This window comes from Eulemur rufifrons, chromosome 19, assembly GCF_041146395.1.
Source record: "Eulemur rufifrons isolate Redbay chromosome 19, OSU_ERuf_1, whole genome shotgun sequence".
In the NCBI taxonomy this organism is placed as follows: Eukaryota; Metazoa; Chordata; class Mammalia; order Primates; family Lemuridae; genus Eulemur; species Eulemur rufifrons.
In genome coordinates this window covers 79,496,558-79,637,088 of record NC_091001.1, presented here as the reverse complement: position 1 = coordinate 79,637,088, position 140,531 = coordinate 79,496,558, and the positions used below count along the sequence as shown (strand labels likewise).

Here is a 140,531-nt window from a genome sequence, read left to right as displayed (position 1 = left end):
GTCCCGAGCCGGCCGGGGGGCCGAGTCCCCAACCCAGACCACTCCTGCCTCCCATCCTGAGCCCGAGCATCCAAAAGGTACACCGGGATCCCATCCCGCTGCGACGACTCAGTGCCACTCACGTACCTCCGCCGCCAGGGTCGGGCTCCGCCGCTAGCCTGTCCGCTCACTCCCACGGTCCTCGCCGCAGACGCGAAGCCCTCCGGCATGAGCCTCGTCAGACCCCGTCCCCAGAACGGTCTTCCTTAGCTCCGCCCCACCCCTTCGGCCAGCCCTGCGCACGCGCACTCCCTGCAGCCCGCCCATTGGCGCCGAGGGGTCCCGCCCCCTGTCCCGCGGCCGGCGGAGTGGATGGCTCCCGTGAGTACACGTGTAGCGGGCCCGCGCCTAGCACCGCCAGGGCAGACTCAGTTCTCTACCTGCCTTCCCGAGGGCGACACTTGGCTCCAGACTGGGCTGGTGGCCCCCTGGAAGCCTTAGGGGCCCGGCACTTTGCCAGGCAACTCCGGAAGCCCTCAGGAACCTGGTTCAACGTGGGACGTGGGATGGCGGATCCGGATGGGGCGGACTCCAGAGCCGGCTTCCAGCTCCTCCTCTCGCTCACCTACACCGGTTCTTTGGTTCAGGTCCTGTGGTTCTTCCAACTGCAGATTGGCAAGAAAGATGGCAGGAATCCTAATTTCTCTCTTAATGAAAAGGCTAGAAGATGCTGGAGCCGGCCTTGGATCCTGCGTTTTCAAGATTGCCTGCTTCCAGTTTCTTGCTCCATTCCACAGACTGTGTCAGCTCAGTCCCATTCACTTCCACCTACGAGTGCCACCAACACTTTAAGGGCGACCCAGTTCAAATACTACCTTACCTGCACAGTTCGTGAACCATTCAAGAGAAGACAAAGCACTTAAAAACAGGCCCAAGAACAAATAAAGGAAACGAATAGATAATCCCTATATAATCCTGCCCTTACAACTTTGCTATACCAGATTGTCATTCAGTAAGTATCTATTGACCAGATGGATAAAGGCATGTAGGACTGTCATTTTTTAAATCCCTTCTCCCATTTGTGTCAACAAAATACATAATCGTTTTTCATGAGTCTGGATCCAGAAAAGGAGAGACAGAAAGAAAATAGTTAAGTAGGTAGATGATCCGAGAACGCTTCTTGCAGTCTGCTTTAATAGACCAGTGCCTTGAAAGTTGGCCAACACCACTGCCATTGACTGCCTCATCTATTCTCCCACCTTCATCTGAGATTGAAATCTGTCAACTCTATCCCAGAGAAAAGTCTCAGAATACCTAAGTTCTGAAGAGACTCTATGAATTCAAGACCCTTTCTCCTTTTCTTACTGTGAAGTTTGAGTTAATTTGATTAGTTCATTCACCCACCCTGCATCTGCCATTCATCCATCCATCTGTCCATCCACTCATCCATCCTTTCCTTTGTTCATTAATTCAGTAACATTTCTTGAGTAACTTCTATGTATTAGTCACTGTTTTAGGAGGCACTAGAGATACAAAGAACACATGGTTGCTTCAAGAAGCTCAGTGCCTGTTAGATGGATAAAGTGTCCTCATTCTATTTAATCAGTGCATCCACTTTTTCTGTGGATATTATCCTCTGTCATCTCTCTCTTGAGTAAACAACTGCACCCTCTCTACCAGATCATATAAGATTGCTTTCTGGTTTCTTCCCCTGTCTGCTACTGAAACTGCAATCTCCATGCAAATCCAGTGGTCTCTTTGTTCAGTATTTTTATGTTACATGCCCTCTCAACACTGTTTTGTCACAGGCAACCACTTCCACTTTGAAATATTTTCTTCCCTTGTTTTCTGACAGCACACACTCTTGGTCCTCCTACCTCACTGGGTATTCTTTCTTGGGCTCTTTAACTGGCTTCTCATCCTCTGCTCAACATACAACTATCGAAGTGCCCAGGGATCTGTCCTGAGTTACCTTGTCTACCCACTCTCCCTATGTGACTTCATCTAGTCCTGTGCTTTGGATATCATTTAGAAGCAATTTAAATTGGCCAAGAGTCCCATAACTTAGAGCCTCGCTAGGTTGAAATACCCCATTTATTTTGTGTATCTAAGTTGAAACAGCACAAGTGGAGACAGAGAAGAGGCAGCTTTATTAGGAGGTAAGATGGAAGTCCCAGATAGCCAGATGGCCTCTAGGTGGCATCTCTTTTTTCAGCTGTTGTTTTGAATTGTCTAAAAACAATGTTTTGGCTGTGTAGTGGATTCCAGGGTGGATGAGAACAGGAGTGAGAATAAGACTTCAATTTACACCTTTTAGTATTGCTTTGATTTTTTAAACTGTATAAGTATGTTACTTGTTTGGAAAACATAAATTGAAAAACTATTTGATGAAAACAATTTGAAGACCCTTTAGATAAGTTATTTGATTGTGATTACTATAAATAGAATTGACCAGAAGTCTAACAAATGATTGAGGGAAGCCTGTGTCTCTAAAATCTCAAGGCTGGTCAACAGCAGTCTGTTGCTGTTCAACTTTGTCACAATCCCTGAACCCCAGAGTTCCCTCCAACAGGGAGTGGGATGCAAAAGGTTTGGATTCTATACAACCAAAGGAAAGAACAAGGGCAGGGCTTCCAACTCTCCAACTGCCATGGAAGAAACTGCTGTTTCTGTACAGCGGGGTTGGATCTGGTTTTTTGGCCAGGATATACTATGTTTTCCATTCTCTTTTTCTCTGAATGGAAGCTTCTGTTGTTTCTTCACATTGTACATTGAATATGCTTTTTTTTTTTTTTTACATTTTATTGTTACATAGTATACACAGAGAAAACTGCACATATATAAAAGTGTACAGCTCAATAAATTTTCAGAAATTGAATACTTCCATATGACTAGCACCCAGATCAAGAAACAAAACAACACCCGCACCCAGGAGTCCCTGTTGTGCTGCCTTACAAACGCCACCTTCTCCCCTAAAGGGACCTGCTGTCCTGACTTTTAACACCACAGACCAATTTTAACTGTTTTTGTATTTTATATAAATAGAATCACAGTGTACATACTGTTATCTATGGCTTCTTTTACTCAACTGTATTTTGAGATTCATCCATGTTGGGCATAATTTTAGATCATTTATTTTCATTTTGGTGTGCTATTCCATTGTGTTGATATATACTATATTCATATTATTCATTCTAGCATTGATGGACACCTAGGTGGTTTCCAGTTTTAGGCTATGCTATGGTTTGAATATTTGTCCCCTCCAAAACGCATGTTGAAATTTAATTTCCAATGTGTCAGATTTGAGAGGTGGGGCCTTTAAGAGGTAATTGGATCATGAAGGCTCTGCCCTCATGAGTGGATTCATCCATTCATGGATTAACAGGTTAATGGATTAATGGGTTATCAAAGGATTGGGACTCGTGGCTTTATAAGAAGAGGAAGAGAGACCTGAACTAATGTTCTCAGCCCCCTCACGATGTGATGCCCTGCACTGCCTCAGGACTCTGCAGAGAGTTCCCATCAGCCTGTGAAGACAAGAGGATCTCAGCAGTTGAAGGCTGGGAGGTGAGCATCATGAGAGACTGGGGGGGAGCAGGAGCCCCTGGAGGAGAGGGAGTTGAGTCAGAGGAGTCCAGCAAAGAGTCTCCCAGACCCCACAAAAGCCCCACAAGTTAGCTTTAAACAGCTTCCAGGGGACCTTTGGGTCCCCAGGTATAGGACCCAGAAAGCCATTGTACCAGGAACTTTTCTGTCCCCCTTCCCTGTCCTCCTTTCCCCATTTTAACACTGCAGATCAGAAACAGCAGTAAAATGAGAAAGTGAGTAAGAAAAAGAAGAAGCTGAACACAGTCCCCTCCCAGGCTGCAGACAGCTCACCTGTCATGGGTCCTAGCTTTGAGAGAGTGGGAAAGAAACCTTATCTTTGAATGAAGATTTAAATATTAATTAATATATTGGACTGGACCCTTTAATTATTGAAGTGAATCTACATTTGTAACTTAAAGTGACTCCTACACTTTTACCTATTGGTGCCCAGAAAAGTGTATGCATTTGAAAGTGCTTTTTTTCCCCATGGCCAGGGAAAGGACGATTCTAATCCCCATTGAAAGGGGTTAGAAGTCAATGGAAGACAAAAATAAAGTGGCTTTTGTGGATACAACCCACAAGTCCTGTGTGTTCAGCATACCAGTTATGCAAGATTCCTTTCTTACAAGCCATTCTGCCTTGGCTTCCTAGATACACTACAACAGCGCCAGCCCTATGTCAGTTAGGATCCCCTCATTCCTTGGAGGTCTGGGTATAATAGGATCAGACCTAGTCAGTTCCACAGCCTGGAAAAGTCTGGGCTTGCCCCATGATATCTGCTCATTCCCAGAGACTTACTCACTTGAAATGCCCTTACCCTCTTATTTCTGTGTCTGTTTTACTTTGCACTCTTTCCCCTCATCAGTGTGGATGCAGGAATCAGCATCTCTTAGCATTGCTGCCACAGGAGAATCTCCTCACACACAGAACAGTTGTGAGTAGTGGAGACTTTACTGAAAACTTATCGTCTTCTCAGAATGGGGCAGGGCTAGATGGTCAGGGAGATATCTTTAGTTAACGTTTGGTTTAGTTCCACAACACTGAGTACATGCTGTTGCCTAGATACTGTGTAAAATGCTGAATATACAGAGTAAATGATAGCCATTATCCTCAAGATACTTATAGTCTAGCTGGGGAGAGACTGTGAGATACTGTAAATGCTTGTTAGAGCCCAGGTTGCCATGGAGCACACAGGTGAGGCACTTAAGCCTGCAGTGGGATTGGGGGAAATCAAGGAAGACCCCTCTGTAATATAATAGAAGAGTGAAGCCATCTTATAGACTACAGCACAATTTCAATTTGTCTGAGTTGGACAGAAAATCTCAAGCCTTGATTTTTGGTGGTTTCAGATTGGTAGAGTCCCCAAACACCTAGAACAAGGAACTGAAAATCCTTTCAGAAGATAAAATCATCCTAAGCCTCAAATGATCTCTACAATAATTTTTCAAATGCAATGTCCTACATAATCAAAGACAACTAGACATGAGGAAACAAGAGCATTATGAACAAGAGATAGAAGGAAGAACAATCAACAGACCTACACAGCTCAAGAAATTGGAATTATCAGGCAGACGTTGTTAAATAAACAAACAAACAAACTCTGCTTACTATCCTTAAAGAAATAAATGCCAAGTTTGAACATTTTGGCAGAGAGCTAAAACCTAAAAAAAGTAACATAGCAGATTAGAAAAAGGAATCAAACACAAATTTGTGAACATAAAAATTTCATAAGAGATATTTAAAACTCAAGGAATGGATTTAACTACAGTTTAGACATGTGAGAAGAGAGAATCAGTGAATTAGAAAATATGGCAGAGGAAACTGGAATGAAGTAAGGAGAGACAAACAAAAAGATGGAAAATACAAAAGCAAGAGTATGAGTCACAGAGGATAGAGTAAGAAGGTCTTATTTATATCTAGTTGGAGTCCCCGGAGGAGAGGAGAGAATGAGCAGAGACAATGTTCAAAGCTAAGATTTAGCTAAGTATTTTCCAGAACTGATGAAAGACTTCAAGCTTCAAGAATCAAGAAGAGCAACAAATCCCAAAATTAAATTAAAAGAAATCTGAACTAGGTACATTAAATTAAGTCTGTTAAAAAACTGAAGAAAAAGAATATTAAAGCTAGGCAGAGGGGAAGAAAAGACTATGTTCAAAGGAGCAACAGTTAGAGAGAAAGCTGACTTCTCAACAGCAACAGTGGAAGCCAGAAAGCAGTGTAATATCTTCAGTGTAAAAGAAAATTGCTTGCCTACAATACTATGTTCAGCTAAAATACCCTTCAGGAGTAAACATGAAAAGACATTTTTAGATAAACAAAAACTGAGCGATTTATCCACTAGTGGAAACACTGTATTAGTTTCCTATTTCTGCATAACAAATTACTGCCATCTTAGTGGCTTAAAACAACACACATTTATTATCTCCCAGTTCTATAGATCAGAAGTCCAGATAGGGATCAACTAGGTTCTCTGCTCAGAGTACCACAAGGCTGAAATCAGGTGTTAACTGGGGCTAGGGTCTCATCTGACGCTCGAGGTCCTCTATCAAGACTGGGTAGTGGAAAGTGGGGTCTAAAACAAGTCTAAGGTTTGCAATCATGTAAAGTATATTCTCTTACAATGCAGTTACACTAGGAAAAAAAAAACTTTTAAAACTCCACATTTATTCTGAAAGTAGGAAACACGTCTAAATAACATATAGGTTGAATAAGATATCACAAAGGAAATTAAAAAATTTTTTGAACTGAATGTTAACAAAATTTCTATGTATCAATATTTGATACAGCTAACATAGATTTATAGCTTTGAATCTGTATATTAAGTTTAAAAGTTAATGAGCTAAGATTTTATCACAGAAAGTTAGAAAAATAACTTAGAAACTTAGAAAAAATATATAGGATACTATATTATTATTAACAAAGATTCACTGCCCATCTCTGGGCATTGGCATTAGGCAATTCTTGCTCTGGTCAAAGAATGCATACAGAAGTGTTATATGTCACATCTTGGCAAAAGTTTTGAGTCAACATCTGGTTTACCATAATGTCTCCTTTCCCTTTGCCATGATGATTGTCAATATTTTCAACAGTGGCTGCTTTATTAGCCTGAGCCTCGAGTGAAGACAATATTGAGAAGAACCCAGCCAACTGGGATGAAATAAGTAGAGGAGTGAGAAATAAAACTATGTTGTTGAAAGCCCTGAGATTTTTAGGGTGTTTGTTATTAAAGCATAACCTAGCCTTTCCTGACTGTTATAGAAGTACACAAGAAATCCAAATAGAAAGAAAGAAAGAAAAGAAATAAAGAAACGAAGGAAGGAAGGAAGGAAGGGAAGGAGGGAGGGAGGGAGAAAGAAAGAGAATAGCAAAATTAATGAAATGGAAAATAACATGTAATAGAAAGAATCAACAAAAACAAAAGTTGGTTCTTTGGAAAAAACAATAAAATTGATAAATCCATGGCAAATTATCAAGAAAAATTTAAAAAGAAATAAATGTACAGACAGATTACTAATACCAGTAATGAAAATTCAGATATCACTACAAATTCTACAAACATTGGAAAGATGAGAAGATTTTATGATTAACTTCATGCCTAAATTTGAAAAGCTAGATGAAATGGATATATTTCTAGAAAAATACAATTTACCAAAAATTGACCAAAGAAGAAATAGAAATTTGAAGTCCTATAATTTTTAAACAAATTAAATCAGTATTTTTAAACCTTCCTATAAATAGCTAAGGGAAAAATAATGCTTATCTTATACAAACTCTTTGGAGAATAGAAAAAAAAAAAAATATATATATATATATACCCTACAGTTCATTTATAAGGCTAACATAACTTTGATACCAAAAGCCAATGAAGACAGTTTCAGATGAGAAGATTTAGCCATATCTCACTCATGGACGTGGATACAAAAATTGTAAACAAAACATTGTATTACCAGATCAAATTGTTGACTGAAATTAAGGCTGTTAAGGCAGAAATAATTTGATAAATGTTTACTGGATGTCAAATATGAGGAACAACCCAGGAAGACACACCAACAAAATTGGGTGTGTTCCAAAGTCTGTTACAAGTTGGAATGTTTTTATAAGAAAGTTTAGGAGAAGGGAGGGTGACTCTTCATATCAGAATTGTCCTTTTTCATTGGCAATTATAATACAGAGATTATAATCATTGACTAGAGATAATGATTATAGGCTGAAATGTTTTACATGCAAGACAAACAGTAAAACTTCATGATTTAGAAACAAATCAGCAAAACTCCATGATTTAGAAACAAATTAGTGTCTTTTTGAATGGCAGTAGGTTGTGTATTAATCAGTACATCAACAGTTTGAGGAATCCACAATAAAATAATCTATTTAGAACTCAGGAAAATCAGTAAGAAAAAATCAAACAACCCTATCAAAAAGTGGGCAAAGGACATGAATAGAAATTTTTCAAAAGAAAATATAAGAATGGCTAACAAACATATGAAAAAATGCTCAACATCTCTAATCATCAGGGAAATGCAAATCAAAACCACAATGAAGGCCGGGCGCGGTGGCTCACGCCTGTAATCCTAGCACTCTGGGAGGCCGAGGCGGGTGGATCGCTCGAGGTCAGGAGTTCGAGACCAGCCTGAGCAAGAGTGAGACCCCGTCTCTACTAAAAATAGAAAGAAATTATATGGACAACTAAAATATATATATACAAAAAAATTAGCCGGGCATGGTGGCGCATGTCTGTAGTCCCAGCTACTCGGGAGGCTGAGGCAGTAGGATCACTTAAGCCCAGGAGTTTGAGGTTGCTGTGAGCTAGGCTGACGCCAGGGCACTCACTCTAGCCCGGGCAACAGAGTGAGACTCTGTCTCAAAAAAAAAAAAAAAAAAAAAAACAAACCACAATGAGATATCACTTAACTCCAGTGAGAATGGCCTTTATCAAAAAGTCCCAAAACAATACATGTTGGCATGGATGCAGAGAGACAGGAACACTCATACACTGCTGGTGGGATTGCAAACTAGTGCTACCCCTGTGGAAAGCAATATGGAGATACTTAAACAGATTGAAGTAGACTTACCATTCGATCCAGCAATCCCATTAGTGGGCATCTACCCAAAAGAACAAAAATCATTCTATAAAAAAGACACCTCCACCCAAATGTTTATAGCAGTACAATTAACAATTGCAAAGATGTGGAAACAACCCAAATGCCCATCAATACATGAGTGGATCAGTAAAATGTGGTATATGTATACCATGGAGTATTACTCAGCTATAAGAAACAATGGTGATATATAATCTCTTTTGTTCTCCTGGAGAGAGTTGGAACCCATTCTATTAAGTGAAGTATCCCAAGAATGGAAAAATAAGCACCACATGTACTCACCAGCAAATTGGTTTCCCTGATCATCACCTAAGTGCACATTTGGGAATAACACCAATTGGGTATCGGACAGAGGTGGAGGGTGGGGGGAGGGGATGGATGTATATACCTACATGATGAGTGCGATGCGCACTGTCTGGGGAATGGACATGCTTGAAGCTCTGACTTGGGGGGATGGGGGAATGGGCAATATATATAACCTGAACTTTTGTACCCCTAAAATAAGCTGAAATAAAATAAACAAATAAACAAACAAAAAAACCCAACCATATGGAATTCTGAGCTGACAGTTAATTTATTAAATGTTCTGTGTTATAGCATATAAATGACAACAGTACACCCACATACAAAAAAAAAAAAAATTGAGGGACTCAAGGTAAGATTCTTTATTCAGGGACAGGATGTAAGCCATGAATTGTAAGACCTTCTCCAAGTGGTTAATTTGGAAGCCTGCCAAATGTGACCTATAGGTTGTCATTTCCCCTTTTTGATAAAAATTCTTCTTATGGAAGTATTGATGATTAATATCTGTTTAGGTTAGAGTGATAGATATTTTTTATCTCTTGGCATTGGGAAGGCTTATTTTTAGGAAGTCATGTCCTTTGGTAGGTGGACAGAATTTTGTTATTGTAGGCAGTTCAGATTGTTAGCAACATGGGTTATGTCATGGCATGAGGCTATATGTAGTTTTTATTTTGAATAATGAATCACCTCCAAGTCACTGGGCAACCATTATTTTGGCCTTAGCCATTGATGAATAGTTTTTAAATTTTGGAGAATTCAGGTAAAGAGAAATGTAAATGTTTTAATTTTGCTTACAAAAGTATACTTGGTTGTTATAAGATAAAAATAATTTAAAAGAAAAGAAACTTCTTTGACCTTGGAAAACAGAATATAAAAAGAATTAGTAATGCTTTAAATAAAAAAAAATCATAAAAATTACTTTAGTCTTTTATTAGTTTAGTCTTACATAATTTTTGTTCTGTTTGATGTTGGGTTAGCAATCTTTGTGTATCAGTTTTTATTAGAGTTTTGGAAGTTTTTGTTTAGGCTATTGGTCATAAAATTATCAGAAATCTGTGTTTGAGAGTATTTGTTTGGGCGGTGCAAAGGCAATTTTATGTAACCAAGTCATTTGTACCCCCATAATATTCTGAAATTTAAAAAAAGAGTATTGGTTAAGACTCTCTTATGAAAAGTAATTTTGGACTATAGTTGATTATAAATGTTTTTAGAGTAGAATTTAAAACAATAACTGTGGATGACAAAAACTTAGACTAGGCCAGGCGCGGTGGCTCACGCCTGTAATCCTAGCACTCTGGGAGGCCGAGGTGGGTGGATCGTTTGAGCTCAGGAGTTCGAGACCAGCCTGAGCAAGAACGAGACCCCATCTCTACTAAAAATAGAAAGAAATTATATGGACAGCTAAAAATATATATATACAAAAAATTAGCTGGGCATGGTGGTGCATGCCTGTAGTCCCAACTACTCGGGAGGCTGAGACAGGAGGATCCCTTGAGCTCAGGAGTTTGAGGTTGCTGTGAGCTAGGCAGACGCCACAGCACTCACTCTAGCCTGGGCAACAGAGTGAGACTCTGTCTCAAAAAAAAAAAAAAAAAAAAAAAAACAAAAACCTAGACTAGCCATGATTAAAATCTGATGAAAGTTTTTAATTGGCAAGGAAATTTAGTTGTTTTTATTATATGTAGTATTTTAAGATAACCAGAATTGTGACTGATGGTGTCACATCAGGACCATTAGACTCTTAATATAATCTTTAGAATATTTATATTAATAACATATAAATATAACTTTAGATTTAGCAACAATTAAAATTATTACTGATAATACATTAGTTTTTTATGAATTTATATATATTTGAAATATTTACATTAATATAGCTATATATAACTGAAAGAAGATCTAATATTAATTTGACAATGTCATATAATTTATCAAATAAGTCCAATTATTTAATATCTCTCTAGGATGAGAGGTTTTGTTTTTTTTAGGCTTTCTAGGGGCTCAAATGGGAAATCTCAAAGTTAATTTTAGGCCAAAAAGACTTAATTTAGTACCTATCAAAGGTACTAAAAGGTTTAAAATACTTGATTAAAATAGAATTACAAGTTAGTGTAAAACAATAGTCATTTATTAAGCATAGTAATAATTAAAAGACTTTTAAAAAGTAATACAGAAAGTTGTATGGATGTTAAAACCTTAACTCTTTTAAAACTCAGTTTTTTAAGTAGTTGGAAACCTAATAAAGGTAAGACAAAATTATCTTAATGAAATCTAAAATATTTTTGTCTTAAGCCAGTTATTAAAAAGGTAAAGAAATGCCTCTTGTACTGTGAATTCTTTACTTTAAAAGGGGAAGTCTATTTAGATAACTTGGAAGTCAAACCTGATGAAGAGGGTATTTTAATTTAATCAGATCTAGGAAAAGTATATCTAGAGTCATGAGTAAATAATTTATTACAGAGGAATGTAAACAAGAAAACTAGTATCTTGAGTAGGGGAATATACGGCTCTTAGTAATAGCATGGGAAATATCTTAGTTATATTGGGCAATTTAGACATGTCAAGAAAGGCCAAGAATATAAAATCAAGTTACACTGGAGGAAAATACTACCTAGACCCTTAAGATAAATAGTTTAGAAGCAGGCTATAATAGCAGAGTTAAAACCAGAGAAAAAGTTATAGGAGTTGATGAAAAGTTAAGGAAGAGGGTTACCATCTTAGTAAAAGTTGAACTTCTAAGATATAAATCTGAAGAGTTTTAAAAAGGAGCAGATCTTAGAATTAAAAATCAAAACCTCTTGTAATTTTACTGAGTGAATTAATATTTTAAGAAAATCTTGTTAATTTTATATTAGTGTATTATTAATATTAGAGTTTAATCTTCAGAAAGATATATAATTTTTTAAAATTAGATTTGACTTAATCACATATAAAATTTTTTAGTAAACCTTATTATGATTTATATAGACCACTTATGATGTTTGGACTTTTTGTTTGTCTTATTCTCTTACTTTTTAAAATAACTAATTTTATTTTAGAACAAAAACTTGTTATGTAAGTTTTTTATATAAATTCATATTTTAACCTCTTATTAAAAATGGATACATTTTTATCTATATCTATATCTATAACTTTTTATTTATCTCTCTTATTTACTATTTTTATTGTTTTTTATAAATAACCTCTGAATCAGACAAAGTTTTTTAATAAAGAACATATTTTATGTCTTTTTATAATTTTTTATGAAAAATACATCATATTTTTTGGCACATTTTATACACAGAATTATATATACTAATTATAATTTTTAACTTTTAGTAACCTTAAATTTCACCGAAAACCTAGGAAATAAGAAATCTTGAATCATCTGTCACATATCAGTATTTTATAAAAATGAGAATTTTACTATTTTTAGAAATACTTTTGTAGCATAATTTTTAATTAGAAATGACCCAATCATTTAATGAATATACATTATTTAACTTAACATAACTTTAAGATTTAAAATTATATGAAAAGTTTATTTATAAACATTTATCTGGGCCAGGTATGGTGGCTCATGCTTGTAATCCCAACATTTTGGGAGGCCAAGTTGGGAGGATAACTTGAGGCCAGGAGTTCAAGACCAGCCTGGGCAACATAGTGAGAACCTGTCTCTACAAAGAAATAAAAAAAATTATCCAAGTGTGGTGGCACATCCCTGTAGTCTCAGCCACTCAGGAGGCGGAGGCAGGAGAATCACTTGAGCCCAAGAGTTGAGGTTGCAGTGAACTATGATGATGCCACTGCACTCTATCTTGGGCAACAGAGTGAGACCCTGTCCCCCCCCCCACAAAAAAAAAATTATCTCATTTATATTTACCTAGTTTATTTTTTAATAGTTTGTCCATATTATTTATGAAAACTGAGATATTAGACAAAGCTAATCATCATTTTAAGTTTTTTTGTTAAATATTTTTACACCTTGTGAATATTAGGTAATTAAGTAAGAATTTTTAAGTTAAATATATGGGAATTTTGGCCGGGCGCGGTGGCTCACGCCTGTAATCCTAGCACTCTGGGAGGCCGAGGTGGGTGGATCGTTTGAGCTCAGGAGTTCGAGACCAGCCTGAGCAAGAGCGAGACCCCATCTCTACTAAAAATAGAAAGAAATTATATAGACAGCTAAAAATATATATAGAAAAAATTAGCCGGGCATGGTGGCACATGCCTGTAGTCCCAGCTACTTGGGAGGCTGAGACAGGAGGATCCCTTGAGCCCAGGAGTTTGAGGTTGCTGTGAGCTGGGCTGACGCCACGGCACTCACTCTAGCCTGGTCAACAGAATGAGACTCTGTCTCAAAAAAATAAATAAATAAATAAATATATGGGGTTTTTATCAACAACTTGGAAGATATAGCTGCTTTTATTAAACCAGCAATATTAAATTAGTTATATAAAAATTATATAAATAAAGATCATTTTGTTTTTGGCTGGGTTTCTAGTTTTATAACCTGTATGTCAAGCCCTGACACCTTAAAATATTTAGTAGGGATAAATACAAAACTGTCTGACCAGCAAACTGAGGCAAAAATGTATATTGACAGATTTAAAGTTTTCTTAATTTTTTTTTTAATTTTCCAATAATTTTAAAACCACTTTAGTAAAGATTTATTTAAATCATGTGAACTTGGAAAATATTTGGGCTTACTAATTTATGAGTGTATATTTATTTATGTCATTTTGGTACCATGTAAACATAACATATATGTACATATACATAAATACATCTACACAAATATATACACACATAAAGATTTTATAGTTTTCATTTTAGAATATAGTCAAAGAATAGTAATAGAAACGTATTGGTTTATAAAAGATGATTGGATTTAACTTATTTATGACAAAATTGGGACCTGTTCACATGGCTAAAGTTCATTTGACCTGATAGATAATGTAATGAAGGCTATAAAACAAAATTTTGGGTAAAGTAGTTCCCATGGCAGTTTGATTTTAAAAACGTTTTTACACTTTTTTTTTTTAGTTTTTAATGAATTTAGGGTTAAATTTTTAATGTTTATGTTTTAGCTAGAATTGGCTGAATTGTGTAAGAAAACAAAATCTCTAAGTAGCCTTAAATTAGTGATACCATAAACAGTGAGTTTTATCTCAATACCAGTAGAAAAGCCAACAGATTTAAAGTAGGCAAAAAGAGAGAGAGAGAACTTAGAAGCCTCCACATTTTAACTCTATAGTTGTAGATTGACCATTTGAGTTTCAAATTTTTTTAATGTAATTTGTCTATCAGTTTAAATTGTTTATAAGAACGGGCTATAATATGTAGCTAGCTGGAGTTGCAGATAACATGGCATGTCTCAATGTTCAAGAATCTCATTTTGTTTTCTATTAATCTCTTAGTTTATTAAAAAAATTGCTGGATCTGTAGTTTTATAATTTCAGTAGTTTTGTTTTCATTCTGTAGTTTGTAGTTGTTCTGTTTGTTTTAAATTTAAATATATTTCCCCCTTTTGAGAGAAGGAAAATGTGTGCCCCAAATCTCTGCCTAAGAGCTGTATGGTAGCAGAGGAAGATGAATTCAGATCATAGTAGGAGAAAGAGGGAAGCAGTTGGTTGTTTAGAAGCTTTTAGGTGTTATTGGAAGTAAGTCTCTCATTTAATTTGTCTGGTTCTAAAATCAGCTTTTTGAAATTGTGTGCACAAAGAAATTATTTTAGGCATTTTTAAAAGATCTCTGTTTTGGGCCATTGTTTATGACAATTCTGGGTTAGGTGGATCTACTTATCTAAGTACTCATAAGTAAATGGAACGTAAATATTATGTAGAAAACCCAGCTGGTGTATCCTCAGTCTTAGAGGATACATTTTCTGTCTTGGTTGTTTTGCGTGAGACAAGTTACATAGAGGAGCAAAAGTGCCCTCATGTGAATAGCTAAGGAAAGGTCGTCTCACCCCAAACCTCCAGGGAAACAATTCACAGAGCTCCTGTTTTACCCTGCCCTAGAATTTAACAAAAACCCTTACCTTGAATTTATAGCAGTAATTCTCATTCTGAGAGAGCCATTGTATCTCCTAGCCAAGGAAAAAACCAGTTTTAATAAACCAGAACTTCAGCTAAGACATGAAATTCATTGATTTTTGGGAGGAACTTACCTGTAGCACCCAGCAGAGGCATCTAAGTTTGAGAATGCAGTGGGTTCATTGTTGGTACCTGTACAAAGGTTGGAAGCCACTCTGGGTGATCCGGAAAAGTAACTCTGAAATCCTGCCAGCTACACCATTTCATCTACTGAAATTAAGGTTGTTGTGGCAGAAATAATTTACTAAAAGTTTATCAGAAGTCAAATGTGAGGATCGACCCGGGAAGATGCACCAACAAAGTTGGGTGGGTGGGGATCAAAGACACCTCAGAGCTCTTATCTCCCAGGCATGGGAAAATCTGGGACATTCTGCGATTCTAAAATTAATGTAACAAATAATTACTGAGTGCTTACTGTGCACAAGCATAAGAATTCATGACTTTGAAGCTTACCTTTACAGGACTTTCTCCCTTACCCTAATGATTACATGCAGTTGTTCTCGCAACTGTCAAAGGGAAAAAGTGTACAGCCAGCTCCTGGCAGAGTTTTAATATCAACATTCTGGGAGGGCTGATTGGGTGCTAATAATTAAGTAAGATGTGAGATACCATAGGCAAGAAACACTATGAGCCAGTCATCATGGTAGTAAGTACAAGTTGATTTCCAAGTGTAAGGATCATGGGCCATACACATGATGACGTAAGATTGGGAAGGCAGTTTGTCATTGCTCTACATCACATAGACAGATGATCTGAGTGGATGAAATGACTGTTAGTCTTGAAGCAAAGGTTTAATTCATATTCAAATTTAGGATTTTCAGGGTGACAGCAAGGTACGGCATCATAAAAAGCAGAGCACTGGTTAGAAATCAAGGATGTGCTGGAACACAGGGTTTAGCAGACCTCACATGGCAAGTATGAGAGAAGAGGCCAGAGTAGGTGGGGAGAACATCTCATCAGGCTTGGTGCCCCACTTCTGGATGGCTGGGAGCACTTGGCAACCTCCAGCCTAACTACTCACAGCCACTGTGACAACTGGTATAAGAATGTTGATAGCACAGCAAAGTGACATAGTCAACAATAAGGTATGGTATACTTTCAAATAACTAAAAGAATGGAATTGGACTGTTCTTAACACAAAGAAATGCTTGAGATGATGGATACCCCAATTACCCTGATTTGATTATTACACGTTGTATCCTGTATCAGAACATCACATGTATACCATAAATATATACAACTATTATGTACCTATAATAATTTAAATTTTAAAAAGAATGATTTGATGGAGACAAAGGGGATGTCGTAATACTCACACATAATGAATTTTGAGTCAGTACACAGGAAGAGCAGAAACCATCTACACCCAACCAGCTCACTGCTGACCTCGACATGACTTTCCTATTGCAGGAAACTCTTGCCCGGGGTGATAAAAATTGTAAATAACTTTACTGTTTTTTTGCAGAAGTTTTAAAAAGAAACCATTTCAATGAACTCTGCAACTTTTCAATAGATAGCTTCAAACCGCTGTTTACTCTCTGAGACACTTTGAAAAGCTCACCTCAAAACCCTCACCTCACCCTGTCCAGCAATCCTAAATTACTGTATCATGATTCTTGCCCAGGCCTCATCAAGCCCCCTCATTGGAAGAGCTGCCTTAGGCCCCAGCTCTTCATAGGCCCCAATTATTCACTGGAGAAGTGCTTTAGTGAGAAAGCATCCAAAAGAAAGCAGATTCAGACTATGTCCTCCCCATTCTAGATGCTACGATGACTCCCTTCCTGCGATGAGAACAAACTCAGCTTTGCCTTAGCACAGAGTTGTCTTGATGGGATTTGCAGGGAGCCAGCATTCAATTATTGAAGCCCACCGAGATCCAGCTGAGATCTCGCCACTGTAGCCCAAGACCCCTGACTAGAAGTGGTGTGATTCTCAGAGGCCTCCCTGCCTGGGGGTCTTTCAGACTGAAACCATAGAGAGGCAAGTCTTGTATTAGGCCCAAGCTCCAATTTCTTTTTTTAATTTTTATTTTTATTTAGCTCCCCAAATAGTCTATTTTGTCTCCCTAGCAATAAGGTAACCCCTTTAAGGAATCTTTGACCATATTTAAAAGTCTTTCCTCCTTAGCGGGTGTCTGTCTTATTATTAACAACACTGTTGCTATATCCATGTTTGTCATTTTTTGTTGTGCATCTATAAGAGGAAAGTTTTTGGTGAAGAGGACAGGTGTGGGTCTCAGTAAGTCTGTCTGTAAGCTGGCCCAGGGACAGATTTTTGTCCCTGGTCAAAATTTTATGAGAACTTTCCTCAGACTTGTTTTATTTTATCTGTGAGAGTTTGGCTCAGGAGAGATCTCTCCAAACCCTCCATGTGCTGGTAACTATAAATTCACTGGGCTCTAGTAGGAGAAGGTCTAGTGTGAGGTTGGGGCCCTGAGCCACAGGATACACGGCCAACTCTTGACTCACAGTTTGTAGACTCTGATGTGCTTATCTCAGTATGAACCTCAGTTATGGCCTCCTTGGGCCAGACTTCTGCTTCCTACACGTATGTAGGCTATAACCCAAATGTATGTGCTTAATCTTTCTTAAGAGCATCATTTCACCAAGGGCAATTTAGAATTACAGTGGCCACTATGTGGAACTTCTGATATGAACAAAATTATTCACTTGAGAAGTGCTTCAGAATGAAAAGGGAACACAATTCCAAACATCTAACGGTCTTCATTTTTTTTTTATTAGCATGAGAAAGCATCTAAAAGAAAGCAGATTCCAAAATTAATTCCCTAGCAGATTCCTTGGCCAAAACAAAATAAAAAGGTGAACAACTTAAAACTATCTTTTAGATCCCCCTCCCAAGCCCCCAATATCACAGCTCAAACCTACTATTCCTCTTCCCCCATCCTATGCTCCTCCATCTCCCTCTGCTCTTCTCTCTCCTTCTGGCCCACTCTCCTTTCCTCCTGGCTGGCCAGGTGCCCCAGAGCTCACCTAACTCTAAGGTAAACCTCTTTCTGAATTTAAAAAAAAAAAAAAAATCTCTGATGGATTTTAAGCCCTGGTTTCATTTCCAGCTAAAAGCCATTGTCAAAGACTCTTCAAAGCCTAGACAAGATAGAATATTGTAGAGGAATTTAGAATTGTTTTAGGGACATAAAATCTGGAGCAGTGAGATATATAACGATTAGTTTGTATGCCAGTTGGAACTTCAGATGTAAGACGTTCGATGAAAAACTCAGAATGGTAAGATCCCCCTAAGAGTGACTTAAAAAGACCATGGATTGTACAGGAAACTGAAGGGGTTCCAGAAAGCTGTTGATGTTGGTCAAGGTCTTCTGGAGATGATCCTAGTCTTCCCTGCGAAAGCAAAATGTGCTCTGATTTAGTTCTTGGTCAAGAGAAGAGAAGTCCGTCGGAGACTTCGGGGCTAGGCCCTTTAGTAGCTAGCCACGGCATTCAGGAGTAGATCCTGAAGCACAGGTGACCTGGCTCTTTTCTTGCGAATTGCCTTAAACCAGAAATAGGGGATTTAATATGCAAGCAAAACTAGAATGGGAAATATCTCCACGGCCAGATCTCCAAAACCTCAATGAACATTTTGAAAGAGCCCTAGAACTAAGAAACTTTGGATATTGATTTGTCAGTACTTTTGTGTATAAATCAGCATTAGGTTGAAGCCCTCTTGTGGCCAAAATACTCTACTAGAGCTAAACCCATTAAGGTTCAGACTTGCACACAATAGGCTCTAAAACAAGGTGCTAACCAAGGAGTAAACTTAATAATCAAATGCCTTAAAGAGAAGTAGTCTTCATATCTTGTCTCAGTCCTTATATAACACTCCTATCCTCCCAGTCAAAAATTCCATTGGGCAGGTATATGGATTTGTTTAGGATTCCAGAGCCATAAATAAATCCAACTTCTGATTGCTCCAGGTCCAATAATATCAATAATAATAATATCAATAAAATAATCATTCTCAGCCTCCCTACGGTACAAAACAGAAATACCATTTTATCTTTGAGAGCTCATGAGGCCATGTGTTTTACAATTGTAGATCTGTGCTGTGCTTTCTTTGGTGTCTCTTTAGATCAAAAATAGCCAATACTCTATTGTATAGTACCTGGACTGCTGTGCCACAGAGTTTACTGAGTCCCTTCTACTTTTCACAGGTGCACAACCAGGACCCCACAGGCCTTAAATTGCCCTATGAGTCTATTCTTATCCAATATGTGGACAACTTTTTCTGCATTCTACAGATGAGATGAGCTCTAAGACAAATTCATCTGCTGCTTCTTTTAGCGCAGAGAGGGCACAAGAGTTCCATGGAGAAGTTAATTTGTCCAAGGAAAGTCCATTACCTAAGACACGATATATCCCGTGGAGGTAAATCCCGTACTCCAGACAACGCTCTGCGAAATGTTCCCGGTCGGTAATTAAGGGATAATTATGAGGATTCCTGCGTCTTTCTGGACACTGCAGGCAGGCATAGTTTGCAGTGTTGAGGAACAGCTCATTACAAATGTGACCCAAAAAGATTGTGTTCCTCCCTACTCCCCCTCATGCCCACACATATATTGGTGACCCTGTCAAGGAAGCAAGCAGTGATTCCCTCTTCATATAGTTCCCCAGTGTTCTGCAATCTGGGGGCGGAGTTGGCAAAGGACTGGGGAGAAAAGAGGGAGGAAGGAAGGTCTCCCTGTTTCTGTCAAGGTCGCCTCCCTCATCAACCCCGCCTTTCACTCCCTGGCCCAGGGCTGACTCCTTGGAATGCCAGGCCTGGGGCAAATCACAGTGTGTTCTCTGGCCACCCTAATCCAATCTCTGTCTCCAAGTGAAATCCGGTTCTGGTGACCACCAAGGGCAGCCAAAGAGTAACACAAAGCCAGTTTGAGGAGTTGACAGGAGCAGGCCAGGAGTTTATGGGCTGCTTGAGAAAATTGTCTCTAAATTCCAACAGGCAGAGCTGTCCTGATTTTCCTTCACCTGCCTCCTGGCCTCTGGGGGTTTAGAACAACCCCCAGGTGCTCAGAGCAGCACCCATGGTCAGGAAATCCTGCCCCCCAAGCAAGTAATGGAGCTGCATTTGGACCCTGGAGAGGAGGGCGTGTGGGGCGAGCTGGGTGGGGTGTGAGACGGGGACAGGAAGACTGTCTCCTAGCTGTGGCTCCAGAAGCAAAGGGCCTGGTGGGACTAAGCACCAGAAGCCTGGGCTATGCTTGACATGGAAACCTTCCCACGGTTACAGTAGTCCAGAAACACGGAGCAAAGTCTCCTGACACTGCAAATGTCCAAACTCACTCCCAAGGCCTCGAGTCAGGCAGTGGTGAAGACCTGCGCGTTAGGGAAGAAGTGGACACCTTCTAACACTTAGGAGTCTGTGCTTAAAAGCTTCTCCTGACCCTGCTGTCTTTTGGAGCCTTCCGGCCGGCCGTACTACATGTCATTTAAATACGGGTGCTTTTTTGTTTTTGGTCTTGCTGTGGTTTCTTGAGTGATGTCCTCAATCCCTCCGTGGTGGCAGTGGATGCGGGGCCCCTGGAACGGGCCTACCTCTGGGCCCAACACCCCTCCCCATCCTCCACCCCGCTCCCCACCCCCACCCCGCCCCCGCTAATCCTTTGAACTTCCGGGCACCTCACAGCGCTGGGCTAAGCCCTGCTGGGCACTACATAACAGCTTTGATCAGTCTTTGGACATCAGGCTGAAGAAATAAATAAATACCAAGTTGGAGAAACAGCTTAAAGTCTTTAAGAAATCTAGAGCAACAGAGATTCCGCAGAGGACAGGCCAGCCGGTTAGTGTAGGGAGTCAAGTTGGAAAGAGGACCTCCGCTGTTAAAAAAGAAAATCCGAGCACTGTCAAAGTTGGGGCGTCCAGAGGGTCAAGGGGCTCGGAACCGGCCTGTTTTCTCCCAAGCACCACGTGGGTGGCACGCTAGGCTCGCGGGTCCCAGCAGGGCCGGGTGGGCGCCGCGGCAGGCAGGCCGGCTCCGGGGGAGGCTCGCTCTGGGAATTGGGGGACGACCGGCCGGCCTCTCCCCGGATTTGTGACGTGCGGGGGACAGCAGCAGTGACGGGGCCACCACACAAAGCCGGGTCGTCAGGCGGGGATCCCCCAGGCCAAGAGCCCCGATGGGATGGGGAAGGGGCGGGGAGCTAGGCGCCCCCGGGCGCTAGGGCTCCGCGCAGCATTAAGGTGAGCTCCGACTCCGCGTCGGCGGCGGGGAGCGGGCGCCGGGCGGGCCGCGAGCGCCCGTCGCGCGCCTGGCTGCTGTGGCCGCGCTGGCCGCCAGCGCGCCCGGCTCGCCGAGGCCGTGCCACGCCCCCGCGGGGGTGGAGCAGCGGCCAGGGGCGGGTCCGCAGCTGGCGGCGCCCGGGCCCCGGGCGGGGGCTGTGGCAGCAGCTGCAGCAGCGGCGGCGGCAGCAGCGCCAGGAGCTGCTGCAGCAGAGGCGGAGGCTGCTCCTGGACGCGTCCGGGCCGCACAGCCGGAGCCGCAGCCCGGAGGCGCGGGGCGGTGCGCTGGGTGCTGCTGCTGCCCGCCCGCCGCTGCCTGGGCCGCCGCTGCCACCTGGGCCCCAGCTGCCATCCGCGCCCCCGTCGACCCCGCCCGCGTGTGCGCCCCAGCCTGGACGCCGTCCCCGGCCGGGTCTCCACTTCTCGGCCGCACCTTCCATGACGGCGCCCGCGCGAAGATGGCTGCGAAGGGCTCGCACGGCTCCCACCTGAAGGTGGAGAGCGAGCTGGAGCGCTGCCGCGCCGAGGGCCACTGGGACCGCATGCCAGAGCTGGTCCGGCAGCTGCAGACGCTGAGCATGCCCGGCGGCGGGGGCGGCCGGCGATCCAGCCCGAACCCCGCGTTCACCTCCCTGGACACCGGTGAGTGAGGAAAGGGGTTGGATCACCCGCGGCGAGCGCGCGAAACGCACCGCCTCCTCCAGGAAGCGCGCCCTGACAGTCCTCTGCCGGCGACTGCCGCCTACGCTCCCTCAATGCTGATCGTAAGAGCAGCCAGGGTACTTACGAAGGTCCTTCTGCCCTAGGAGAAAAATCACATGCAGGTTGGGTGCTTGTGGGGAAGAGAGATAAACGGCTTTTGCTCTATGCCCTTTAGGATCATGTGGGTAACTCTGTCTACTGTGAAATGGTGGTATCTGCACGGATCAGATCAGTGCGTGGGCAGGATCTTGCCCCCCACCTCAACCCTACCCCGGTCGGGGGTAGGTCCCTAAACTCCGTCGGGTGAAGGCCATGTCTGTCTCTCCCCCCCCCCCCAACCCCTTTTCTCCCAAGTAAAGTTGGAAATGGAGCTGCGTCCGCAGCAGGCAGGGGTGGGGGTTTGACGTGTGCCAGGGTGGAGTGGTGGAGAAATGGGGAAGAGGCCGGGCAAGCCTCAGTTTCCTCATCTGTGGCGGACTCGGGACCCATCCAGCCCTGGCAGTCGGTGGCATTAGCAGTAGGGCTGGTTTGGCTGGGCTGGGCTCTTGTGCTGGGGCGGGAAAGCACCCTGATGTGGCAGCGGGGAACACCCCGCCCCAGTCGCTAACCTCAGATCCTGTTCCTAGTGCCTTCAGCTCAGCCTGGAGAGCCCTGTCTGACCCCCTCTGTGTGCACAGCCACATGGGAGCTTTGGTGGAAGGAGGCAGAGAGTGAATAAACACAGATATAAAGAGTTTCTAAACACTGCCCAGCCTGTGGAAGGCTCTCTAGGGGAGACAGAATGATAATAATAATAGTAGTAATCAACCCCATGAATCAGGGACTTGTGTTTACCCCACTTTATAGATAAGGAAACTGAGGCACAGAGACTTGAAGTAACTTGATCATCTAGCCAGTAAGTTGTGGAACCGGGATTTGAATCCAGGTTTCTGAGTACATCCTTTTAATCATTTGCACTATTACGTCTCAAAGATGTATATCAGAAAATCCTAGCCCTTGAAGAGCTACCAAAATGAATGGAGAGGCAGGGAAGTGATCAGAGGGCAATTGTGTTGGCTTGGAGCTCAGAGGAAGGGGAGAAGGCTTCAAGAAGCAGCAGAACTTGTCCTAGCCCCTCACTAGTGTGTTTGCAGAAGAAGGAAGGACAGTACACTAAGGGGGCTACGTGGTTTGAGGCCTTGAGGTAGGTCTGAGCATGATGGCAGTGAAGGGCAGTGGGCAGGGCATGTTCGGGAGAGGCTGGTGAGCCCCCCTCTTCCAGGGCAGAGTAGATAAATTGCAGGTTCCCGGACATCCGCTGTGTGTTGGGAATGGGGAATGGGAATGAGAACTGACCTAGGCAGGAGGCATTGGTTCCTGGGGGAGGTGTGGGACTCCGAGTGAGGTTGGCACCACAGAGAACCATGCCAGGACCAAGACAGGAACTGGGTCTCCTTGTGTCCTTTCAGGACTGTATTTCCTAAGCTGTTCTGTAGGGGTCTCAAGGAGGGTGAGCAGTTAGTGAATTGGTATCCCAGGAACAAAGGGTTTAGGGAATTAAGAAATTGGTAATAATGGATTCAGTGATGTTAAACAGACTCTTTTTTTTTTTAACTCTTTTTTTTTTTTTTTACCTGCATGTGATGTACTAGCCAAGGTTAGAGTATAAATGCCATGTTTTTCAGCCTTACCTTGACCATACTCTATGGAACATCACTGAGAAACACTGGTACAGCATAGGTGATAAATGGTATGGCATAGTTATAAAGTGCTTTCTCTATTTTTTAAATTTTTATAAACCTTGTGAGGAGGGCAGGAGTTATTGTCCTCATTTAGACATTGGGACACCAAAGAGAGGTCACATAATATGTGTGTGGTAAAGCCTGTACTCAAGCCTGAGTCCCTGCTACCAAGTCTCCTAGTGTCAGAGTTGGGGGCCTCGAGCCTGGGCTGGCTTCACTGCGGGATCTGACCAGTATAAGGAAGGAGACCGAGAGGCAGTGGGGTCTCTCTTGCCAGTTTGGAGGTTTGGTTGTATGAATGACTTTTCTCCCACTGTTAAATCTAGAGACACTATTCCAGAACACACGCTCACACATGGACACATGCACACACAAAAACATAAGAGGGAAAACAATTGACACCCAAAGCCCATACATGGAGCATTATTTGGATTGGCTGCTATTTTGGTTCTCTCTCTGCAGGGTTCCTTGATCACTCAAGGGATGGAGAGCTGGTTCTTTTGGGGGATGTTGGCCCTGACCCCCCTACAGCCCAGAAGGGAGATTCTTAAAGTCCCACCCAGCCTGTTAGACTCTTACAAGTCAGTAGCCTGAAGAAACAACAGCTGCATAATTTGGGCGAGGGGAAGAAGGTACTGAGGGAGTTGAACCCCACTTTCCTGAGGCCTTGAGGCCCAGCTGTGTCTGAGATTTCCTGGGGAAACTAAAAGTAGCTCCCAGAAGGTAGATTCCACTCCAGGGGGGCAGAGGGAGGACGAGCTCTGGCGGCCTCTTTCCCGTCTCATAGGATGAAGGATCAGGAGATGCCTCAGCAGAACGGGCCCCTTCGCCCTCTTCCTGTCTGAGGAGGTTGCTCACCACCCCGCCAGGGGCAAGGCAGCTGCTACTGTTTGTACATTTTCTTCAAACTCACATCCGGTTTAGATCTGGTCAGGATGGAGCAGGGGAACCCCAGAGTATAGCTGGCTGTGCTGGGGTTTTTTCATGTGAAAACAAAGAGCCCATCCAAGTGGTTAAAAAACAAGGAAAGAAAACTTTATTCTGAAAAATTTCCAAAACATAAAAAACAATTGAAGAATGAGTCCCACGTACCCATCAACCAGCTTCAGTGATTATGAACTCAGGAAGTCTCGTTTGAGCCATACCCAACTTTTTTCTCCTTCACACTTCAATTTTTCAGTACTTATTGATGAAATAAGAACTCAAAAAATATAACCACCAAACCATTATTATACCTCAAAATTCTAACAATTAGATTTTATGTTTAGATTATTAGAATCTGGATCTAGATAAAGGCCACACATTGCGTTTGGTTGTTAGGTGGGGTCTCCCCTGCTCCTCACACCCAACATTTTATTATGAAAATTTCAAACATACACCAAAGATAAAAAAGAATTTGCAGTGAGCCTCTGTATACCCACCACCTGGATTCTACCATTAACCTTTTACTATACTTGCTTTATCACGTCTGTCCCTCCATTTTGTGTCTTTCTTAATCTGTCACCCCCATTTTTTTTTTTTTTTTTTAGCTAAATCATTTTTTGTTAATTAGAGATTGTTTTGGACATTTCTTCAGTTTTAGGTAGCAGGGGTATGTTTGAGGCAGATGGCCTCTCACTAGTTTCAGCTTTTTCCTCCTCTGCTGTGGTGGGCAGGCCTCCGCCCTCTGCACATCTGGGAGGTGAGCAGCTGCAGAAACCACTGTGCCCCTGTTTGTCCCAGTGGAGAAGGGCCTGGTCTGAGCCCTCTCAGCTGGCTGGACTCCCATTTCCTGATTGCAAATGGGCAGGTTGTGGAAGGAGGAGCACTGTCCTTAAATGTGGGGTCTGGGCAGGAGGCAGGTGTCCTGAAGCAGGTCCTATGACCTGGCACCATGGCCTACAAGGGGCAGGAGCTGAGAGGGCTGTAAGGACGGTAGTTGGGGGAGGCCTTCCAAACACGGTGGGATTGGGAGACGGGGTAGCCACTAAGTGGAGGCTTCCTTTGGGGATCTGCTGAGGGCAGGGGGCTGGGCTGGGCTGGGCTGGGCTGGATTGCAGAATCAGCACCTAGGCTCCCAGAGTCAGGAAGGTCTTCCTAATGCCCCAGGGAGAGGGAATGTGTAGCGCTTTACTCGAACTGGGATAGGGCGTAGGTTTCCAAAAATAGGATAAAACAAGTTCCCAATGCAACTTGTTTTGCATTGGGAAGGACAGGGAAGCCTTTATCCATCTGGATGGATTCTCAACTGAAAAATTGAGAACTTTTAATTCCAAAATATCCTTTAGATCCATAGACTGATGGTCAGTTGAGAAATAGTGGGATGGAAAGAAGAGGGGGAAGAAAGGGAGAGGCAGGGCAGGGAGAAGGAGAGTTGAGCAAAAGAGGAAAAGAAAGTGATACTGAGTGTCTTTGAAACAAACAGCAAGTAGACTGAGTAGGGTGGGAACCGGGAGGACAAAAAGCCTCCTGAGAAGGACCTAACTGTTAATAAATGAAACAGTCTGAAACTCACAGGTATGTGAAAATGAGGACAGTTCTTATTCCTGCCCTTGGATTTACTATTAGCTTTTAACCTCCTCTTCACAGTTCTTGGACTGATGTTTATTTTTAAATTACCAGAAGCTCTGTTCTGCATGGGTTGTAGCAGAGACAGATTAGTTTTTGACTGTGCCCCTAACAATATTTTTTAAATTACCAGAAGCTCTGTTCTGCATGGGTTGTAGTAGAGACAGATTAGTTTTTGACTGTGCCCCTAACAATATTGCACATCTTTATTATCATCTATAAATGGGGGTAATATGTACCTTTTAGGGCTGTGCAGACTAAATGATACTATATATTAAAGTACCTGGCACTTAGTAAGTCCTCAACAAATATTAGTGCCCCTTTTTGCAGTCATAGTCACTCTTACTGGTTTAGAGATACGGGGTGAAGGATCGGTTTTGTTTTGTTTTGTTTAAATTTCCAATCTGTTGTGCTCTGATACTTTCGTAAAATACAGTAAAAATGAATTACTAGAAAAATGAAAGAAAAATATACAAAGTACGACCACCCATTTTTTTTTATTCTTAGAATCAACAGATTCAAAATTACTCTGTCAAATTTCTAAATGTGTACTTAAGTTTTCTGCAGTCGTCTCCTCGGGCTTGGATCATAGCATTCAGAGACCCGCGGCCACACTTTGAGCAGCAGGGGTTCAGAGAACACCCCCACTGTTTCGAGGAAAGGGGCGCGCTCTAGAGCAGCAGCTCGTTTCTCTTGGCATGAAAAGCACTGAGCCAAGGGGCTGCGGCTCTGGGCGGGGCAGGTGCTTGGCGGAGGCGGGCAGGATGGCCCGATGGCTCGGTGGCCCAATGGTGTTCTGTGGCTCCGCTGCGGACCCACCCGGCGCGGTGCGGAGGCACCGGGGCAAAGGGGCGGGGACACCGGGGCAAAGGGGCGGGGACCAGCCTGGAGGGCGGAGCCTGGGGAGGGGCTAATTCCCTGGAGGGGCTCGTTTCCCTCCCTCGGAGCAGGCTCCTGAGCCTACCCCTGGCAGGCTAGGGAGAGGGGCACCCAGACTGCTAGGCAGCTCACCCCACCTCCTAGCTGAGATTTGGAAATGAAGAAGATTGCCTTTCATCCCTGGGTCGACTTAAATTTTATTTTTGACTAGGTAATCTATTCACGTGTTTCAGCCTTCCAAAGGTACCAAAAAAGTAGAGTGAAAAGCCTCGCTCCAGTTCCACCCGGCTCCCTATCAGCCAGTGAGCTTAGCTGTGTGCGTATCCTGTCACATATTAATATGCATAAATACACAGCCGCATATTACACGCACTGCTGTGCACTCCTGCGCTATTATCCAATTATCTTGGAGTTCATTCCGTAACAGCACATAGAGTGCCCTCATTCCCTTTTATAGCTGCATGGTGTCCCTTTTTATGGATGTACCGTGCTTTATTTAATCAGCCTCCTGCTGACGGACGTGAAGGCTGTCTCCACGTTTTTGCTGGTGTGAATAATGCTACTGGAATTATCTTGTACGTAGGTCATTTTACACATGTGCAAGGACATCTGTGGGAGTGGAATTGCTGTGTTAATGGGGAGGTACAAATATAATTTTGTTATATATTGCCAAATTACCCTAGAGGTTTTACCAAGTTATATTCTGCCAGCAATAGATGATGGTTTGAACCAGGTGCTTTTTGGCTATGTCCTCAAATGTTTCTTTTAAAAATCATGAAGATAGGTAGCAAAGAATCCAGTAATGCATGTTGTCAGAGCAAAAACCTCCTGCAACTGTGTTCCCAGGATTCTAGGCTGTAGGGCTGCTTTCTGCAGGGAATCTGCTTCACAGAGAGAGGTTCTTCGTCAGAGGCATGCAATCCTGGACCAGTGGCTTTGAGATGTGAGCAAATCGCTGTGATCCTGAGAGTGAGGAGGGTAGATCTGAGAGTGCTATCCTGGCAGCAGAAGGAACACTGAAAAGATGGCTTCAAGTAGACATTCCTAGAGACATTTTTGGATTGGCACTTAAGTCCCTGAGCCTGATGGCTTCCTCTTGGGGTGGTTGAGAGGATCTGATTCACTCAACAGGTATTTACTGGGTGCCTACACTAAATGGTGGGCCTGCCCCTTGCTATGGTTGCTGGGAGGGGCAATGAGCATAGCCACTGGAGGCTCATGGCGAAACCACACTTGACCTCAAACCCTGCACATCGAACACCTGGTTCCCCTGCTCAAGTCGCCTCTGCTATAGGTAGTAGGAATATGGTGGTCACAAGACTGGAGTTTCGATGTGGTAGGAGGAGACAGAAAATTCAACCAAGCAGTATAAATCTCCTGCCAGGTGGCAAGGTATGCAAATGAGCTCATATCTAAGAGAGCTGCAGAAAGTGCAAGTACTAAACATGTTCAAGGACATGCCTTGATACACAAGTAGATCTGCTTCCCACCTTAACTCTTTACTTTGGCTGCTAGGTTATCCTTGGGTCATGTTAAAATACCTTAAAAGTGGAGAAAACCAATTACGGTTACACAGAAATTAGGAGCATGTGAAAATGTATTATTAAGCCACCTCATCTATTTTTTCCTCTTCAGTTGTTTGAGAAGAGTTACTTCTTGGTTTTAAAACTTATTACCCACAGCAGGGCATATGTGTAACTTTGCCCCTCATTTTAAATTCTGAAATCCTGGGAATTTGTCCCCATGTCCTGGGAACTCTGCCTCCCCAACCATTAAACTACAGCAGAAAATGAACCCAAAGGGACATTTCGTACCGTGACCATAGTAGAATGCCTCTATGTTTTTCTCCTTGAAGGCTGTTTAAATTTATGGAAAATGTGCCTGCATTTTCTCAGACCTGAGCCATTCCTGTGCCGAGTAGGGGCGGTTGGGTGGGTCCAGGGCTATGTCGCACTCTCCATATCCACCTTATTCAGGGCATCGCTGCCCCTGCTACCCACTCTGATCTCTGCCTTGCCTTTCAGATGACTTTGGGAAATTGCTGCTGGCCGAGGCACTCCTAGAGCAGTGCTTGAAGGAGAACCATGCCAAAATAAAAGACTCCATCCCTTTGCTGGAGAAGAATGAGCCCAAGATGAATGAAGCCAAAAATTATCTCAGCAGTGTCCTTAACCACGGGAGACTGTTGGTAAGTTGTCAGCCCCCCAGCCTGGGACCTTCCCTTGACTCTTCTCTCTTGCCTCCCATCTGCTGTCCAGCCCTCCCTGGGTTGTCTGGCCACCTGAGCAGTAAGTCTCTCTTACGAGTTGCCCTTGCACGTATAGTAGCCACTAGCTACATGTGGCACTTGAAATGTGGCTAGTCCAAATTGAGTTGTGCTGTAAGAATAAAGCATACCTGGGATTTTGAAGACTTCGTACAAACAAAAAGTGTAAATGAGCATTAACTTTTTATATTGATTACATGTTCAAATGATAATATTTGAGATATGTTGGGTTAAAGAAAACATGTTATTAAAAGGAATTTCACCTGTTTTTACCTTTTTTAATGTGACTAATAAATCTTATTAGAAGTTTTTGTTACACATGTGGCTCACATTTGCCACTTAAATTATATTTCTAGTGGATAGCACTTGGTTGACCTACTATATGCCTGAACCTTTGGGCTCCTTGGGAGGGAGGGGGTCAGTGAGCCCGTGACCTAGTTAGAAGCAGGCAAATGTGCAAGGTTGGCAGCGGACAGAAGAGCTCCATATTAGGGCAAGCCAGTTTAAGTCCCTGTACGTTCACTGAGCACCTACTGTGTGTAAGGCACTGAGGGGAGGTAGAGACGGGAGTATAGTCACAACTTTCTCTAGGCCTTTGCTGCTCGAAGTGTGGTCCACTCTCCAGCAGTGTGGGCATGGCTGGGGAGCTGTTTAGAAATGTGAAATCAGAATTGGAATCTGATTTTATCAAGATCTCCCAGTGATTCATACGTGTGCTAATATTTGAGGCTATTCTAGATTACAATGAAGCCTGAGCTATAATAGGGGCGTGGGTATGTCACTAGAGAGTCAAAGAGGAAGTGATTTTTCAGGAGATGTTCCAAAGTAATATATTCACTTCCGTAAACATTTTATTTTGGTGTCCTATATGCAAGGCGTTGTGTTATGCACCCGGAGGGCAATCGAGATGAATCTGGCATGGACCCTGCCCTCCAGGAGGCTGCAGGTCTCCTGGAAAAAGTCCTATCAGCAAGAAAACAGCCTTTGTCCAGGAATGGTGTCCGGTCACTCCTCGGCATGAGGTAGAGAGTAGACTCTGGCTGATGGCAGTACTAGAATCGGACCCTGCTGAGAGCTGAAGCTGGAAGGGGAGGGGCGCAGAGATAGGGATGGGTGTTTCAAGCTGGGGAAGCAGTGTGTAATCTAAGGGTTCCTCTTATAAAGAATCTCATTAAAGTCGGTCAGTTTAGCAGGAGGGAAAGGGAATGGCAGGCAATTCGGTTGTAAAGGTGCTTTGGGGCCAGGGAGTGGGGACTGGAACACCGGGCCAGGAGGTGTAGGGCTTATTCTGCAAGCAGTGGGGGAGAGGGGAGCGTGTACTGGAAGTTTAAGGTTACTGCTTTTAGGCTCAGTGACAGGCATGTTTGCAGCACTAAGAGGTTTGTGCTGAGTTAAAATATCTGCTTGACCCTGAGCATGTCCCTTGACCTGTCCATTCCCCATCAGCTGACTGAAAGAGTTGGACCTGATTGGTGGGTTCCAAGCTTTTCCCACCAAGACCCATTTTCATTTTTTAAATATTAAATTAATAATTAAACATTTAAAAGTATGTTTGAAATAAATGTGATTCTGGCCTATTATAAAAAATTCAATCAAACCAGTAATTTGAATGATGAATAAAAGCCTTGTCCATCACCTTCAGCTCCACGCCCACCTCCATCCTCAGGTTTGAACACTGAGTACCGGTCACAGTCTGATGCGCGTCGCATCCGCCGTTCTTTGTGTGTTGCAAACATACATCCACATGTACAGCTTCCTGTTCACAGAGTCACAGGATATATGTTTGGCAAGTTGCTCTTCTTCACTGAGCACCTTCGCTGGGCGCTTTCTCCATGCCAGTACCTTATTCTTTGTATTGGCCATATTGATTTGTTGTGACTACCAGATCACATTTATGAAATACAAAATTTACAATGCTTTATTAAACAAAGGCACACATTGGTGCCAATAACATGGAGAAACTCAGTGTTATCCAGGCCAAAGCCAAAACCTTGATGTTGATCAGGCAAAATAAAATATTGAAAGTCATTTGTGGGATTCTCTATCTTAACCCCAAAGGTCAGGGAGTAGCCGGGATGGTCTCTCTTGGCAGCAGGTGTCCCCGCAGCTGGATCCCCGCATGTCCTGAGCAGCTCTGATGGGTGACCAGAGCTGGGAGCGGTGGGTCCTGAGGCCCCTTCTGTGGCAGCTCGAAACCCTCTACTCTCCGGGATCTCTAGGGTCCTGTCCGGCTCGGTTTCATGGAGGGTGGTGAAAACAAGCCATTTGTCGTAACCTCTGTTACCCACTGAGCTCCAGGCATTGCACCATCCCACGGAGCCTCACAGTAACCTTCTGCAAGGGTATTTCAGAGACTGGGAAAGGTGATCCCTTAGCCAAGGACCACACTAGCAGGCGCAGGACTTGAACCCAGGCCTTTTGTTTCCATAGCCCAAGCTCTAATGCTCTCTGCCACTTCTTGGTGCCACCTCCCAAAGTACTGGAGTGGAAATAACATCATAAGCGAGAAACTTGGATTAATGTCAAGGAAGATGATGGCACTCCTGCTTTTATAGTTCCCCTTTTACACCTGTGAAGTGTTTCTTCATCTCTTCTTTCCTCATAGCTGGGTATCTCCAGGAGGTCATTCTTCCCTTTGTATTGACAGGGACAGTGAGGCAGAAAAAGAATAGGTGACACCTGATCGGCACAGCACAGGGCCTGTTCCCCTGACTGCGCGACTTTCTGCACAGCCTCCTCCCTCTGGGCCAGGGGTTCAGTTGGATTGACAGACCATTTCAAATTCAAATGCACGGGTCCCACGGAGGGTAACCAACTTTTAATGCTGCCAAGTAAGGACATTAAAAAAGCAAAAAACAACACGAAAACTGTACCATCTTCTATTATCCTGGCTCCATAAAAGAAAAAACATCTTGACACCAAAAGACAAGATGGATGTGCTTTCAGGACTGAGAGCAGCTTTTGAAATAGTATGAATTTAGCTTTGTGTAACATTCGCTCCATTGTCTTGAATTTTTCCCCAGCCTGGTGGAAACTCAGTTGTCAACTGTCATTGGTCCGCCAGGAACTGCCGCTGGCCACACCCATCAGCTTGCTTGAAATGTGTCCTTCTGAGCCCCGCTGCCCTTCTCCCCATGTACAGTAGAAGAGGATAAGAATAATAATTACTCATACCCTGTGTTTATCGAACTCCTTTCTCAAGAAAAGTTCAAAGCTCTTTTCTGGACTTTGCCCTATTAATGCTGTCAGCTTCGCTGTGATGGGAGGCGAGGACTAGGCTTTATTATCTGTCCCTCGCCCATGAGGAAATTGCAGCCCGAGCAGGGAGGAAATGAGCCCGTGGCTTGAGACCAGTGCAGGGAATGGCAGAGTCATTCATTGCCCCGCTTGGAGGGATTGTGGGTTGCATACTCTGGGGATGTGTAATCTGTGGCACTGGTCCAGGGAGTGGGTGGCATATCTGGGGAGACTAGCAAATGCTCTTAAAAAATCCAGTTCATCAGTCATCAGAGAGAGCAGGTCAGGTATGCAGGGGCTGAATGGACCCACTTGGTAGAGGCGGTGTAGGAGTTCAGCAGGAGAGAGCTCCCTGGTAGTCAGGGAGGCTTCCAGGAGGAGGTGGGCCTGAGCAAGGCCCCAAAGCATGGACAAGATCTGGATAGGACAAGGGGAAGGGTACCTGAGTATGCAAAGGAGGAATGTGTATTTACAAAAACCAAAAAGACTAGTGGGAAAGGGAAATTGGCTTCCCTGGAGTCTGGCTTTACCCTATTCCGTTTCTTAGTTGGGGTCACAGGTACCCCAGACTCTGGCTGTCCTGCAGGGAGACAGGGGCAGCACCTTCCTGCCAGTGACAGAGGCCAGGGGTAGGGGCCAGAGCTACGTCTCCAGGGAGCTTTGTGGACAGATTGGTGCCTGTGTGACAGGGGCAGTGCCCAGGGCCTGGCCCCAAGGGGTTGTGGGCCAGCCGAGCACAGGAACAGAGGCAGGGGACTGAGCAAATGGCCTCAGGAGGTAGGAGATCTCGAGTGGGACTGGGATCATGTCCAAGGCTGGTGTGGCCCAGCCCAGGGCCGGCTCAGCCTCCCTCAGCCAGCAGCACCGGGTGCTCTGGCTGGGAACAGAGCCCAAGCTAGGGCGGGGTGGCCAGGCCAGCCCAGACCTCCTCAGGCCCTAACAGAGGCCCCAAGAGTCCCTCTGTGGGGTGGAGACTGGGCTGTAAGCAGCACTTGAGAAAGGAGAGGAAAGAAAACAGGTTTGAATTCAGGCACTTTTGGCCTCCTTGATTCTGCACTTTGACCTGCTTCTGGTAGGCAGAGCAGGGTGACCCAGCAGGTCCTTTCTGCCCCTTTTCTGTCCCATGCGGCCAATGTGGCTATTACTCCCCACAAAGGTCCTGCTGCGGGGGCTGGAGGCACAAGCTTCAGGGCCCTCACAGGCTCTCCTGAGGCCTCCACTTAATTACGTATTTGCATAAATGTGTATAGAAGAGGACCCCCAAAATTATACGTTTCAGGCTCTACAAAACTTGGCTCAGTCCCTGACTCCCCACTTGTGTTCAGAACAAGTGCCCAGCCTGGGCCGCAGCCTTTGGGGCTTCAGGAGAGAGAAGACAGCTTGCCCAGTCTGCAAGCTCTCTGGGATCTAGGTGGGGGGCACAAAACACTCACCCATGAAACAATTAGGGGCTCATAAAAGAATTTCACTGAGGGCCACAAGGTAGCCTACGGACCACAGTTGTGGGGAGATGGGAGCCGTCGGCATGTGCTTGAGCAACAAGGAAGCCTTCCCGGAGGAGGAGGGGAGTTCTGAGCAGGGTCTGAGGCAACTCGTGGCTCATGGTTCAGTGGGTACCCGGTGCGGGACAGGCCAGAAGCTTTGGGGCAGGAGCCTGCTAACGTGGTCCTTGTGCTTTCAGCCGCAGTACATGTGCGAGGCCATGCTGATCCTGGGCAAGCTGCATTACGTGGAGGGCTCGTACCGAGATGCCATCAGCATGTACGCGCGGGCCGGGATTGATGACATGTCCTTGGAGAACAAGCCCCTGTATCAGATGCGGCTGCTGTCGGAGGCTTTTGTCATCAAAGGTAGCTGTGGGTGCCGGTCTGGGCTCCCACCACCATGTACAGCTTGTTACCTTCTGGCCCCCAGGTGCCTGGAACAGGCAGTGGCTGTTGGCCAGTGGAGGCTGTGTCGGGGGTGGGCCTGCAGGGCCAGCGTCTAGATACTTCACCCCTGCTAGCGCCCAGGCACTGGTGTCCAGGGTGGGTGCTGGTGGCAGCCAGCCAGGCTGAAGGCAGCCTGGTGCCCAGGCAGGGATGTCAGAAGACTCGGGTTCTCGCCCTGGCTCTGTCAACAACTGGCTACCCAACGTGTGCCCATGAGCAAGTCACCTGTTCACCTTTCTTGGCCTCAGTTTTCTTGTCTATAAGACAGGGTTGTCATACCTGCCCTTGTCATGACCAAGAGGAATCAGCTGAGTTGTGTGACCAGGTTGAGAAAGGCTGAAAAAAATGTGCTCTTGCACTGTCAGGCTGGCTTTGGTGACTGACAGTGGCCACAGACCAGGTGCTTGATGCTGTAGAGGGTCTGTCACTCCTCAGGTATTTGTTGGGCACCTGCTGTGAGCGGCTCAGGGAGCGGGTGCCGAGACCCAGGGGTGGATACTTCAGAACCAGTTCCTGCCCTGGAGGAGCTCACAGCCTTCCCAGGACAAGGGCTACTCTAGGGGAACTCAGGGACGCGGGGCCAGTGACACAGGAATTTCCTGAGGGGGACTGTGGACAGCCCAGCTGTAGAAATCATGCATTTAACTGACCCAGAATGTGTTGAATGTGAGTAAAAGTCCTACCCCAAATTTTGTGCTTCAGGCTCCTTCTTCCCTGGATCCATAAGCTCTGGGATCACAGAGCGTGAGGGGTGGCTCTTGGTGGCAGTGAGGTCTTGGGAGCCCCTCTGCCCAGCCTATTCCAACACAAGCCAACCCCCAGAGAAAAGTCTAGAAAAGCCGCATGTGGCCCTGCGGGGATTTCGTGCCTGGCATTAGTAGAGTATGTGTCACCCTCTTTTCTATTATAGATAGAGACGTTCTCTCCCTCTTGTACATGGGGAAACTGAGGCCCAGAGGGGATACATCCTTTGCCCAAAGTTACCCAGGTTCATGGTGGAGCCAGGACTAGAACCTCCATTCTCTGACATTGGCCTTGAATATGACCCCCGTACACACACTCACACATACATTCCTCTGTCTCCTCTGGGTCCCCATAGGAGTGACTGTGACATCTGTGGAGGGCGTGCCCTCCTTGACTCTGGCTGGTGGGGCTTACTGAGGGTGTTTGTCCACCCCTCAATCCTTGGGTCCCTTTCCCCTTGAGTGTGTGCCATTCCAGGAAACTTGGCGAGATTGTCACTCTGGGTAGACCCAGTGCCTGCCTGCGGGAGGGCAGGTACCCGTCTGGGATGGCCCGGTCTGTGGGGGGTCTTCTCCCTTTGCTCTCTCATCCCCCTCTCTGCACCTCTGGCACAGGCCAGTCTTGGGGGTGACCTTCATTTGGCATTTGGGTCTTTTGGGTCTCTTGGAAGCCACTTCTGCCACAGATGCCCTGAACCAAACACCCTTCCTTGGGTTTCCTTTTCAGTACTTTCTCCTGTAAACCTGGCTCAGTGTATATTGCTCCCTGTCTCCTGCTCTCTACTCTTTCCAGCATGCCTCCAGCTTTGGGGGAACACAGTCCTGGTGGTCAGAGGTCCTGCAGGGGAGGTAAGGAGCCGGGCGCCGCCGGCATGGGCTGCTCGGTCGCGGGCTGTGCTAGCTCCCTGTCCCCCAGTGACCGCACGTGGCCTCCCCTTGCCTGCCTCCTCTCTGCTGTCCTCCCTCTCCTGTTGCCATGACTACGCCTGCTGCTTGGCATGCTGCGGTTCGCCTGACCCTGCGTGTGCTTGAGACCATGCACGAGGCCGCCAGGGTGTGCATGATGTTGATTTTCCTGGGTTTGGGGGGATCTGGTGGGTCTCCCCATGCAGAGTAGAGGCCACACCCAAAAGAGGATGAGGACGCTGGCCATTGGTCCTGACTCCATCTGCGAGCACGAGCGTGGTGGCCGCAGGGCCCGCAGAGTTCACACGATGATAGTGTGTATGGAGTCCTCTCCGTGCCAAGTGTGCCCTCACCAAATCCCCACAGCTACCCCCGTGGCAGGGTCCCAAGGGTGACGAATGAAGGCTGGAAGAGGTGAGGTGACTCGTGCCAGTCTCACAGGAAGTGGCAGAGCAGAATTTAAACCCTGGCAGCCAGAATGTGTACATGCCCTGTGATGTTGCTCAGAGTGATGGGCTGAAAGGAGTCAGAAGTGATCTAGGCCAAACCCTCATGTTACGGATGAGGAAACCGAGGCTGACAAAAGGGAAGCAACTCACCCAGGACACCAGTTAACTTGTCTGTGAACTCGGATCCTCTGCCCCCAGGCAGCCTCCGGCCTTGGGCTCCATTCCATCTGCAGGAGCCTGACTGGCCCACTCTGAGCGCTCCTGTCCGGGCTGTTATGCCATGGCTTTATCTACCATGTTGCATTGTATTCTGCTCTCTGGTTCCATTTGGTACCATCTGGTGGGGCAGGGAGTTTGGGTCTCAGGCGCACCTGGCTGGAGGAGGAGGACAGGGGCCATATGTTGCAGGGGAGCCTGAGCTGGCCATGCTGGGGGTCTCAGGGGGGCCCGACTGAGGGCGTCTCCCACATGCAACTGCTGCTCTTGTTAGGGAGGTCAGGAGCAGGCTCTGCGTCCCTGCACCCCCACTCTTCCTAGACATGAAACACACTCCGCTCGCCCTGCTTCCTCGTCAGAGCAGAGGGGCTTGGCAGTGGGACCCTCTGAGGCATCGCTTGCAAGGACTTGGCCTTCCGCTCAAGTGGAAATTGATGTGCATCTATGTGTTAGACCCAAAGGTGCTGTCTGATTCTCAGGGAGGCTTTGGACACCAACCCGGGAGCTTGAGGGAAAGGGACAGGCACAGCTTGCTCTGAAGGCAGAGATGTTATGGCGGGTACACGTGTATAGGGTGGAGGGCATGTGACCCTCCGCCCTCTCTAAGGCGAAGAGTTATTGTCCCTGTCGAGTTTGTTCAGGACTAATAGAAAACCACATTTTCTCCACCAAGATAGAAAAATAAGTCACCTTTATGAGATGACTGTCATTTCCATGTCTGGGTGGTCTGTGCCCAGCCCCCAGCACTCTCTGTCCCCCAGCATTTTAGTCACACCTGTGCTCTGACAGACCAAGTCCTGCCAGGAGTAGAAGACTGGATTTTAGAGCCTCTCAGTGGCACCTGGGAGGCGGGCTGGCCCTGCTGAAGGCTCAGGCTTTGGAGGAAGAACACCTCTTCCTGGCCTATTCCAGGTGCAGGTGACAGATATATATTCTGGATGGGGCAGTCCCACTACCATCTAGTTTGTTTGAGGGAGGAACATCTTCCATTTACCTTGTATTAAAAACACTCCAGAATCCTCTGGTTTGGAAGCCCTCTTGGGAAGGCCCATCTGCAGGGCTGCCCACTCTCATGAAGCCCTTGGCAGAGCCCAGCATGCTTGAGTCTGTGTGTTCGTGGCTGTCAGCCCTGTCTTCCACTGAGCTCCAGGTCCCTGAGGACGGTGGTCATTTCTTTTGCACCCTCAACCAATCTTCTTTTCCTCTTCTCCCTTCGCAAAGCACCACATGTCAGCCACACGAGGTCTGCTCCTGGTGCCTGGCGTGATCCGTGAAGTTCTTCCCTTCTCTTTTTCTTGGGCCATTTTGCCCTTGCCTGTCACACCGTTTTTCTTTACTCTGCATGTAGATGAGCCCTCACATTCCCTTGGGACACAGTTCAGGTACCAGGAGCTTGGCTGTTCAGCCTGCAGCATCCTCTCCCTCCTCCCAGCTCGCTCCGACCTCGGCCCGACGTGTGCACACCACCCTCCCCAGTCGGAGGTCAGTATGTCCCTCCCGCCAGCAGTCTGGCCCCTGTGGTTGTATCCCCCGTGGTTCCTGGCCCACCTCCTACAGGAGAAAGCAAAATTTGCCAGCAGTTGACTCAGCTGAGGGTGCCAAGATGAACAGGTAGGGTCCCTTCCCTTGAGGCAGTGGAGGCAGGTGAGCACAGCCTGCCCCTAGTGTGATGTGGCTCAGGGAGGAACAGCTGTTCGGGAGGAACCCCCAGAGGTGGCGGGTCTGCAGCTTACACCCCGGCCTGCTGGGGCAAGCTAGCGGACTTCCTCGAGGCCGTGGTGTCTTGGCCATGTGGTTGCCCCCAGTTCTGTCCCAAGGGAAGTTCTGCCTTGACTCAGCCTTTTGGCCACCTGAGAGGGGCATTTGTGAAGAGTCCCCCCTGGACTGCTGCCCCTGGGCAACGCGGCCTTGGTGAGAGTACAACACTCTCCACCTTATGGGTGGAGTGGTCCAAGGCCTTATCTGCCAGGTTCGGGGTCTGTCTGGCTCTACAGCCCCCTGAAACTCCACAGTAATAAGCCTCTGGGCAATTGACATTGGATCATCTTCATGGATGAGAACCCAGAGCCAGAGACTGTGTTGACGCACAGTCCTTGGATCTAGATCCAAGCCTCGAGGGTTCTGTCGCCAGGCAGCCGGCCTCAGGGCCCTCAGTGAACTGGGCTGGGGGGCATGTCCCTGAGCTCTCTAGCGGCATGGTGGGAGCTGCGACAGGGGGGCCTTCTGAGGTCTTGGCGGGGGCAGGCCTTTCCCAGGCTCCAGCCCTATCTCCTAATAGAGTCCTGTCTCCCTGCCTCCTCTGGCACTGCCTTCAGCTAGGGCAGAGAATTTCCAACTCCAATTATCTGACTGGACTCTTGGCTGTCCTGGATTGTTGTACACAGGCAAAAAGGGCCCTTAGCAAAGCTTTGTCATTCAGAGAGGCTGCCTGGAGTGAACCTTGTAAAGTTTACTTTTTGTAGGTCTTACCCTGGGCCCCAAGAAGTATCCAACGTAGGCTGATACCCTGAAATGTCCTGTCTGCATGCTCTAAAGCTCCAGCCTCCATGGCCCGGGTCTCACCTCAGGACAGAGCAGAATGTGTTTCAGCAGCTGTGCCGCTGCTGTGTATCTGGAATTATAATCCCTTAGCTGGGAGATGGCAAAATCCTTACTACCCCTGCCTGACCTCAGCCCAGCCAATCCTGGATTTCAGGAGTTGTCCCTCTGATACCTGCTTCTGGGATCAGTTTCTATATAATCACAGTTATAGTTGCAATGACAAAATGAAATTCCAACTAGCGGGAAAAGTAACAACAAAAAAGGAGGAGAAGGGACTGGATATTTAGGGGCCCATGTAACTAGAAAGTTCTTTGGGTAACTGCATCAGGCATAGCTGGATCCAGGGGCTCAAAGAGTGTGTTGAGGTCCTTCTCAGCAGCTCCGGGTCATGTGGTCCTTGCAGCACAGCACTCACAGCCTCAGAAGGAGAGGCCGGGTCAGGTCCTCATGCACCTGGCTTGTTCTCATGCCAGTGTGGTGAAAGGTACGTAGGCTACTGGGTTGGTTCCAGGAGTGGGATTTCCTCCGCCTGACACTTGTGGACTGACTTAGAGAACTGGTTCCTCAAAGGAAAATCAGGGTGCTGGGTTACCCAAGTGGGTGAAAGGGATGGAGGCAGAGCCTCAGAGCACAGGCAGAAATAAGTGATTCACGTCAGGTTACACCCGTGGTGGCAGGGTCAGGGTTTGAACTCGACTCTGACTCCAGCTTTCAGGCTCGTCCCTGATGCCCAAGGCCTACTTGTTTGGTTGAGCCGTTCAGTTCCAGGGAGGGAGGTGATGAGTGACATCCAGCTAGCTGTGGAGGCTTCCTAGTGAGCTGGGCAGCGATCTTGACCTTGAGGATGAATCATCCACAGCCGAGTGGAAGAGGTGCCTTCCGGGTGAAGGAGGCCGCAGGGCAGTGGAGGTGGCTTGTTTGGAGGTGGGGTGAAATCACACCTCCTTGGAGCTGAGGGGGGCGAGCGTGGGAGGGATTGGGGGATGAGCACGAGGTAGGCCCCACGAGAGGGCACTGAGAGGGGAAAGCCAGGCAGGAAGGCTCAGGGTGTCCCTTTTCGCTGGTGTTCTAGAACTTTAGTCCCTGGTTGCCACACCATGAGGTGCGGCACAGCCCCTTCCCCCTCAAATCGGGCTCGCCTGTTCGTCAGCGTACTGCCCGGGTCAGTCCTCTGCAGGGTCCAGAGCTGGGCGGTCTGGGCCCTAGACCTGGAATGAAGGCTTTGTGGATTCAGGGTGACACATTATCCTCTCTTCTTGTTGGTTTAAGCCCTGGCTTTGGTCGGCATCCAGGATGCTTCAGGGCCTGCTCTTTCAACATCTCCAGCCTTAGCTGGTTCAGCCCCCGGAAGCCCTGGTGCCATTGCCCACTGCAGAACTGTCCAGGGCGAGCGGCTTCCTCCTCCTGTCCTCAGGCCTTCTGTGTTCCTTCTGTTTCTGTGGCACTAGCTCAGGGTGCCAATGACGTGGAGCGTGATCCCACTTCTCCAGCCCTGAGCCCTGCAGACCTTAGTCACTGGTACCTAATTTGGGGCTCGTTGTGGCACCTTAGACGGGCTCTGGGCCCCTGGAGAACCAGTCCTGCCCCGTGTTTCAGCCTAGCTGGCCACTTTCTCTTCCTCCTTCCACCCAGCGCCAGGGAGGGCCTGGTGCGCCGCCCCGGTCACGTGCAGTCCTGCAGGGAGACGGCGCTCTGCAAAGTCAGAAAGGAAAATACAGAAGCAACTGTGAGAACTCTGATCCGCAGATTCTCTTCTCCTCACCCCTCGAGGTTGTTTTTTGTTTGTTTGTTTCTGTTCTCTTTCGGTCAGTGCAACCCCAAGCTATCCTGCTCTCACCTGGGATTTTGTGGTTTATTAAAACTTTTAAGAAAAGGAAAGAACGCCAGGCTGCTCCCAGGGCAGGATGTGGTGGCATATTCAGTTTTTGTGTTTTTAGCCCTGGTATGGCAGGAATTTGTTGTGGATTTTGGCCTCCTCCTCAAAGGGGCACAGGCTGTGTGCCTTGTGGGGAAAGGGGCCTTGCTCTTGTGGTGCTCTGCCCTGGCGCCCAGGTGAGAGCCCGGCTTCCAGGTGGAGAGGGAGGAGCAAGCTGCTACTGCTGCTGCGGGGCCTTGGAAGGAGGCTGGCTGCGCTGGTGTGATCACCAGGCCTTCCTTGAGTGCCCTCCTCGGCTGAGAGATAAGAAGCAGGACACGATGCCTCGTCTGTGGGCTGCGGTGGTGGGGACAGGATGGTGAAGAGAATCACAGGACGGGGCGGGGCGCTGCACAGGCAGGAGTCAGTGGTCTCCCTTCGCCCAGTAGCCCTTGCCTCCCTTGGTGGGGCTCTGAGTGTGGACAGGGCTGTGGGGGTGTGTTTGAGGAGCCCGTCCCCTGCCAGGGTGGACGGCTATAACTCAGTCATCAGCTACACCCGTGAAAGGTGAGTAAAGAGCCACCAGGGGCTGCCAGAGCCTGAGATTTGGGTCACCCAGGGGGAGGGAAGGCACTGGGGAGTCTGGGCAGAGAGAACAGACGGTGTCAAAGCCAGAGACCTGGGACTAATCTGTTTTCCCTGAATTAGATTTCTCATTTGTAACCCTGGAGAAGCGTTAAACCCCTACCTAAGAGGTCGCTGTGAGCAACGCTTGGAAATGATTTCTAAGAGCATATATTCCACTCTCTATAATATTTCATCTAGTTTAATGTCATGGCCACACTATGTGCTGGGCATTGTTAGCAATCCCATTTTGTGTTTGGGGAAACTAAAAATTAGAGCTCTGTAAACATTTTGAGCTGTATCCTTCCAGTCTTTTTTCTATAGGTTTATACATGCTTTTTAAAATAAAAATAAATTCATACAGTCATGCTTTATAATCTGCTTTTTTAAAAAACTTAATATTTTAGGAGTCATTTTCCAATACATATCTATAACACTGTAAGTAGCTTTGTAGCATTTCATTGTAGGGTTCTATCATATCATAATTTTGTGAACTTGTCCCCTGTCATTGGATATCCTTGAAGCTAAATTTTTATATATCAATTTTTTTTTTAAAGATTAGGTCTTAGAAGGTAGAATTGCTGGATCAAATATGCATTTTTTTGGAGACTTGATCTAAGGAGCCAAATTGCCTGCCTTTTTTTTTCATTCAAAAAATTGTGTTAAAATATACATACAAACCGTAAAATTTGCCATCTTAACAATTTTTAAGTGTACATTTTAGTACTGTTAGGACATTATTGTGCAACCAATCTCCAGAACTCTTTAACATTCACAGAATTGGGCAACCAGTTTCCAGAACTGTCCTTATCTTGCAAAACCGAAACTCTGTACCCATTAAACAGCAACACCCTTTTCTATAATCTGTTTCTATAAATTTGACTACTTCCTATAAGTAGAATCATACAGTATTTGCCTTTTTGTGTCTGTCTTATTTCACTTAGCATAATGTCCTTAAGGTTTATCCATACTGTTATATGTGTCAGAATTTCCTTCCTTTTTAAGGCTGAATAATATTGCATTGTACGTATGTATATATACACACCACGTTTTGTTTATCCATTCATCTATGGATGGACAATTGGGTTGTTTCCACCTTTTGGCTATTGTGAATAATGCTGCTATGAACAGGGGTATACAGGTCTCTCTGGGACCCTGCTTTCATTTCTTTTGGGTATATAACCAGCAGTGGAATTGCTGGGTCATATGGTAATTCTATTTTTTGATTTTTTGAGGCGCTGCCATATTGCTTTCCACAGAGGCTGCACCATTATACACTCCCACAGTTGCCTACCCTGAGTGATCTGAGGGTTCTCCCTTCCTGGCCTTGAGGCTCCCTCCGTGAGGGCCAAGTGAATTGCATTTTTCCTTTCTTCCCCCCACAGAGTGCCCAGCTCTGGGCTTAGCCCTCCCTGGGTACTGTGGGTGCCTTGTGGCCTTCGTTAGTAGGTAGGTGGGTGGCAGGAGGTCCACCCATCTGGAAAGAGCCATTGAGTTGCAGAGGAAGCTTTCCGTTTTCCACCTCGGTATCCAGGCTGCAAGGCTCCAAGGCTCCAAGGGTGGGGCTTCTTGGAAGGGCGGCTACCTGGGATGGGATGAGTCATCTCAGACTGAAGGCACTGGGACCAGCCTGGTGTCAGAATCAGCTTGGCTTCAAGCCCGAAGTTCAGAGTTGATGAAAAAGCAAGCCCTCCTCTTGAAAGGGGCCTTTCCTAGAGCAGGGTGTTGGCACAGAAGGGCCCCTCTGCCCGTGGGAATCCTGAGGCAGTGCCCAGCACTTCCTGGCAGGCCTGGCTTCCTGCTCACCCCACAGGGCTGCGCTACAGTCCCCGGATCCCTTGGGGCTGGACTTGGGAGCAGCCTATCTCCATTGTGGGTCTGGTGTTGCGGTTTGGCTGCTGGTGCAGAAAAGTGCTCACAGAGCACAGGGTGAAGAACCCAAGGGTCGGAGTCCCCGGGTAGGTTTCCAATCAGATGTTTGTGGACAGGAAAATGGACCTTCCTGTCACGCAGAGAACAAATGTAAGGTAAATATGCCCCTTTAATGGGCAGAACTGGGTGACTGGACTGGGATTTTGCTTAGGAAAAGCCATTGCCAGCTCCAGGAGCTTTTTTGGTTTTATGTATATTGGAAATGATTTTATAGAGGACCACCTCTACTCTGATCTTTCATTTCTCTGAATCATAACTGCTTCCTTCAAAAAGGAATTGTCTCCATTATTTTTAGATAAACTTTTATACAGTGAGATGCACAAATCTTAACTGTATAACGTGATGAGTTGGATTAGGGAAAACACCCATGTAACCAGCACCCTAATAAAGGTGTGGAACATACCATACCTATCACACAGACAGTTCCCGGGGACCTTGTCCAACTGATCAGCACCCCCAGCGCAGGCAACCACTGGTGGTTTCCTGTTAATTTAGATTCATTTGCTTTTTTTTTTTTTTTGAATATCATATAAATGAAACCATACAGCATGTACTTTTTGATGTCTGGCTTCTTTTACACAATATAATTTCTGAGAAATTCATCCCTGTTGTTGTATATATAAGAGTTCTCTTTTTAAAAAGATTTTCTGAGTAGTGTTCCATTGTATAAAATACTACAATTTGTTTATGAGTTCTCCACGAACCATTTTTTACACGGAGAAGGAGAAACCCCTCCCGGCTGTACACTTGGCTTGTGTGGATATGCTGTTCACCTGTGCGTGCATCCACGCACTGCCTGAACACTGGGCCCCCTGGGGTGCGAAGATCAATCAGAAAGGGGCAGGGAGGATGTTGACAGTGCAGGAAAAGGCACACATGTGGGAGATACAGCCAAAATGTTCTGATGGCTCAGAGGTAGAGAGGCTTAACTCCCCCTGGGAGTGCTTCAGAGAGGAGGTGGCTTTGCTTTGAGCCTTCTGGGAGGAAGAGCTTTGAAGTTCTCAGGGAAGCATGGTGGGGAGGCCCCTGCTGCAAGAACAAACAAATGAAGCACAGGGAAGGCAGAGGCCCCGCAGACCATCAGACCATCGTTCCTGAATTCACTACTTTGCAGTGGCCAGCCCAGCAGAGGCTCGGGACTGGCAGCTTGAACCTCCCAGCAGCTGGCATCGCCCTTCCTGGTGCTAGAGCCAGAGGTGGGGCAGGAGGGAACCCATCCACAGCACATCTCTCCGGGGACCACGGGGCAGCCGTATTAAAACAGATCCACTCTGTGTCTTCCTGCCACCTGCAGCTGGTCTCCTCTGCCAGGCCCTCGAGCCAGGCCCTCGAGCGGCTGTATGTTTGTCCACCTTCCTGCCCGTCTGGGGAGGAGGGGTGGCCCAGCTCAGCAGTGAGTGCGGCAGCCTGCCTCCTTGATTCTTGCTCTGTTCCTCCTCCCGTGTAGTCCTCTGCGGTGACGCTTGGTGACCTGGGCAACGTGAATCTTTGTGTTGAGCAAGGGCCTTCACGTTCTGTGCCTGCCTGTCCCCAGGCTGAGACACTCTGACCTTTGGTCACACCCCAGGACTTAGTCACACTCCAGCCTGGCAGAGGGCAAGGTCACTGAATCTGTTTGCCTTGGAATCTAGCTAAGAAAAACAATCATAATTCCTTACTTTGTATTTGCAGAGCACTTTGTACTTTGTCAGACGTGATCAGGCTTGTGGTTCTTTCTTCCTGCCAGCCAGTGCTTGTTCAGTACCTACTGTGTGCCAGGTGTGAAAAGGTGAACACGGTCAGGTTGATGCCTGGAAGGAGACTACAGCCGGGCTGGGGAAACGTGTGAAGAATTAAGTATAAGAAACGAGGAGACAGTAGCATGTGTAGACTGGAGCTCAAAGGAGGGAGTGGTTGGTCATACCAGGGAATATCAGGAAGGGCGTCCCAGAGGAGTGGGTCAGAGGGCGAGCGGTGATTTGGGTGGACCTGGTGGGGAGGGTGCGCTCCAGGAGAGAGGAGCAACTTGAGCAAGTCAGGAAGGCAGCCCCAACCCAGCAGTGGGGAGCTGGAGGTTGGTGTGGATGTGGCGGGTGGGGTGGGAGTTGAGGCTGGGGGGTGACAGGGTGGGCCTAGGGAGCCTGGTACGGACCCCCTAGGGACTAGAGTGGAGTGAGACTGGAGGCAGGGAGGCCAGTTAGGAGGCTGCCGTGGTTGTCCACTCAAGAGGTGAAGTCTGAAGTAAGGCAGTAGGAGGAGGTGGTGAATGTCAAGGACTTGGTCATCAGGTGAGTGTTGGGGCACATAGGGTAGGAAATAACTGAGGATTCTACCAGTATACACTCCCTCAGTAAGTTCATCTTCAGCACTTACTGCGTGTAAAGTACCATGCAGGGCACAAAGACAATATGGACACGGATTCTGCCCACTGGGAACCCACAGTCCAGGAGGACAGCACTCTCTAGTCAGGTCTGTGTTAGCTGCAAGTGACAGAAACACAAGTCAAACTCACTTTGACAAAAAAGGAAGGGAGGGAGGGAGGGAAGAAAAGAAAAAGAAAAGAGAAAAGAAAAAAGGGAAGAAAGACAGTGTGCATGGGGGTGTTTATTGGCTCATGCACTGGAAAGTTTCAGGGGGTAGGGCTTCAGGCAAGGCTGAATCTAGGTGCTCAAACAATGTCTTTAGGAATCTTTTCTATCATGTCTCATCTCTGTGTGTGGACTTCACTTTTTTCCATGACTAAGAGTTATTCAGTGTTTTTCCTGTCTTAAAAAAAAAAACCTGCCACAAATATAGTTGTTCTTCTTGACAACATTCATTTCTAGTGAGTCTAACAATGCTTTGCCGCCTTTGTTTCTTAAAGATTTTATTTTATTTTATTTTTGGCCTTGGAGCTATACTTTTATTAATTTTTAAGAAATTTTTGTATTTTAAAAAACCACATAACATAAAATTTACCATCTTAACCATTTTTAAGTGTACAGTTCCATAGTGTTATCTATAGTCACATTGTGTAGACTTCATGTGAAGGCAGGTTTTCTCTAACATTCCCAGGCAGACCTAGGGTACCAGTGCACCAACTGGTAGAAAGAGTAACCAGTTCTGAGACTGGTTCTGATTGGCCCAGATGGGGCTATGTGCTCACCCTTGGCCAGTCACTGTGGCCCTTGTGATCGGCTGTGACTGCAGGAGGGTTGGTCAGAGGGAAAGTGAGGCGCCACTATGGCAAGTGGGTATTGGGGAGGCAAAACCAGCAGGTGTCTGCTGCAGGCAGATGAGACCTGACCACAGATAGCTCAGGCGAGGTAGCAACGGTTCGGTTCCACAGGAAGGGTATGTATAAGATGCTGTGGGACCCGAGCACCTGCTGTGTAGGGTGCTGGGCTGGAGATTGCGGCCACCCAAAAAGGCTCACATTTGCCCGCAAAGACCTTTCACTAGAGGGGCAGAAAAGGGCTGCCAGACATGACCACAATGCAGCATAGAAAGTGGTCAGCACCTGGAGGGCGGATGTTTCTCTTCTAACACCTGGAAGGAGGGTTCAGGAATGGCATCTGAGGGAGCTGGACCAGGGGTGGCGTGGTGTGATTCCCCACGTGGGGCCTGGGTGCCTTCTGTTGGCCACTGCTTGCTCTCAGCCACCGCTAATACCACCGTTGCTTAGCTTCCTCCCTCCCCTCCGCAGACCTCACCTCCCACTGGCTGCTCCAGAGCATATGTCCCCTCAGATGAGCCCACCCTGGGCCCGCGGGAAGGGCCTGGAGTTGGGGGCCTGAGCAGGGCAGGTCTGAGATGCTGTCTTCCTCCTGCAGGCCTCTCCCTGGAACGCCTACCCAACTCCATCGCCTCCCGCTTCCGCCTGACCGAGAGGGAGGAGGAAGTGATCGCCTGTTTCGAGAGGGCCTCCTGGATCGCTCAGGTGTTCCTGCAGGAATTGGAGAAGGTGAGCCGGGAATAACAACGCCATGGCAGCAGCTGCTCTCTGTCCAGCATCTGTATCTACAGGCCCCCACTGAGCCCGGGGTCACCCTTGTGCAAACTAGAAAAAGGCGCCCCTCCTCCCCCAGCCCCCTGTCCCCTGAAGACTCTCTACTTCATCAGTTGGAAAACCCATTGTAGTATACTGATTCTGTTAGAATGAGCCTCTTTAGTCCCAGAAAATAGTTTTAATAAATAAATGAGTCCATGCCATCTGTGGGGCATCAGGAAGTCCTGGGTGAGCTCAGCTTATACGACCAAACGTGACAGCCCTGTTTGTATTCCTTAACGTGCTCACTCCTCATGAGAACCCTGTGGACTGGGCATATGTTTATCCCTGTTTAAGAGGTGAGGTGGCCGGGCGCGGTGGCTCACGCCTGTAATCCTAGCACTCTGGGAGGCCGAGGTGGGCGGATTGTTTGAGCTCAGGAGTTCGAGACCAGCCTGAGCAAGAGCGAGACCCCACCTCTACTAAAAATAGAAAGAAATTATATGGACAGCTAAAAATATATATAGAAAAAATTAGCCGGGCATGGTGGCGCATGCCTGTAGTCCCAGCTACTCGGGAGGCTGAGACAGGAGGATCTCTTGAGCTCAGGAGTTTGAGGTTGCTGTGAGCTAGGCTGACGCCACGGCACTCACTCTAGCCTGGGCAACAGAGTGAGACTCTGTCTCAAAAAAAAAAAAAAAAAAAAAAAGAGGTGAGGTTTAGGGAGAGTAAATCATTTGCTCCCCACTGTCCCCTTGGAAGGGGCGGAGTCAGGCTGGTTCCTGCAGTTAGACGTCCTTCCCTGCTCTTGATGTTCCATAAGCTCCTTGCCGGGTCCCTCGGGCAGGTCTTGGGGCCCATTCTCCAAGCCTGTGGGAGGCAGCAGCGAGCTGGCCAGCAGGGCTCTGGCAGTTCTCAGTCCCTCCTCTGTCACCCCCCCATGGTGGGCCTGCGTTGCCTGCCTGCAGGCACGAATGCCAGGTGTTAGCAGCATTCCGGGGTGAGCTTCCCAGTCCTCCCCCTTCCGAGGGGCTCTAGGTTTGCTGCGAGGAGGACAGGCAACTGCATTCAGTGGAGATGCTGCTAGCATTTGTTGACTGCCTGTTTGGGTGTCAGGCACTACTCTGAGTGCTTTACACTCAATCTATGATTTATAGACACAGACAGGATGAGATAGGTACTACTGTTATTCCCATTTACAAATAAGAAGACTCAAGTTTGGAGAGGAGTTAATAGCTTCCTGGAGTTCACACAGTTAATAAATGCTGCTGGCAGGATTGAACCCAGGGAGTGTGGCTCTGAGTACTCGTGGCGAAAGCCTGGGGGTGGTGCTTAGGCGTTCTGTTTAGTAGATGTTTCGTACGTGTTAGACGCGGTTCCATAGCAGAGCAGGTAGGCCTGGCGCCCTGAAGGAGGAGGTGGTCACAAGCTGAGAGACTCAGAGGGCAGGAGACACTTGCTCCTCAGCTACTTTGGCAAATGCCAGATGTCAGCCCAGCACCTGTGCTGTGAGGGGCCTTGTTGGAGGCGTCCACCTCAGGCCAGGCCACTGCCCCAGAGCAGGGGTCCTCAACCGCAGCGCCATTGATGTTTGGGGCAGATGATTCTTTATTGCGGGGGCTGCCCTGTGTAATGTGGGATGTTTAGCGTCCCTGGCCTCTACCCGCTAGCTGCCAGCAGCAGCCCCGCACCTAATTTGTGACAGTGAAAAATGTCTCCAGATACTGCCGAATGTCCCCTGAAGCCAAAATCACTGCCCCAGGGTCCCTCTGCTTGATTGGACTCCAGGAGGAAAGGAGAAGGGGTTGAGGGGCTCGAGTGCCCATTCCCTGGCCGAGGCCACTTGGAGACGTGGCCTCCACGAAGGTCACGTGGTCATTGCCAGGCAGCAGCGTCCTAGGAGCTCTTCTCATCTGCATTGTGTGTGCTTTGGGGGAAACTTTTCATGAAGAAGATAAAGTCTGCTTCTCAGCTGGAAGTTGAGGCTTTGGTCTTTTCAGAGATTAAGGTGTTGAGCTATAATAGTGTCCGGGGCAGAATCAGTGCCTGGTGGCCATGGGCAGACAAGTGGGCCCCGAGGCCTGGCTGTCCGGAGTTGAGGGAGGACAGGCCACTGAACCCTGTGCGTTCTCAGAAATGCTGTGTGTCCCTCCTGAGACCCAGTCCTGGCCTCTGAGGTGCTAAGAACCTCTCTTAAATCCACTTTGATTTCTGAAAGATAAGGTGGATGGGTGGCTCATTGATTTTTTTTCTCAGATCAGACACGGGAGGTGGCGTATCAAGGGCAGGCCTATCTGAGTGGGGCTGGGTGACCCTGTTAGAGCTGAGGCTTAAGTGACAGCTCAGTTCAAAATGTAATTTTCCTGGAACCAGGGGTCTCAGCCCTTGGGATGTCGTGACATTCCGTGCTTGTGTGACAGGGACGGTGCAGGGCCTGGGATGTAGTAGGCACTCAAACGTTTGTGGAATGAGTGAACCAATAAGTAGTAGCAATAGCCTGGTCCGTAGCTGGCTAGACTTTGTGACCTCAGGCACTTTCTGAGCCTCAGTTTTCTCTTCTATAAAATGCAGACAAAACCAGCCTTCTAAGGCCGTTGTTAGGCTTAAATAAGATGTGGGCTTTTGGTGGCTATGCCACAAGTTTCCTTGTCCCTTCTCTTTCCTTACCTGGGGCGGAGACGGGGTGTGGCAGCAGTGGGACCAGGAGATAGAGCCCCTGCCCTGGGGGAGTGAAGCCGGGTGGGAGATGAGGTTTGCACACACGCGGGAGAGCAGGGAAGTGGTGCTGTGGGAGACGGTTTCCTACCGCATACTCAGGTGGCCAGTCCTGGTTGAAGGACAAGTGCTCAGCACGAGGGTAAGAGTGTAGATTCGAGCCTGACTGCCTGGCTCTGCCACCCACAACCTGAGTGACCTCGGGGCAGGAAGAGAGCCTCTCTGTGCCTCAGTGTTCTCATCTGTGAAATGGGCATATGACCGTTCCTACCTGATAGGGTTGCCGTAAGGACTAAACGAGTTAATGTATATAAAGCTCTGTGATTGGTGAATAAATAATTTTAGACACGGGGCTTGTGGGCATCCAGTGTTTGAATGGGGAGTGCTTCGGACATATTTCACAGACTTGTACCATGTGCCCCAGGGCAGCTGGGACTGGGATGGTGACGGGCCACCTCCTCCGGCTGGACTGGCTGTTGCTCCCGGCCCCTCTGCCTCAGAACTTTGAGACAGTGGCTCTCTCTCTGTTCCCCTTCCCAGACCACAAATAACATCACGTCGAGGCATCTGAAAGGCTCTCACCCGGTTGACTATGAGCTCACCTACTTCCTGGAAGCCGCCCTGCAGAGCGCCTACGTGAAAAACCTGAAGAAGGGGTAGGTGGCTGGCAGTGGAGCGGGACCTGGACATTTCTGTGTGGTCTGGGGCTTTTGAAGTGGCCTTAAGGGTGGTCTTCGCCTCCTCTGGCGTGTGTGCCTGCACGCGTGCTCTCGGGAGAGGACCGAGTGGGGCTGGCGCGTGTCACGCCTTGTCTGACGGAGGTGTGCGGAGGCGCTCTCGGTTGGAAGCGCCAAGCTTCGGGAAGCTGCTGAAGCAATAAAGCCTGCGTGTGCTTTGGGGAAACGGCTGAGAAGAGAAACAGGCGCGGTTGTCTTGAGAGGGGAGAGTGCCGGGAGCCTGGGTGCTTGGGAGGTGATATCGGAAGAGCGGAGGACAGTGAGCAGGCAGTGGGGTGCTAGTCTGGCTCTGATCACTGTCATCCGCAGTGTGGGTAAAGTCATTTCATTTCTTTGAGCTTCAGGTTCCCCAGAAATCAAATGGGAAGGCTGATTCCTGCTCATTCCAGCTCTCAAGGGATGATGGTGTGAGGGGAAGTGTAGTGAAAATAAAGGCCTGGCACTATTTGGGGGCTGCGACTGTCCCTGCTGACGAGGTGGCATAAAAGCTTGTCTTCCTATTTGTTGTCTCAAGAGCTCCTAGGAAAACTCACCTACCTGAGACCCAAGAGCCGTGGTGCCTGGAATGCCTCTGTTGGGCGTTTGCTCTTGGGGGAAGCAGGGCCCCCCTCCAAGAATAGTTCCCGGGGGGCGGCCGGTGTCGGCTGCCAGGCCAGGAGCGGCTGCTTCATGGTGTGTGTTGGGTGGTGGTGGTGAGGGAGAGAGAAGCTGAGATCAGGAGTGCGCGCTGCAGGCAAGAGTGGCTCCGAGGCGGTTCTGTGGGTGCCCTGCCCTGTCTGCGAGTGATGCCTCTGCCCGCCTGGGGACTCTGGGCAGGGGCTGGAGTTGCCTGCCGCTTTCTGCAACACAGACTTTGGGCCACCTCAGCTCCCTCCTCTGCATCAGCACAGTCCTGTGCAGACACCATGGCAGGGGCTGCAGGATGTCACTGAACGTGCTAAGTGCAGCCAGTGCCCCCGGGTGGCTCGTCACACCTCACCTCGGCCACTTCTTCCTCCTCCCTGACAAGGAGACTGGGGGCCAGGAGCACACGGCTTTCCTTTGACTGATTGCCTGGAGTTCTCTGAAGCTCATGTGTCATTTTTGGTATGATTTATTTTGTTAAATTTCACTTTCGTCATTTTTTTCATTTAACCTGTTTTTGGATAGATGATTCTTACACATGGTACCTGTTTAGTAGGAAAGAACAAGCTCACTGTTTTCTCCTCCTCTATGCTTTCAACACAACACAGACCACTTCTGTGACCAATTCTCCAGCACAGCTGGGAGTCCTACAGTTCAGTTCACTTCTGATGTTGGTGGGAGTTGGCACAGACCCCACAGGCTCAGTCCCACAAGACTCCCCCCAACCTCCGACACCCATCGCAAGCAGTAGGTCCTCAGGTCGCCACAGCTTCTGTCCAGCTTGTGTACAAATCAGAGGTTCCCATGACCCCTTCTCGGGTTCAGTGATGTGCCGGAGCAGCTCATGGAACCCTGGAAAGCAGTTTGCTTACTATATAATAGATTACTGGTGCATTATAAAAGGGTACAACGCAGGGACAGCCAGGTGGAAGAGATGCACGGAGCAAGGTACGGGAGGGGGTGCAGAGGGCCACGCCCACTCCGGGTGCGCACCTTCCATGTGTTCAGCAGCCCAGAAGCTCTCCAAACGCTGTGGGTTTACGGATGCTTCATGATATAGGCACGATTGTCATTGGCCGTGGTGAGCGATGCAACCTTCAGCCGCTCTCTGGCCCTTTGCAGAAAAAAAATGCTGACCCCTGCTCCAATTAATCACTACTAACATTTTGAGGTCTGTCTTTCATGTTTTCCTATGTGTAGATTTGCAGATATATTTTTTTCTTTTTTTAAACAACAACATATTTCCCCATGGTACATGCTGCTTGTATCTTGCTTGCTTTTTCCTTGGGGGCTGGGCTGTGAGCCTCTTTCGTCTTCCTGCTCGGTCTCTCCTCCCCACCAAGTTGCTAGCCATGGGGGTCGGGGGGAAGGTGGCTGCGCTCACGCCTGCAGGTGGGCTCAGGGTGAAGTGGGCACAGGCACACTGCGACTGTGGCAGGTCAGGCTGGAGCTGGGCTGGGCCCCAAGGCGGCAGGGGAGAGGCACAGAGACGGAGGAGTCGGGAGGGGCTGAGGAGTCTGGGATGTGGGGATCTGCAGGGGAGGAGCTGTGGCCAAATAAGTTTGGGAAACAGTGGGTTAAAGACTTCTGAGACCCTTTAGAACAGGAAGCTGAATGAGCGTGAAGGAAGGTGGTGAGTCTGCAGGAGGCACGTGAAATTTTGCAGCCTCGGCTTGACACGGTGCCCTTGTGTGGGGTGGGCCCCGGGGGCTCTGGGACTGCCAGGGAGCAGTGACTGCGGCACGGGGCGTCTGGCCCAGGCAGCCCTTCCATCCAGCGGGCATCCCTGTCCAACCCAGCAGCCCTGAGCTTAGGTCCTCAACTGCCTGGAAGAGAAGGAAGTGCAGTTGCTTGCCCAGAATGCAGAGTATGCCAAGGTGAGGCCACTCCTGGGGGCAGAGGTGGCTGCGATGACGTAGTACGCAGGTGGGCTTGGCCTGGGGAAGGCCTGTGCCCTCTTCTGACTCCCTCCACTCTGCCCTTGTTGGCCCGGGCTGGGTGGGGGCCACTGCACGAATCCCTGTCTTCCCAATGGCAGGAATAGGGTAGAAGGGTCTCAACCAGGAAACTGGCTGCCTCCCTGCTCTCTCCTCGCGCCTGGCAGCGCAGGAGAGGGGGAAGCGCAGCTGTGGAGCCAGCGCAGCCGGGAGTGACCCCAGCCCTGCTGCGGGAAGCCCGTGTGTCCGTGGGCAAGTCCCCTGAGCACTCTGAACCCCTGCTTCCCTTACCTGTCCAGTGCAGGTGAGGACCGTGCCCGCCTCCCAGCATCACTGTGGGATCAGATCATACGTGAACACCCACCAGGGCATCTCACACGTCACAGCTGCTTAGAAAACCAAAGCCAGCATTATCATTTATTTTTATTATTTTTTGTGAAGGCCACAGCTGGGCAGCCTCTGGTCCAAACATAAACTTTACAACTTTTGGGTTTTTTAAAAAATTCCTCGAGTGCTAGGCCAGGGAGGTAGCAGTGTCCTTGCTTGCGACACGTGGATGTGGAGGCCGGGAGAGCCCAGGCGGCTGCCCCCCAGGGTGGGGCTGGCCACAAAGCCCCGCTCCTCAGAGCACCTGCGGCTATGGAGGTGGGGCCTAGGGGTTGGCCAGGAGCACGGCTGTCTTGCTCCACCTCCACCACCTGCGTTTTGGTCCTTTTTCGGTTGCTGAACTTTGGTTTCAGAGAGACAGTGGCCCAGAGGGCTGGTTCCTGTTGTTATTGCCCAGGCAGCTGTAGCCAGAGCCCACTGTCACCCTTGCTTTGCTGTGCCCGGGGCTGCTGCCGGGAGCCCCCTCCCCTGGGGAAGTCCCTCCCTCTGTCCGTCGTGAGCTCCCGGGGGCAGATCTGGGCTACGGAAAAGATGCCGCCTTCAGCCACCTGCCTGCAGAGATCTGGAGAGAGGGGCAGGGGTCGTCACACTTTATGAAGCCCAGTGTGAATCCGAGGAAGCTGACCCTGTATATCTAGGTGGGCTGCAGCCTGATTTTGCAAATAAACTTTTATTAGAACATGGCTATGCCCATTCATTTATGTATTGTCTCAGCACAGAGCTGAGAAGTTGTGACTGAGACCTTCTAGCAAAACCTATGATATTTGCTGTCTTTATTTGCCCTTTACAGAAAACAGCTTGCTGCCCCCTGCCCTACAGAGTCTAAGGATCCCTCCCAAGGACCCTCGTTAGGCACAAAGGGCAGAGGTGCTGCTTTGTATATTGGAGCCCCATGGAGTAGATTTTGTGGGGAAGGGTCAGTTCTGATTTCAATATTCTGTCTCGTTTATTCATTCATTCATTTAACAAATATTCATTCTAATAATGCATGTACGTACGAAGTGCTGGATTGGCACCAGGCACTTGTTAAATGCTCTGCTTGTGTGTGTGTGTTAGTCCACCCGACAGCCCTCTGAGGTGGGGACCACAGTCAGCGACCCTGCTTCTCAGATGGGAAACAAAGACACAGGGACAGAAGTGACCTGTCCTGGGCAGAGCCAGGAGCATATGTGGAGGGCCCGGCTGACTTTTGGAGCTGGTGCTCGTAACCACTAGGCTACACTGCCCACCGCAGAAATCCTGTTCCTGAGACCCTGCTGCCCCCCTCGAGGTGTTCCCTGCCTAGCGTCAGTTCCCCTGAGGATGGTCGCACCCGGCAGATGCCATGTCTCAACTTCCGGTGTGCAAATTTGGTGGGTGCCCTTGCCATGTGGGGTAAGCCAGGGTGGGGCCTGGGGGCTAGAGGGCACTCTGCGGCCCTGAGCAAGCCCCTCCTCCACCCCGCTGGCTGGGCTTCCTTCCCTCTAAATGGGGCTTCTGTTGGCCCTGCGTCCTGGGGTGTGAGGGAAGGGTGCGAGAGAAGGGGTGCAAAACACCTGAGGACAGACCTCAGCTGTTAACTCCCTCTCCGCAGAGGGTCCCCCCGCTGCCTCCTCTGGGGTCCCCTGCTCCCCTCTCCCACAGCTGCATTTTCTGCAGGTGTAATGAGGTCAAGGTGGACATCAGGGACAGCCAGGAGGAAGGAGGGAGAGAGCACAGCGTGGCCATGCACCGGCGGCCTGCCGGGCCGGACCGTGTACCGGCTGTGCGGTGCTCTGGGAAGAGGGCCAGGTGACCCCGCTTCTCTAGTGAGGGGCCGGAGGCTTGAAGACATTGAGTCACTTGGCCAAGCTTACCCACTGGGATTCCAGCTCCAGGTCAGAGTGGCCTAGATACCCGTGGCATTTCCAGAGTTTTGGGTGTGGAAGGGCAAGTGTGGGGGGAAAGGCAGGGCCCCGGGAAGGCTGGGAGCACTGACTCAGGGCTCGTTTTGCCCCTCTGGGACCCTGAATCACCATTCTCGAAGGCTGGCTCCTCTTCCTGCAGGTGGTCCCACCCCTCCTCAGGGCCCGTTTCCTCCCATCTGCATTCTGCACACTCACGCTGTGTGTGTGTGTGTGTGTGTGTGTGTGTGTGTATAGGCCTGTGGGTCTGTGTCTGTGTGTGTGTATAGGCCTGTGTGTGTGGGTGTGTGTGGGTGTGGGTGTGGGTGTCCCGGCAGCAAGCAGAGGCATTCACCGGCCCTCTAGGAAAGCCCAAGCCATTTCATCATCTTTCTGTCCCTGCAGCTCTGCCCCTTCCCTTTGTCCTCCTGAAGCACACATTTCAGTCCTCACAGCCAGGATGCGGGCCCCACCCTGCCCCGACCTCACCAGGCGAGGAGGAATGGAAATTGAATCATCATGTCTTTCCAAGTAAACAGCCCAAACATCTAAAGTCTCTGCGTGTGAGTAGCAGTCCCCAGGACACGTGGCAGTTACTCAGTCCCTCTGTTTGCTGGGGCCACGTCCAGCCCAGGGGTGGCCCTGGGATGTGACGGAGGTATTTAAAGCAGGGCTACAGCCCTGCGTGCCTGGCTGGACTGTAAATAATTTCTGTGCCCCTTCCTCATCGTAGTAGCTAATGTTTGTTGAGTGCTTTCTGAATGCCAGGCAGAATGCTAATGCCTCTCTGTGTAATCCTGTGAAACAGAAACCAGTGCCATCCCCATTTTACTGAGAAAGGGAGAAGTTAAGTAACTGCCCAAAGTTGCAGGGCTAAGAGGTGGTAGAGCGTGTGCTCCTGGGTTGAGCCCGGGTCTACGTGCCCACGGGCCACGGCCCACGGCCTTGCTCAGTGCGTAGCCCCAGCCCCAGCACACCTCCTGCCACTGTGGCACTACACCCATAAGCATTTGTAGTTACGTATTATTGTCCTTTGGTCAAAGTTTTATCTTAGGTGAATCACCAGTTCCAAGATTTTTCTTATACATTTGTTGTTGTTGTTAGGAAGTTAAAAAATAATATAAAATCACCTTAGCCCAGGATTTCTCAGCCTCAGCGCTGATATTTTTAGCCCGATAGCTGTTCATTGTGGGTTTTAGCAACATCTCTGGCTTCTACCCACTAGATGCCAGTAGCACCCCTCCCCCGAGGTGTGACAACCAAAAACGGCTCCAGATGTTGACAGATGTCCTCAGTGGGAGGAGGTTTGAGGGGATGAAATAGTCCCCCGTTGAGAACCACTGTCTTAGCTCACATGCTAGAAGCAGAAGCTCAGGGGTAGATTGAGACCCAGATACCTGATCGGGTCGGGTCGTCTTCTCCAGGGCAGCTCAGAAAACTCTTAAAGGGCTGCAGAGCCACTTCCTCTCTGTTAAATTCAACTCCTGCCCTACTGGGCTCTTGAGGTGTTTAGGAAGGAGGGAGAAATCCTTCTCAGTGCTCCGTGAGCTCACAGTGCAGCAGGGACCAGGGCTGAGGTGAGAAAGCCAGAGAAGAGCCCGCAGTTCATTTCCCCTATGGCCTCTGGGTGCCCCCTTGGTGCCAGGGGGTTAGAGCTGAGAGCAGGGCGAGCTCCCGCCTTTGCGGAGCTTACATCCCACGTGGGGCCGGCAGTGAAGTTCAAGCCGTGCTCTGTGCCAGGGAGACAAAAAGGGCAGGGAGGTGGGGTGCTGCCTGGGAGGCGTGGACCCCCAGGCACCCTCGGAGCAGTGCACGGGAGGGGCCAGGAGTGGGGCCAGTGCAGAGTGCCGCTCAGGGGCAGGCCGGTGGGACGCCTGCTTCCCGGCAGAACCTGAGAGCCCGAGCTTATTTGCGGCCTGCAGAGGGGCTGGAGGAGTCCCTGCTGAGAGTAGGGTGGGGCCAGGGGCTCACAGCAGTGCCTGCCTCCGGGGTCCCGCCTTGTCCAGGACTGACATAACTCAGAGTGGGGTGGTGTCCACTCTGCAAAGTGGGTGGCATTTGCTTGAGCCCAGACGGCTTCCCCCTTATTCTGAGCCTCAGGAAGCCCGGGCTTCCCTCATGCCCAAGTCTGAGGCTGCTGCCCACTCACTCATGCAGTATGTGAGGGACATTAATTTTTTCCAGGGGCCTTGCCCTATTGATCCAACAGTTAATTCCCCCAGATGACTCCTGCCCCTTGCCCTGTGGCTGATGCCGGCGTTCCTAATTAAGCTAGAACGGAAAGCACTGGCCTGAAAGGACTGGCAGGAATTGGGAGGCCCCCATGCACAGGGCGAGGATCCAGCAGGCCTGGGGTTGGGGGGCCTCCACTTCCCCATGCTGCCACCAGAGGGCAGCCGTGGACTCTGGTTGGAGCCTCGCCCCAGGCAGCTCTGCAGCCGCTGGCTGCCAGGAGGGGGCACCTTTCTGGCATGTTCTTGGGTGCAGTGGCAGCTGGGCCGGGGTCCTGGCTGTAGGGAAGGCTGGAGAAAGGAGCTTGGTTCTCCTTTGCATGAGGCAGCTCCTGGGGCGAGGCAGAGGCGGGCCTGGGGAGGGGAGAGGGTGATGCAATGCCAGGGAAGCTGGTTGTCCCTGTCACCCGCTCTGACCTCACCAGGACGAGTGCCTGGGCGTCTCCCAAGAATAAGAACGTGAGCTGACTCTGCCCTTCACCCAGAGTGGGCAAGGAGCCATTTCTCTTTGGGTTGATTTTTTCCCCCTTCCTTCTGCCCAGACCCGGCAGAACCCACTCTCTGCCCAGGGCTGGGAGTGAGCCTGGGCCACGTGTGTGGAGCCGGGTGGACTGTATGTTTTGTGTTTGTCCTTTAAAAAAAATTTTTGTTTTTAAATTATTAGAGCAACATGTGCTCACTGTACCAAAACTAAACAATAGAGAAGGGAGCGTGTGTGTTTTCTAAGGGAGTTCCCCCGGACTTGGCAGGTCGTTCAGGCCTGTGAAAACACTGTCCCTTTCTGTGGTGTGTGTACTGTGTGTTGTGTTTGTGTGTGTGTGTGGTATGTGTGTGTGTGTGGTGGTGTGCATGCTCCACCTTGCTAGCTGGGTGCCGAGTCAGAGAGGGAGTGGAGGCACCTTAGAAAGCCCAGCCTGCTGGGTATGACCCATGAGCGCTGTGTTCAGCCACAGTAATTCTGTCTTCTTTTCGCAGGGCTGGGGGAGGGCAGCAGTCAGCTCGCTCTTGGGGGTTCAGGGGCCAGAGTCACCCAGCAGTGAAGCCCATCCTGACAGCCTTGTGGTTGTCTTTGTCATGCTTTGGGGTACAGGGTGACCTCTGAGGCCCCTCCCAGCACCCACTTCCTGATTTTCCCACCTCCAGCTCCCACCTCACTAAAGAGGAAAGAGCCCTGGACGTGCTCAGTGCCGTGCGAGGGGAGTGTCACAGGGGCTTATTCTGGGCTGGGGGCGAAGAGGAGAGTTGTAGTTTTTGAAACAGGATGCGGGTCTGTGGCAGGAGTGAACAGCTTGGTAACCATGTGAACTTCCCCTGACCTTGTCCCCTGCTCCAGCCCTCCAGCTGTTGGAATCTGCCAACTGTCTATGCTCTTCTGGGTCTCTGACCAGAAACCTCTCACGCACAATTAGCAGTGCCAGCCCTGACATGGGGACTTCTGGTCAGGGTCATATGTACCTGTATCTGTTTAGCAATCAGTTTCACGCAGTCTGATTCAGCGATCAACTCCATGCAGTTTCTCGTTCTCCATCTGAAATCAAACCAATTCCCCACTCCTTAATATTTGTCGAGCACCTACTATGTGCAAAACCCTTTGCTAAGCTCTGAGTAAATCAGGAGCATGGCTGATGGAACAGCCTGTGAATGAGATCTCTGTTCACTCATTCAGACTCTTGATTCGTTGCTCCAATATTTGTGGAGTGCCTGTACAGGGCTGAGGACCAGCACTTGGTAGTAGTAGGCACTTTGTGAAGACTTAGTCAGTTCAGTCCTGGGAGCTCTGGTGTTCAGATGTCTAGCAGAGGGAAGTGTAACTGTGCTAGGTCTTTCTCAGGGTTAAAAGGGAGTGAAGTCTGAGCCCCTTTGTGCCTGCCATAAGCCCACCTCTCCTATTGGGTAAGTGGTGGCCTGGAAGGGCAGGCGTCTTCCAGGCTTCAGTTTTGCCATTGGCACTTGGGGATTGATTTATTCAGCAATAATTTCTCTAGTGCCTTCTGTGCGCCACACACATTGCTGGTGCCGGGGTGACAGACCCTGCCTGCCTCACCGACCTCATCGAAAGCTGCGAGGACTGAATAAGGGGAAGGGCTTTGCAAAACGTGCCCCACTGCCTGCTGCTGCCAAGGGGACCGGAGGAGCTTACCAGCGCCTTGCACGTCCCACCTGGGGGCCGCCCCAAGACAAGCCGTGTCCTTGATCCATCCCCACACCCACACCTCTTTCTGTTCCTGCCCAATCAGGCTTTACTTGAGTTGGAATAAACGGCTTCCTGGCTTCTCCCCACGCAGCCTATTTCTGGGCCAGAGTTTGTTTGAGGCCCTGTTTGGATATTGTTAAAAGTGAGCAGCTTTGCTCAGAAAGGTCAGCGTGAGAGACGAGAACAAAGAGATCTTTCAAGCTGGCCTCTCCCAGGGCAGCCCCAAACAGCTCGGAAAAGCCCCGGCTCCACCGGGGACGGGGCTGCTCAGGCTTGAGGCCATCTGGGGAGCCTTCGAGAAGCCCTGTCTGGTCTCTCGTTGCTCAGAGGGGTCATTCCCAACATGACAGAACAGGTCAGTGTTGCTGGGACCCCAGATCTCTCCCTGTGCAGCACCGGCCACTGGAACCTCTGTGTTGATTTTTCTCTTTAAGGACATTCAATAAATATTGGGATTTACCCCAAACATGCCTGAGGGTGATTATTTGCTTTGCTAAAGAATTCCTGGGAGCGGCTTTGTATGCCAAAATCCCTTATCGATTTGAAATAGTAAAAGGACACAACTTTTGGACCCAGGGTCTGGTTAAAATGCAGTGCTGACCCCTCTACTGTGTATGTGCTGGGGGTGGCAAGGTCCCTGAGAGCCTCCATCTTCCCCAAGCCCCCAGGTGCTGCCAGTCTGCCGGTCCTGAAGTGTCGATGTGACGACTAAAGGCTGAGTTCGCCCGTCAATGGCAGAGAGAGGACAGTCCTTGCAGTAGAGTGAGAAGAAGGGTCACTCTTGGCTTTGGCCCCCTGGTAGCAGCCAGGGCCGGGCTGCCAGGGCAGAGGCTGGCAGGTAGCCTGCAGAGTGGAAAATCACCCACAGGTTCCGGGAGCTGCCGGCCTCCTCTGGGCCGTAGGGCCCTGGGGCAGCTCCAGGGTCCAGCCTGCCTCATTCTGTGGCTGTTTGGCCCGACTGCCAGGGCAGAGCTCTTGTGCAGACTGAAGTCCCAGAGTCAGCCATTTCCTCTCTCTGCTGGGAGCTCGCAAAGTCTGTGTCTTCCTTCTCTCTCCTGGTGGTGGCTGGTGCTGGGCTATCCCCTTAGCTGACCTGGCCTGACCTGTGGCCTCTGTCCACCACTGGGTTCTTTTCTGAAGTAGAACTGAAGATGCTTCTTGTGGGGGGCCTCCAAGTCTGTCCTTGGGCTTGATTTATCTAGCAGGGACTCCTGTTCTTATGTCCCCCGTGGGTAGGGGCTGGTAGAAGAACGGTGGACACAAACCTGGAGGGTCCCCCCAGGCACTTCTGTGCTCTCCCCCTACTCATTAGCTCCTGAATTTCCATGCAAAATCATGTCAGTTAAAACATGAGTAATAAGATCTTTAAGACCCAAATTAGGAGGAGAAAGGAAAATAGTATTTAGTGAGCCTCTACCACAGACCTGGGTGTGCTTGGGGCTTTGTGTATGTCATTTGCCTGATGGCACTATGAGGAAATGAGGAAAGAGTAGGACTCAGAGAGGCTGCCTCACTGTCCCAAGGTTACAGACTTAGGATCTGGCTGTATGGCTGGGGTTTTTGTGTGAGAGCATCCCTTCTGAACCCTGGCTTCTTAGACCAGGAGAACTAGAAGACACTGGGGCATTATCTAAACCAGTGGTTCTCAACCCTAAGTGTCTCCAGAGCTCCCCAGAGATTTGATAAAACCCAACTTGCTGGACCCCACCCCAGTTTCCAATTCAGCAGGTCTGGGGGGGGGTCTTGAGAATCTACATTTCTAGCAAGTTCCTGGGCTGCCGATGCTGCTACTCCAGGGACCACACTTTGAGACCCTCTGGTCTAAACCATCACTTCTCAGAATCTGGGACAAGAACCTCTAGTAATCCACAGGTGGTTTTAAGTGACACACACTAACTTTAAAAAATACTCCTATATTTAATATTTACTGGCAAAAAATTAAATAAATAACCAGCACACCAAACCCATGATGTCAGATATTTTTTAGTAAGGTGAGCTATCTACTGAAGTAAAAAGAAGATGTAAATGAAAGTATTACATGGATAACAGTTCTGGTGATGTGCAGCTAGAGGCAAACATGGTAAACGTTGTGTGCAGGCAGCAGAAGCCTGGGGGACGCTGAGCTAACTGCAAGTCCTCCTTTCACAGACAAGGAGACTGCGGCCCACAGAGGGGAGCTCACTGTCCTGGGCCACATGGATGTGAAACATCTCTGGGGGGTGAGGTTTCCATCCTGCTCGCCAGTCCCAGTTCTTCAGAGCACTGGGCCAGCCAGGGAAGGTCACTGTGACTCCAACTCTACCCCAGGGTGGAATTTGTCTCCATTCTCAGCCATAAAAACAGGAGTCTGTGTTCATAGTGTTAGTATTTTGCACATTTTGGGCTTGCTTTTCTGAAGCCAGAGCTTCTCAGAAGGCAAGGGACTTGGTCTGCACACTTGTCCTTTCAGGGCTTCCAGGCCCCAAAGCCCCCAGGAGACCATCCTGTGCATGAAAGTTGAAGGAGGGGCTCGTGTGACTTTCCTGGCTACCAGCTTTGGCTCTTCACCCTCTGTAATCTTTCCTTTGCTGAATTTGCTGGCCGGCAGCCTCTGCTGCCCCTTGCGTGGTGTGACCCCGGGAATCCTGAGCAAATGAGCAGGGCCCTCCTCGGGCTTGACGGAGCGCACACTGCATAGCAGGGGCTCCTGGGGCTGAGCCTCAGGAACTGGTGATACGAGCCCTGCCCTCAGGAGGCCACAGTGTGCGGGGCCAGACTGCAGGTGGAAACTGATCTCAAGGGGCTGCACTTGCCTCAGAAGAGGAATTAATGGGCTGTGAGACACAGGCAGGCAGGGAGGTATAGGGAGGGACCTGGGAAGGCTTCATGGAGGAAGTGACATGGGAACTGGTCTCTGAAGGATGAATGGGAACGGCTGTTTAAGGCAGTGGGGGACGCCTGTGTAAGACGTGACATAGGGAGCCGCAGTGGGCCAGAAAGGACTTGCTTGAGTGCGGAGGCGGAGGTGGGAGAAGTGAGGGGCAGGCCACACAGCCCCAGGAAGCTGCTCTGGGGGCCTGGCCTGGATTGTAAAAGCCCCAGAGGTCACCGTGGGGGCTCATGTTGGGAGCACCCAGATGACTTTCGCCTGTCAGCTAGACCCCAAGGGGTGGTGGGAGAAGTTCTTCACAGCCTGTTAGTGGGTTGCAAAATCTATTTAGGGGGCTGCAGCCAGCATGTCACAACAGGTGGGTAGAGGAAGTAGTAAAATAGAAAATAGCAGTGTTACTGTACGCAGTAGAGACAGGTACTGTGTCGAGAAAATTCAGTTCTATGCGAGGAAAGTGTGTGCATATACTGGATTGCGGTGTGAGATGTGTTTCTCACTGTGGGTCACACTTTGACACACTTGAAAATTGTTTCAAGGCACAGAGTGCTGACTGGAGGGGGTGAAACTGGCCAGTCCAGGCCGTGGTAGCAGGGACTGCGAGGTCAGGACGGACTCCAGTGTTGACCAGATGTAGCAGGTGAAGGTGGAGAAATTGAGGCTGACTCAGGTCAGAAAGTCTGACACCAGCCCAGGACTCTTGGGCCAAGATAACACCTTGTTTGAAACACTCACGTACCAATCCTGGTGGTGAGCTGGAAGCCCACGTTGCCGAGGGGCTGTGTGCTCCTCGTTATCGGTGTCCTGAGCCTCTAGGGTCCTGGTGTTACAGCTCTGACTTTTCACTCCACTCACTGGATGTGTTCAGGTGAAACACCAGCAGGCAGCTCCTCCTGGGTGTGCAGGTCGCTGAGAATGTCTTTGTGGGAGCTTGGCTGGTGACGACTCTACTACTGTCCTCCCTCTAGGAACGTTGTGAAGGGCATGAGAGAGCTCCGGGAGATTCTCCGGAGTGTGGAGACCAAAGCAACTCAGAACTTCAAAGTGGTAACCTGGGGTGCTGGCAGTGGCTGGCTTATTCAGGGGTCAGGTTCAGTGGGAGGCAGCAGAAGTCTTTGCCGGCGGCCCCTGACCAGGGACGGCAGCGGGTCATGTGCCTGCTCCCGCCCTCCCCTGCACGTGGCAGACATCAGTGCCCAGCCTCAGCATTCCTTCCCGCTAAGCCGGGACGGCACCTCAGCATCCTTCTCATCACAGCACTGCACGTAGCCCCTGGCGCTGGCTCAGAGTTCAGGTCTGCGGCCAGCCCTTCCCTAGCAAGGCAGTATGGTGATTCTTAGGGATTTGTTTATGATCCTAATAAATGACAATGACCCTGCTTGCCTGCCCCATCACAGGCCTGCCCTCTTAGGCCTTAGTTCATCCAAAGTCAGAGCCACAGCTGCTTCTCACGCTGGAATTCTCAGCCAAGTATCAGAAAGGCATCCATAGAGAGAGCTGCCTGTGCCCGGGCTTTATGCTCTTTTCCGACACTGCAAGGGCCTGTGAACACTCAGAGCTGGGCTGGGCTCCAGGGGATCAGGAGAGGGAGGAAATGCACCTCTTGTCTAGGAGAGGAAAGAAGAGAAAAGATAAAGTAGGAGCCAGCCATAGCCAACAGGAGGGGCGGGAGCCTCAGTGCTGGGAGGACGGAGAGAAGTGAGAGGACTCCTTGGGAGTGGAGGGAGTCGGGGGCTCCAGAGGGGCAGCACGTTGCAGGCGGGCAGATTTGGCTGGGTGGCGGGTGGAGGGCTTTCTAGGCCATTCCACGGGGGGGGGGCCAAAGACTGTGCCTGGATCTGAGTGCCTCCTTCTCTGCCAGATGGCGGCCAAGCACCTGGCGGGGGTCCTGCTGCACTCCCTGAGCGAGGAGTGCTACTGGAGTCCCCTGTCCCACCCTCTGCCCGAGTTCATGGGCAAGGAGGAGAATTCCTTCGTCACGCAGGCCCTGCGGAAACCTCACCTCTATGAAGGAGACAAGTAAGTTCTAGCTGCCCTACTGGGCCATCCCAGTGCTTGCACCTCATGCAAGTCCCTGCCGGTGGCTCCTCTCTGCCCCGTGTTCTCCTCTGGTCTCCACCCACTGACCACCAGGCAAGCTCTTTGGTCTCAGCTGGAGCCACATAGACTAGATAAGGCAGGTCTTGGGGTATAAGTTGGGGGGAGAATCCTAGAAGGCACCCAGAGGTCAAACAAATTGTTTGGAGGTTACCTATCTTCCTAATAGTCTTATGTGACACACCTCTCTCGTTTGTGCCAACTATTGAAGGTGGGGTCTGTGGCCATCCGGTGGCACTTTATTCCTGCTCTTCCTCGCTCCTCGCCTCCTCGCTTCCTGCAGCCACCTCCTGCAGTGCTGGTGCTGGAAGGGGCGTTTCTTCCCCAGGAGCATCTGCAGGATTCTGGCCCGGCAGATTCATAACTCTGGAGCCTGTTAAAGATGCAGGTGGTATCTGGTGCCCATGAATTATGCAGAGAGGGTCACCTTACAGGGCAGTGTTGACTCCAGGACAGAAGGGCCGGCATGGTGGGCCGCGGTGCTGCCTGGGGAGGGGTGTGCTTGAGCTGGGCCGTTTGTGTCTTTCAGCCTCTACTGCCCCAAGGACAACATCGAGGAAGCCCTCCTGCTCCTCCTCATCAGCGAGTCCATGGTAAGCTCCAGGGTGTTCCTCAGGGTCCTCTGGCCCTTTGCCCCTGTGGGTAGGGATGTGGGGCTCAGGGACAGCCACCCATGGCCTGGCCAAGCTCTGTCCACTAGAGATGTCCCTAAAGCAAGTGCTTCTTGGACCTGTTCCCCCATAGCAGGGGCAAGTGTAGCTTGTTAGGTTTGGGTTTGGCTGCACAAGGCTGTGTTTGGAGGCTGGTGTACTACCCCCAGATGAGTAGGGACTGAATGCACGAGTCCCCACCCGCATCTTTGGGGATTAAAAAGATGACTATCAACAAGTCAGCAGTGTGTGTTGAGCAGCTCTGTGCTGGGTTCTGTGACAGACACAAGAGAGTAGGGGTAGGGAGTGGAAGGAGAGTGCGCTTTGGAGGCAGAAGGCCTGGATTCAGGTCCCAGCTCTGCCGCTCATTAGTTTGGGGCCAGGACCCAATCCCTGCAAGATGACAGTAACTCACAGAGGTAGGTGTGCCTGTAGAAGAAATGCATTCGGTCATGCAACAACTATTTCTCGAGCATCTAGTTTGTGCCAGGCCCTGTTCTACACACCAGAGATACTGCAACAAACAAAACAGAAGCTCCCTGTCTTCGTGGAGCTTGCACTGCAGTGAGGGAAGTGGGCAATACATGCATTAACTGCAGTATCCAGGGCGTCCGTGTGTGAAGGCTGTGTGTGTAGGGCAGAGAGCAGAGGAGGGGACAGGGTGCACTGGACACAGCACATGTGAAGAGCCGCTTAGACTTTTTCACAAGACCCATCGCCTCTGCCCTGGGTGGGGAGGCGAGGCAGACACACACACATACACACACACACACGCACGCATATACACACGCACATGCATGCACGGTGGCCACGATGCCAGGCAGTGTTTTCCCAGTGCCAAGGTGCTTTGGAGGCTCAGCACAGGGCTGGTGAGCTGGGAACCAGATCGATAAATAGGTTTTGTTTTTTTAAGGCAATGCATCTGAGAGCAGCATGTGGATGTAGAGGTTAAGAAACCAAGACCCAGCCCGGGTGCAGTGGCTCACACCTGTGATCCCAGCAATTTGGGAGGCCGAGGTGGGAGAATCACTTAAGGCCAGGAGTTGGAGAACAGCCTGGGCAAACATAGCAAGACCCCATCTCTAAAAAAAAAAAAAAAAAAATGAAAAATCATCCAGACATGGTGAGATGGACTTGTAATCTCAGCTATTCGGGAGGCTGTGGCAGAAGGATCACTTGAGCCCAGGAGTTGGAGACTGCGGTGAGCTATGATGATGCCGCTGCACTCCAGCCTGGGCTATGGAGTGAGACCCTGTCTCTAAAACAAAAAACAAAAAAAGGAAAAAACAAACAAAAAATAAGACCTCATGAGCTGGATCCCTGAGCAGTCAGAAATGAGTGTTCCTTTGGACATGTGGGACCATGTGATGCCCCCAAGGCTTGTTCAGAGAGCTTTGGCTGTTGGGTTGCCTCTGGCTCCTCAGGGCTCTAGGCAGGTAGACAGGAGCAGGCAGCCGGACCGTTGGGCAGGGAGACTGTGTCCTTCCTCACCAGGCTGGTGCATGTCGGATCCGAGGGTTCCCACGTAGGGTGTGGCTATTTGGATCCGGAGTGCGAGCTGGTCGGGGCGTGGTCCTGAAATGTTTGCTTGTGAGGTGGGCAATGGTTGCTCAGCAGAGGGGACACGTAGCTCCTCAGCCAGATGTGGAGATGGAGGTACCAAGTGCCAGATCTGATTTTCATGGGAGAACAGCACGCTTTTCACAGGAAATGGGCTCGGACTACAGGCGGAACCCCAGTTCGAATATGGAACCCCAGATGCAGACCAGCACTCCCACGCCCACCCCCGAGTCTCACCTCGTGCACCGTCACCTGAGGCTGCACTGGACCCCCTGTCTCTGGAAACACGGGTCATTATTGTCACCTTTGTCTGCTGAGGGTTACAGTGTAGTCCACAGGAAAACGCTGAAAGGGTGAAAACAGGACCATTTCTTAGGCCCTTTCTCTTCCTGCTTCCAAGCTGATAGGGGGGTGGTATGTTGAGCCATTTGAAATTGCCAATTTTCAAATGTTGATGACCTACAAAAACCATAGTTTCATAGAGTTCAATCTAATGCCGTATGTTCCCATCTTACAGATGACGAAAGCGAGGTCCAGGACAGGTACGTTTCTTGGTCAAAGTCACGTACTAATAAGCCTTGCAGCATGGTTTGAACCATGTCCATCTCCATAAACAGGACACACGGCCTGGGCTCCTGGACCTCCATCCGCACTCGTCCCCTTGCTAACTCTCATTCTTGGTTCTCCCGCGTGTAAAAGGGCCAAGGAGGTAATTTTGAGGATCAAACACAGCAAATCTTGGGGAGGGCTTTATGAACAGGGATATGCCTGTCACTGTGAGAATCGTCACCGGTTTTCTCCTCAGCAGGGATCGAGGCTGGGTTCTGTCTTCCCAAGTCACTCTCTGTACCCAGTGCTTGATCTGGGTCCCCAGGACCAAAGTTCAGGTGTCCTTCCATTAAGGATATCCTCCTGCCCCCAAAACCTCGAGCTACCCTGTGTCTCAAAGTGGAAGACGGCCTCTTACTAGAACTTGGCGCCAGGTGGATTTGCCTGACTATATGGTTTCCTTCCAAGCAGTTCTTTCCCTTTTACAAGAGAGAGTGTGGCAGGCCACCCTGCCCAGGAGACCAGGGTCCAGGTCAACCGGCCAGGCAGTGTCCTGGGAAGTAGCTGTAGCATGCAGGACAGAGGAACTTCTCAGACGCTGTTTGTAGTGAGGCCGGCAGGAGGCATCTCTTATGAGGTTGGCTGGTTTGTTCCCCCTGGCTGTACCCAGCCTGTCAGACATTTAGCAACTTGAGGAATTTGAGGGAGAGTGTTGGCGATGGACTTAGCTTTCGTGTCTTGTCTGCAGAGGCCTTTCCACCCTGGTGCTGGATCTGGACTGTGGCTCGGGAAACCGTTTCTCAGAGTGACCAGACCTGCCTTTGTGTTGCATCCTCCTTCCCACCAGTCACATTCTTGGTCAGTGAGAGAACTGGGGTGTGGGCTCCACTATGCCAACCTCCCATGTACCCTCAGCCTGGCCTCCATGTACCTGCAGGGCTTTTCTCTTCTCCCTTGGATGGTGGCTGGGTTTGGCTGCAGATGATGGGCTTGAGGAAAAGCCTCTAGAACAGTAGCTTGGGTTCTTCTGATACTTGCAGAACTCATTACGCTGCAGAGCCAAGCCAAGAGGCATAATCTTCATCGCTCCCCACCTCCAGGATGTCCAGAGCAGGTGTTCCAGGTAGCAGTGTTTGCAGGCTTCCTGAGCATGGCAGCGCCTATTTTCTGGGTTGGAACTCAGACGAGTAGCTGCATGGTGTGGGGCTGGTGCCTTGGACATGGTTTTTGTTATAGCTGACTGTGTGATCAGAATGGATGAGGGAGCCCTTGTCTTTCAAGAGGTAGATAGAAAGCTTACTAATGCTTTCACAGGAATGCAAGGGATATGAGATATAACTGGTTGAAGATTTGCGTTTTGGACCCAGTTTTGAGACTTTAGAGCCAAAAGGACATTTGAAAATCCATCCACCATCCATTCATCCACCAATGCAACTATCCATTCATCATCCACCCACCCATTCATCCATCCATCCACCCTCCCATTCATCCATCCATCTGTCCATCCATTCACCCACCCACTATCCATCTACCCACCCATTCATCCATCCATCTACCCACCCATTCATCCATCCATCCATCCTCCCATTCATCCATCTACCTGTCCGTCCATTCACCCACCCACTATCCATCTACCCACCCATTTATCCATCCATCCATCCATCCATCCATCCATCCACCTACCCACAATCCACTCACATTCATTCATCCATCCACCTACCCACCCATTCATCCATCCATCAGTGCATTCATCCATCCACCCACAAACCATCCATTCATGTAATCGTGTTGGAGCAGCCAGACCATGATCAGCACTGTAGACGCAATGATGAACAGTTCAATCACTGTCCTTGTCCCAAATGTACTCCCACCTAGTGTACTGTGTGCCCAGGGATGTGGAGGGAATCCTGGTCCCCAAACCAGAAGAAATTATCCCAATCTGCTGAACCCCTAAGGTAAATTCTTATTTTTGAAGGAACCATGTATCAAACCAGCCTGGTTTTTTCAAACAGTTGGGGAACTAGAAGATAGAGGAATCTTTGTCATTTCTAAAATACTAGTCCAGGGCCAAAAATATGTGCTAAAGCAAACTGAACCCTTGGGATCCTCTTTCATTTAGTGGAGGAAGAGGTTGTTGCCTGTGTAGCCTCTTGGAAATGGAAAGAGAACAGAGGCCTGTTCTTGAGTGAGGGTGGGTGGATGGGGAGGTCTCTGGGGACTGGGACCCTGCAGGTTAGCAAACTAACTTTGTACCATGCCCAGTGCTGGGCAACTCGCAATTTAAATCTTGAATTTGCCATTTACAGCCTGTGTGGCCTGGGCAAATTTCTTACCCACCAAGCCTGTTTTCTTATCTGTAAAACGGAGCTAATAAGACCTCTTTTATAGGAGTTTGGGCGTATAAGAAAAAAAATAAACACAGAGGTGCGTGGTACATTTTGGTTATTCAATACATGTTCATTTTGTCCTGATAAATACTTGGCTCTAACCTAGTCATTTCTGAAGACATTGAGGTTCAGATCGGGTCAGGAGAAGATAAATTAGATTGAGGATACCATTCAGTTTAAAAAAAAAAAAAAGTTTCCTGGGCTTGATTCCATTAGGGACTCAGCAGATGAGCACAGATTGTTCCAGCTTTTGGCACATGGTTTGCTCCAACACAAGGCCTTGCCCTGCTAAAGGCTGCAAGGGTAAAGGGTCTAATGACGCTGCCAGCCCAGGGCCCTTGGTTCAGTAGAGGTGGGAGAGCGTCTCTCCCTCGCTGGCAGGAAGAGCTGTGATTTCTGCTGCAGGAGCCTGATGCAGCAGGACCATGGGGCCTAGCGTGGCCCCCGCCTGGGCGGCTGGGTGGATAGGACACGTCGCAGAGCATGCTGTTTCTCACCTCTGTGGACTGGAAGCTCTAGAGCTGGTGGTAATTACATCTGCCAGTGAGGGGGCAACGGCACTAGCACAACATCACAGCATCTTCCAGGGAGGGGCAGGCGTTGGGCACGTGTTGCCGTGAGACTTCTTCTCAGGGTGATTTTGGGGGGCATCAGCAGCAGGCCCCCGAGGCTCATTCCTTGGCCAATGGAGAGGTGCCTCTGAGAATGGGGCGGAGCAGGCTGTGGACACGTTGCCCAGGGAGCATGTTCTTTGCAGAGAAGCAGCACCCAAGGCCTGCAGGGGTCCTACTTTTGGTCTTAGCCCCTCTGTATGCACTGGGCAGCTTACCTGGCCTCCCTGGGCCTCACTCAGTGTTCATCTATACAATAGGGCCGTAGTACCTGAGAAGGTTGTTGGGAGAGTTATGAGATGCTGTGTAGAAAGTGTGCCACAAGCTAGTTCCCTTTCCTTCCCCTAGACTGTGTCCAGGATTAGGGAGGAGAAACAGGGCTGGGCAGAGGGAAGGTCAGTGCCACCTGAGGCCCTGCAACCAGCAGAGGGTAGGAACTGGGCTTGCATCCTGCTAGGTCAGGAAGAGCTGGCAGAGGATCCTCGAGGCAGGAGAGCATGGCAAGTGGCAGCAGTCCTGGCCTGGCCTCGAGGCTCAGCCTCAACTCCCTGGGATCTTGCACAAGACAGTTCACCTTTGGGGGCTCAGTGTCATTTTCTGTAATGGGGGTCAGTGGTTTTATTCCTGCCCCCTCCATGGGGTTACCCTGGGGGCAGAGGAGATGGTGGACGTTGAAAATTCAGCTCCTAAAAGGGTAATGCCTGGTGCACACATAGGGCTGGCTGTTTGATCAGGAGTAGCCCCTGCCTTAGGTTTCTTGTGGGCCAGCCTTCCCCAGGGAAATAGAGATTCCCTCCTGGGCTTTTCATGAGGCCCCATACTTGCTTCGTGGACACTTGTCTAAAGACCAGAAGAGGGTCACGCTGGCAGTGCAGAGCTTTGGATGGCAGGGGTAGGGGAGGAGCATTGTTTCTTTGGCTTCCTCTCTTCTGACCTGCCAGAAGCCTTGCTGGGAATGTTCTTTAGTCTAGGAGAGGCTGCCTTGGGAGAGCAGCCAGAGGGACAAAGGCTAGGAGCAGGACAACTGCGTGAGCCCTGCCTGGCGTTAAATGCACGGACCATAGGATAGCAGTGCATCACCAGAGGTGGGCCTGGGGGTGGGCATGGGGGTTATGGCAGTGAGCGCTAGGCAGGGAGAAACCAGGGGAGAATATTCTGCCATTGTGAGAACAGTAAGGAGGAGGAGGAGGAGGAGGAGGAGGGCGAGAAGGTTTAGCATTTGTGTATTATCTTAAGGGTCACAATCATGTTCACATCTGTTACTGCATTTGATCTGAAAGGTTTTCTGGAAAAAGCAGGATTCTGAGACCATTTAAATGGTGGAAGGGAAAGAATGTGGCTGGGAGTAGTTCAGGGGCCTGCTGGAGCTTGGGGAGCACCGTGTGGCCTGAGGGCAGTGAGCCCAGGGAGGAGGGAGCAGGAGGCTGGGGGCGCTGGGGAGGGGCACGCAGCTCCTGCGGTGTCTGCAGCCCTGGCCTGCAGGCTTGCTCTGGCCCCTGAGCGGAGCTGCCCCTCTGCTGTGGATTGCCCGCCAGCCCCGCCAGCCCCCACGCCCGCCTTCTTTCTGCCCCATCCACCACAGCGCTGCCCCAGAGCCATCGTAACCACTGGGCTGACTTCTGCTTCCGGCTCTCCTCTGGGGAACCACGCTTCAGTCTTGGCACAGGCACCAGTTCACACGTCCCCAGGACCCTTGCTGTCTGCCTTTTGGGGGCTGTCACCACCCTGAAGATTTGTGCTTCTGCACCCCTCTCCTCTGGTCCTATTCTTCGGACCTAACTCATGCCCAGTTCTGGAAATCCACCCCTCTCTCCCACCAGACACACATCCAGGCACTGTTCTCTTAAAGGTCAAAGTCCAAGGTGGACGGGGCAAGTTTCCACACCAGGCCCACAGTTTTTCTCTCTCAAGTGTCACTTGCTCTGCAAAGGTGGACTGAGTCCAGCTCTGTGTGCGAGGCTGTGCCAGGGGCCAGGCGTCTAGAGGGGAGCAAGACACTGCCCTGCCGCAAGCGCTGGTGAGCCGGGGGGTGAGCCGGGGGCCAGGGCTTGGGGCTGGGCACAGGCCAGTGTTGAGAGATACGGGAGGGGAGTTGGATGCTGCTGCAGGAAGGGGCACCCGAGTTGGGTTGTGAGGAGCCAGGAGGTGTCCAGGTTGACAGAGGGAACCGTAGCAGTACCAATGACAGGCCATGGTGACAGTAGGAAGCAGCAGGGCGTTTCCTGTGGCTGGAGAGCAGCCAGCCAGGTAGACAGCTACAGAAAGGAGCTTGGACTCGATCCTCAGGGCCATGGTCACACTGGCTGCTCACCACCTGGGAAGGCCACGGGTCTTCCATGGCGAGCTGGTCCTTAGACCCTGGGTGCCCAGCCGGGCTTTGCCCCACCTCTGCAGACAGGCCACCCCGCAGACGGCCAGGCCCCGTCCCCTGCTGTCAAGACCTGTCTCTCTCTCACCAGTCTTCCAGGTCGGGTTCCACTCGGGTGTGTGCGTCCCGCACTGCTGCTACCTCCTGGTCTCCCTGATGCCAGGGCCTGTCTGCTCATCCTCGCATGGCCCTGCCTCTGTGGGCCCCACCCTGCATGGCCAGAGCTGGGGAGTTGCCGGGGCTGGAGGAGTGGGGAGGCACATCCCCCAGGGGGGACAGAGCGAGGGTTGTGTCCCTGCTTGGCTCCGTGAGATAGCTCCTGCCAAGCCTCTCCCTGCGTTTCTTTTCTTCCTGTTGGTGGCTGTGTGGGTGGATCGCATGGGAAGGAGGGGATTTCTTGGCACGTTCCCTCTCCACTCCTCTCCCTCAACCCTCTGGAGCTCCTGGCCAGCTCCCGTTCCCCAGGCTGGCTCTGGTGCTCAGCCTGTCTGGGATTTCCAGGCATCCTAGTGTCCTCTTTTGGGCCCGTCCATGTCCTTGGGGGAGTGGGCAGCATTCACCAATTGTGGCTGGAGGGGCAGCCGTTGGGACCCCAGCCTTCTTTCTGCCTTGTTGACTGAGGTGTCCCCCAGGGGGAGTCACCTCCTTGGGTCTTGGATGCATTTGGCTCCCAGGGGCCCGTAGGAGAATGCACTTCATCCCTGCAGTGTAGGGCACACCCAGAATCTGCAGTCCAGGGCCTGGGCTTCTGCCTCCCCAGCCCCCACCTGCAGGACGGGCGGGTAGTCCTGCCTGGAGGGAGGCTCTGAGGCCCAGCTGAGGACAGGAAGGATCGTATGGATGTGACGAGGGAGACCCAGCTTTCTAGGGCCAGCAGCTCCTTTTTGTTCTGTCAGGAGGGCCATGTCCTTCTCCCTGAGGTCCTGTGTGCAGAGGCAGAGGAGGGCGAGCCCCGTTGCAGGGAAGGAGGTTTAGACCGAGGGAGACTGGTGCGGGAAGGAGCCCCCTTTGGTGGGGGGGGGGGGGCGAGGACGAGGGAGGAGGACGTTGGGAGCAGCCAGCAGGAGCATCTGGTGAGAGCCCAGCTCTGCTCCAGTTCAGGCACAGCCTTGGGGAGGGGGGTGCGGGGGGGGGGGCTGTGACTGTCATTTCAGGCCCCAGAGTGTCCCCAGCCTGGCCCCTGCCCTTTGCTGCTCAGAGCCCCCCAGGACTCCTGCAGCTGGTCATCCTCTCCCTCTGTGCCCTGCTCTTCTGCCCCCACCAAATGCTGCCCCCAGGATATGGAGGTGGGCAGGGGGTGGGCCGCCTGCCGCAGACCACAGGAAAAAGGGTCCCCCATCCCTGACGGGGGTTCAGGCTTGGTGGTGAGGAGCTCCGCTCTTCAAATGATACAGAATCGCCTACCCAGAAGGCACATTTCCCCTCCTCCCCCACCCCTGCAGCCATCTGGCGACCCTGTGAGCTACTGACGTCCCCAGCACTGGATGCCAGGAACGGAGTCCTTGAGAGTGGGGGAGCTTCCCCTGAGGAGGGGCGGGGAGGAGAGTTCTGTGATTGGCAGGAGCCGAGATAGGGTCTGGGGTGTTGGGCAGGAGTCCTGGGGGGTCCTGGGGGGCTGAGGAGGACACTGAGGGGCCAGCCACAGCCCAGGCTCCCTCCTGAGGGTTGAGCAGAGCCACACGAGCTGTCCAGGTGGTTTCAGGTCTCATCTGCGGCTCTTGCTGTAGTTGTGGAGAGTTGCAAACACACCAGGGACCGTTCCACAAAGCAACTGGCCTGTACGCCTCACAAACGCCGGTCTCAGGGAAGGGAAAGGCCGGCGCCTCTTCCAGGTGAAAGGAGACTGAGGAGACAGCACCTGAGTGCAGGGCAGGATCCTGGAGTGAGAAAGACCATGATAATTCCATAATGCAGAGGAACAAAGCAACTGTGGTGCACGTCAACAATTGATGTTGGGCTTATGGTTATGGTCCTGTTCTTGCAATTTTTCTATAGGTTTGAGATATTCCAGAATAACAAATTGAGTCCCTGGAACTTGGCGCTCAGAACTGCTCCCTCACCCCCACCTGGGCTGAGGGTGAGGGTTTTCTCTCTGCGGAGAGGGCCTTCGTGGGGATGGGGAAAGGCTGTTTCCAGGAGTGTGGCCACCTGCCTACTCTGGGCCAGTGACGAAAAGGTGATAGTCACTGGGCCAGCAAGGTGGGAGCCCTGTGGGGACAGACACCTGCCTGTCTCTGTCCTCACTTTTTCCCAAACAATGTCTGTCCCCTACCCCAGGCAACTCGGGACGTGGTGCTGAGCCGGGTGCCAGAGCAGGAGGAGGACCGGACGGTGAGCCTGCAGAATGCTGTGGCCATCTATGACCTCCTGAGCATCACACTGGGCAGGAGGGGGCAGTACATCATGCTCTCAGAGGTATGGCCCAGGAGTCGGGCAGTGCATAAAGGAACTCGGATGGAGCCCCGGTTTCCCTCTTGTCCACTTGTCACTTGCATGCAAGGCTGCTCGGCCACTTGCTGGCCCTGCGACCTTGGCAAGTTGGACAAGTCTCAGTTCCCTCATGTGTGAAGTGGGGGTAATCAGAGAACCCCCCTCACCAGGTCGTTAGGAGGAGTGGATGTAAAAAGCTGAGCACGGGGCCATGCATGATAATAATAACTGGTAGCTGTTATTTTTGTTGGATATCTACATTTCGAAGGCACTTTCACAAATCTTCTTTCATTTGCTTTTTGCCATTGCTCTGTAAGATCATTCACATGTTATGGAGGTGGGAACTAAGGGTCAGAGAGGGTGAGAGACTTGTGCGGGTCACACAGCATGCTGGTGGCAGGGACTGGATTACCCCTGGGTCTCCAACAGGAGCCAAGTGCGGATCTCGTGTAGCCTCCCAAGGAGAGTGGCTTGGGCAGTCACTACTCTGGAACGGTGCGGGATGGCTGCGGGCTCAGGAGGACCCTGAGAGGGACGTCTGACTGTCTCCCCCCTGTCCCCTGCAGTGCTTGGAACGAGCCATGAAGTTTGCGTTTGGAGAATTTCACCTTTGGTACCAGGTGGCCCTCTCCATGGTGGCTTGTGGCAAGGTAAGGCACGGGGGGGTGCCAGGGGTTACACACTCACCCTCAGGGGGCTCTGCTGTCCGTGGGTCCCTTCCCGAGGTGGACAGAGAGCCGTTCTGGAGCTAGGTGCTGGGGAGAGGGTAGGGGTGGTTGGTTAGCCAGCACCTGGTTTGAGTCTCCAGGAGAGGGAGGGGTGTGGGGAGGGCCACACAGACATGGTGCGTGAATCCCAGTCCGTGTGCGAGCCACGAGCGTGCCGTGTGCAGGTGTGAGTCTGTGCATGCTTTTCTCTGGGTATGTGTGCACAAACAGGGGCGCCGAGCACCCCTGCTGGTGAATCGACGGATTGGACTGCCTGAGACAGGCACGGGGTGTGGGTCCATCTGGGCTGTGGCTTTCTTCCTGCCCACCGAGCGCCGGGAACGGGTCTGCCTGTGGATTGTGCACCTGCCTAGAGGGAGGGGTTGAAGGGTGCAGCGGTGCAGCGGCACCCACACTGAGTTTGGGGGGACAACTGCGTGATGGATGAGGCCGGAGGTCCTGGTGGGGACAGGGTCCGGGGGGCACGGCCCAAAGCAAGGGGTGCTGGGGCATGCCACTGCTCTCCGTCCACCCGCCCCTGTGGCAGCACCCCTCGTTTTTCCTCAGCTCAGAATTGCACTTACATAAGCCTCTATTTTAAGCAGTGCCATGAAAGGAAAACCTTTCCGGAGCTGGGTGCTGAGGGTGTCGGGGCTGAGGATGCTGCGAATGCAGGAACTAAGGTGGCATGAGCTTGCAGATCGTTCCAAGAGCTGTAAATACCCAGAGCCCTTTCGTGGGGCTGAGGGAATTCCTCGCCCCCCGGCCCATCTGTGCCACTTTCCATTTCTGGCCCCACAGCCGTCTCTGAGGAGGGCCCCGGGCTTGCCAGTGCCTCCTCCACTCTCGGAGGGTGTGCCAGCCAGCTCGGGCCGTGGCAGCCAGGCAGGCCAGGTCCTGGCGGGGACAGGGATGGGGGAGCAGTGGGGAGAGGCTGGGAAGTCCAGCCGAGGGTCCTCCGCTGGGCATTTGTCTTCCCAAACCTCCCCCTCCCCCATCACTTCTGCCACCCCCCACCCTAGAGCATCTTGAAGTCACAACATGATCTGCTTGGCTCTGTGCTAGGCAGGGTCTTGTCAAGGCTCAGAGAGAATTCAGAACACGGACGGGGTGAGGCCCCAGCCCCCCAGGGGCCAGGAAATGAGAGGAAGCCTCCTAAGGAACTGGAGGCAAAGGAGACAACACGAGCAAAGGTGGAGAGGCTGGGAGGATGCACCGTTCTGAGGACAGGGATGGGTACAGTGACCGGGGCAGGAAGGTCTGAAGGCTCCAGCCAGCCCGGGTAGTGGGGATGGGGCGGGGAGGAGGCGGGGATGGAACTTGACAGAAGCCAGGCAGACAGCTCGCGGTGGCATGGGCGGCATCTTCCTGCCTCCAAGAATCAGAAAGCCCCTCCAATCCTGTGAGAGTGCTCATTTGCTAGGAGCAGCCAGGGCCAGGGCAGTGGTCTGCACCCCTCTGAGGAGTCATGAACCCCTTTGAGGAGCTGAGGACCCCTCCTCAGAAAATCGCACTGCTCAGGGAAGTCAGCTCTAATTCCTTCTCCCCAGGCCCAGGAGAAGGTGTTGTGGTAGCCTGGGAAGGAAGGGGCTTCCACCTCTGAGCAGCTGGGCTCAGAGAGGTGCAGACACAGCCTGGCACCGGCCCAGCATCCAGGGAGCTGCTTTCCCAGCCCGGCTCGTCCACAGACCAGCAAGGTGGGCCCAGGCAGGGAGTCGGGGTTCCTCATGCATGAGGCTCTGTGGGCTGGAGACCCTGGGTTACAGCCCCCGTGCACTTGGTGCAGCAGGAGATTGTTCTGGAAGGCATTCTTCACCTCCCTGGGGAACCCTGCACACCTAATCATTCTGCCTGGTTGTCCAAGGCGGCTCTCAGGAGTGGCCAGACTTGCTTTTGCCAAAAGCCTAAGGAGGAAATCAGGGTTCTGTCCCTATGATTGTACCCAAAAGGCCTTCCAGAAGGTGAGGCTGGGCAGTATAAATATATCTGGTGCTTCAACCTGCAGGAATAACGGATGTGTTCTGCGGCGTGATTTAGGTCGTTCCTTCTCTTGGTCTCCATGCGGCAATTGCATTGGCTGCGTTGCTAGGTAACCAGCATGACAAAAAAAAAAAAAGAGTGAGCTCCTCTGACTGCTGAGTCCTCAGATGGCTCCTTAAATAGCAGCGGTTCTTTGGTCTGCGTGGGGGCGGGGTGGAAAGGGAGGAGGGGGACGTGGAGGGTCAGAGTTAGAGAATCTTGCATCGTGGGGATCCAGAGGTCAGCAGCCCCGGGAAGGAGGCCGAGAAGAAGCCTGAGGCTGGCTGGGTGTGGGTGGAGGGGCGTGGAGCGGCATTCACAGAGGAGGGTCTCGGGAGGGGGTGGATGGCCTGCCAGTGCCTTCGAGCCCTTCACGCAGCTCCCTGGCTCCGGCCCACACTGGGCACCCCGTGTAGTCTCCTGGGCTTGGCTCCTACCCTCTAGTTTCCCGAGAGAGCCATGGGGGGTGGTGGCCTTGATCCTCTCTCCCAGAACCTTTCTGTTGGCCCTTTGAGGCAAGGGCCATGGCCTCCTGCCCCTTCCTCGGGTGATCCACAACCCCTAGCCCAGTGCTGGGCCCAGAGCAGACCCTTGGCAAGGGCACCTGCGGTTGGCCTGGTGAGTCTGAGCCAGAGCCCAGGGAAATCTATCACGTCTGGGTTGAGAAAAGCTCTTCCTTAGATGGCAGGGAAAGGAGGGGGCCAGATGGAGAGAGGCGGGGGGGCCGGGGTGGACACAGACCAGTGGATCCTAGTGTGCCTCTGCCTGTCACTCACCCGCTGCTCGGACAGGCGAGCCTTCCAGAGCCTCCATTCCCTCAGTGGTACCTCCAGAGTTGCTGGGAGAGTGACAGCTAATTAATGGTGGAGAAGTTGGCCCACGGTAAGGCCCAGTGCCTGGGAATTGTCATAGTTACACACACATGACCTGCCTACCTGAGGTCACATGGGCACAGGGGTGCTGACACTGGGAGGGTTACTGCTTAGTTTGCTGGACTCAGAATGTTCCAGCCCTGTGTGTGTGTGTGTGTGTGTGTGTGTGTGTGTGTGTAGCAGGGAAACAGGCCTCCTCTGGCCAAGTAGCCACCGTAGCGGCAGCGTAGGGTAGTGGTTAGAGCCAGCGTGTGTTCAAAGCCAGCTCAGCCACTTAATGGACTGTGTGGCTTTGAACAAACTGCCTAACTCTGCATTTCACTTTCCTTGTCTGTAAAGTAGGGTCATAGCACCTACCTCCTAGGAGAGTTGTGAAAGAAAATTAGATGACAATATTTACAAAGCACTTAGAACAGGAGTCAGATCCTTTTTCTGTAAAGGATCAGATAGTAGACGTTTTTGACTTTGCAGGCCAGTCTGTCGCAACTATTCCGCTGCCATTGTATCGTGAAAACAGCCGTAGACGATATATGAATGAACGAGCGCGGCTGTGTCCCAGCAACATGTTATTTACAGGAACAGGCAGCAGGTCATATCTGGCCTGTGGGCCGTTTTGCTGACCCCTGGCTTATGCCTGGCCCTGGGTGCTCGTCTCCTGCCCCTGCCCCACACTTGGCCGTCCTCAGCAGGTCCAGTGTGAGGCCCTGGAGCCCTGGGGACCCCTGATTCCCATCTGCAGGTTCTCTCTGGCTCTGCTAGCTGGAACATCCCCGCTCCTCCCCACCAGCCTGCGCACGTCCCTTCAGCCCCTGCCACGGCCCTGCCTCCGAGTCCCCGTTAAGAGAGCCCCTTTCTGCCTCTAAGATGTCTGTGCTTCTTCGAAATCCTTTTGGAAAGCTTCCATCTTTTGTCATGTTTGCTGTTGTCACGTCACCTAAGGGCAAGGGGTCACAACCTCCATTCTCCAGATGCGGAAACTGAGGCCCCAGGAAGGACTTGCCTGCCAGCACGGCCTGGGCTCCCCCCACTGGGCCTCTGCCTGCCTCTCGGGGGAAGAGGAGCACAGAGCAAGGCCTGGGTATTTGGGGGACTCCCCCCGCTGTAGGCAGGAGACCCCGGGCTGTGAAAGACGGTGTGTCCTGCTTTTTCTCCTGCAGTCGGCCTATGCCGTGTCGCTGCTGCGGGAGTGCGTGAAGCTGCGGCCCTCAGACCCCACCGTACCCCTGATGGCCGCCAAGGTCTGCATTGGGTCCCTGCACTGGGTGAGTGAGCTGCAGGGGCCTCCAGTGGGAGGGTGGCGGTGGGTGGCATGAGCTGGGCTGTGCCCATCTCGGCATCTGTGAGGGTGCGTGAGGTGGGGGTGGGGGAGCTTCAAGGCCTCTGGTCCTGGGGCAGGGAGAGAGGCTCTGAGACACTGCCAGCCTCGGACTCCTGGGGCAGGACCCTGACTCAGGATGGTGTCTGGTTTGCAGTTCAGCCTTGAAGTGTGGTCTCCAGAGAGTCAGGTATCGGGGAAGGAGAGGGGTCCTGCAGCGGGGTCGTGGGCAAGACCATGGAGTTCCCTAGACTAGCCCTGTCATTTCAGGGGCTTCAGGTGTCCTGACATCCAGTCTGCAGGGGACATAATTCTGAGTGGGCAGAGCGAGCTCTGGGCAGAACGAGAAGGCGGCTCTTCTGTTGGCTTCTCTCCTTCCTCTTGGCTCAGTCCCCCGGCCCCTGGCCTGTCCCCCACTGCCTGCTTACTCTCCCCTGCTGTGGCAGCTGGGCTGTTAGGAGGCTGTAGCTCAAGAGATGCCTCTCCCCGACTGGCGGCCATGACTGCAGGCTCCCCAAGATCCCCAGGAGGTCAGCATCTTGGAGCAGCAGAGGAGGACAGGGCCAGGACCCCCGGGCCCCAGGCCTTGCCTTGGTCCTCCCTCAGGTCTGTTTGGCAGCTGCTCCAGGACCGTGGGGGCTCTTGGGCCTACGGCACTAGGCCCAGGGGTGGTGCCTCTGCACAGATACCTCCTCTAACTGGGGCTCACTTCTAGGCAGTCTTGGCTTTCTTAAGTCCCAGTCAGCCTCCTGATGTCAGAAGGTGTTCCTGTTTGTACCCTTTAAGTGGCACAGAACACACGCATCATCCCTCCCACATGTGGGCCATCAGCCCCCACCCCAGGTCCCCTGGTTTCCTCATCTGCCCTCTGAGCCCAGGGTCTCCCAAAGTGGATGTTGTACCTGGAAACAGCCTGTTCTGTCTTCCTGTTGACCTAACAACCCCAGCTCTCCCCTCATCGTTACACCAGGCTCTGGGTGCATACAGCAGGTGCTTCATAATTAGTAGCCTTTATAAGTCTTCCTGCCACTGTCCCCTCCTTGGGCATGCAACAGATAAATCACATGCCCTGGGAAGGGAGGTGATAAATTCCCTGTAAATTCCATGTTCTAGCCCTTCTTCCTGAAGACTGGAGACTGGCCCATCTGTCTGCGGGGTCCCTGCCTAGCCCACCTAGTGGGCCTTGCCCTCTCTCTGCTGCAGGGACTGACTCCCTAGCACAAGGAGGGTGGGTGAAAACAGCACCTTTCCCTTTGTCTAGCTGGTGCTCACACCTCCTCCCCACTGTGGATGGTCGGGAGGAGGGGAAAACGTGGCTTCTGGCCCGGGGCAGAGGAGTTTTGGTGTCTTCCGGGTTGGGGAGAATTGCAGCAGACCAATCTTATAATGGGCTCTAGGCTTTTGGAAGGGGCAGTGTGATGGGGTGGTTAAGAGCTTCACTGCCCACCCCCCGGGTGGTCTTGAACCTCACCGTGCCTCAGTTTCCTCATCTGTAAGATGGGAATAATAAGTCTCTTCCTCTGGCGTGACATAATTGACAAAGTATGGAGAGGGCTGGAGGGTCAGGGAGGCTTCGTGGAGGAGGAGGCCTTGGACTGGGCTCGAAGGGCAAGGGAGCATGCAGCATGCTGGCGGCAGGCCCTTCCATCACAGCTTGCGTTCCCCAGCCCTGTATCGGGGAAGCCTCTTGCTCCCCAAGTCTTTGGGGAAGACCATTGGCATCTTGCTCCCTAGAGGTAGGGCACCCTCGTGAGCAAGCACTCGGGTGTGAGTGGCACGTGGCTGCTGAGTACACGCAGCAGGGTGGTGGTAGGAGCTGGGGCCTGCAGCGGGGTGGGCTCCCCAATCCCTGCTCGGACCCCTGCTTGCTTCCGGGGCTTTGGAGGGGGCCCTCAAGCTCATCACTGGGACGAAGCCCAAAATACCGGTCTCTGGGGGTGGGCGGGGGAGGGCATCTGTGCGCCTGGAGGCTGCCAGCTCTGAGGTAGCTTTGGGTCCACCCAGCCAACAGCCGTCCTTGCCAGGAAGCCCTAAATTTAGGTCTTCCCACCATGGAGGAGCTGTTTCCCTCAGCAGCATAATTACAGTAATTATGTGCATTCAGATTACATGGTAATAAAATTAGGATCAAATCAGTCCAAATTGAAATCAGATGAGTTAGGAGCAAAGTAATCAATGACAACATAAATAGAAAAGCCCAAAAGGAAACTTAAGCATGCAGACTTGTCATCAGAATCGGGGAGAAGGGTGAGCTGTTTTACTTCAGCTGAGCAGCATATTTGGGTTTCGGGGCCGGTTTGAGCCAGGGTTTAAATCAGGCACAGGTTAGGGCGAGATCCTGCTGCCACGCCAGGGGTGGGCTCCTGGCAGCCTCCCCTGATCTGGAAGCCTCACCCTTGTGCCTCCTAAAGCCCCGCTTATACCTGCCTTGGACACGGATCATGGCACGTGGTGACCATCTGTGCTTCTCAAGGGCAGGAATGGTCTCTGTCTCTTTCTTGAAACCCCAGCCGGGAGTTCGGCGCTGGGTGCGTGTTGCAGGGAGCCTACTGAGCTCTGCCTCGTGTGGTACACGCCTTCCCTGCTGGACGGGGGATTCCTTCACTTACCATGTCTTGCACTCTGACCCTGCTCCGCCACAAAGAAGCCTGCACGTTGTGGGTGTTACTAGTAACTGAGAAAGTGGCACACACCCCAACTGGCCAGGAAGACACAGGGTGGGAGAGCTGCGTTTGGTTCAGGGCTTCTCCCTGGGCTCTGCAGCCACTTCTCGCTCCCTGGGTTGGCACCGGGCAGAGAGCAGGCCGTGGGGTAGCCAAGGGCAGCCTGTTCTCCAGGGAGGCCAGGAGAGGGGCAGCCTAGTACTCTCCGTTCCTGAGGCGCACAGCAGGAAGAATGGGTCTGACTAGTGGGCCGGGGGTGGCAGTGCATGAGACAGGGCACGGATCCCGAAAGGCGTCTGACACGCCCTCCATCTCCTGCCTTCGCAGCTACTCTAGCTCAGGTCAGCCCCCGGCAGGCCCAGCCATCGCCCAGCCAAGCCCCATGAGCAGGGGACAGAAATCTGGGGGTGGACAATTTGGCCTGGGTTGCAGGAAGGGAGGCTGAAACTGGGACATTTGAAAAACGAGTTGTGCTGGGTGAAACCAGACTGGGTGGCCACGTGCCCAGAGGCAGAGCACCTGCTGTCTCTGCATCCTGTCCTCATGCCCAGAGCCACTGTGTGACGCCCCAGGCTGGGTCTGGGTCTGAGAGCAAGGTTGCCCTGGGTGGGGGCCTGGCAGACGGACTTGCACGGTCACGTGCTGGCTGACTCTTGGGGGTCTGGGGCAGGGTGGGAGTAGCTGAGCAGGGTTGGCCTGGGGGCAAGAGGGCACTGGTCCTGGGGCTTAGCCTGTGGCTCCCCTGGGTGGGGGAGGGTTTCCCGGGCTCCGACCCAGTGACGTCAATGCCGAAACCAGAGAGGCCTGCGTGGCAGCCTCCTGCCTTGGCATGGCCAGCTCCTGCCAGGGTCCCCATTTTTGCAGCAGGAGGAAAGGGAGATGTAAATATTTTTTAATATCCCTCCAAACATAATTATTTAAGTTTCATTGTATTTAAAAAGTTGAAACCTTTATAGGAGGCAAGGAGGAGAGAGTGTACATGGGTCATGTGTCACACAGAGACAGAATAGGAGGAGGTTGTGACGTGGAAAAGTGGAGTATGCTCATCTTTGGAAAGGTCTGTGATGCCATCTCTCACCTCATTCCGGGCCAGGGGTGGGGGGCAGCAGGAGGTAGTGGGAAGAGCACAGGCTTTGGAGGCAGGTTCCTGCCCACCCACTTACTAGCTGTGTGACTTTGCGGGAGTAACTTACCCTCTCTGTGCCTGAGTTTCCTCACCTGTAAAATAGAAACAATCATGTCCACCATTACCTGGTGCCTGTGAACATCAGAGGAGTGTCCCCGTTTAGCTCGTTGTAGGCACTTGGTAAATGGTAGCTGTCACTGTTACTGCCCTTTCAAAATAGCAGGCACTCAGAAAGGACGTGCTTTTATATTTTTGCCTTTGTTTTTCAAATTCAGGGGTGGGCAGAGCCAGGAAGATGAACTACAGTGAGGTAGGGGAGAAAGAATGCCAGCCCTCACGCCACCAGCTTGTAGAAATTAGAAAGAGTGCCTCCTCCTCCTCCCAGGAAGAAGCAAGCGGATTTTCAGTGGAGCAGCTAACAGCGGGTGCTGGGCTCTGTGGAAGGGACTAAGGAGAAATTGGAGGTGCTCTTGAAACCAAACTCTGCAGGCTCAGAAATGAACTTTCTCCAGTTCCCAGGAAGAGAGGAAGAGGGTGGTGATTCCAAGAGGGTAAAATCTCTTTGGCTCCCTGCGAGGCGAGTGCGGCAGCCTTTGAGATGGAAGCAGCCCTGAGCACCAGCAGCGTGCAAGCGAGGAGCCAGTCTGTGTGGAGACCGAATTAGGGAAACTGGAGAGAGATAGGAGCTTGTGAAGCCACAGGAAATTTTTCCTTATGTAACGCAAAAACAAAGGATCAAAGCATTACACCCTTCAATGCATCCTTTTTCCAGAAGGTCAGAGAGAAGAAAAATGAAAAACTACAGAGGATAGCTGCAGATCAGGTGGATTTAGAATCAGGAGACCTGGGTTGGAAGCACAGTTCTTAGGTGGGTGACCTTGGATAGGTCCCTTCGGCTCCCTATGCCTCAGAATCTTTGGCTGTGAAACACCTTTGCCATCAGGTAGCTGTGGCACCGTGAAAATACCGGGGGAGCTCTGGATCACTCTAGATTTGCAGAGGAGCCTCTTCACCTGGGATTTTGTGGCACGCTTACAAGGCTGCCCTCGGTAAAGAAGGTATTAAAGAGCAACGCATCATTGGGAGGAGGAAGGTTGGAAAGAACTCTGAAAACCCCCCACCCTCCAAGGATTTTGATGAGCAAGGAGGGCCCAGTGCTGTAACCTGAGCGTGCTGCAGAAGCAGCAGCCCAGACTACAGAGCCGCCAGCTGTTAACTCTGAAGCCACAAGGAGGAAGTGTCTGGATACTGGAGAGGGCACACAAGGTGCCAGACGGGAGGCAGGTGGCTGGGGCAGTTGCAGAAGGGCAGGCGCCGGCCGCTCAACAGCCATCTATCTGATGAGTACGGTGTTTCCACATCGCAGGTGGAGGCCCAGTAGTGGGTTGTGAAATAGAATTTAAAAAAAAAAAATTTGAAATAGACTATCAGAGAATAGGACAGAAAATATCCCATGGTAGGAGTGAGTCTTGTGACAATGGGTAGGTACAGTGGTTTTGTGTACCTGTGTCCTGGACCCTGGATAGGGGTCGGAGAGCTTGAACAATCTGGCGTAGCGGAGACACCAGCTTGTCCTTGTACACAGTCGCTCCTTTTCTGTCACTAAGGGTCAGGCTGAGAGACAGAAGGCAGGCAGTAAGTGTCCCCTCTCGGGATTCCAGAGGGTCTTTGATGCCACCTCCTAATTTGTTAGTGAAATCACGTAGCTACAGGGGACAGGGGCTCTACCCAGATGACACTTGTCACATTAGGCTGAGACTTTAAAAAAACCCTGGAAGATTAAATCATATATAAACACACATACACACACTGTGTTGTAATTTATACATTTGAACATATATATAATAGTTTCCATTTTTTCCAAGCATGGCTCTGAGCATTCATCATGTCTCGCCTCACTCAGTCCTCCCAGCAACCTCATAAGGGAGACACTGTAGTTATCTCCATTTCACAAGAGAAGAGGAGGCACAGCAAAGCCAAGTGACTTGCCCAAGCTTAGTGTGTGACCAGGCCGGGATTGGGGCCCAGGCAGTCTGGCCCCAGTGCTGTGTTCTTAGCGGCCTGGCCGCCCGGCCTCTCTGCAGGAAGAGCTTGTTGGTGGATGTGGGGCCGATTCTGGAGTTGGGTGGGATTACAGTACTTTGGAACAGAGGTAACAAAGTCAAATTCTCAAGGGCTTTAGGATTTCCACTCTTGCCTTAGATGAAGGGGAATGGTGCATGACAAAGTTATTTATTTATTTGTTTGTTTTTGCTGTAATAGCATTCTTCCTTTTTGCTAGCTACTTGGAACACCCATGTTTATTAATACTATATGCCCTTGTGTTGTCTGTTGTTACTTAATAGAATTGATAATGCTTTTTTTCCTTCATGATCACTGTAATGACTCCACATGCAAAAAGGCTGCTTTGTGGTATGGTAATAGGAATCAAAATGGTGTTAGCTATGTAGGGAAATGGTACCTTGACCCTTGTGATTTTGATTTGAGGCAAATAGTGACACCATGCTCAGAGACCATTTTAAACTATGTGGACAGTGCTAGCAAGCACTGGCCACAGAAGGCTATTGATCTGGAGGTCACAGTGGATCACAAGTCTGACAAACTAAGGATGTATGTTTTCACTTTCTAAAGCTAAAGAATGATGAGCTCTATTAATCCAAAATATGATGTATATGAACTGGAGGGTAACTTTTTCCTCTTGCCAGTAGTTGCTGAGCCTTGTTCCTGGCACCCTGTCTGCAAAGGTTGCAGGAGGTAGAAGCTGGCATCTGCTGAGTAGAAGGACATGGTCATGGGAAAAGTATATATGCATGGAGCGCAGTGGGTGTCTGGATTCTTTTTTTAACTTGTGCTTGGTGATTTATAAGAAAGCTCGCTCCTGTTTGAATGAGCATAATGCCTGAGACAGTGGGTGAGATGAGCCAGATCAACAGCGGCATGTTAGGAAGGAAAGAAGGTGCTTTTCGCTTACTTTGGGCTCCCTCATTGCCTCCTGTCCGACCTCTGCCCTGAGGCCTCCTTGGAGAGCCCCAGCCATGTAACTGCCTCCCTTGGAGCTCAGTGGCTGTGCTTTAATTAAGAGCCCTTTGTCCTGTATGGTTTGTGCCTCCAGCACAGAGCCTGGGGAGGGAGGAGGGGGGGAGGAGGGGGTCCAACCTCCCAGTTTGCAGATAAAGACCTTCTGGACACAGAAACTGGGTGACTTGCTCCTGTGGCTGTTGGGTGCCTGTGCTTGGACTTGTCTTCCAGCACTATCCTCTACACATGGCTCTGACTGCAGGCCCTGGCAGCCCCCCTGAGTCCTGCTGGGCCAGGTGGTCCAGGAGACAGATCTTAGCATCTACGGCCAGCTGAGGCTGAGCAGCAGGCAGCTGCGAGGTTTCCCCAGCCGCAGCCTCCCCGAGCGCCGGGTCCTTGGGCCTGATGGTGCCAAAGGCAGAACCCAGCTCCCAGACTCCTCCTCCTTCCAGTGACAGCCCCTCAGCCTGCCCGCAGCTGGAGTCAGGGAGGGTGAGCAGGCAGCCCCTCCCACCATCTCTTTCTGGGCCATCACGTAGTCCGCCAGGCTCCTCTGGGTACATTTCCCCCCCTCTGCACCATGGATTCTGTGCTCCCTCAGTCCCTTTGTTTGCATGTGGCTCACCGTGGCTGCCCCCAAACGGTGGACTCAGCCCAGCTCACCTCCCCACGGCTCATGGCCTCTGTCTCAGGATCTCAGTTCCTGACTTCAGGGAGACTCCACTGCTCCCTCCACCCCTGCAGCTGTGGTCAGGCCCCAAGATGACCAGAGCTGCCCCTCTCCTGCCTGGAGTGGGGTGGGGGGCTTTGGTGCCAGAAGCCAACTTGAATCTCGTTCCCCAGTTGACTGACCGTGTGAGCCTCTGACCAGGGAGATGTCCATGGTTAGGGGGCTTTGATGTCAGGGTGGCACTGGGGGGTTTGGGTGTGATGCATTCAGATCCTTGCTGTGGGCTTGAGTTGATCTTTGTGATGCAGGAAGCATCCCTGCCCTCACTGGAAACCGGTGTTCTCAGTGACATGAACTTGGGCACGCTGCCATTCCAGGCACATGAGCAGATGACATTTCCTGGGTCGGGTGGGAGGGAGAGGGCTTTCCTTGAAGACACTTGTGCTGTGAATGGGCACAGCTGAGGCCCCTGCCTGTCCTCTGCACCCCGCGACGGCCTAACTGCTGTGGGTGCCCCACAGTGTTCGTGAGATCTGCCTCGTGTGTGCCCCTCTCTCCGTGTCCCGTGTTATATGTGATGATGTGTGCACACATGACCCGCACCAGTTGGTCGTTTTCCAACTGGAACAGTTTCTTCTGCTCTCAGGACAAAAACAGCCCTGGGCCTTTTTCCCTTGAAGTTTGAGCTCCTTGTCTCAGGGAGGGAGCGAGATCGCAGACAGAGCGAGAATGGCAGCCTGCCCACTCACGGGGCTGGCGATGTCCAGCAAGGCACATATTCCCGAGGCCTGGCCTGCCCCCAGCCCTGGCTCCCCTCTCTGCCGAGCAGGGCAGGCACAGACGTGGGCCCCTACAGAGGCTGTGTGAGGGACGAGCTGGCACACACGGGCCTGGTTTTGGGGTTGTATTCTGAGCAGAACAAGCTTTGGGAAGCTGGGCTCTCCGGGGCAAGGGAAGCTTCTCCCTGTGCCCTTGAGCACAAAGCCCCTCCGTGGGGGAATAGGTCCAGGGAGTCACTCGCTGGTAGAGGAAACACTCCGTTCCTTTTGCTCAGTGGTTGTGTGGCCTTGGGCAAGCCACCTGGCCTCTCTGGTCATGCCATCCACATGCAAGGAATCGAAGTTCTTGTCTGCACTTGCCCAGCAGTGTCCTGGGCTGGTGATCGTGAGTTGCCTGCCATGCCGAGGGCAGCAGAGCCTCCCCGCCCCATGACCTCTGCCTCTCCTCTTTGCAGCTGGAGGAGGCGGAGCGCTTTGCCATGATGGTGATCGGTCTCGGGGAGGAAGCTGGGGAGTTCCTCCCCAAGGGCTACCTGGCGCTGGGTCTCACCTACAGCCTGCAGGCCACCGACGGTGAGTGCTATGGGAGGCCTCTGCGTGGGGGTGGCCCGGGCTTCCTAATTGACCCCCACCAATGCCCCACGACCACCACCATGCCCCAGTAGCACCATGCACTCCTCTGGGATAGACAGCCATGCATGTGTGCACAAACATACACATGCATACACGCCGTCACTCCCATTTCCACTCTCAGACACGCCCTCCCCCCTCCTCTTTGTGGACCCAGTTCTTCCCACCCCTCCAGACCAGCTCCGCTCCAGCAAAGCCCGTGCTGACCTCCCCGTGGAACTCCAGTGCTTTCTGTCTGTAATGCACCATCAGCCCTTCACCCCACGGTGTCTTCATTCTGGTTCTTGTAGTCCTGCCTTTGCCCTCAGCACTGCCATGATCTTCTAGAGTCTTTTAAATTCCCCTTGACACTTGGCATAGGGCTGGGTACACAGCAGGTGCTTAATAACTACTCATGCTTGGCTGATGGATTCTACTCCTTCCTGCCCCAAGCCTGACTTTCTTTCCCCAGCCCTGTCCTCTCAGCCCTGTTCCCCCACCACCCATCAGGCAGCCCCCTGCTTTTGTATCCTTGCAGCTTGAGGGATGGGAAACAATGAGCCCCCACCTGGACCAAACCTGAAATAATCAGCCCGTGCCCACGTCCCCCGAATGCCAGCCCCTGGGAGTGGAGCTGTGTGCAGGGAGTTTGCTTTGCACTGGCTTCAGAAGCCCTGCACAGCATGCCCTGTGCAAAGGGGAGAGGAAGCAATATGGGAGCGCCTGGTGTTGTGCCAGCTCCCTGCTCTTCATCAACGGGGTCTTCAGTGAGCCCTGCCTGGGAACACCTGGGTCTCTACACACCTCTTGAGTGCCTCGGTCAAAGTCTCCTGTGAACAAAACACCCTCCTTGTGCCTTTAACCCTCTGCAGCCAGCGGTTGCTTTCTATGCTTTCTAAGCTGGAAGCTCTGACAGCCATCCATGCCTGGTCCTCAGCGCAGACTCTGATCTGGCTTGGGGTTGGGTTCTGGACACAATCATGTTGAAGCTTCCCAGGTGGTTCAGTGGCAGCCAAAGCTAAGAACGCTGCACTGCTGTGTTTAAAGTAGGATGCAGCTTACCAGAAAGGTGCCTGTTTGGGTTAAAGCAAGTAGCCTAGGCCCAGGAAGGCACATGGCTAGACAGAGGTGGTGGCCTTTCTCTCGAGGCTTGGGCCTCCTGAGTGGGATACCCATGTTGTGGAATGCTTGTAGGCTTGGCCCAGGTGGTGGACAAGGCAATGGGGTAGAAGGAACCTGCACGCCAGGGAATGTGCTGGGGGGCCAGGGCCCTGCAGCAGCCAGCGTCGGCCCAGGCTGCTGGAGCTGAGGCTTGCCGGACGGGGCCCTGGAGGGGCCTCTCCCTGCAGAGCTTGTGCACTCGGGGAATGGGGCACCTTTCAGCCACCCTGAAGGCTTGGTCTCTGTCCTGTCTCCTGCAGCCACCCTGAAGTCCAAGCAAGATGAACTGCACCGGAAGGCACTGCAGACGCTGGAGAGGTGAGGAGAATCCTGTTTGCGGCAGAGGCCCCTCTTGCCTTTGGTGGCACGAGGTGGCACGAGGTGGCACATTCACATGCTTTACCTCACTGGACCCTCTGATGTGGAAGAGTGGAGGTTTCTCTGTTTGATAGCTATGGAAACTGCACACAGCAAGCAGGGCAGGCTTTTGGGCAGTTGAGCCCTGCGCTCAGCCCTGGCCTTCCACACTGGTGGAGCACCCCCCGCCCCCGTCAGCGAGGAGCTGGGGCCTCAGCAGCCACCCCGCTCAGTCCCCACCCTCCTGGGCTCAGGGCTCTAAGATGGGCTTGGTAACCCCTTGCTGTTGTGACAGTTACGCAAGATACAGCAGGAACAGCACCTGGCACAGCATCCACCATGTGGCAGGGCCTCAGGAATGGTGTTTGACTCCCCTCCCCAGCCACCCCCAGCCCTTACAGAGGTTTCCTGGCAGTGCAGGGTCAGGGAGGGAGGGAGAGGGAGAGAAGCCCCCTCCCCCGAAGGGCTGCCCACTCCCCGGGCCCGTCCCGGGCTTTTCCCTCTGAGCATCGATGTGGCAGTGCTGGGGTAGGGCCCGGCCCTGACTCCATGTGCCAGCTTCGTTGGAGTGTGTGTCACTCCAGCTCATCTGGGGCAGGTTGTCCCCAACCCAGGGTTGGGGAGATTCCAGTCCTGGGGGCCCCTGGGCGCCAGGGTGTAGAGTCCTTCCCTCCCACCAGCACCAGCGCCTTATTCCCAGCCTCCACCCTCAGGGAGGTGTTAGCCTCTGTCCTACACTGTCCTCCCCAACCCCTACTCCCACCCTCCTTCAGGGTCTGCCACCTCCAGGCTGCCCTCCCAGATGGCCCCCAGCTCAGCTAGTGCGAGGCCTCCCAAAGCCACTGTCCTTGCCTTGGGCTGCCCATGGGCCTCCTGCCTGAGCCTTCCTCTCCCAGCCGGGCGCCCCTCCAAGGCAGGGCCTGGCAGAATCCCCCAGCGTACCGCCCCAGAGTGCCCAGCACAGGGCTGGCGTGCTGGAGGGTCACACTCTGGGTGCCCAGCCCTCGGTGACTGACTTCTCACTCCCTCTTCCCACACAGAGCCCAGCAGCTGGCGCCTGGTGACCCCCAGGTCATCCTCTACGTCTCCCTGCAGCTGGCCCTCGTGCGACAGGTGGGTTGTCACAGTTCCTAACCCCCAGGTCCCTGGGACTGCGGAGCTTCTCCTGCCAACTCTGCTTTCCAGCCATGTGACCCTCTGCAAGTGACTTAACCGCTCTGAGTCTGTTTCCTTGTCTATCACATGAGGAGCCTAGTGAGGAGAAGTCAGGTGACGTGGGCAAAGCCCCTGGCCCCTGGCAGACGCACGGGAAGGGACTGCTGTCAGCCCTCACTCCCCCAGAGCATGTCGGTCTCCTGAGAAGTTGACGAGTGACCACAGCAAGCATTTGTCTGTGTCCCACCTCCCCAGGGTCTTGGGGAACAGAGTGATCGGCACATGGAGCTATTGCAGGGTGGGCTTCCTGTGTGACCCCAAAACTTTTCTCTGACCCTGTGGACACCACCATCAGGCCTCGGCCTCTGGGCCTAAGAGGGGCGTCCCATCCACTGACCACCTTCACCCACCGGGCCCACCACCCCCACGACTCTGGAGGCAGAGCCACCTGATTCCCAAGCTGCCCAGCCAAGAGGAGGCAGGTGTTTCCAGGGACCCCCCCGCCCCCGTCCCCAGGTCCTTTCACAGTCTCCTCTGCTTTCACGCCATGCCTCGGCCTGCAGGCGGGTGCCCTGGGCACGTGTGCAGCCTCTGGAGGAGGACCTCTCAGGTGGCCTTGACCCAGTGGCACTGATGCCAACGACCCCACTGACCATTCACCCGGGGCCTGCAGACAAGCCTTTGGCCCCTCGGCGTGGCTCTCCTCACCTGCACCGTGCAGGAGGGCTGAGCTCCAGGCTGCTGAGAGAAGCCCACGTGCTCATAGTCCGGTGCAGGGCAGCCCTGTGTACCAGGGGTGCTGCTGTGTCCCCCACTAGCCAGGGGAAGCCCCACCTTCTGAGGGGGTGCGCTGTGTGCTCCCATTTTATACCTGAGGAAACCCAGGCCTCTGATCCACAGCCCGCCCGGTCCGGGGAGGAAAACGCTCCCCTGACCCCTCTGACCCTGGGGCCCTTGAGCCCTGTTCGCCAGCCAGGTGTCTCTGGTAAGGGTCAGCGCTCGGCCACTCATCCTCCTCCCCTTAACTCAGTGAGCTGCCCCTTCCTGCCTCCGGGGCGGCTGGCTCCTCCCTCTGCTGCCTGCCTCGCCTTCCCCTCTCGCCCCGCGCTGGCCTGGCTCTGCTTCCCGCCACGTGGTCATGCTCAGTGTCAGGACCCCACCCTCTCGCCCTGTGCCTAGACCCTTGTCTGTCCCCACCTGACTTGGCACTGTGCATCTGAGTCACTCTGTCTCCCTCCAGGTCCTTCTGTCTCAGCCATTTTCTCCCCAACATTCCTGCTGTCATTCCTGCTGTCCCTGGCTGCTTCTGTCCCTTCCCCTTGCCACCTCTCCTGCACCTCCAGGCTGTGCCCCCACCCCACCGTGCCGCACCCTGACCCCAGTCCTGGCCTGGGTGCTGGGCCCCTTGGCGCCTGTCTCTGCAGGAGCACCACTGCTCCTAGGAGCACCAACCAAAAGATACCTGAGACCGCTTTATTTTTAGCCCTCTGTGAAAGAACCAGTGCCTTCTTGCCAATCACGTTAATGATATACCTTTGGTGATGCATTTTTTAACCTGTTTAATTATTCACCCATCCCTGATGAATAGTGTCCATCCTCCCAGAGCGATGGCTGGGCCCGGCTGGTGGAGCCTGGTGCCCAGTTTCCTTAGCGATTCAGATCCTGGCGTCCTCCGAGGATTGAGGATCCCCTGAACGGACTCTAAGCTAGAGTCCTCGCCTGCTAGGTCCCTGAGGTCCCCCTGGCCCACCCATCCTGCCCAGAACACGTCTGGCTGCCCCACGTGGTGACAGCTGTGGGTTTGGAAACCTAGCCCGGGGTGGTGACGGGGTCTGCTCTGGCAGAATCACCAGGGCAGGGCCAGCCTCGAGGAGGCACAGGCAAGCCGAGCCGGTGGCCACACTGACCTTAGCTTCCTCCTCGTACTTTCCTTGACCTGGCCACGAAGTAAGGTCCCTGTGGGAGAACTCTGGGCCTGCACAGAGGCCAGGCTGGAGACAGCGCAGGGACAGGCAGACTGGGGCCCGAGGCCACACGAGCCTGGGAGGCTGGTGTCTGAGGTTTGATAAGGAGCAAGACTTTAAAAAAAGACTCATGGCCGGGCGCGGTGGCTCACGCCTGTAATCCTAGCACTCTGGGAGGCCGAGGCGGGTGGATTGCTCAAGGTCAGGAGTTCGAGACCAGCCTGAGCGAGACCCCGTCTCTACTAAAAATAGAAAGACATTATATGGACAACTAAAAATCTATATAGAAAAAATTAGCCGGGCATAGTGGCGCATGCCTGTAGTCCCAGCTACTCGGGAGGCTGAGGCAGTAGGATCGCTTAAGCCGAGGAGTCTGAGGTTGCTGTGAGCTAAGCTGACGCCACGGCACTCACTCTAGCCTGGGCAACAAAGTGAGACTCTGTCTCAACAAAAAAAAAAAAAAAAAAAAAAAAAAAAATAAAAAATAAAAAAAGACTCATGAGGTTCCTGAGAGGATGGAGCCCTGACGTGGCTGGAGTTACGGGAGCTAACGCAGCTCCCAGGCCCGACAGCATGAGGGAGCGTGTCTGGGGACTAGAAGGAAGAATCATACCGTTCCTTGGCTGCCTGGGCTGGTGGCAGGGGGAGCTTGAAGGGGGGACTCACAGTTTGAAAAGTGTCTGTAGGACAATTTCCATGCGGTGTCTCATCCTCCTAGCCACCAAAATAGGTTTGGCCATTATCCTCATTTTATAGCAGAGGAGCTGGGTCCCCTTTGCCCAGAAGTGCCACCCAGGAAGTGGCAGAGCTAGAAGCCACACCCCGACCTGACCCCAGAGCCCAAGCTCTTGCCACCATAAGCCCAGGAGTAGGAGGGGCTATGCATCTGTCAGTCACACGTCAGGTGGTGTTCCCATCACCGCGTGGACAGGTTCCGAAAAGAGGGCCTGCTCAGCTCCAGGTCTGTAAGTAGCAGATTGTGCGCCGCAGGGCCAGGCCTTCCCCACCCTCCTCCCTCCAGCCTGCTGCAGGGTCCTCTCCCAGCCCCCTCCCTGTCCACACCTGGTCACAGCCTCCAAGGGCCAGATGATGGAGAGGAGGTAAGGAGGGGACTGGCCTTTCTGCAGGGTGCAGAGCCTCAAGCCAAGGGTGCCACTCGGTGAAGCAGCAGTGTGGGTCGGGGGCGACAGCCGTCCTGGGGAATGTGTGGGGAATCAGGCCAGGCTGGAGGTGCCAGGAGTTGCTGAACCCACAGCACAAGCAGAGGCTGGCCTTGACTGGGGACAGATTTTGAGGCCTGTGGGAGCTCACAAAAGAGCACTGGCTGGGAACGCCTTCTCCCTGCTAACTCTTAACTTGCCCTGCAGTGTGGGACCTCTTAGGGTGAGGACCTTTGAAAAGACAGAAGGGATAGAAGATAAACAAGCATTGTCATTCGCATGTAGATGAGTTCTTGTAACCCTCTAGAGGTAAAACATATGCCTAATTTGCAGATAAGCGAACTGAATTCAGAGAGCCAGGAGCGCTGGGGACAAAGACTGGGGAGCAGCAGAGCCGAGGAGAACCCTGCTCCGTAAATTCACAAACACAGAGTGCCCCAACTGGCCTCCATGAGCAGCATCAGTCAGTTCAGAGGGAGGGCCCTGCCCAGGCTTGGGCAGTTTAGGGGTGCTGATCAGGGCGCAGGGGCCGGGGGCTCTAGTGTGTTTGGTGGAGAAGAGATTACTGAATCGGGGCAGAGGGCTGCCTTGCAGGTCACATGGGACTGCGGGACTGTGTAAGGAGCTATTGCAATCACCAGGACTGGCCAACTTCTTTTGAAGAAGAGTGTTTACACTGGTGACTGCCAAAATTCTCTCTCCTCCTTAATGCTTGTGCAAACTTTTCTCAGACCCTGGCAGGGCTGCGCAGGTTCGGGCGCATGGGGTGGGGAGATTTGTTCTCTGAGAGTAGTGACCTCCCAGCTGAGCAGTAGGCGGGTGGAGATGCTAAGAGGTGGGATTGGAGGCGAGGAGAGAGGCATCAAGTGTCTGTCACATCTAGGGGACTCTCAGGACCCTTCCTGGGAGATGTGCTAAGAATGGTCTCTTCAGGAACAGGGAGCTCCTTGAACCATCCACATCCTCCCCTGAGTCCAGCTGTGGGCAGAGACCCATCCTGCAGGGTGACAGGCAGCTGGGCAGGCCTGAAGCAGTCCCTCTGTAGACTGTGCTGGGGAGTTGAGTGACCCGGTAACTACTTACGGATGGGTCACAGTCACAGCTGCAAGTCACCAGTGCCCTCGGCATCGAGACCAGTAGGGTGTTGGGAGTAGCAGCTGGTGGTTTTGGTGAGCACTGTAGAAGGAGCCCTTCCCTGCTCTACCTGTCCCTTCTGGGCTTACCTACCGGGCTGGTGGAGCAGTTGGGGCCTGCCCTCTTCCACACGGGGCTCTGAAAAGGGAGGCAGCAAACCCAAGCCAGTGAAAGTTGGGACCCATGGTGGCCCCTGGTCTCTCCCTCTGGCCGTGAACTCTGCCTACTGGGAAGGAGAGCTTTCCTCTGGCCTCATCCTACCTGTACAGAACCAGGCTTAATAATTATTTGTTGAACTGAAAACAAAACACAGGACTAGAATCTGGACAGGCCCCCACTGTGCCCACGTTAGAGGCCAGTGCCCCCCTCTTCTGGGCGCTTGCCTCTGCATGCCTCCCTGCCTGTGGGCAAGCTGCACCCCCTTTTGGTCTTGCCCTTCCCTCCAGGCAGGGCTCTCCTGACCTGTCAGCAGAGCTCCAGCAAAGCGTTTCCACCTCTCCCGGTGGCTCCCACTCCTCAGGTTTAGGAAGTGCTTCCTGGCGTCCGTCCCAGTCCTTCGTGCTGCACCGTGGACCTGTTCCTCTCTTCCTGAGCAGGACAGCAGACCCCTCCTTGCCAGGCTGTCTGGGGATGTGTTTTGGTGCAGCAGCAACCCCTGCCCCAGTGCCCAGGGCTCCCTTGAGTTGAGCCTTGTCACCCTCATCGGCCGGCACCTGGCTCCTGAGTCCTGGGGCAGCGTGTGCCTGAGGAGGGCACTGAGCTGGCGTGTTCCTTTGGCAGATCTCCAGCGCCATGGAGCAGCTGCAGGAGGCCCTGAAGGTGTGCAGGGACGATGCCCATGCCCTCCACCTGCTAGCACTGCTCTTCTCTGCCCAGAAGCACTACCAGCACGCCCTGGACATCGTCGACATGGCCATCAATGAGCACCCCGAGAACTTCAAGTGAGTGCCCTGGTGACACTCGGGCTGGGGAGAGGAGCTGGCCACCACTGCAGGCACACTGCCTGGGTGGAGAGACAAGGGGGTGAGGACCTGTAGGGTTGGCAGATGGCTGTGGTGTTCTGCACCAGGAGGTGCTGGGTGGGGAGTGGGGTCCCTGGCCTGCAGGGGGTGGGGGTGGACCGAAGGAGGGGCTGTGCTTAAATGCACATGCGCCGGCTGCTTCCACCGTTCTGGGCTCTGCATGAGCCCTAGGAGGACACCAATTTGTGTAACTTAGTCATAGCACTGACACAGCCAGCCAAAGGTGAGGTGCAAACTGGGCCAGGCTGGCCGAGGCCAAGGGACCATCCCCCTGCCTCCAAGCTGGCAACTGCCTCCTCTTTGCTGGCAGTTGGGGGTGGGGGTTATTTCCCTCCAGGGTGGTCCTGCTCCTCACAGCCTGACATGCCCCGTTTACTGCATCAGCCAGATGCCCCTCTTCTCAGAGCAGGATTCAAGTTGTGCTTGGCCCGGGTGGTGGTGGGTGGGGCAGGACCTGTACACAGAGGACCTGCTGCCACCGTTCCAGCACACTGAGTACAAGGCCACGCTGAGCCAGCCCAGGCAGGAGGCTGCGTTGCTCAGTGGGAGGGAACTAGTGGGAGGTCACCTTTTGATTTCTGCCCTCCTCCCCTCGGGGGCAGGTGACACTGGATGTAGCAGGTTTTGTGTCTCAGAATCCTGTGATTTCCAATTGAGGGGCCCCTAAGCACCCCTCTCCCACCTCATTCCACCTTGGGGTCTGAAGGAAACCCCATTTAGAACCAGCCCAAGGCTGTCCCACTGAAGACAGCAAGGAAGAAGCTGGTGTCCTGGTTACCCGGACAGGTGACTCATGCTGGCAGTGTAAACAGGTTCACAAAGGATTAGGGAAAATTGGTGGGTGCCTCGGTGGTGACGGATGACAGAGAGGAGCTGCACTTGTCCCTGGCCAGGGAGGTTCCCTTCACAGAGGGAACCTGGGCTTCCACCTCTGTCCATCCCTAGCCCATCCGAGACAGGGCTGACCACAGGGGCCTGGCTCGGGTCTACCTGTGCCCTTGGCCTTTTTCAGAGGATGCTGTGGGCGATTTAGCTTGTGGTCTTTGCCAGGGTGCTAAGAACTGCTGTGGATGGTGGCTTCCTCCTTGCCAAGGCTAAAGAAAAGTGCTTTAGGAATGGCAGTTTCCTAAATGTAAACTCCATAACTCGCCTCACGGAAGAAGGGAGCCCCTGAGATTCATGCTGAGGGCAGGCGTTCACCCTGCGGGGCAGCCTGGTCCTCAGCCCAGGGCCCTGGGCCTCGTGTGCTTACCCTAACCCAGCCTGACCCTCCCACTGCCCTAGCCCAGGCGGGCCCCACCGCTCACAGCCAGGTGTAAGCAGCGTGCACAGCCAACTGGACAGAGCCCGTCCTTTGTGTTCCAGGGACTTCCCTGATCCTGACTTTTGATCCAGCATTCAGGGGGCTATTGAAATGGGAATAATTTCACTTAGAAAGGCAGGTAGCTTAGGGAATCCTAAAACACAGAGAAAACTGTGTGTGTGGATAAGGGGTTTATATACCTTGTCTCATTGATCCCATGTGCAGTACAGCAGTAGGGGCGGTAACACTTTATCTTACTTTAATTGCTGATGAAAATGCACAAAAGACCAAGGTTCTCCACTCCTGGTGCCAGGACCTCGCTTCCCCCCCACTCCACCCTCGCGCCTGCCTGGAGGGTGTGGCCCCGGCCGCTGGCATGTGTGCCTGTGTGTGTGTGTGTGTGCACGTACGTGTGTGCGCGCTCTTGTCAGTTACACTTCCATGGAAACAAACAGTCCATTGGAGATACAGATGGTCCGACAGAAAGGCTCAGAATCCGAGGGTGGGGAAGGGGGGAGCTCCTCGGCCACCCTGGATCTCCGTGCACGTCACAGAAGGAACAAGAGGCTCAGCTCGGCATCAGAAGTGGTCTGGTCAGCAAGTCCTTTTTCCACGTGAAATCTCACATGTAAGCTGAGAACGTGAAGCGGGGGGAGCAGAGCTGTTCCGATGGGCGAAGGAAGGACATTCGCACCTGCCCCCTTGGCCCCTCCTCGGACCCCAAGTCCAGCTGAGGGGCCTTTCCCTTCCGGCACCTGGCATCACACTGATCAGTGTCCCTTCCTCACTTCTGTGCCGGATGCCTTCTACCAGGCTGACGCCGCCCCGGCCAGGGGTGGGGAGAAAGGCTGACTCCCTCCTGGGGATCTGCAGCCCAGCTATGTGAGGTGTGGTAGGGAGCGTGGTCTGTCCAGTGCATGGGGCCAGCCCTCGGGCGCCCCCTCAGCTTCCCTGACTCACCCCAGGAGCACCCCCATCTTCCCAGGCTCTTGGGCGGCTAGGAAGCTGTCCCTGTCCACGTGGACCATGTGTATCCCAGCTGCTGCCCTGCTCCCGTGTGCCCACCCCACCCTCCCCTCCTCCCACCCTCCCCTCCTCCCACCTCACTCAGGCGCTGACTGCTTCACCAGGAAATGCTCCACTCCCTGACAGTGTTTTGGGGTGGGGGGGAAGTCCTTGCCTTGAAGTTGGTGACTTCCCCAGGAGGCACGTGGGTGGACATCTGGGCCTCCAAGCCCCCCGGACCTGAACTGTGACATTTTGTGTGTGCATGCACTTATCCACAGAGAGAGCTTTCAGCACATTCTCAGAGAGGCCTGATCCCCACAAAGGTCGAGGAGCCCTGGTGCAGAGGCTGTTTGTCAACATGCAGGGCAATGTGCCCCTGTCTCGGTGCCTCCCCGAGGCTAGCAAGGAGCTGCCTGGACAGCAGTGTCCCCACTTCTGCGGTCAGGAGCCTTAAAGGGGCAGCCTCTGCCGTGGGAACGACTCACCCGCGCAGCCAGGGCAGAGCAACTGCAGGGGTTTCCGGAGCTCTGGAGGACGTGGGGCCGGCAGCGCGGAGACTGCTCCGAGGTCAGAAGGAAAGCATTCGAGTCCCATCCCCTGAGGGATTCTGAGGGTTTGTCTGTTTCCTGTCACTGTAGAGTGCTGTGCTGCAGAGCATCTGGGGGCCCGAGCACCCCATCCCCAGTGGTGGCTCACTTTCCCCAGTCTGCTTGTCCAGGGGGCAGGGGGCGGTTGGGAACCATGCGGAGCTCTGTTTTGATCTGAGCTGTCCCTAGAAGGCTACAAAACTAACTAGAAAAAATACAGGGGCTTCTGGCCTCCAGATTTATAAATCTCTGTTGTTTAAAGCAAAAAATATATCTACATACTGTTTGAGTGGGGGCTGGGAATCCATCCACCACCCAGCCCTGGTGAGTGGCCGTAGGGTATGACCATGTCTCTTTGCAGATAAGTCAGTTCTGTTCTCCACAGATAAAACCCTGGAGTACAGAAACCCAGGGATTAGCAGGAAATGTCATTGAGTGCATTACGGGTCAGGGATCACTGAAAAATGTCATTACTCTTCGATTGACACTGTGTCCTCCTTCCCCAGCTGCTCCCTGCACTGGGGACAAGCTGTGTGTGGCTCCAGCTGTTGCCAAGGCAGTTAATTAAACAACCGGTCCAGTAAATATCACTGCGGCAAAACCACAAAAACCAAACCCCCTTTGCCCTGACCTCATTGACCAGCAAAGGTCTGTATCCAAAGGACACTTAAAGGCCCCTCGCCAAGGCCCGTGCGGTAACTGAGTCCTGTTAGAGGCATTTCGTTTCTGCAGAGGCCATCGGTGCCTGCGATCCCAGAGCCTGCGTCAGTGAAAGAAGCTGGCAGGCCAGTGGGGGGGGGGGGGGCTTTGCCGTGTCACCGCTTTGGGAGGCCTGCCACAGGGGAGGAAGACGGTGGGTGGATGGACCCCTGTCCACATAGCTGGTTCCTGCCCTCGAGTTCTGTCTGTCGCTGACCCGTGCCACCTGCACAGCTTGCCCCTCCTCTCCTTGCCTGTGTTTCCTCATCTGCTCCACGTCCACCTGCTTGCAGGTCTGCTGTGAGACTCGGATGAGAGAAGGTCACACAGCCAATGGACAGAGGAGGCTGCCCGCAAACAGCGGCAGGCTGTAGCCTGGGCCCCGAGGGCGGCAGTGTGTGGGGTAGGCGGCCAGACTGGGCCCTGAGCAGAGGCAGGGGAGGAAGCTCTGGGAAGAGGTTTTTAAGTTCTTTAACTGCACAAGAGGTCACGGTTCCCATATAGGAGCCTCTAAACTCCCAGAGAAAAACTCATCTTCGTGGAGTCAAACTTGGGAAAAGCCTTCTGAATTCAGGGATTAGAAAGCAAAGCGAAGAGGATCTTGATTTCTGCGCAGAAGGGATGACCTTTAGTTAATGGAGCTCGGGTTTAAAAAGGCAAAAACGTGATGAGGCAGAGAGTGACAGCCCCGCAGGGACAGTGTGAACCTCGCACGGTGGGAACCAGACACCCCGAGCGGCTTCCTGAAATCTTGTGGGCTTCTGACTAAGCCCTGGACACATGTGCCAGCCGAGCTGTCCCTGGCCAGCTGGCAAGGAGGGCCTGCAGGGGGCTTCAGCGGGTGGCAGGCTCCCTGTTCGGGCCTGGGTTCTGGGCCAAGCCGCGGAATGTGAGATGTCCCGTGCAAGCTTGGAGACGCCTTTGCTGTCCTTTCTTCTCATTTGGGGTATGGGAGGCAGCTGGGAGGCCCAACCAGGGAGGGGCAGGGGACCAGGTCGAGGGGAACAGGCCACTGATAAGTGTCCTTCCTGAAGCCAGGGGCTCCGTGGGGCGATGGTTTTAGGTAACAGATTCCTTGGGCTTTAGTCAGCCCTCAGTGTAGTGAAGGTCACCATGGTAACCAAACAAAGTTCCTGGCTAATGATGGGAGCTTTCCAATAACCAGCCTGTCACTCAGTGCTCCCGCCCAGGCCTGGCAGCCGGCCAGGCTGGTTTTGAAAGCCCAGGCCATACATAGGTCGGTGGAGGAGCAAATGGTTTCCCCTTCCCATCCCCACAGTGGGCAAGGTCGCTGCCTCCCACCCCCTGAACCCCCATCGGTCAGGGTGGCCCTCGGGAGTTTCTGCTGGCCCAGCACTGGCCCCAGGGTCCTTGGGAAGTCCTGGGGGAAGGTGTGTTGGGGCCCAGAGGCACTCAGCAACACAGGAACAATATGGCCCTCTCAGCAAGCCAGAGCTTGCCCGCGTAAACAAATGGAACGGCCACAGCCATCTGCCCCAGAAAACCTAGACTGTTTTGGAAAATGTTTGAGCTGATAACTAGGCGTTAGCTGGGGCCAGACCCTGGCTGAATCCAGTGGAGGCTAAAGTTGGACCTTAAAGGCACGTTTGTGATCTACCGGGCCCTCCTCACCTTCTTTCCAGGTGGCATGTGATACATTTCTAGGGGTGCATTCCCCCGAGCAGAAGGGGTCTGTTAACATTTCTGACTTAAAGCCAGTGTGTTTATTTGATTTTTCTTATTAGGGATTTGCAGCACATCAAAGGATGCCTAGAATACCAACACTCCAGGGAGGGGGTTGGAATCAAAGGTATTAGCACACACATAGTTTATCACTTTGCTGGGTTCCTTCAACATGCCTGGCTACCACAGCCCCAAGGAGGACACCGGCCACCAGCGGTCAGGGTAAACTTTCAGGCCATGTGGCTGGGGGAAGTGTTAAGCCAGTTGTAATCACTGGCAGCATCAACTCCTTCCCCAAAGGTCAGTTCCTCATCAGCTAAGCTGGGTTGACATTCAGCATTTCCCTTCTTTGGTCGTCCCATGAGAGGCTCTGTGATCTCACTCTGTGCGACACATACCGGTTGTAAGAAGTGGTCCTCAGGCTCTGCTCACCTTCAGACCTAGCGGGTAGACGACGTAGGCTGTTCTGTCTCTCTGGGGAAGAGAGGAAGGAGGAAGGGAACACAGATATTTGCAGGTTTTTTCAAAAGAAGTTCTTCATTTGTCTTCAAAGGTGGTTCTAGCCCTTTGCTTCCTGAAACTTGTTGATGTCCCTGCTTACAGCATGGGCTGGGGACAGGCACTGTGGCCCAGCATGTGGCTCTCTGAGGCAGGGGTGGCCCAGCCCCAGACAAAGCCTTCCTGCCCCTGGGAGACGGCCCATGCCAAGAAGCAGGGCTGACCTTCCCTTTGCAGGGGTGGTCCTCAGGTCCCTGGGGGTCTGCTCACTGGGTAGAGAGACCGATACGTTTGCTCCTTTGTGTCTCACACCAGGCTGGAAACCTACCTTTGTTCCACCCACAGGCTTTCTTTGGGGACGTTCTTCCGCCCCTAAATGATTATGAAAAAAGGTTCCGTGTGGTTTATATTTAAGTCTTTGAAGATCATGAATCTGTGTTTGGTGAGTCGTGTCGAGGTAACTGGGGGTGGCTGCAGTGACAGAAGCCCAGGCCTGGAGGCCGGTGGGGTCAGCCGTCAGTCAGCACAGACCAGAGAGGAACGCCAGTCACAGGCTGGGCCCATGGTGTGCGCCAGGCGGGGCGGGGCCTTTCAGGGAAGGAGGAGCTAATTTCAGGAAGCAGAAGTGTTGGGGCTGTTGATTTTGTCAAAGCTTCAAAGTCAGATCACATTAAATGAATTCATTAAGAGGCATAAGGTCATTGTGAGCCTTGAAAGATTAGGGGACATGGTCAGTATAATCCTCCAAACCCAAGGAAAAGTAATTGGTTTCAGGGTTAAGTAGAACTGCTAAAAAGGGTCCCCTCCACGTTGGGGATTAGTCTCTGGCAAGGTAGTAAAGCTGGCAGTGACGATGGCCCTCCCCTTTCAGGGAGGTGGCTCCTGTTAGAGTCCCTTTAAAAATGTGTGTGAATTTAAACATTTAATTGTTCTAATGGCGTCTTTCCCAGAGTCTGGGAGTCCTGTGTTGCCCAGCGTGGCCCTGGCATCCTGGCCAGTGTCTGGGTGACGACACTGAGTGGGGCAGGGGTCGGGGGACAGGCTGGCTCCTGCTCGGAGGGGCCGTTCCTTCCACTCTGCCTACCCCCCTCCTGCCATGTGCGTGAGGTCTCCTGCCCACTCCAGGCCTAGGGGGTGCCCTCCTCTCCTCTTTGGCATCCAAATCCGACCTGTCCTCAGTCCACTTTGTCCTCGAAGCCCCTGCCCTTTAAGGCTGAACCACTCAGCTGAGTCCCTGATTCTGTTCGTTTGTGTTTCCTAATTGCCTCTTCATCGTTTGAATTTGGAAGCCCTTTTGGGGCAGAGACTGTGGCCTCTCCTCTGCCACCATCCCCCCACTGGGCACCCCGCACACCCCAGGAGACCCTCCGGCTGGTAGAGCTGTTTTGTTTTGTGGAAGGCGGGGAACACATGGGGGTTTGGCATCTCACAGCTGCAGGATGCTCCCACACCCCTCACTCTGCTTTTTGTTATTTTGGTTTGATTTGCTTTTTAGTCTTTACAACACTCCTGTTTTTAAAGTGAAGAAACTAATGGGAAAGTTAGATGATGTCTCATGATCAAGTAGCTGATGAGTGGCCAAGCAGGGGTAGGACCCACGCTGGCTGATTGACAGGAAGACCCAGGGTGCTGGAACCCCAAGAGCGTCAGTGATAACAACAGCAGCAGTGCTCCCGGGCCCACTCTGTGCCTGGCATTGCCGTGAGCACTTCACTCCCTTAACTCTGCAATCCTCTCCGCAACCCTAGGAGGGATAGGAACGGTCAGTGTTCCCATTTTACAGATGAGGAAGCGGAGGCACAGAGGGGCCAAGTAGGCACCTGCATGTAACAGGGGCTAGGTAAGTGAGGATGAGCGTGAGGGCAGACATGGATTGAACCTTGTGTGCGTTATTTTAACACAACATTCCTCAGGGCAAATAGATACTGTCATTCCCATTTTAGAGATGAGAAACTGAGCCTTTGTCACATGGCCAGAAGAAGGGACACTTGGGTCACCTGACTCGGTCCCTGCTTTTCTGCACCGAGCCTGACTTGGTGCAGGCAGGATGGGCCCACCTCCCGTCCATCCTGTGCTGTGCAGAGGCTCTGGCCTCCTGGCCGAGGAGTTAGACTTTCCAGAGGTGTGGCTGCCTGACTCAGAGAATAGCCTGCTTTTTCACTCAATTGTGTGTTTTCTATAAAAATAGAACTCTTCATTAAAACAGCAGCGCTCAGCCATCAGCTGGAATTACTAATTACTGTCCTTTAAAGGGATAATGCCCCCTCCCGTGCATTCGCCACACCTGCCACCTGCCGCCACCCTTCCACCCCTCCGTGGCAGGCCCCCACGATAGCCAGGAGGAGCCGCCCAGCCCAGGCACGCTCAGGTGGGACCCGCAGGACCGGGAGGGTGGAGAGAAGGTTCCACAGGGCACTGCAGCTTCGCTTCCGTGGAGTTGCTCTGATTCTGACACACCCACAGCGTCTTGGCCTCGGTGAGCCCTTGTGACTCAACTTTCCCCTTCTGTTCTTCAGCAAAGATGGTCGAGCGATATGAGGGCAGGCACTGGGGATGCAAAGGTAAGAAGGACCTGGTCCCTGCCCAGTCGAGGGCAGGATCTGGGAGGGAAGACAGGTCAGAAGGACAGAGCTGCCTGAGAATGCCAGCTCAGCTTTCCTGAGGGGTTACTGTATACCAGGCACAGCTCTACTTCCCTTAGTGCTCCTGGGCAGTACCGTGACTGTCCCTGCTTTGCAGACAGATTGGCACTATCAGAGAGGTTAAGGCACTTGTAGTGAGCAGCAGAGCCTGAGCACGCCTGCATCATTCGCTGCTGAAGGCCGTGTTCAACGTGCATCCTCCCATTTGACGGGGACTGAGCCACGGCCAGAGGTGGCTCCCCCAGGCACACGGCAGTTCCCGTGTTCCAGTGTCTCTTGCGGGTGCTGAGGATCTCCAGGGAGCTGCTGTCGGAAACGTGTATGGACCCGTTGTGCTCACTGGCCACATAGCCTGTGTCTTTTCCTGCTGCCAAAACTCTCTCTACCACAAGAGTGGGGTGCACAGCCAGGGAGGGGACAGTTTGTGGGGGGGATTGGAGCCCCCAGGTAAGGGGGTGACCTCTGACCCCAGGACAGTGCTTGCTTAGCCAGAGACATCACAAAAATATCCCCTATTTACAAAATAATTCTTTTTAAAAGAACGTTTTGCAAAGATCATGCCCACCCAGGTCTGAGGAGGCTCACCCTAAGCTCTTTCCTCTTTATAGCAGTGGGAAGAAATTGTTTGTCTTTGCCTCATATGGGAACAGCTCCAAGTCTTAATCCTTCTGACAAATAATTAGCAGTCTGATCCTGCCCCAGGAGCGCAGAAAGGGAAGAAGAGGAGGCAGATGCCAGCATTCTCTTGGGAACGGCCATCATTAGCCCCCAGCTGGAGCGGCTGGGGAGACGGGCAAAGCGGGTGGCCTGTGGCACAGCCATTTGTAACAGGGAGCAAAGACGCCGACCTCGCTGGTCTCTGTCTTCCCCCACAGGAGCGGGGCTGCCCAGACAGACCGTCAGACCCTGTGGGGCTGAGATAGCTCATGGCTCTGCAGGGCCAGCTGAGTGCTTGTCTGTGCCCCTGGGTGCTGGATTGTGCATGCCGGTGCGGGGGGTGGGACGGCGGTGGCAGGTCCCCACCCTTGTCCGGAGCACCGTGATAGATGAGGTGGGTGGTTAGGATGGTGGCAGAGAGGGCACCAAGCCTGGCGTGAGGGTGGCCAGCATGGACTGCTGAAGGCTCTGGCGGCTCTCTCCGGAGGGCTTCTGTCTCTGGTGGGGCTCCCTGCCGGGACCAGGCAGGCATGCTGCGTGGTTTGGCTGAGGCTGCGGAGAGTGCCAGGAACAAGTCTCAGGACCGAGACTCCCTCCCAGCCCCAGCAGTGGGACGGAGCACATGGCTGTTTACATGACCCTTGCTCCTCCCCTCCCCAGAGAGGACACTCACTTTCACATCTTTCTTCAGATACTGACGGTGTGGCAGGGGTGTTTGGCCTTAAAAGACCTGTGTTTATTTTGCGTGGGCTTCCACAGCTTAAGACAGGAAAATGCTCCCAAGAGGGGGTCACAGCCAGCGGTGCTTTGCCTGGGACCCTGTGGCTCTTGCACCCCCTCCCATCCTCCGCCCATTCTCTTCCTGTCACAAGCCCGTCTTAGGTCCTAGAGGCAATGGGCCTAACTGAACAGGCCGGGAAGCTCAAGGGCTTTCTGGGCATCTTCAGAGTGCTCTGCCTGGAAGCTTCTTTGCGGGATCTGGCAGGCCTGCAGTTTCAAAGCCGGAGGCCCCCTCCTGAGCACCAGGCAGTCGTGTGCTTGGAGAGCCGCATGCAGCTGTGGCGATTCTCAGCTGCCGCTTATAGGTCATCTCCATTCAGCCTGGTGGCAGGTGACTTCACTCCTGTTTGCAGGTGTGGAACCTGTGACAACGGAGCTGGCTTGGGTTTCTGACTCCTTCTGGGCCAGTGTCTGCTCACTCTGAGTGATGTCGCAGTACAGGATTTGAGGACAGTAATGTGGCCATTCCTCTCGTGGACTCCACTCCTCATCAGAGTGTGAGAATATTGAAGGGCCTCTAGATCCCGGTATTCAGGTATTCCCGTCCCAGGGACGCTCCTCGGGTGTACTATACTATTGGCCTTGCCCAGTGACTGTCCCCTGGGATGAAGACCCCCAGTCAGGAGGAGCCAGACGCCTCCATGTCGTGCCCGGGCCCGCTATTCCTCCCCAGGCCCTGCTCTCGTGAGGGGTAAAGCTTTGCTTTGGGACAGTTTGAAGCAGAATTGGCCAGCGCTCTGCTTGTTGCTGTGTGAGGAATCAGGCGAACAGACACCGTGTGCTCAGCGCCATGCCGGCCCGGGGAAGGGAGGCGGGCCCTGTCCTGCAGGTACTTGCCGTCCAGGTGGGACGCACAGTGGGGCACAGGTGGCCTTAACCTCTGTGCGCAGGACTGGCCGTGACTGTTTCTAGAGTGTCTGACTTTGAAAATGCTTGATATGAGTTTATCTTTATTATTAAACTCTTAAGCCTAAGTAGCAAAAAAGATGGTATACACAGCAGGAGAGGGGAAAATGGCGTCCCTCCACCCTTCCAGGTCCTTTGGCTGGGCTATGAATTAAAGTGACATAAGACACATCAACAGGAGAAAAACCATGTTTAATTCTATGCATATGCGCCGCAGTCCTACAAAATATGAGACTCAAGGAAGGGCCAGATGATTGAAGCTTATATAGCATCCTGAGCTACAGAAAGGAACAGGGGCTGGGGGCTTCGTGGGGTGGGGTGGGCAGCATAAGTTATGGGAGCATGAGGGGAGGAATGTGTGAATAAAGGTCGTCTTGTTATGCAGGTAAAGTGTCTCAGGTAATAAAAGTTGTCTGGGGCAGCCCGCTTCCTAATACAGATACTTTTACTAATATAGATTTCCTTTATAGATGTCAATTTCTTTTACAAAAGGACAGCTTTTCAGATCTACTCCTGTGTCTGCAGTTTCTCAGAATAACCAGCCCAAAATATGCCAAAGTGTATTTTGGGGTGGCATATTCTGGTCTCCGACAGTCATATTTTGGGGTGGTGTGTCCTGAGCCCCAACAATATATCTATCAAATGTAATAGGTGCTAACTGGACACAGTCCCAGACATTCAGAGGAGGACAGGATGGTCACATAGGGACTTCTTGGAGGAGTACTAGAACCACGAGATTGAAATAGTGGTTTTTTTTTTAAGCCGCAGAATCCTTTATTCAAGTGACATTTTAGACTCATTCAGTATATGAGACAGGTAAGCAAGGGTCTGGGCTGCTTGAGGGGGGTGCAGGGCCCAAGCTTGCCCACTCTGTCTCCAGCCCCCGCTGCCAGCAGCCTCCCCACGGCCCACCCGGGGAGCACGGCATGCTGGTGGGGCTGTGGCCACGGCTCTGACTCCCCTGTGGGGGCCCAGGGTCATCGCCCGTCAGCCATGGTGGCACACCAGGGCTCCATCAGGCTTTCTGAGAACTGGGCCAAGAGTGTGTGGGCAGCAGGATGGAGGGGCCCTGCTGCTTAGCTTAACTCCCTCCGAGGGAGGGGAGTTGCATGCAGATCCCTGCTGGAGCGGGGCGAGAGTTCCGCAGGGAACTAGAGGCAAGCTGGCAGGGGTGCTTATAACCACATCCTGACTTAGTGCAGACTGTCCTGGAGGGGCGTGCAGCCCTATGGGGACACACAGAGAAAGTCAGAGGGTGGCATCGGGTTAGGAAGGGTGAGTGTCAGCAGAGGGCACGATGCGGAGCAAAGCATGGGTGAGTCCAGGAGCCTGTCCTGAGGTTCAGGGAGCTGCTAATACCCACGTGATCAGCGCACACGTGCCCAAGGTCATGGGGAGAGTGCAGGAATCCAAGGTGGAGCCAGAAGGGAAAGGCTGTGAAGGCCACGCAGAAGCGCTTGGATGGCAGACGTGGACATCCGGGGCAGGGCTCGTGGTAGAGGAAGATCCCTCTGGCGGTGCTCAATTGCCAGACCAAGGAACTCTCAGGAGCTAATCTGGAGCCTCCCAGGATCTGGGAGTGAAGGATCAGACCAAGAGTGACTGTTGGAGCACTTGCCCCAGCCCAGAAAGGATGTGGTTGGATTGAGAAATTCCGCTCTGGGCCACTCACGCTAATGGAATGTCAGTGGCTGCAAAGCTACAGCCTGGGTTGGTAGAAGTTACTGCGATGCCAACTCAGCTTTTGGCCACTTCTGCTCCAAGCACATGGTGTGGTCAGGTCTGCTGTGGGCCCAGCTGGCCCTCAGGGATGCAGGGAGCAGCACTGAGAAGGGGGCTCTGGCAGGGAGAAGTGTGCTGCAGAGGAGTGTGGGGAGGGCTGGGGGAATGCTGCAGAGCTGGCCTGCCCAGGAGCTGTCCCTGGGAACCTGCCCGGCCCAGGGGACTCCGCTGCTCTGGCTGCCTGAGGGGAGGGGCTTTCCCGCCTTGCCAAACACCTATTGCTCCAACCTGCTGCTCCCTCCACACCGCATGTGTCTCCTTTCACCCAGTCCCATCCTGCTTCCCACCAGCTCTACCAAGACCCCTTCTCTGTTCTCTCAGCATCGAGTCTGATCCAAAAATACAGCCCTCGATTCTCCGGGCAATGTGTCATTTATAGCACTCTAATTGTTGCCTTGCGGACATTGTGTGCTCTTCTTCAGATTCCCAAAAGCACAGGCTCCTAATCCCTGTGGAGTGTTGGACCCTTTGCACCTCTGGGAAAGAGGGTACAGATGGGAGGCCCGGTTCCCCCAGCGGCTGCCCCCGCCCACCAGGTCAGCCCTGCTCAGGGGTGTGCCAGGCCCGTGCGGTCCATACTGGGGGACCTCGGCCTCTGCCCTCGGGACCTTATGGGCCATCTAGGTGGTCATTAGTTGATGTTCCAAGAAGAATGCAGGCCGACCTGAGAGGTGGGATTTATGGTCAGTCTTGGCGGGAGGCGGGGGGGGGTGAAGTGTGGGGGACGGGCCATGTCAAGGGGCAACCTGTATGGGGGAGCAGGAAAGGCATTTTTGAGGAATAGTGAGGAAGAAGAATAATACTCATCCAGAAACTCCCTCTTTTGAAAAGAGGACTGGGGTAAATGCCACCCTCTTCATTCTCTACCAAGTCACAACCTAAGAAAAACAAGGTGTGAAAAGAAAGGAGCAGAGTACGGACATCCAAGTCCTTTAAGAGGCTGGAGGCCCAGGTCTCGGGGCAGAGGAGAGGGAGGCCAGGACCCCAGCGGAGGGGGCAGGTCAGAGGGGCAGCCCCAGGTACAGGCCTGGCCTCCCTGAGCAGGGCCTGCCCCCTCCTGCTGCCTGGGAGGTCAGGGAAGGCCCCCAGCGGGGAAGGCCTTTGTGCGGCCGCCAGGTGGCCCAGCAGAACCTCCAGGCAGCGATCAGGTTCGGGGCCTGGCAGTCACGTGGGTTACGCAGCAGTGATGCTGTGGATCAAGGGGCCTCACTCGTCCCCGCTCAGTGAGAACCGGGAGCCGCAGCCTCACTGGCCTTGGTGGCTCAGCCACTCTCTGCAGGCGGCACAGGTGGTCGGTGTGCGTCAGTACTGCTGGCAGTGCCAGGGAGGAAATATCGCCCTCCTTCCATGCTGGGTGCTAAATAGCTGCTGCCTGGACCCCTCCTCCAGGACCCCCAGACCTCCCAGCAGCTGAAGGGCCAACACCTGGCGCAGCAGGGCCCCCAGGGCTGCACCTCAGTCCTTGGTGAGCAAGTGTTCTCCTTGGTCTGTGTGAAATCCTTTGGCTGTCCCTGCTGTGTCCAGGGCAGAGAGAGGGACCCACACACCCCTCCTGGGGTCCTGCCTCCAGGTGGAGCAGCCCCTCCTTCCCAGCCACTGTAAGGGCCACATCCCCACACTGGTCTTACCTCAGAGGACTTCAGCTTTTCAGGTTGAAAGAAATTCTGAAGTTGCTCGCTCTCATTGCACAGTAGCGATTTGAATAGGATTTCATGTTGCTTTAATCCTATGGATTATGTAAGGGGAGCTGGCTATTTTGGGAAATTCAAGGAAGAATCCTTTGGTAAAGTATGACACCATCTTCCTCATGTATCCGGGGGCAGGAAACAGAGTTTGCAGTTCCACTTAGGGGTAATTAACGGGGCCCCTGCTGTGTGCTGCCAAGGTAGAAAGCGGGACTCTGGCCCCGGTGACCTCCTCAGCAATCCCTGGCTTCACCTCACTGACTCAGAGTGGCTTTCTGGGCGGATCTCCTATTCGAGGCCCGTCCTGGGTCATGTGGGGCAGCTAAGGGTAAAGCCAGACCACAGGTTCGAGGACATAGGACAATGCTTGGCTGAGGATGTGGGAAGGAAGAGCAAACCACCAGTAATCGCCCCCGACAGTGCTCCAGAGGTGGGCAAGATTGGTCAGCGGACACATGGAGTGAGCACTGACGAATGCAGAGAGTGCTTTGTGCTTTGGCAGCCAACATGGGGAGAAACTGAGGCACAGAGAGAAAGCAAGTGGTCCCAGGGTCGGCAGAGGCTGCCACACTCAGGGCACTCTGCCTCCTGTGTGCTGGGGAGCGGGGCAGGTGGGGGTGCCGGGCTGGGGCAGAATCCCCAGGTGGGAGGGCGCCCTCGCCAGGGCGAGCTGACGGCCACTCCCTCCCCGCAGCCTGATGTTCACCAAGGTGAAGCTGGAGCAGGTGCTGAAAGGCCCGGAGGAAGCCCTCATGACCTGCAGACAGATGCTGCAGCTGTGGCAGACCCTCTACAGCTTCTCCCAGCTGGGGTGAGTGGCTGTCATTGTCCCTTGTGTTGCCAGAGGGTGGTTGTCAAGGCAACAGACCACAGCTGAGTGGTCACCATGCCTGGCAAGATGGGGATGGTAGGAGTGTGGAACTTACTGCTCACGGGGCTTTTCACATCCGTGGGCCAATTGTGACCTCTTACAATCTTCTGTGAAGTGCGTAAGACCCTATTTAGGAAATGGAAGTTCAGGATGGGAGGAGGAAAGAGAAATCATTGTTGAGCACCTGTGCCAGGTGCTGGGTTTCTTGCTTTATCGTATACACGATCAGATTTTACTCCTAGCCCAGTGAGGAAACTGAGACTCAGAGACCTTACGGAATTTTCCAGAGTCACTTGCCTGGCGAGCGCTAGTGCTGGACTCGAACCCAGGTCTCCTGAGTCCCAGCCTATGGAGGCTGTCACTTCTTTCCCGATTCCATATGGAGGCTAGAAGAGGAGGAAGAGGAGGTAGCGGGATCCTGAAGGGCCACCACGCTTCTCCCCAGACACCACAGTCTCCGTGCATCCTGTCTCCTGCTGTAGTCCCTGGCCTGGCATCTAGGTTCTTCCTGGGCCAGAGCAGGGCACTCTTGTCTGGGCTGAATCTGCAGAAAGTCTTTGCTCAAAGCCAATGGGACGCCTGGGCTCAGCCTGTGCAGCCCAAAGGGAAAGGGGGCCTCGTGCAGAGTGGACACGCTGCCGCTTTCTGGTCCTCTGGTCCCCAAGCCCTCCCCTTCTCTGGGATTGCTAGCTGTGTCATCTCCCTAAGACCTCAGGGGACCCTACTCTGCTGGGTGTTTGCATTTTCACAAGGACTTTGGGAGCCCAGAAGGCTTTCAAATTTCCAGAACGTCTCCAGTGGTGAAATTTTAAGGGGAGGCCCCAGGGCGATCAGATGGGGTAAAACACCCTGGGCAGGGTCAGCCCTCACTTTGCAGGCCTGGGAGCCTGGGAGGTTCCTGGGCAGAGCAGGACCAGTGGGTGGAAGCTGCCAGAAGGAGGCTCTAGGGTGAGGGACTTTTCAGAAAGGGAATGGGAGGCCACCTGGCAGCTTGGTGGCCTGAGGGCAAGGACCAGACTCTGATGAGAGGGGACTACACTCAGATGCCCCTCGCTTTCTCGCTCCCTGCTGAGGCCACTGGAGCAGGCGCACAGCTGGTCCCCTTCTGTAGAGCCACCCCCACTGGCTGTTCCCTGTCCGCATTCGTATCTGGATGGCTGTGTGCTCATCCACACGGTCAGTGGTCAGTCGTGGCGGGGCCCCTCTGAGCTGCAGCTTTGTCTCCGGCATTGAAGGCCCACCGTGCCTCCCTGGGAGCAGCAGAGCTGCAGGGCTGCCAGAGCTCATCGCAACAGGAAGGCCCTGGACACCTCTCCTGGGCTCCCCATCTGGGGTAGGGCAGGACTACCTGGACCAGAAGCCTGGACCCAGAACCTCCGGACTTTCCTAGGAGACGGGGAGGATTCTTCCCTGAACCTGGGGCCACAGATCAGAAACCAGGGCTTGTAAAATCTAGTTTGGGGCAGCCAAGGATCAAGACCAGAATCCACAGCCTGAAGGTCTGCCTACCCTACCACCCCGCCACCCCCTAGTGGCCCTACCTCCCACTGAACTCCCTGGCATGCTCCCTTCCTCCGTTCTGCCTGGGCCAGTCCCACACTGCTGGTCTAAAGTCGTGATCACCCCTCAGGCCTGTCCAGATGCCCCTCCTTCATGGAGCCCAGCTCTAAACTGCTTCAGCTTATCACTGCCCTTGTGGGTCTCTGCTGATTGCTCGACTTGGACTGTCTCCTCTGCCCATCTGGCTGTGAGGTTCTGCAAGGTAGGGGCCATACCTGGCGTTGGCCTAGAGCCAGGCAGCAGGTACTCCCCCAGATGGGCTGTTTCCAGGGCCCTCGCAGGGGTCCCTTTACGGACGGGAGGCGGAATCTGTGGGTCTGGCCTGGGCCAGCACCTGCCCATGCATCTCGTTTGCTCCTCACAGCAACCTGTGAGATGGATGTTATGCCGATTTTCAGGATGAGAAAACTAAGACTTAGAAAGGTCAAGTAGCTTTTCCAAGGGTCACAAAGCTAAGAAGGGTGGCCTATGAGTTTAGCCTGCTGTCTCTGGCTCTTTTGCACCGGGCTCGGGTGCCACCTGGGGATGGGAGGAAGGTGGCGGAGGAAGGGAACCAGCCCGAGGTCCTGGATGGTTTCCTCTAGCGCCACTGAGATGGCTGTGCAGCCACAGCCCCAAGCTGGGGCCAGTGTGCGCCTGAGTTAGGATGGCAAGGACAGCCCAGACCCTGGCACTCTCTGCAGGACCATCGTCTTGGTGGCCCTCTGAAGGGAAGAAGCCGGGAAGAAGCCCGAAAGAAGCCTCTGGCCCAGGCTCCTCTCCTGCACCTTCTGCCTCGATCCTCCTCTGAGTTTGCCCGGCCAGCAGGGTCAAGGCTCAGGGGCTTCGTCAGCAGTGGGAAGGGGCTGGCCGGGAGCTGCATGTGCCCCAGGATGGCCACAGTGGGCTGTGCTGCCTTTCTGAGCTGGTGGCTCCTTCCTGACTCTCCCTACCTCCCACTCTGAAAAAAGAGGAGCCCCCCGCCCCAACTACCACCAGCAGTATGGGAGCTGGGGAATTGGGGGCAGCGGTGTTTAATCTGCCACCCCGGGGGCCTCCCAGCTCCTCTGGGGCTACCCTAGCTGCCTAAGGAAGGGGAGCCTGAGACAGGGGGTGGCATCTGGGCCCTCCTCCCGTGGGGGTGGGCTGGAGCACTTCTGGTGCCCTGGGAAGACAACGCTTTCCTTGAAGGCCAGTCCCCAAGCCCCCCTCTCTGCCTGGCACTCTGCTGGATGTTGTGAGGGCAACAAAAGGTAGAAAAGGCCTCACTCAGCCTGGCCCGGGGAGCTTCTGGCCTCACCCACGTCAGAGGAGAGCGTAGGCAGCGTGGGAGTTTCCAGTCCTCAGCCTGTGTGGCCCGGACCCGTGCTGACCTGTCCTACCTCTCTAGTGATCCTCGTGCTTCCCAGTGACTTTGGCTCTGTTCTCGGGCCTGAACTCTCAGTGCCTTGCAGTCTACCTTCTAGTGAGGCCACCTGGTCCTCCCTGCCAGCCTCTGCCTCATCGGGCCCTGCCCTCCCTTGCCTTGCAGAGGCCTGGAAAAGGATGGCAGCCTCGCCGAGGGCCTCACAATGAAGAAGCAGAGTGGCATGCACCTGACCTTGCCCGATGCCCACGACGCAGACTCTGGTAAGAGCATGCCCGGGACAGCTGTCTGTGTGGCCTACGGCGCACTCTCCCAGCCCAAAAGCGCTTACCGGGAGTGGCATCTGCCCAGCCTGGCCAGACCCGCCACCACTCCTTGCCGGCTGCTGCTCAACGGCCCCGGTGCTGAGGGGCTACCCTCAGGCGTGTTTCGGGGCTGACCTTGGCTCCGAGTAGGGCTGGCTGCTGGCCCTGGGGCGGGCGAGGGGCAGCTGGAGTGGGCAGGGCATGAAGAGGAGGGCCGGGTGGGAAGATGGCTGTGGAGCACAGAAACTGTTTCCCCTTCGGCCAAAGCCAGAGGCTGCAGTCCACCCTCCGCGGCCGCAGATCAAGGCAAATAGAAAGGAATGGGCTGAGCTGTTTACAATTCTAAGCCCAAAGCTAACTCTTTCCTGGAAAAACTCATCCTGAAACCCAGGGCTTGTGAAATTCAAATGAGTTCAGGAACTACAGACTGAAACATTTTCTGACTGAGGACCTGATTAAAGCAGAACACCTTCCTCAGAAACACGAGAAGATTCAGTCATGGGAACGAAAGCGAGTTGTCGTTAGTGGAATTGCTCTTTTTTTTTTTTCACTCCTGTGGATGTGAGCCAAGTTGCACCTTCGTTGTCAAGGGATGGAGTTGATTCCGGAAGGCGAGCCTGGCGCCTGACTTTAGAGGCTCATCTCCATGCTTGGCGCATGGAGAGCTGCTGTCTCCAAGGAGGGAATGGTTAAGGGCAGAGGGGGGCCGGGAGCTCCCTGGCAATTAGGGAAGAATTATGAACACAGTTATTAGGACTCCGTGTTCACTTGTCTCATAAACTGAAATCCTCCGTGGTTTGCCCTGAGGTCTCCTGAGTTTATTGGAGCCTTTATTGCCTCTGTGCGAGAGAGAGAAAGTGCTCACATTTCACCTGCATGGGAATTATAAATGTCAACAGCTTATATATCCTGAACGGGGGCCCAGGTCACCAAGAATTGCCACAGGGAGAGGTTTTCCAGAGGGCAGAGGTCTGACTTGAAATGCTACCCAAGGCTCCTTCCCAGCACAGCCCAAGGGGGACCTTTATACCTAGGACACAATAATACACACTTGTGAAAACAGAAAGTAAAAATAGCAAAAGAAAAGAAAACCCATGTATAGTTTCACCACCCAGGCCTTAATAAATGGCCTTTCAGACTTGTTTCCATGCCCATATTTCTTTTTTATAAAAATGTGATTCTATTCTTCAGTAACTGGCTTTTTAAAATCTAACTATATGTGAGAGATGTTTCGACATCCGTATTTAGACATCACTGGTATATTTTAATGACTGCAGAGTCACAGATGACTGTATCCTCGCTTACTTCTGATCAGTCCCTATTGTTGGATGCTCGGGTAACTCCTGTTGTTTTCGGTGTCATGGGCAGTAGCAGGACCAGCATCTCTGCTGACATTTGTGACTGTCTTCCTAGGGATAGATTCCTAGTAGGGTGTCTGCCTGGTTGCCCCTCAGAGAGCTGCTGTCCCTATGTGAAGGGGAGAGTATGCAGTGGGCCCTTCCTGGTGGGTCTCTGAGCTGCTTGGTGGCTATCAGGCCATGCCACCCACCCTGCCTAGGTGCCCTGTCTTTCCCGGTGGAACTGGACAGTCACTGCTCCTGGGGCCTGCACCGCGCGGCACTCTGGCTACTGCTCAGCCCGTCCCCTCTTGCTCCGCAGGCTCCCGGCGAGCGTCGTCCATCGCAGCCTCCCGGCTGGAGGAGGCCATGTCGGAGCTGACCATGCCCTGTTCGGTCCTGAAGCAGGGCCCCATGCAGCTGTGGACCACGCTGGAACAGATCTGGCTCCAGGCTGGTGAGTGCCCTGGCCCAGCTGGGGAACCTGGTCCCCGGGACACCCCCTGCCTGCCTGCAGCCCACTGCAGGTCTCAGAGCCCTGTCCCGGAGCAGGGAGGGCACGGAGGCGAGGGCTCCTGGCAGGACTCACACGGGTTACGGAGCACTCGTGGACAGGGCTGGGGATGGGGACCTGGTGCTCTAATTCCAGCTGCTTCTTCCTTGCCTCGGGCAAGTCACTTAATCTATCTGGCCATGGTTTCCGTTCTCTGCCCAGTGGGGATAGTGTCTGCCTCCCATCTGGGAGAGCGTCTCTCAAAGCAGATACAAATGTGAGGGAATTTGAGGTCGTGAGAGGCCACACAGATGGTCTTCTTAGTGTCGCAAACGGGCTTCAAACCCCAGAGCACTTAAACCTCATGGAGAGCTCATGGAGTAGCTAAGGAAGAGGTGAGGTGTTGAGGCCCCAAGAAAGAGAGGTCTGGGGGTAGAATTCATTGAAGGCAGAGGGAAGGCGGGTAACATTGAGGTTGCCGTTCAGGCGACAGTCCCACTTGATACTAATTCGTACCATTGCCACCGTGGAGTTGGAAGGTTAGTGTCTGGGAGGCAGGCTTCAGGAAGCCAGCTTCGGAGTCACACAGACCTGGCTTCTGATGCCAGCTCACGAGTGGCCGCTCCTGATCTACAACGAGCTAACTTGTGAGGCAGTGAGGGTGGCACATAGTAGGTGCTCAGCAAACGGTGCTTGGCTTCTGTCTCGTTCATGGTGGTTGAGGTGGGGGTGGAGGTGGTCTGGGACCGCAGACGGTGAGTGTCCTAATGCTCAGCTTGGGAAGGCCAAGGAGTGACTTGCTGGAAAGAGTGTTTGAAAATTTAACCTGAGGGTGGTGTGAGAGGTGAATCGGAGTGGACGAGAGAGCACCAAGGCCAAAGATGACAAGTGAGTGCCTGAAAGAAATAAAATGGCGGCCGCAGCAGGACAGAAAGGAGGAGGACAGACTGAGTGGGTCCCACGAGTGCAGCGGGCCCCGTGGCCTGAGCCGCCCCAGGGAGCTGTAGGCCCAGGAGCACCTCTGCGCCTGCTTTCTGGTTGCCCTCCTGTCTGCTCTCCCGCCATGGGGGTGGCGAGTCGGAGTTAGAATGTGCTTGTTAGCTGAGAATCCAGGGTTCCTACCGCATGTTTCTCACATACGGACATGTTAGTATGTGGTAGCCCCTGCTCGCCCCACCCTAGGTTCTGAGTCTGGGAAAAAATGAACCAGGATTCACAGAAAAGCTAGCCATGGGAGCATATTCATAACACAAATACTGCCTCAGTTGGTGTCTCAGGGTCCTGAGGATGCTAGGGCTGTGTGGGGGCTGTGCTTGCTCCAGAGTCAGCTTGTTGGGTCTTAAGTGGGGAGAGGAACGTTGAAAAATCCAGAGGGATAATGAACAGGCCTCCCCTTAGGCAAAGATTCCCCATCTTCTTCTAAGACATGGAGCCATAACGACTTCCGAGGGCCAGAATGGAGCCCCGGGCCTCACAGGTGCCTGGGGTAGAAAGCTGCACCCACACTGAGGGCTTCACCGACGTCAAGGGATGCGTCAGTAACACCGGGATCAAATTCCAGAGCTGTGGGTTACCTGAGCTGGGACTCCCAAGGCCTTTTGTTTTAATCATTCGCTTTATTATCATCAGCAAATGAAAAGGTTTTTGCACGTCACAAGCCTGCTTGCATTTCTCAGATAATATATTGCTTGATGCTGGGGATGCTAGCATGTTCTGGTAACTCCAAACAAGGCTGAAGGGCTTCCTAAAGCCTGTCATTAGACATGGGACTGTGACTATAAACGTGCCCTTCAATAATTTGCACATTAGCCCTTCTTCTCTGGACTTATGCTAGATATTCACCCCACAGAGGAGAGCTCTGAGAATAACATCTGAATGCTTTCCCCGCGGCACCAGGTGAGGGCTGGGCAGTGTAGTATCAGGAGCTAGGTGTGGGTGCATGTGGCAGGTCCAGAAGAACAGTGGCTTACACAAGGTAGAATCTTATTTCTTTCCCACGTAACAATTCAGAGATGACGGTCTTGAATGGGTTGACAACTCTTCTGTCCCTAGGGTGTCATTCCCATCGATGTGATCCAAAATGACTCTGCCACATTCACATTCCAAGGCCTAAGATAAACGAGGAGGAGAGGAAGAAAGGCACACCCTCCCCCATAAGGACATATCCTGGAATTTGCACATTTCACCTCCCCCTCATGATCCACTGGCCAGAACTTAGTTATCTGACTACCCCTAGGTGCAAAGGACTCTGGCAAATGTCAGTTCTGGGTGCTCATATGCCCCATTAAAAATCAGGGGATCTGTCATGATAGAAGAAGAGAGTGGACTGCTGCACAGCCACCATGGCCAGGAAGGAAACCTGAGAAGGTGTCCTCGCTCTTTCACTCTGAGCATGAAAGAATTCCAGGGCAGTTTGCACCCGGGAGCTCTCTCCCTCCCCTGGCTGCCATCATCGCCAGCAAGCATCTCCTGAGCACCTGTCGAGTGAGGGCTGCCAGGACCAGATCACAGGGCAATGGCTTCTCCCTACCCACCCCCACCTGACCCAGGCTGAGAATACTGTCATCGGCATCCCCATCCCACTCACCCCTGCCTAATGACTCCACCAGCTGCAGCAAATTTACAGGAAGGGAAGAAGATGCCTTTATCATTTTGGAATGAGCTAATCCCTCTGGTTTGGTTCAAGATAACTTGCATCCCAATCTGTTTGGCAGATTCATGTTTCTATCATGAACCTACTCTTTGGTTGGGAAATGTCGTATCCTTGCTCTCCCAGCTCTTGCCCCCCTCCCCTCCCCTCTCCAAGTCTCCTCCTCATTCCAGTCCGATGTGAGACGCTCACGTGCTTGAGCGCGAGTTGCAGGTGGCTCATGGGCAGCGGGTCTGTGTGAGAGTGGGAGACCACCAAGCCGCACGGACGCTCCAGGACCAGAGTGTCGAGAGGTGCTTTCCAGAAAAGCAAGAACCCCCCACTACAGCTCATAGCCCTGGGAGCTGTCAGTGTGCCAGAGACGGGAGATGGACATAGGGAGAGAGTTCCCCTGCCCTGCAGGGGACATGGGCAGCTCTGGGCTTTGGGTTTGCAGGATGCTGGCCTGAGTCTCAGCTCCCAAATGCCAGACTCCCGAGGTTGGGGCACAGGTGCCCTGGCCTGCAGGTGGAAGCCAGCCCAGCTGTCAGCTGGACACATGAGGAAGCTGGGGTGGGACGGCCAGAGCTGTGGCCAGAGTGCGTGTTTATGACAAAATCATGGGCGAGGGAGAAGCCAGCACTCCCCCTGGCCCTGCACGCTCCTCTGCTCTTTGGTATCCCTCTTTCCTCGCTGTCCTTTGCTCTGTCTTCCTTTGCTCTCTCCTCTTTCCCCAGGTCCCCACCCTGCTCGCTCCCTCCTGCCTTCATTTAGTGCCTCCGTCTGGCTCTTTCTTCCCTCATCCCAGCTTCCTGGGCCAGCGAGGAGGCCGCTCCCAGGACAGGCCCACGCAGCCCCGACTCCCTGTGCACTCTGGGCCCCGGGCTGGAGGGTCTCAGACCGTTGGGTTTCCCTTTTTGGTGCCCTGATCTATCTCCATTCCAGCCCTTGGTCTTCACTGTCCTTCCTCCCTCGTGCTCTCCCCACCTGCCTTCTTTGTTCTGGGTGTCACATGTCCTGAGGGTCTGCTGCGTGGGGAGGCATGCTGACTTCCTTATTTCCTTTTGGTCACCAAAACTGCCCGCTGAGGGTCAAGGCTAGCCACGGTGGATTCCTTTTGGGGCCTAACGTCTTTCTCCCCTGCCCCAGGGCTACGAGTCTGGATGGCTGCGTCCCCTTTCTCAGGTCAGGGAGGGTCCCTCCAGGACGCACACCTCATCTGGGGAAGCCCTGCAAGGGGCCACCCTGCTCCTCCGCACAGGGCAGCCTGGGGGCAAGGCCCTCCCTGCAAAGGGCTGTGGAATCGCCCTGGAGAGTGGGCCCATCCCCCAGCGCGGGGTGGGGTAGGGGGTTGGGGAGCCTCGGCTTTGGCAGGAATGGCAGGAAGACTGGAACCAGCTCTGGGTGCGGGGTTAGACCAGGATGTCTCAGAAAAAAAATAATAAAAGGGCCTCTTGCAAAGCTCCAGGGAACAGATGTTTTCCATTTGCAGCCTGCCGAGAGAAAGCACAGAGGGGAGAGGGGTGGAGAGAGAGGGAGGGAAGAGGAAGAAAACCGGAGGCACACAGGCAAGAGAAGGGGTCAGGAGGTAGACAGGGAGGAAGAGAGAATAAGGAACTGAGGGGACAGGGGGGGCCGTCTGACGGGGGTGCAGCAAGGCCGTTTGTTGGGGGGGCAACCTCGACAATGAAAATTCAAGGAAAATCTAGTGACAGTGAGTGCTCACCCAGCCCTGGCCAGGGGAGGCTGGGATGGGTGTGGGCACCGCGGGGTCCTGGCAGCCAGGGCTATGCCGGAGAGGATCAGGGCGCGGTGCCATGGGTGCAGCAGGCACCCGCGCCGCCTGCCTGGTGAGCACCATGTTTGGTAAAGCAGCGAGCAGGAGCCCAGGGCACCTGCCCAGAGATACTGAGGCTAGGAAGAGGGGGTGCACTGTAGCCCCCAGACCTGTGGGCCTGTCTGCAAGTCATGGGCCCCACCCTGGGGCCGGACTTGCCGGAGGCTGTCTGCAAGGAAGCCAGAAGCCCTCAGGAGGCCTCGGTCCTCTGGCTCTGTTCTGTGTCATCTGGCTTCCTGCCTAACTGGTATGAAGCCCATCAGAGCGGAGCAGCCCTACCTATTTTTCAGGGCCAGCCCAGCTAGGCCTGGGCCCTCTGGAAGCCCCAGGGTCTGAGGCAGGAGGGATTGGGAGCAGGTAGGGCCCCTTCTAATTGAAATCTGTTGATGTGAATGCGCGATGTGGAGTCCCCAAGGGATGGGGTGGGGGGACCAAGGACAGCCTCTGGAGACAGGGCAGCAAGTTGTAAACAGCATAATGAGCCGTACCAGGGCCAAGTGGGCCAGGCGGGGGGTGGGACTGCTGGGACAAGGTCTAGGGGAGTGGAGAGGCTGGCCCCGCCCCGGGCCCTCAGCTGAGCCAAGGTTGGCCATGGAGGAAGCAGCCACCCCCCAACGCCCACACCCACACCCTTCCTTCTGCTTCTCCCCTCTCCTCTTGCGCCCCTGGGGGATTCTGTTGCAGTGGAGCTGAGCCCTCCAGGTCAGCACAGCGTCCCTTGTCCTCACTACCAGTCCAAACACCTCTGCAGCCTTCAGGCCCCGACACTAATGCTGCCTCCACAGGAAGACTTCCCTGACCACACCAGCAGCACTGGCCTGACCCCTCGCTAGTGCCCACATAGCACCCACAATTTGCACTTGTCACTCCTCTTCCCTGGGTCTCAAGTGGTTTAGTGACTCAGCTGTCCCCACCCTACCCCTGTTCTATCTCCTTCTCATGGGAGGACCAGGCACACAGTCAGTACTCAATAGTTGCACACTGGACACTCCATTGCCAAGGCAGCCTGTTAAGAGCTCCTGACAGCAGAGCAGGGAGGAGAGCTGAGGCTGACATGGCCTGTTCTCTGACCACTCGGCCGCGCCCCCTGCAAGGCCCTGGGTTCAAAGCCCCCATTTCCTGGCTTCACCTTCCTGTGCTGTCTGCCTTGGGAATCTCCGTTTCAGCCTGTCCCCAGGGACAAGAGCCTGCATTTCTCTCCCTCACCATATTCTGGGAGTCTGGCTTCTCTTTGTTTATTTAATTCTCCAATTCTCCCAAGTTCTCATTTCCAGTAGAGGAAAAGAGCACCCTTGCTCAAAAAGCTCTCTGCAGCATTTGAGGATGTGGCAAGCTACTGGCATTGCACAACGAGCCTTCGGCAGTGTTCCTGCGAAGTACCCTGCAGGGTGCTGTGTTGCAGTCAAGGCTTTAGTTAGGCCTCCTTCCTGCTGCTTATCGGGACGGAAAGACAGGGTGCCTGGGCCTGGGTTTTCCACCTCTCTCTGGGAGATTCCCTTGGGGATATCTGTTATCTACCCGACCCGGACATAATCTGAACTGGGGTAACCTCCGCTCTCAGCCTTTACTAAAAAAGTTCTTGGCAAAACCACAAGTGAGACGTCTGTGCTCCCCATCTGTGTCTCCATCCTTCTGTGACTTCAGCATGGGCACCGGCCCCCGGGACGGGGCAGCTGAGCCTGGAGGCTGCTTTGGAAGGAAGGCTGAAGTGCCCCGTGAGGCCAACCAGCAGCATTTCCAAAAGTGCCTGTGGCGGGGATGTGCCTGTGCCGCGTGGGGCTGGCCTGGGCTGGAGGAACTGCGCCCTTTCCCCGCTCTGGTCTTGGGGCAGATCCTTCCTGCCCGTGTCCGAAGCCTGTGCGCCCACGAGCGTGCCTGTGTATGTGCGAGCATGCGTGTGTGTGTGTGTGTGTGTGTGTGTTTCTACTTTGGAGGGAGGACACGGAAAGGGAGCACCCCTGGCTCTGCCCTTTCCCTCCGAGGGAAGGGGACAAGGTCCTCACCTCCTTGGCCTGAATTTTTAAAATGGGAATCATGATACGTGCGTCCCTCCAAGACCGGTGAGGGGTTTGGCCCGGCAGCTCTCCATCAACGCAGGTGGTGGTTCTTGTGGCTGCTGTGAACACTGCCTGGTCTGCAGCCTGCTCTGCCCAGGGCAGGTGCTCCCTGAGTTTCTTCTCCCTCATCCTCCCACCCCGTCCTGGGCGGGATCACTTGTTTCTCCCGGGCTCTGAGCACACTCCTGTCAGCCCCTCCTGGGAGACCACCTCATCTGCTTCTGTCCCCTTATCCCTGGACACAAGTGAACAAATGAAGTGAAGGGACGTTGAAAAAAAAGAGGTCAGAGTCACCTGAGCAAGCGCCTAGCTCCAGGGGACACCATGTCCCCGCTGCCAGGCTCTGAAGTCAGACAGCGCCATACAAACCCTGGCTGTCTCACTTCCTCACAGGGCACTCCTGTGGCCTTCGGCAAGTGCCTTAACCCCTCTGTGCCCAGTCTGCTGCTCTCTAAAGTGGGGTAACAAAAGTCCTTGTTCTGCAGGGTTTTGGGGAGCACCCACTGAGCCTCCACTTGGTGTGGAGCACTTAGCAGGTGCCAGCCAGAGTGAGCGCTCAAACCATCACCTGGTGTCCCCACTGCATCCCACAGCAGTTTGTCCAGTGCTGCGACGCGGTGGGGATAGTGTCAGTCACCAATATTGGTTCCCCAGCTCGAAGGATGCGGGGAGGGGGCCGCTGCCTCTGACTCCCCACCACTCACACCTCCCACCGCCCTTCTGGTTTTGCAGCTGAGCTGTTCATGGAGCAGCAGCACCTCAAGGAGGCAGGTTTCTGCATCCAGGAGGCGGCCGGCCTCTTCCCCACCTCTCACTCGGTGCTCTACATGCGGGGCCGGCTGGCCGAGCTGAAGGGCAGCTTGGAGGAGGCCAAGCAGCTGTACAAGGAGGCGCTCACAGTGAACCCGGACGGCGTGCGCATCATGCACAGCCTGGTGAGTCAGACTCGACCCTGCCCACCACCTCTCTCCCAAGGCCTCAGGGCCCCCCTTGTCACTCCTGGCCCCCAGCTCCACTGCCTGCCACTGCCCTGCTCCTGCTGTGCCCTCGTGTCTGGGGGCAGGGGCTTCCTCCCTGCTCTGCTGGGAGAGACAGCTTTCTCTTTCTTGGAGATACAAGGCCGTTTCCCTTCAATCAGGGTCTGTGTTGATGCAAGAAATCTAGAAGGGTGGGTTGATACTCTCTGTGACTTCCTTTTTGCTGTAAGTTTCCGTAAAGTTATCTAGCACCAAAGGGCTTTCATTATCACTCATCGGATCCTTGTCCTGGAGGCTAATCTAGACTCTAGGCAGCCACCAAATGCTCTTCTTTCTGGGGGTCCCCATATCCTCGCTGGTCACTGGCCTGACTCCTCCCTTTCAGAGGAGCTCCACGCCTCCTTGGTGGGGTCCAGGGGGTGCTCTGGGTGGGCTGCCATGTCAGGCCCAACTCAGGCTCACATTGAGAATGGTCCTTGGGGCGGTAAGAGGGTCCAGCAGCCCCCCGTCCTAGGACCTGGGCTCCGGACTTGGGTGCCCAGGTGCAGTGCCCTCCTTGGGGCAGGGTCAGAGGTTGAGAAGCAGGAGGTCGGTGCTCTTGTCCAGGCCTTGCCTCTCTCTACCTGGGTGACCATGGGCAAGTCGGCCACCTTCTCTGAACCTCGGTTTTACTTATTGGTCCAGTGGGGATCCTCTGGTCCAGCAAGTGTTTTTTGAGTACCCGCTGTGACAGGTGGTGTGGGAGGCCCTATAGATTACTGTTTTCTCCCTGCCTGCCTTTGCTGCTTCCGGAGAACAGGTATCAGGATAAATGTGATCTGAAAGTGTGCAAGCTGCATATGCACGAGTGATCTTTGAAGGATAATCTAGGAGCCCACAGTTAGCAACCGTCTTCCCCTGTCAGGGTCTGGGCTCCACCTCGATGTGCCCCTGTGAAAGTGCTTTGGGAGAATGGCCGTTACGGCATCCCTGACGTTTGCCACATGGAGAACACGGAAGCGTCAGGAAAATAACTCCGGATGGCTGAAGGGTTGTCACTGCCAAGAGGGGTCTGATTTGCCCCTGCGTAGAAGCCACAGGGAGTGAGATTCAGCGCAGCGTCGGGGAGGACGTTCTAGCTCTTAGAGTCATCCAGGCACATTCTCGGTCACCATCTGGGGAGGATGTCACCAAGAGAATGGAGACATCACGCGGGGAGGAGCCAGGCCAGGTCGTCTTTGTAAGGTTCTTTCTTTCTAACCCGAGCGTCCTTGAAAATGGAATAGAACAGAAACTCGCAGCTCAGCTATTATTCCCGCTGCCTGATTTCTACAGATTTGTAACAGGCCTGCGTGAATGTTTAGCCTCAGCTGCAGAAAGCCCGTGCAGTGACCACACGCCCTGGCCCACGTCCCCTCCCAAATGGCTCCGTGTTACTGTCCAGTCTGCTCAGCAAATGTTTGCTTTTTGCAGGGCGCATCGTCCTTCCTCCTGCAATTTAGACATTAGCTTCTCTGATAAATGCCTCGCCGGAGGTCACATCCAGAAACTTGATTAGAGCGGTGGGAGGGAGGATGTGGGCTCTATCATCAGGCCTGCAGCCAGGCGGAGATGTCTGCCTTCCCTGGCATTCACGGATGTGAGCCTGTAGTCTAAGCCCCTAAAACCCGACAAAATCCAATAACAAGTACAATTTTGAAGTAACAGCGTACCATTTTTCATTTATGCTTATTATTGTTTGTAGCTACTTTCCTGAAATTGAAGCGATTTTCAAGGGTGGGTTTCCATGGTAACTGAATAGCTGTCCAGAGTGGCTCCCTGCAGATGTTTCTGAAATGGTCCCTTTTCTCTTCCTGGGGTGCCTTGCTGATGTGATGAAATTGGAGCAACCCAGAGCCAGGCCTGCCCTCTTTTAAAGTTACAAGCAATCGGAGGGGCAGTTGGCTCCTGCGTGGGCAACGCAGCCCCTCTCCACACTCTCTGTTCCTGCCAGCATCCCACACACATGCATAAAGAATAGCAAATTTTAAGCCCGGGGAAGATTTGCTAAGCACTTTTTTTCTGAAGAAAAGAGTGAATGCTTTGGCATGTTGATCTCAAGTGCTCCCAGATCTAAGTGTCTTCCCTGTACTGGCCTGGGACTCAGGACAGCTGGGATCTCATCCTGGCGCTGGCCCTGAATCACGGGAGCATCAGGAAAAGACACACTTAACTTCTGTGCTCCTGATGCCCCTTTGTAAATGGATAATGAACGGCTGTTCTTCCCACCAAGCACCGATGCAACCTTGGGATCTTTTTCAACATGATACAACATGATGGTGTCCCGGGTCAGTCTAAGTCAGTGTGACATCTATGTCAGTGTGATATTGGCGTAAGGGATTCATTGTAAAAATGATAGAGAGTGAGAGAGACACATCAGGTGTCTCAGTCTTTGTGAACTCTGGAGGTTGGTACAGCCTTGGAGAATTATCCAGAGAAAGGAACACGGGGGAACTGGTAGCCCCGCCGTGGAGTCATTGCCAAGGCAGGCTCCCAGGGAGGACACCCTGGCCGTACCACACCATTGCAGCTTTATGAGGACGTTGGCCTCTGATAGGTATACGGGGAGGGAGCTGCCCCTCCCCTGAGAGCACAGCTGCCCACCAGCCGGGGCAGGAAGAGCTCTGGTTGCCCAGTGAGCCCTCTGATGTCATGGGTGAGTCCCGCTCCCTGGGGTCTGGAAAGAGGAGAGTAGAGATATTCCTAGTGTGCTGTGTGGGTGCTGGGTTCGGCCCTGCACTCCTTAAAGAGGACTTGGCCTGTTCTGCTGTGCCACCTCCCAGAGGCTGAAGAAAGCCCACTAGGAGTTGTAGGCTTTGCTTTTGGGAGCCAAGGGTCTGGTGTTTCTAAGAACATAAGCTTTGGCCCAGGAGCCGTTCTCTACTCTCCCTGTCCTGTGCTCTCTGCCCTGGATACGATGGGAGATGTGTCTGTGCTTCTAGCTCCACCCTGGGCTCCACTTAGGCTATTCCACCCAGCCTAGGCAGGAGGGGGGTGCCACGTGGGCAGTTCTCTGCCGGGGAAGAGCCTCCACTATGCACAGAGCAGTGTCCACAGGACTTTGTCCATCAAGCACTGCCCTGCAGGCTGCCTCCTGCACTGGGTTCAAGGACGGCCAGGGGCCTTCAGGAGACTGGCCAGTGTGGAAAGGAAAAGATGTGCTCTCCGCAGATGAAATCAAATCGCAGGAGCAGGCCTGACAGTGTGCCGTGCGGTCTTAGCCTTCCCTCCGGGAAGCTGGAAGCCCCACTCAGCTGGGGTATTCAGAACCTCATTTACTGCTAGCAGAATCCAGTCAAGAGAAGGAAACCTGAACTTTACCTGCCAGCCCCTGAGGAAACGGGAGAAGGCCTGCAGGGTCCCGCCCAGGATTAGCAGGGGTGGGCTGGTTGACCCTGCTCTGCAGAGAGGGCTCGAGGGGCTTGGCCAGGAAGGGACCAGGCAGCCTGCACTGATCCCTTGGAGCCTGTCCTTCCCTGCCCCGTCCCAGGATCCCCTCTGCACTGGGTACCCCCAAGCTTGGAAGCCCGTACAGTGACTGACGGTCGGTCAGGCCACCGAGAGCCTTCCCAGTTGGGGCTTCCTTTGAGGTCACCTAACCTTCATGATGGGAGGGTCACTGCTTGTTCACGAGGCTGAGATTAGAGTGCCCCATGGAATGGTTGGCTTGGCTTGGTTTCCCAGTGTAGGGGAGAAAAAATAATTTTCCCTCTACCCTTCTGAGTTTTTAGCTGGGACCCCTGTAACAAAAGACAGACTAACAAGGGAAAAATAAACAGAAATTTATTAACATGTATGCCTTATGTATACAGGGGAGATATTCAGGGAAAATGAGAAAATCCTAAAGAGGTGGCATAGAACTCTGGTTTTACAGCATCTTCGACAAAAAGCAATACAATTTTAGAGAAGCAAGGGCACAAAGGAAAAGGACCTTGCGTCTCTGGGGCGGCAAATTGTGGGAAGACAAATAAATGGGAACTAACGGTAGACAGGGGCTGGTTAGTGAAGCTTGTTCTGTAGCTTCTCCTGGTGCAGGCTGCAGGCTGATAAGGGTCTAAAGTTGTCTTCTGTGATCAACCTGTGTCCTTCCTGGTAGAGAAGGGAGGAGGGACACCCTTGTAAATGTATGTCCTGCTTTTAGGCACATAGGAGGAGGGGGACAGCTTTTCTTGTATCTGCTTCTTTTCAGTTCCTTTCAGCTCAAAATAATCCTTATGCCAAAGTGGCGTATTTTCGCATGGCATATTCTGCTACCCTTTGGTGGCCCTGTCATAGACCCACCCACTCTCCCTGCTCTCACCTTGGCTAAGGGGAGAGTAGATGCTTTCACGCAGCCTGTCTGCATGTAAGCGACAACGTGAAACCCTCAGGCAGGAGTGGGCAGGCGAGGTGCTGGTGGGTGGCACTCTGCCCTCCTCTCCCAGGGGCACTCTGAATGGTAGCGCCCAGCCCCTCCCCTGCTCCCCGTCTTCTCAGGCTTTCTTCTCTCCAGAACCTCTGCTCCTCAGACACCCTCAGCACGGGGACATTGCTTCGCGTGAGCTTTGGCTTCCCAGCACGCAGTTTCTGAAGCACTCCTGGTGTGTGACCCTGGCTGTTCTCTCTCTAGACATCCCTGGAAAGACGGGAAGCCCACACTGCTGCTATCGGCAGCCCCTTGCTGAGCACGTGCCGTGAATTGCCCCCTTCATTGGTTCCTTGCTGCTCCCAGGGTGGGGCAGGCAGCTTGGTTCTGTGAGTGGGTTTGACTGTGGGCTCAGAGCCCCTACCCCACCCACCCACCGCACATATTAAGTCCTCTGAAGCTCCTGACCACCACCCCTGCCTCCTCCCTGAGAAGGGACCTGGGTCACCAAGGACCAGGGCCTTGGGTTGGGCCTTTTCAAGTGCTCCAGGACTCTAACAAGAAGGCTCTGGTCTCTCAAGGCAAAGAGGTGAACTCTGGCTATATAGAGCTTCACCCATTGCCACCCCCACCCCCAGCAGGCCCCCTCCCCAGTCCTGGAGAGCGGGACCAGACATGAGGGGTGACAAACCTAGGACAGCCAGCCCTCAAGTTATGGGGGCCACTTGGGGATTCTTCCCTCACTGGGTGTCTTGGTCCATTTTGTGTTGCTATGGCAGAATACCCGAGACTGGGCAATTTATAACAAACAGAGGTTTATTTGGCTCACAGTTCTGGAGACTGAGAAGTCCAAGATCAAGGGGCCACATCTGGCGAGGGCCTTCTTGCCACGTCATCCCATGGTGGAAGGTGGAAGGCAAGAGAGCACATGACAGAGAAGGCAGAAGGGGTTCCTTTTACCGAGAACCCCCTCTGAGGTAACGGCACTAACCCATTCATGGGGGCTCTGCCCTCTTAAGGGCCCTCTTAAAGGTCCATCTCAACATTCTTGATTGGGGATTAAGTTTCTATAACATAAATTTTGGAGGACACATTCAAACCATAGTCAGATTTTTCTTCTATCCAATTGGGATAATAATTTAGGCCCTTGTGACCTCAAGGGGTAGTTTTAGGGCTCAGATGAGCTGAGAGCTTTGAAAAGTCAACATTTGGCATTTTTGTCACTATTCGCATAGGAGACTTGGTAGCATGTGGCCCGAGCCTGGGCCCCGCCTTTGGTTGGTTGGCGGGGATGGTTTGTAAGACTGCAGTATCCGAGCTGGCTCTGGAGAAGGTGCCTGCAGGTTAGAGCATGGCCTTCAGGTCCAGCTGACCTGGACTTGAGTCCCACTTTGCCTTTACTTGCTGTTCAACCTTGGCCGAGTTCCCTAACTTCTCAGGACCTCAGTGTTCTCATCTATAAAATGGGGATTTCTATGCCAAGCACCTAAGGCAATTGTTAGAATGGGGTTGAATAATTCTGTAAGTTAATGGTCTAGTAGTTGGGGTTATTTTTACCTTTTCCACTCTGAAGTGTAGCTACGAGGCCATTTTCAAGTGCTCTTGGTTTGCAGAGGGAAATGGAAGCCCTGAGCCAAGCCCCAGAGACTGAGCATAGCAAAGCCACTGGGTCCCCACTGAGTTCCCCAGGGGGATCCAGCCAAGGCGCAGAAGTACAGCACGTGGCCCCCAACTGCCTGTGGGTGGGATGAGAATATACACAGTGCAAGGCCCTGGCTGGCCTTACTAAAGGGGAGGGCAGCCTGCTTGGCAGTGGGGAATCTCTGTGGAGGGACAAGGCCGCTGGCGCAGAGGCGCTGTCGGGGCGGGCTCCCTCCAGGGGTCTCTGAGCCGGCCGTGCTCTGACCTGTAGTCACGCCAGGCTGGCTCAGCGTCTGTTTCCCGGCGTTAAGGAGGAAAGGTGTCCTGAGCAGCTGAGGAGTGAAATTCAGTGCTCAGCCTTCTGGAGGTTTCCTGATGCTAAACAGAACAGCGGGGTCTCTGGTTTCTGGGTCCCAGAGGCCTCTACTTCCCGTGCCCCATGTCCCAGGGTCCAGGATGCTCCACCTGCTCTGGGCTTCTCCCTCCTTGTTCATTTCCTGAGCTGTAGCAGGCGGCTTAGAGGGGTCCTGGCCGCCTGAGGGAACGAAAGGGCCTGGAAGTCTTGCCCTGGCCCACCAGCTCCGGTAGACATGGAATCCTGCCTCTGTGTGGCAGGAAAAGTCAATAGGAATGTCTTGGCCATTTGACCTCCTAGCGGGTTCTCTCTTCTTCACCCCTTGCCAGTCCTGCCTGAGGTCATGCTCCCTGATGGGAAAGTGGGGGAGAAGGGAGGGGAAAGCTCTACAGGACCCCCCCACCCCCACTGCCACCCCGCACCTGCTCGCTGGTGTCCAGAGGCCCCTCCCACCCCGCCATATCCTGGGGCTGTAACCAGGACGCACCCTGAGCCCCCGCTCAGGACGTCTGGAAGACTTCAGGCTGGTGTATGGGCTCCTGCAGTCCATCACCAGCTCCGATGAGGAAGCCTAGGGGACACTTTTTGGAAGCCTCTCATAGATTCAATTCAGAATGATAGCTTTGCACAGTTGGCTTAATGTAGTTCCAGAATCACTTTTGTCAAGAAAGGAGTCAGAAAGACTCACCGTATCTGGAGGGTGTGACATGGTGTAGCCCCGCCCCTTTGTCCAGATTTCCTACCCCTAAAAGGCCATCACCCCCTCTTAGGCTGTACCTCCTCCCCAGGGAGGGGAGCTTCTGTGACTGGGGGGCCCTTCTCTCTCCAGGGCTCACTTCTAGAACCCAGAATCCAGAGGCCTAGCCACAGCCTCTTGACCTAGCCCCGGGGCAGGGCCAGGCAGTGCTCCAGGGTGAGCAAAGCCCATGCCTACCGAGAACCTGATGCCAGCTCAGAAAGAGGCAGAGAAAGGCCTGCAGGAGGGGGCTGATCCACTTCTGGCTGGATCCTCAGGCTCTGGGGTCCCCCAGGGTGTGACTCACCCTCTGGTCAAGCCAGTCCTTGAGCCTCTCAGCTTGGCCCCGCGGCCCCTGCCCCTCTGAAGACAGATAGCCCCAGCCCAGCCAAAGAGGTCCACGGGTGCTCTTGGATATCTCACTTCTAGAGGACCCAGGGAGAGGAAGGAATAGGCGTGGGTTTGGCAACACGAGCACAGCCACCCACTGCCCCAGGACACCCCCTCTGAGGCTGGACTCAGAGTGGATCTGGGCTTTTCTCAGCAGGGGCCTCTTCCTTTGAGCCCCAGGGGGACTCTGGGGTGAGCGTGTCAGCCAGGCATTGGGCTAGCATGCCTTTCCCCAACAGGGAAGTGGGACCTGGCTGTGGCCTTGGAGCTGCCCCAGCTCCAGGAGGGATGTAGTGATGTGAGGGTTAGTTCTCAGCCTGGAGAGTTGCCTCAGCACAGTCCCGGTCCGGTTAGACAGGTTGAGGCTGACACACCTGAGAGAATAGGAAATGCCCAGAGCCTGCGGCTGGGCTGGAATGTGGGCCTCCCTGGAAGGCTGTGTCCCTGCTCCAGGGTGGCTGGAGGGAGTCCTCCCTGTAGAGCAGGCTCCTCCATGCAGCCCTATGTCCCCAGACGGGGGATCCGGGGACCAGAAGGCTCCAGCTGATTCCCGGCTTCCCAGCTGGAAAGGCTGTTACAGAATCCCAGGAATGCGCCTTGAGCTCAGAAAGAAAATTCCCAAAATAACTTCTATAAATACTTGAGGGCAGGGGTGGGGAGGCGGCGCTCGGCCTGGCCCGCAGCTGGTCCAGCACCGGGGCTGCTTCCCAGGGCAGGCCTCCCTCAAAAGAAGAAAAAGGCTTACGCACCCCAGGCCTGCCTGCTGCCCCACCCCTCTGGGTGGCAGGAGAATTAACGGGGTGTGACAATGTGCGGTGGCGGTTCTGAAAGGGATGGCGAGACCCTCTTTCCCCCACCTACATCCCAGGCTGTCGCCCCCTGCCCCACGCTGCACGTCTGCAGGGAACCTGACTCCTGACAGGGTGGTTCCCCCACAGAGTCTCCACGCAGACGGTGAGGCCACCCCCAGCAGGGCCCTGGGCCCCTCAGGCTGCCCACCTTTGTCGCCCTAACAGGCAGGCCTGCTAAGCTCCGAGTGGGCAGGATCCCTGGCTGGGGGCCCAGGTCCATAGGTGCCTCGGTGACCCTGGCTCTGCGTCCCACCTGAGCTCTGCTGGGCTGCTATCCCGCGGGGAATAGCAAAGCAGGCAGGAGGCAGGGCCCTGTCCCTCACAGCCTGGGGATGGACAGGACAGGGATTGCTCCCAAGAGCCCTACAGCCACCGAGCGTGGTCTCAAGGGGATTGCGTGAGCAGGAGAGACTGCTGTCCTCAGGGAAGGCTTCCTGGGAGAGCAGGGTCCCGGGCAGATGAGCTCTGGCCAGATACCTCCACCCTTAGATCCAGGAAGGGAGGGAAGGAGGAGTGGATGGATGGACGTGGGAATTTCTGGGGACTTTCCTTTTAGCACTGCCCCTCCCTGAAACCGTGTTGGTGGCTGTAACCAGCCCAGGCACCCCCTTGGAGGTGCAGTGCCCAATAGCTGTGAACAACTCGCACGTCACGTTTTCATCCCTGTGGGTGGGCGGCACCGCTGTGGCATCTCCAGGGGAGGGTCAGGCACCGAGAGCCCCTCAGCGGGTCTGTTCTCCTCTCTCACGAGGTGAGGGACGGGGAGATTCACCTGGGACCTGTGGATGGAAGTGAGATGTTGGCTCTGTCCCCACATCTCCCTGGACGCTGTTCTCTGGGAGGCTGGGGGGTGCCGGGATGGTGCTGGCAGACCCTTGGCACGGTGCCGGGCTGGGGGCAGCGTAGGTGAGACCTTGCGTCTTCCAGGGCCAGGCCCCGCCCAGTTGTCAGGCAGCAAACAGCGCTGAGTTGCTACCAAACATGAACTCGCCGGTGTCAGGGGCAGGTGGCGGCAGATCCTATTACCCCCAGCCTGACCCGAGCCCCGTGTCTCCTTTCAGGCTCTAAGGTCAGCACCCCAGGGTCGGGGGACATGAGCCAACCCCAGCCTACCGTCTTCCCCCACAGAGGGCCGAGCCCTCGCCCAGACGCCAGGAAATGGGTGATGCCACCCGCTCCCCGCCCCGAAGGGCCCTGCCCGTCTTGGCGATGCTGCCATTGGCTGTCTGCCCACCATGTGCCCCTGCTACGCCCTTTCAAATTCATCCTTGCCAAATCCTCACAATGGCCAGGTTCACAGATGAGGAAACCACAGCTCAGGGAAAGTTGGCCACTTGTCCACTGTCACAGCACTAGTAAGTGACAGAGCTGGGACTCCATCCTGCCAGGACTTCTGGCCACCGAGCCCTGGGCTTTTTCCTCTACACAGACGCACAGAGGAACCTACTGCAAACCTTCCGAACTGAGAACAAACCCGCCCGCCCCCCGCGCACACGCAGCTCAGCCTGCAGACACATTTGGCCCCTTCCCAAACACCCACACGCTTCTTGAGATCAGGGGTTTTCAAACTCGTTTTTAGCAGTGGAGCCCTTTTTTCCAAAAAATCTCCTGTGGAAGCTCAATATAGAAAACTTAGTGTACTTAGTGTGTCGCAGCGACTCCGGCCCTGCCCCCCTCTGGCCTTTCCCATCTGTCCTCTGTTGCTCCCTCGTGGGCAGCACTCACAGGGCCCAAACCTTCCATTTTTGGTGCTTAACTTTGGCGTCTGGCGGCCGGTCGGCTGGCCTGCCTTCCCTCCTCCCCGCGGGCCCTGTTCCATCGTGAGCGGCCCGGGGTCCAGCCCTCGGCCGTGTGGGCAGAACAGCTTGGCCTGGAGCCCTCCTGGCCAGCCGGACGCTGCCTTTGGTCCGGGGCGGCGCTGAGTCAGCACCGCTCCAATCTGGCCAGAGTGGGCCCTGCCTGGGGCCCCACCCCGCCCACGGCCCCCCTGTCCTCCCTGTCCTCTGCAGCCTCATCCTTGTGGGGTTCCTTGGGCACGGCTTTGCCCAGGGCTGACGGAGGTGCTGTGAGGACACCCCTCCTGCTCCCCCGGCCCTGGCCACAGGATCTCCAGCCAGCGCCTCTGGAGGGGCTTCCTGAGCACCTTCCTGCACGCTCGCCTAATTGGTTGTGTTCCAAGCTCTGGGAGGACTTTATGAAATCAGGCATGTGCATCTTCCCCAGCGCGTCTCCATAGCAACGGAGGGCCTAACTCTGGGGAGCTCAGTGAGGAAAAAAATGTTCCAGCTAAAAATGTACATGGCCGTCAGTGGGCGGGCACCGGAGAGGGGGCTTCAGGCACATAGCAGGCAGCTCCCCACCTCCTCCCCGGCCCCCGCCTGTCCAGGAAGTCAGTGGCGGGGCTCTGCCTCCTACCTCTTATCTTTGAACAAGAGAAGGAGGGTCCCCCCACAACACCCCAGGCTGCCATCCTGTGCTGCCTTCAAGGGCTGGAACAGAGATGGGTGGGACAGTGCAAAGCAACCTCTCTGGGACCCAAGGCTGAAGGGGGCCCCAGCCCCTGTCCCTCCTGTCCCATCCCAGTGTGGGTGGAGGAGGATATAGAAGGGACAGGGGACCAGTTTCACTTCCCAGCCCCTTTTTGGTGACAATTCCTGTCACTTCCTCTATCTCTCTGGCAACAGAGTTGTTTGAGCGAAACAGCAGGGCCAGGCTTTCTGGCCCACTCCTGACCTGGACCCCAGAGCCTTTCATCTCTGAGCCAATCCGGCCCATTCACCCGCACTGCCCCCCAGCCCCCAGCCCCGGCCACCTGACGCTCCTCCTGTGACCCTCACCTGCCAGGCTGGGCTGGGTGCTCAGGTTCCAGGACCCAGATGTCCCCAGGAAGATTGGCTGCTTGATCAGGAAAAGGAACCACCCCTTCCACCCACAAGCTTTAGCCACTCCCCTCTGGTGGCAGCGAGGAAGCCCTGGGGTGTGCACCCCTCAGTGCCCTGGGTGAGGGGCAGCTCCACGGGGCCGCTGTAGGGACTGAGAATAGGCACATCTGTGGGACTCACCTGTGCCAGGCACTGTTCTCTGCTTTACATATGCTGACTCCTTTCAACGTCACAGGTGGATACTGTAATGTCACCACTTACAGATGTGGAAACTGAGGGCCAGAGAGTTTGGACCTGCCCAGGATCCCTGCTGGGAGACTCAGAGCCAGGTCTGGGGACTTGCAAGTCCATCCCTTGGGGTCAGGAGGAATAGGGCTCCTGTGGTGGGTGGGCCGGGCAGCTGGGCTGAGGCAGGGACAGATAGGATGTGCCCAGGACAGACACGGTGGCCTCTGGCTGGTGGCCCGATCGCCAGGATGCCCGTGCCCCGGGACACCCTCAGTAACCCGGCCCTGTGCTTGGTCTGCAGGGTCTGATGCTGAGTCGGCTGGGCCACAAGAGCCTGGCCCAGAAGGTACTTCGGGACGCCGTGGAGAGGCAGAGCACCTGCCATGAGGCGTGGCAGGGCCTGGGCGAGGTGCTGCAGGCCCAGGGCCAGAACGAGGCCGCCGTCGACTGCTTCCTCACCGCGCTGGAGCTGGAGGCCAGCAGCCCCGTGCTGCCCTTCTCCATCATCCCCAGAGAGCTCTGACGGCAGCGGCAGGAAGGGGCTGCCCGTGCGAGCTGGCAGGAGCAGGCAGGCGGCTGGGAACCGGAGGGACACTGGCATTCAGGTGTGGGGCCTCAGGGGAATACACCTCTAGTGAACACTTCTGCAGGCTGCGGCCCTGGTTCTCCCCCTGGCTGGGCCAAGAGGGTCTTCCCAGATTGCTTCCTGGGTGCCTTGGGAGACAGTCTGGCTTGAACCCTAAGTGACGGGCAGAGTTGTGATGACCAGACTTGCTCCCCGAGAGCTCGGGTAGGGGGAGCCTCGCAGCTGTGCTTCACCCCCACCCGCACCTCTGCCTGGGGGTCTGGGAGCCCCATGCTCCAGGGCCTTACTCCCCAGTCCCTGGACAGCACAGGCTTCTGGGTCACTCTCAGGTCTCACCCAGGGCAGTCACGGCCTGAAGAAACTGGGCAAGTGGGAAGAAGATGTGATCTCTGGGCCACTCTCCCAGACTCTGAGTCAGTGGATGATGCCAGCGTTGCACCTCTTTGCCAGCTGGGCCCTCCCGTTCTCTTCCCCTCTGCTCCCAAGTGCCTTCGGGGCCTCTGGTGTCTGGTCAGGGTCACTGAGCGCTGGCCCTAACTCACTCTTGCATTTCCACCACCCCCGTCTCCCTGGAAACGTGCCCTGGCCCAAGCAGCCTCCCAGGCCCCTGGCCAGAGCCCCCTAGGATGGGCCTCACGATACCAAACATGGTTCCTGGACCCAGCGCTTTGTGATAGCCCGAGTCAACACAGGGTTCCTTCAAGCCTTACCCTACAGTGCAGGTCCCTCTAGGGCCAGCAGTGAAGGCGGGCAGTTTCCAGGAAGGCCCCCGATACATCTTATCACCCACAGCTCATTTTTCACCTTGGGCTTTCTTGGGTGACCCAAGCCCCACCCTGGCCATTTGGGTGCCCCTGCCTGGGTCCACGTGGGGGCTGTGGTTGGAGACCTGAGGGGGAGATGGAGCCCAGCCTTCCTCTCTGTGGCTGAGCAGTCTTCTGTGTCCCTGACAGGCCCCGTCTGCAGGAGTCCGGGGGCGGCTGGGCAGATGTCTTCTCTGCCGGCTCCCCCAGCCCTGCCGTGTGATGCTCTTAGAACTCTTCCCTGGGAGTCGGTCCCCCAGAGGCCTGCCAGGGAAATCCTTTTGTATCCGCACTTTGGGCTTTAGTTCTGACGCTGCATCAGGTACTTGTGGACAGGTTGGGTGAGGGCTACCCTGGTTTGTCATAGCCCCATCCCCTCAGAGGGAGCAGCTGTTGGGTGCCCCGCTCTGTGCCGCGCTGCTCATCCCGAGGTGCTTCCCAAGAGAGCTGGTGCCTTCTGCCTTCCTGTGCCAGGCCAGGGGGTGCCCGGGGGGGCCCTGGATCCTCTGCCTCTTCTTGGTTGAAGGATCTTCTATACATGTATGTGTGTATATAAATATATATATATATTATATATAATAGAGATCTATTTTTTTTTTCTGGAATTCTGTTAGAAAAAAGTAAAGAAAGAGCAAATGCTATTGATCTATCTTGGGGTGCCCAAAGATGTTGGAAGTCAATTCTTGGTAACAGGAAACGTACCAGATGTATTTCGACTTTTAAGCATTCCCTTATTGGAAGCCACAGAGGGCCTGGCCAAGTTGCTGACAGTGACTTTGCAGATTGAATAAAGAGACCCTTGAAGGGGAAGCAGGTTTGTCTGAAGCAGCATGTTCATTCACTGGGCACACAGCCCTGCGACAGGCCCTGGGCCACCGTGGAGAGGAGGGGGTACCAGGAGAGAGGCCAGAGAAGGCTTTGGGGCCAAGGCTTGGGATTGGGAGGGAGTGTGGAAGAGGAAGGAAGGGAGGGTCTTCTGGGAAGATTTGGATTTGAGCTGCTGAGAGTGTCACCTGGTGAGGTTGGGGCTAAAGCCTGGAGGAGAGCAGGAGGAGGCACAGGGGTCCAGGTGGGGTTGATTCTGGCCTCCAACCTGTCCTTGAGGTCGGCCTGAGCCCCCTGCTGCCTCTGGGGCACAGCCAGGAAAGGCCAGGGCTGGACTCGCTATCTGAGCAGGAGAGACTGACCCTCGGGCCTTGCACCAGGAGAAGCACCAGGAGCGGGGTGCGGGGAGGATCCAGGCCGCCCGGATCGCTGCCTCTGCTAAGTCCATGCCAGTACACTCGTTAGGTCCGTTATACCACATGCCAATACACTGTGGATATTGTTGTTATAACATGCATCAAATCAATTTTAAAGAATGATGCGAATTCATACAACTCTTTTCTTCATGTGCCCCAGGGGTCACCTGCTGCAGGCTGCAGCCACCCCACTTTGAAGACAGCCGCCCTGAGACCTCCCCTCGAACTCAGGGCTGGTCTCACCTCCTACTCTGAGGCTCCCGGGGGCCTGGCTGCCTCCACACCCTCCCTCTGCCCTGCTCTGGGACTGGGCATTGCTGTCTCCACGAGGAAGGGCTTTGCTTGGCACCTTTGGGTGCCCAGCTGCTCTTTTGCTGTGACCTTTTTTTAAGGTAACACATAAAGGAACTTTAGTGATTGAACCAGCACTTGGTATCAAATTACTTGTCACACACAAACCCTCAACGGAGAGCGGGGAAGCCAACTCCCTCATCGGAACCTGTTGTGCCAGAATGAGGGCTGGAGTCTGGGGACAGACTTGGGGCTGCCTGGTGCACCCATGGATCGCCAACCCACCCACCACTTTCCAGGACACAGCTCCCACTTGTGCACTTCAGTATTAATAGAGTTTATCTGCAGACACAAATATGAATGGAATTTCAGCCCCCACCACCCAGACTCCCTTCTCGTACCAAAGTGCTCATTGTTGCATTCGCAACCCCACCCGGCACTCAGATGTCCTCACTGTGCAAATATTTCTTGGCCTTGGGAAGCCTCCAGCTAAACAAACCTGCCCATGTGCCCAGCCCATGCTGCCAGCTCTGGATGACAACCCACGGCCAGGGAGCCTCGCGTCTAAGTGACCTGTGGCACCAACCCACGTGGTATGGATCCAAAGGATCCTGGGAGGCTGGGGGGCCCTGACTTGAAAGTATCCTGCTGTCCCCTGCCAGAAACTTCTTAGAATTTTCATCAGGCTCTTTCTGTTGCAAAGAACAGAGACCCACTGAAGATAAGAGACAAGAGGAAGCTTCCTGAACTGCAGTGCACAGGCCTGGGGCCAAAGCAGCCACACAACCGTGATGGAGGCAGCACGGTGACACT

The 140,531-nt window shown here is 53.1% G+C and overlaps 2 protein-coding genes across 3 annotated transcripts in view; one reads left to right on the top strand and one right to left on the bottom strand.

Annotated features, from left to right (window-relative positions):
* Positions 1–261, bottom strand: part of MCFD2 (multiple coagulation factor deficiency 2, ER cargo receptor complex subunit) — a 9,275-nt gene extending 9,014 nt beyond the window's left edge. Inside the window, exon 1 of the mRNA XM_069494936.1 lies at positions 127–261. The gene's annotated coding sequence lies outside the window, so the exon portion shown is untranslated. The remainder of the gene's footprint in view (positions 1–126) is intronic.
* Positions 262–21,437: 21,176 nt separating this feature from the next.
* TTC7A (tetratricopeptide repeat domain 7A) lies at positions 21,438–138,727 on the top strand. 2 transcript variants are annotated; one of them, XM_069494933.1, is made up of 20 exons: positions 21,438–21,921; positions 29,153–29,316; positions 34,313–34,481; positions 47,620–47,750; positions 51,030–51,145; positions 64,296–64,374; positions 65,189–65,346; positions 65,954–66,017; positions 75,827–75,964; positions 76,546–76,629; positions 80,735–80,839; positions 89,604–89,721; positions 91,179–91,236; positions 92,316–92,388; positions 97,469–97,629; positions 112,635–112,751; positions 115,882–115,979; positions 117,681–117,815; positions 125,107–125,309; positions 137,099–138,727. In XM_069494933.1, the coding sequence occupies exons 1-20, from the start codon at positions 21,738–21,740 to the stop codon at positions 137,318–137,320; spliced, it is 2,577 nt and encodes an 858-aa protein (XP_069351034.1). In that variant the 5' UTR covers positions 21,438–21,737; the 3' UTR covers positions 137,321–138,727. The 2 variants fall into 2 exon arrangements, with proteins under 2 accessions (XP_069351034.1, XP_069351035.1); XM_069494934.1 differs by lacking the exon at positions 65,189–65,346.
* The last annotated feature ends 1,804 nt before the right edge of the window (positions 138,728–140,531 follow it).

What these genes read in the sequence shown, in the direction of transcription:
- TTC7A (XM_069494933.1), top strand. Translation starts at nt 21,738, where the DNA reads ATGGCTGCGAAGGGCTCGCACGGCTCCCACCTGAAGGTGGAGAGCGAG. An exon ending in CAACTCAGAACTTCAAAGTG is followed by an intron (nt 64,375 to 65,188) that starts GTAACCTGGGGT and finishes CTTCTCTGCCAG; the next exon opens with ATGGCGGCCAAGCACCTGGC. An exon ending in GCATTGGGTCCCTGCACTGG is followed by an intron (nt 80,840 to 89,603) that starts GTGAGTGAGCTG and finishes TCCTCTTTGCAG; the next exon opens with CTGGAGGAGGCGGAGCGCTT.